Source organism: Rutidosis leptorrhynchoides, chromosome 2 (assembly GCF_046630445.1).
Source record: "Rutidosis leptorrhynchoides isolate AG116_Rl617_1_P2 chromosome 2, CSIRO_AGI_Rlap_v1, whole genome shotgun sequence".
NCBI lineage: Eukaryota > Viridiplantae > Streptophyta > Magnoliopsida > Asterales > Asteraceae > Rutidosis > Rutidosis leptorrhynchoides.
The window spans coordinates 23,519,038-23,663,216 of NC_092334.1; the positions used below are offsets into that span (position 1 = coordinate 23,519,038).

At 35.1% G+C, this 144,179-nt stretch overlaps 1 protein-coding gene and 2 pseudogenes across 1 annotated transcript; 2 read left to right on the forward strand and 1 right to left on the reverse strand.

Moving 5' to 3' along the window:
- Positions 1 to 31,723: 31,723 nt before the first annotated feature.
- Positions 31,724 to 102,342, reverse strand: LOC139887699 (histone acetyltransferase type B catalytic subunit-like; annotated as a pseudogene).
- Positions 102,343 to 105,712: 3,370 nt separating this feature from the next.
- LOC139887700 (receptor-like protein Cf-9 homolog) lies at positions 105,713 to 108,685 on the forward strand. Its single transcript, XM_071870766.1, has 2 exons — positions 105,713 to 108,486; positions 108,607 to 108,685. The coding sequence occupies exons 1-2, from the start codon at positions 105,713 to 105,715 to the stop codon at positions 108,683 to 108,685; spliced, it is 2,853 nt and encodes a 950-aa protein (XP_071726867.1).
- Positions 108,686 to 126,006: 17,321 nt separating this feature from the next.
- The window catches only part of LOC139887701 (receptor-like protein 6), a 73,765-nt pseudogene continuing 55,592 nt past the window's right edge, over positions 126,007 to 144,179 (forward strand).

Sequence of the window (144,179 nt, forward strand, 5' to 3'; positions counted from 1 at the left end):
TTTAGACACCTGTCAAATAGTACAAATATTCTACCAAGGATGCGACATCACTACAAGGAAAGACATAGATATAGCAGCTGGTGGTTCTATTATGAAGAAAACCGAAACTGATGCTTACAAAATTATTGATAACACTGCTTCCCACTCACATGAGTGGCACCAAGAAAAAGATATCGTTAGATCATCTAAAGCAGCTAGAGCCGATTCTAGCCATGACTTAGATTCCATTTCCGCAAAGATAGATGTTGTCGAGAGACGAATGGAAAAGATGACTAAAGATATTCACTCAATACGAATTAGTTGTGAGCAGTGTGGAGGACCACATTTGACAAAAGATTGTCTCAGTATTGAATTAACAATGGAACAAAGAGAGAATATTTCATAAATAAACCAAAGGCCTGGAAATAATTATCAGAATAATTATCAACCGCCAAGACCGATTTACAATCAAAACCAGAATTATAACCGAAATATTCCATACAACAACCAACAAGGTCCTAGCAATCAACAAGTATCCAATAATACTTACAATCAGCAAAGACCTAATTTTCAAAACAAACCACCACAACAAACCGATGATAAAAAACCGAATTTAGAAGACATGATGACGAAGCTAGTTGAAACTCAAACGCAGTTTTTCACATCTCAAAAACAAACCAATGAACAAAATGCTCAAGCATTTAGAAATCAACAAGCTTCTATTCAAAATCTGGAACAAGAAGTAAGTAACCTAGCAAGGTTAATAGGTGAAAGAAAACCGGGAAGTCTACCTAGTGATACAAATGCTAACCCCCGGAATGAAATAGCTAAAGCTATTACCACAAGAAGTGGTACAACACTTAAACCACCTGAAATACCTGTAACTTCTGATGAAGCTATTCCTACTCCACAAGAACCACAACCTGATCAAGATAAGGAAAAAGAACCGGTAGTTGAAAAGGTTAATGAAGATAACACAGTTAAGGTTAAACCTTATGTTAAACCATACCAACCACCACATCCTTACCCGAGTAAAATGAAGAAAGAGAAACTTGAAGCCGAGCAATCCAAATTCTTGGATATGTTTAAACAGATAAATGTAAATCTTCCTTTCATTGATGTGATTTCAGGAATGCCTAGATATGCTAAATTCTTGAAAGATCTAATCTCAAATAGAAAGAAAATGGAAGAACTCTCGGCTGTTACTATGAATGCTAATTGTTCAGCAGTGCTGTTAAATAAGATACCAGAAAAACTATCTGATCCAGGAAGTTTCACAATTCCATGTTTTCTGGGAAGTCTTAGTTCAATAGAAGCATTGGCAGATTTAGGTGCTAGTATAAATTTAATGCCGTATTCACTATACACTAAACTAGACCTTGGAGAATTGAAACCAACCAGAATAAGCATACAACTAGCCGATAGATCAATAAAATATCCTAGAGGGATAATGGAGAACATGCTAGTTAAAGTTGGTACTTTAGTATTTCCAGTAGATTTTGTTGTTTTGGACATGGAAGAAGATTCTCAAGTTCCTCTCATATTAGGAAGACCATTCTTAAACACGGCTAAAGCAATGATAGACGTGTTCGGTAAGAAACTGACCCTAAGTATAGAGGATGAGAGTGTTACCTTTTCAGTTGATAGAGCAATGCAACAACCGCAATCTGCAGATGATACATGTTATTATATTCAAACTATAGATGCACATGTAGAATTATTAGAAGAATTTCCAGAATTACAAGGAACAGGAGAATGTTCTTTAGGAGAAGGTAATGAACCAATTGATGAAGCTGAAATGTTAGCTACACTTATAGCTAATGGATATGAACCAACAACAGAAGAAATTCAAATGCTAAAAGAAGAAGACAGATATCGATACAAATCATCGATAGAAGAACCACCGAAATTAGAGTTAAAGCCACTTCCAAACCATTTGGAATACGCTTATTTACATGGTGAATCTGAATTACCTGTAATAATATCGTCTTCTCTTACTGAAAATGAGAAATCACAACTCATTTCTGTGTTGAAAGCTCATAAACCAGCCATTGCATGGAAGATTCATGATATTAAAGGAATAAGTCCTTCGTATTGCACACATAAAATCCTTATGGAAGAAGGTCATAAAACGTATGTGCAACGCCAACGAAGACTAAATCCAAATATGCAAGATGTAGTTAAAAAGAGATTATTAAACTGCTAGATGCAGGTTTGATATATCCAATTTCTGATAGTCCATGGGTAAGCCCATTTCAATGCGTGCCTAAGAAGGGTGGCATGACTGTCATTACAAATGAGAAAAATGAGCTTATTCCTACTAGGACTGTAACAGGATGGCGTGTATGTATTGATTATAGAAAATTAAATGACGCCACCAGAAAAGATCACTTTCCCTTACCTTTTATAGATCAAATGTTGGAAAGATTAGCCGGAAATAGTTACTATTGTTTTCTAGATGGATTTTCCGGATATTTTCAAATTCCAATAGCACCCGAAGATCAAGAGAAAACCACATTCACGTGCCCTTATGGTACTTTTGCTTACAAACGCATGCCATTTGGACTTTGCAACGCCCCTGCAACCTTTCAAAGGTGCATGATGGCGATTTTTCACGACATGATAGAAGAATGCATGGAAGTATTCATAGATGAATTTTCAGTCTTCGGTGATACATTTGAATCATGTCTAGTTAATCTTGAACGAATGCTTATTAGATGCGAACAATCAAATCTAGTACTTAATTGGGAGAAATGCCATTTCATGGTTAAAGAAGGCATCGTTCTTGGTCATAAAATTTCAAAAGAAGGAATTGAAGTGGATAGAGCTAAAGTAGATGTAATTGCTAAACTTCCACATCCCACTAATGTTAGAGGAGTTAGGAGTTTTCTAGGGCATGCCGGTTTTTACCGACGATTCATAAAAGATTTTTCTAAAATTGCCACTCCTATGAATAAACTCCTAGAAAAGGATGCTCCATTCATCTTTTCAGATGAATGTATCAAATCTTTTAATATTCTTAAAGAAAAACTCACTAATGCACCGATCATGATAACACCAAATTGGAATCTACCATTTGAACTAATGTGCGATGCAAGTGATTTTGCAATGGGAGCCGTTTTAGGACAAAGGATTGAAAAATGATTTCAACCTATATATTATGCTAGTAAGACATTACAAGGAGCACAAACGAACTATACAACTACTGAAAAAGAACTCCTTGCTATTGTCTTTGCTTTTGACAAATTTCGATCATATCTCGTTCTAGCAAAAACGGTGGTCTATACCGACCATTCTGCTCTTAGATACCTATTTTCAAAACAAGATGCTAAACTAAGATTAATCCGTTGGATCTTACTCTTACAAGAGTTTGATATTGAAATCCGAGATAAAAGAGGAGCAGAAAATCTCGCCGCTGATCATCTTTCTCGTCTTGAAAATCCCAAATTAGAAGTTCTAAATGAATCGGCCATACAAGACAACTTTCCTGATGAATATCTATTGAAGATAGATTATAATGAAATCCCATGGTTTGCAGACTATGCAAACTACTTAGTATGTGGATTCCTTGAAAAAGGATTATCGTACCAAAGACGAAAGAAATTCTTCAGTGATATAAAACACTATTTTTGGGAAGATCCACATTTGTTTAAAAGTTGTCCTGATGGAATAATACGCCGATGTGTATTTGGAGATGAATCTAGTAAAATTTTAAACCATTGTCACACAGGACCAACAGGAGGGCATTATGGGCCTCAACTAACAACAAGAAAAGTTTATGATGCTGGATTCTATTGGCCTACAATTTACAAAGACGCACACCTTCTTTGCAAATCCTGTGATGCTTGTCAAAGGGCCGGAAAAATAAGTCAACGTGATGAAATGCCACAAAATGTCATTCAAGTATGTGAAGTATTTGACATTTGGGGTATTGACTTTATGGGTCCGTTTCCAAAATCTCATAATAATCTATATATACTCGTAGCCATTGATTATGTATCTAAATGGGCGGAAGCACAAGCTCTCCCAACTAACGATGCACGAGTTGTAGTCAACTTTTTAAAATGTCTTTTTGCAAGGTTTGGAACACCGAAAGCTTTAATAAGTGATCGGGGAACTCATTTCTGTAATAATCAACTTGAGAAAGTTCTTAAAAGATATGGAGTAACTCATAAAATCTCCACCGCATATCATCCACAAACAAGTGGACAAGTTGAAAATACCAACCGAGCTTTAAAACGTATTCTAGAGAAAACCGTAGGATCAAATCCGAAGGAATGGTCCATTAAATTGGAGGATGCACTCTGGGCTTTTAGAACAGCCTACAAAACTCCAATTGGAACCACACCTTTTAGACTTGTTTATGGAAAAGCATGTCATCTTCCAGTAGAAATTGAACACAAAGCATTTTGGGCTTTGAAGACATGTAATCTTGATATACATGAAGCCGGACGTCTACGATTAAGTCAACTAAACGAATTAGAAGAATTAAGACATGAAGCATACGAAAATTCGTTAATCTATAAAGAAAGAACGAAGAAATGGCATGATAAAAGAATCAGAAGTTCAAAAGAATTTAAAGAAGGAGACAGAGTTCTTCTTTTCAATTCACGATTCAAGCTATTTCCTGGAAAATTGAAATCAAGATGGTCTAGACCATTCATAGTCAAAAGAGTTTTCCCATACGGAACGATAGAATTAATAAATTCAAATGGGATTGAATTTAAAGTTAATGGTCACAGAGTTAAACATTACATACATGGTCCGATGGAAGTTGACAATGAAGTTAATCACAATTTCGATACCACAGCTAACTAAGTGTGGGGAGAATCAAGTCTTTAAAGGATAATATGTATTTCTGTTAGAGTTAGATTGTCTGTTTTCGTGTAGTTCTCGAAAATGGAACCCGAATGGTCTTTTCCTAGCAGACCCTAAAGAACTAGTCTTCTCCCCCCATTCTGAATTTTTATTTTTTTAGGTTTTTACAAAATGAAGACTGCCTGTGAACTAAACTGTGACGATCACTCCAAATCCATATGGATGAACACGTCATTCATCGATTTCATTGCGAGGTATTTGACCTCTATATGATACGTTTTGTAAACATTGCATTCTTTTGAAAAGGCACACCATAAATGAATATTTAAATCAAAGATTTTCGACATCTGATGATTTCTACATATAGACAATCACCGTAATATAATAGTTTACAATGATACTTCCATTGACAATGCAGTCAAAATAAGATACTTGGTGATGATTTGGTGAATGCAACGTTTCCTTGAAAAATATGTCATGTAAGACTCCAGGCACATAGCTTGTCTAACATATAAGCAAACAGCGGAAGACTTTCTAGGAACCTGAGAATAAACATGCTAACAAGTGTCAACACAAAGGTTGGTGAGTTCATAGTTTTAGTGTTTCGCATAATTTGTATATAAAAGTGGATCACAAGATTTCAGTTGTTTCATCCAGAAACGTTTATCAAAATATTCTACGAAATTGAGCACCCTGGTAACTAAACTTAACGTATATATAATTTGTACCCTTTGTATAATCATCTTAATAGTACACGCAAACCAACGTGTACGCTTCTCAAATAGCATACGTCCGTTAAAAGGCTAGTGCTCTAGCTCGGACGGGGATATCAAGCCCTATGGATCCATATACTACTACTCGCGCCCACCAGTTCTTATAACTGGCAGTTACTAGTTACCAAAGCTAAGGGATTTTCGGTTCAAACTCAGTGTAGAATTTAGTATGTACTTGTATCCATTGTGTTTAAAATAAAGTGCATGTATTCTCAGCCCAAAAATATATATTGCAAAAGCAATTAAAAAGGGATCAATGAAACTCACGCATATAAATATTGTAAATCAGTTAATAAAGCATTTGCATGTATTCTCAGCCCAAAAATGTAGAGAGTAAAAGGGATCATATGAAACTCACGCATATAAATATTGTAAATCAGTTAATAAAGCATTTGCATGTATTCTCAGCCCAAAAATGTAGAGAGTAAAAGGGATCATATGAAACTCACCTTAGCAGCATATAAAGTCGTTCACCAAAATGTGACTGAAACTCGGATTACCAAATAATCGTAGATCTCAACCTAGAGAACATATGTTGGTTAATAAATGTCTATCAAGCTAGGTTAGGTCATAGTGTATCATAATCCTAATGCTCGAGATTGACATACAAAAGTTATCCAAAGTCGTTTCAAAAAGTCAATTTTGACAATAGTTCAACAAAACGAGACATACCTTATATAAGGAGTCATTTACTCAGTTGGTAATATTTAAAAGTTCACTTTATCAATCTCGTAAACAAGTTGTTTAAATCTTAATTGCAGATTCAAAAGCAATTTCAATTAACGTTAATCATAATTCAGTTGATCATATCTTTTAATCCGTTCATCGAAACTATTCGGTGTCTAAATGAAAAGTTATTGATTTTTCGCCAGCTTTCCGAAAACATGTATATCATATACCTTTTACCAGTAATATATGTATTTAATTTATGATTCATTATAAACTGTTTAATGACAAAATTTAGCATACAAACATGTATAAATATATATACTCGAGCACTAGACATGGATACACAATTAATGTATAAAAGATAAAATATAAATGCTTACGTATCAATATTGTGATTCAATATTGCAGAAAAGTACGTAGACGCAACATAGATGATAACAGTAGGTTTGACTTGTAAATAATACCCATGAACATTACCCATAACCTCCATAGCTATAACCATAATTTCCTTAACTTTATCCCGCTCAAAAATCCATTTTTGAAAGTGACACGCTCATAACCTCGTCGTAGTATTTTATGTATAATACTAATTAATAATATTAATAATAATAAGATTAATAATAATATTAATCTTAATAATAATAATAATAATAATAATAATAATAATAATAAATAAAATAAATACGGAGTAATATATAATTTAGAGAAAGAAGTGTGAAAACTGAGCAATTTATAGAACCTTTTCTGAAAAAGTACCCCATGCGATCGCATGGGATCTGTGCTTCAAGGCCATGCGATCGCATGGCCCTCTGATCCAGCTCACAAACTTTTAACTTTTTGTTTGTCGACATAATTTTATATAATATATATAATATATTTAATTTATATAATTAATTATATATTATATTAAATTCACATGCATAGTTGACTTGTAATTTTCGTTCCGATGACTCGTACGTTGTCACTCGACTAATGTCCCGGTTCCGGTTTCTCGAACGAATTTTCGTACGCTTAGAAAACTCGCAATTTACGTTTTGTGACTCGTACCTTTGTCAAAATATAGTCTTAAATTATCAATAAACTATATCATTTAAAGTGTATCTTAAACTTTCGAGTGTTTTGGTCATTTACTTCTATAAATCATTGTCTCGCTATTTGTTGATATATAATAACAAATCGTTTTATGATCAAGTTAATATATATTTTCAACATTCATAAACACGTTTTAAATATACATCGCAATTTATTCATACAATTAATATTCCAACTTATCATATATATTCAAATAAATATTTAAACCAATAAGTTTAATGTACGGTATTAAACAATTAAAATGTTGTTACGTTTTCAAGTTATAGTATATATATGTATCTATTTACATATAATGGTTTGCGAATCATTGAAAACAATCGAAGGGTAATTGAATAGTTCAAAATTTTGAGATTCAACTTCATAGACTTTGCTTATCGTGTCGGAAACATTAAAGATTAAGTTTAAATTTGGTCAAAAATTTCCGGGTCATCACAGTACCTCCCCGTTAAAGAAATTTTGTCCCGAAATTTGAGTGAGGTCGTCATGGCTAACAATAAAAATGTTTTCATGACGAATATGTGTTGATAAATAGAATTTTTATCACCGTTGAATAATATGGATAAAACAATCCAATTACTCGAATTGTATGAGAGAAGTTATCGTAATAGAGTGAAATGAAAGAATAGAGATTCGTCTTAACTTTTGACGTAGTTACGATTGATTTCCGGAATTTAAGGAATAGAAAATCTTCATAATCTAAATAAGATTTGATTCTTCGGAATTTGCGGAAATTAGGATTTTCTTTGATTAAATGCGTATCTTCCTCGATTGCTATGTCTGATATTTCGCTATAAAGTGACCTCTTCCGTTTCATTTATTTTCAACATTCCTATAATCTTCTTTCTTATTTCATACATCCCAATAGATTGTGAAAATACTTAATCCAGTTCTGATTCTTGATATTTTCCTGGCTATCGTATCCTTCATTCTTCTTTTTCATCTGCCACCAGAGGAAGTTATTTTCTTCTACTATTACCTTGGGGTTATAGTGTTTTTCATTCTCCCGTGTCTTTATATTGCTATACGCATTGATATACACGGTTTGTAATTTCGGAGTTGTTATCGGGCTTTATATTCTCTATTATATTTCGGAGCTTCATGCTTTCGTTTTCTCTTCCCGACCTTAAGTCAAGCAGATAATGGTCCAGAATTCGTAGGTATGAAGTTTCAGATGAACATAACTAATGTTCTAAGAAAGAAATGGTAATAGCACAATCTGACTTGTCAAATGACCAGAATACCTCAAAAAGACCGAATCATTAAGAAAATATTTTCTTGATATTTTTATAGATTATATAGAATGAAAGAGTTATGTAACATGGTTCATGATGAGGGTATGATCTGTGAACCTTTATCACGTTCCATTAGAAACTCAGCATGACTTACTGTAATATAATCACGTTGATCAAGTGTCATTATATTATACTAACTCATGCTTCAATTCCTAACATTACTTCAAAACATTTATATTTTAAACTTGAAAGTTTCAGAATTTAGAAACTAAAATAGTTTCTTTTATGGTGTAACACAGATATCGTAAGGAGAAAATTGATTTTCGATAAGAATGATTATGGAATTATCTCTAGAAATATGGAGGATATTTATAATGAAAGATACGATGATATCTTAGAATTTCTAATATCAGAGGATGATGAAGAATATTGTCCGCAAGGGTTTAGATTCGGAAGCAAGGTATTCGTTAATGGCTTCAGCAGATACTGAATCATTTGGATTCTTTGAAGACAGGTTTCGTCCTTGGGATTTATCCACAGCCTCTTTCATACTTTGCTCAATCCGTTTTCCAGTTCCAAACTTTCTCTTTTTCTGAGCTTTGCCAGCGCACTATCCTTTATCATCAAACTTTTTACTGTTAAGGTCGTTTACAGTTTTTGCTGCTTCATCAGCATTTTTCAAGATTTCGAGAACTAGTTCGTAGTTTAAGGTGTTTTTCAGAAACTTCACATTCAGAGTAAATAAGTCTAGGAGATAGACATTATATATTTATATATAACTGTTGGCGTAGAATTGCTGCAAAATTCGAAATACTGATTGCTAATTCCCGGTAGTTGGTATGGCAATTATCGTTAGAAGATGTAGATGAGTACATGATAGGGTTTCAATGAGTATAAGGATTTTTCGGAAGGTCAAGGATCAATGAAGTTGTTGGTAAATTTACTGCTAATGTGGTGGGACATGAAAGGTTCCCTTGTAACAAGAACGTATATGTCAAGGTTACAATAAAGTTAATCTAAAAAGTCGAAGTTGACTGGTTGGAAGTGTGATGAAAATTGATATCTTGAAAAGAATTTCAAGATTATTTTCGGTATTAACAACATTAAAGGATCTTGCACAGTTTTGAAGTCAAAGTATAGCTTTGAAAGATGTAGAGATCTAAGAATGATGTCACCGATTCAGAGTTATGACTTGGATTCTGATCCGTCAATATCAGAATATGTAATTGAATTTATATGAAAACGATTGTATATCGTTATGAGCATTGTTAATAATTTTTGAATCAAAGTTGAAGAATGTACAGTGTAACATATTAATTGTGAACTTATATATTTCCCGAGTATTACCTACCCGTTAAAGATTTCACAATTAATACTTTGTACAAAAGAACTTTTATTACCGTCCTTATGAAAATATATGTATGTATATTTTCTTCAGATGTAATACAGAGTTAATGAATTAATATCATATTAAGCTCATTTGATTTTCGGCTTGACTTAGAAATAATTAATCTCTAAAACATTAAAGATTACATAATCTTTGCGGAGTATTTCGCTAATGTAATCGATACTTCATTATTTATTCTTATTTTTCGGTGAAGGATGTTGATGCTTGTGGAATCTTTGTGAACCTTACAAGGCACAGATGATGTTTTCTGGAAAGTTTCGAGTACATCAAAAATGAAAATGTAAAATCAATTATGTAATTGAATAATACACTTGGTTTATTATGAAATGGAATTCATTAAGTTGAAACAGAGATTGTAGTTAACGAAAGTTAAGTTGTTAACGAAGGATGTACATCATAGCATATTAATAATATGAATTTAACTGAGTAATATTTACCCTTTTTCAATTCATACAGAATTGCTTAGTACGAAAAGATTTACGATGGTTTTAAAATTTATATATATAAGATATACATATAAATTCTTCAGAGGGAATGAGTTAATATTTCATAACTCGTTGATACAAATATACGCGTTGTTGACTTGTAATAATATCCACGGAGCTTTCTTGAACTGGCGGAGCTTATGATGTTAGAGGTGCTGATGATTCTAATGATGTTGACAGCACTAACTATGCTGGTGAGGCTAAGGGTACTATTGATGCTGTTGGTAAAACAAGTCTAGATTGTACCTTACGCATCATTCTTGTCAGGGTTTCTATTCTTCCTTCTATTTATCTGATTTACGGTTAGAACTGGGATAAATAATCTCTAAGATTTTAGAGATTACATAATCACCGTAGAATATTTCTTTGATGAAGTTATGAATCAGTACTTCATCATTTATTATTGTTGGCACTCCTTGGAATCTACGGTGCGTATGATGTTGATATCTGAAGTACAGTTTTTAGATGTGATATTGAGGTGTGGGATGCGGATGTGGTTGTTGATGGTGGTAATGGTACTGTTGTTGTTGATGATGGTGGTACTGGTTATGCTGCTGGTGCTGCTGCTGGTATTTGTAACCTTCGCACCATATTCTCCAAAGCCACTACCCGAGCACGAAGCTCGTTGACTTCTTCTATTATACCGGGATGATCAGTGGTTCGGACGAGTGGACGAATAAGATTTAGAATGTGAGATAGTATATAATCATGACTAGATACTCTGGAAATGAGAGAGAAAATGGTATTACGGACAGGTTCGCCGGTAAGTGCTTCAGGTTCTTCGCCAAGAGGGCAATGTGGTGGATGGAAGGGATCGCCTTCTTCTTGTCTCCAATGACTAAGTAAGCTACGAACCCATCCCCAATTCATCCAGGATAGATGATGGCTAATTGGTTGATCCATTCCAGTTACACTGTCTTCGGAGTTCATGTGAATATCCATATCGGAATAGCTGTCGGAATTTAAGGAATTTGAACTAGATACGGGATCCATCTTGTATAATTAGGGAGATGATTTTTGATATGAATTAGATTATAGAATTTAGTTTGGTATTCTTCAATACATAATTTACATATGTATATATAATACCAAATTCCATAAATCACGGAGAAATTTTCGGAAGATGTCAGAAAAAGTTTACAGTAACAGATACGCTAAGATATGAATTTTGTCTATACACTATTCATGCAATCAATGCAGTAAAACGTGTCTAGACTAGGAATGATAAGCATGTAATTTTCGACAAGAAATGATAAGCAAAACTTTTGACATGCACACACGGTCGAAGTCCAGACTTACTAATGCATCCTAACAACAATCAGTTAGACACACTCATGCAAGACCTGGTTCGCTAGGACCAACGCTCTGATACCAACTGTGACGATCACTCCAAATCTATATGGACGAACACGTCATTCATCGATTTCATTGCGAGGTATTTGACCTCTATATGATACGTTTTGTAAACATTGCATTCTTTTGAAAAGGCACACCATAAATGAATATTTAAATCAAAGATTTTCGACATCTGATGATTTCTACATATAGACAATCACCGTAATATAATAGTTTACAATGATACTTCCATTGACAATGCAGTCAAAATAAGATACTTGGTGATGATTTGGTGAATGCAACGTTTCCTTGAAAAATATGTCATGTAAGACTCCAGGCACATAGCTTGTCTAACATATAAGCAAACAGCGGAAGACTTTCTAGGAACCTGAGAATAAACATGCTAACAAGTGTCAACACAAAGGTTGGTGAGTTCATAGTTTTAGTGTTTCGCATAATTTGTATATAAAAGTGGATCACAAGATTTCAGTTGTTTCATCCAGAAACGTTTATCAAAATATTCTACGAAATTGAGCACCCTGGTAACTAAACTTAACGTATATATAATTTGTACCCTTTGTATAATCATCTTAATAGTACACGCAAACCAACGTGTACGCTTCTCAAATAGCATACGTCCGTTAAAAGGCTAGTGCTCTAGCTCGGACGGGGATATCAAGCCCTATGGATCCATATACTACTACTCGCGCCCACCAGTTCTTATAACTGGCAGTTACTAGTTACCAAAGCTAAGGGATTTTCGGTTCAAACTCAGTGTAGAATTTAGTATGTACTTGTATCCATTGTGTTTAAAATAAAGTGCATGTATTCTCAGCCCAAAAATATATATTGCAAAAGCAATTAAAAAGGGATCAATGAAACTCACGCATATAAATATTGTAAATCAGTTAATAAAGCATTTGCATGTATTCTCAGCCCAAAAATGTAGAGAGTAAAAGGGATCATATGAAACTCACGCATATAAATATTGTAAATCAGTTAATAAAGCATTTGCATGTATTCTCAGCCCAAAAATGTAGAGAGTAAAAGGGATCATATGAAACTCACCTTAGCAGCATATAAAGTCGTTCACCAAAATGTGACTGAAACTCGGATTACCAAATAATCGTAGATCTCAACCTAGAGAACATATGTTGGTCAATAAATGTCTATCAAGATAGGTTAGGTCATAGTGTATCATAATCCTAATGCTCGAGATTGACATACAAAAGTTATCCAAAGTCGTTTCAAAAAGTCAATTTTGACAATAGTTCAACAAAACGAGACATACCTTATATAAGGAGTCATTTACTCAGTTGGTAATATTTAAAAGTTCACTTTATCAATCTCGTAAACAAGTTGTTTAAATCTTAATTGCAGATTCAAAAGCAATTTCAATTAACGTTAATCATAATTCAGTTGATCATATCTTTTAATCCGTTCATCGAAACTATTCGGTGTCTAAATGAAAAGTTATTGATTTTTCGCTAGCTTTCCGAAAACATGTATATCATATATCTTTTACCAGTAATATATGTATTTAATTTGTGATTCATTATAAACTGTTTAACGACAAAATTTAGCATACAAACATGTATAAATATATATACTCGAGCACTAGACATGGATACACAATTAATGTATAAAAGATAAAATATAAATGCTTACGTATCAATATTGTGATTCAATATTGCAGAAAAGTACGTAGACGCAACATAGATGATAACAGTAGGTTTGACTTGTAAATAATACCCATGAACATTACCCATAACCTCCATAGCTATAACCATAATTTCCTTAACTTTATCCCGCTCAAAAATCCATTTTTGAAAGTGACACGCTCATAACCTCGTCGTAGTATTTTATGTATAATACTAATTAATAATATTAATAATAATAAGATTAATAATAATAATAATAATAATAATAATAATAATAATAATAATAATAATAATAATAATAATAATAATAAATAAAATAAATACGGAGTAATATATAATTTAGAGAAAGAAGTGTGAAAACTGAGCAATTTATAGAACCTTTTCTGAAAAAGTACCCCATGCGATCGCATGGGATCTGTGCTTCAAGGCCATGCGATCGCATGGCCCTCTGATCCAGCTCACAAACTTTTAACTTTTTGTTTGTCGACATAATTTTATATAATATATATAATATATTTAATTTATATAATTAATTATATATTATATTAAATTCACATGCATAGTTGACTTGTAATTTTCGTTCCGATGACTCGTACGTTGTCACTCGACTAATGTCCCGGTTCCGGTTTCTCGAACGCATTTTCGTACGCTTAGAAAACTCGCAATTTACGTTTTGTGACTCGTACCTTTGTCAAAATATAGTCTTAAATTATCAATAAACTATATCATTTAAAGTGTATCTTAAACTTTCGAGTGTTTTGGTCATTTACTTCTATAAATCATTGTCTCGCTATTTGTTGATATATAATAACAAATCGTTTTATGATCAAGTTAATATATATTTTCAACATTCATAAACACGTTTTAAATATACATCGCAATTTATTCATACAATTAATATTCCAACTTATCATATATATTCAAATAAATATTTAAACCAATAAGTTTAATGTACGGTATTAAACAATTAAAATGTTGTTACGTTTTCAAGTTATAGTATATATATGTATCTATTTACATATAATGGTTTGCGAATCATTGAAAACAATTGAAGGGTAATTGAATAGTTCAAACTTTTGAGATTCAACTTCATAGACTTTGCTTATCGTGTCGGAAACATTAAAGATTAAGTTTAAATTTGGTCAAAAATTTTCGGGTCATCACATAAACCATGGTCTAATGCTACACGCTTTGATCACTAAACGTAATAATGACATACTACCGAGTGAAATAGTATCAGTAATCAGAGAAAGAATGGACGGAGTTAGAAAAGAATCCAGATGCGAAGATAATAAGTTACAATTTGGTAAAGGAAAATCAAAATCTGCAGCGAAAAGAAGAGCACGACACCTAGAAAGATGTCACAAATGCGGAAAATGGTCACATGGAGGTAAATGTTCAAATAATCAAACCTATTCAAACACCGAATTTGTTACTTTATGCAGAGACAGACCGTTCGTATGTTCAGAAGAAAAGACACTGAATGCTCGAGGTTACGCCTATGTAGCTATGGAAAACCAATTAAACCGACTATCTTATGAATAGGATAGATCATATAACTAAGAAATCTATTTCACAGGTATGTTTGTACAGTTTTTATTTCTTTATTTTTATTTTTAACCTTTTGATAATAAACGCTAATTTGTTCGCTATAAAGTATTAAATTGGTATTGAATAAAATTAGGTTTGGCGACCGAAATTATTGATATCATTCAAAAAATTTATTACATCACTGCGCAATTTAACGTTTATTCTTAAGGTATAAATATCTTTAATCAATCAACCCAAAATATTTCAAAAATTCGTCATGAGTTAAATTAGGTCTTGGAACCGAAATTACTTTACCGAAAAGAGGGGCGCATATTTTTGATAATATTTAATTGATTAAAGTGGGATAAAAAGCCAAAAAGATTTTTAATTTTATTTTTACCATGTTTTTAAAATTAATATATAAATATTAAATTAATATTGTAAACTTTGTAAAAACAATATATTTAAAATTGTAAATATTTGAAAAATTAATATAAGTTTGGTGTGAATTTATAATATGAATTTTTAAATTAAGTTTGGTATGAATTTTTAATTTTTAAAATATGAATTTTTAATTTTATGCATTTCAAATTTTAAGTTTGGTGTGAATTTTTAAATTTTTAAAAATATGAATTTTTAATTTTATGCATTTCAAATTTTAAGTTTGGTGTGAATTTTTAATATTAATTTTGAATTTTATATTTAAATTGTGTGAATTTAAAAACAAAAATTTACTTTATCTCATTAAGTTAAAAATATGATTTTTAAAATTCGTCGTAAGTTGAAGACTAGGTCTTTGAACCGAAATTGCTTTACCCGAGGGAGGGACGAGAACTTTTATTATCATTATTTTTAATCTTATTGAATTAAAGTATGCCAAAAACATTAAAAAAAACCCAAAAATCTTAGCTTTTAAAAACAATCGCTACAAAAAGACAAATTTTAAAATTTTGTCGAGGGACGGACTAGGACAACGATCCGAAACGACCTCGTCCTAAATAACAAGGGAAACAAAATTTTAAAATTAATTACTTAATTGTTTTAATTAGTATAAGTTTTTAAAAAAAAAAAAAAAATACCAAACTCCGCGACTCGCGGAGTTTGAAGGGTCCAAACACCGCGAGTCGCGGGAGGACCGAAAACCAGAAAAAAAAATATACTGATCGAACAGCTCAGTCCCAACTGCGAAAAACACTGCGAAAAACAGAAAACACTGCGAAAAACACTCCGAAAAAACTCGCAAAAACACCCCCAAAATCACAATTTTTAACCGTTAATCATCAAATCTTTTACTAAAATCATGTTGAGAAGGATGCTATCTAGGAATTACTCAAGAAAAACGGTAAATTTCTACACCTAAACACCATTTAATCCGAAATTAGTATTCTTGAGCAATTTTTTTCCCAATTTGATTTTGATGCTTTTTAGTGTAATTATGCTTAAATTTTTTATGTATTATGCTTATATAACCTAGATTGATGCTATTTAACATGATTAGAAGCCTTAAACTTCAAATTTTGAGTAATCTAGGGTTTGTGTTCTTGAGCAAATTTGGGGCTTTTTGATATAAACAGGTTATGGCCGATTTTTGTCATGAATTGTTGCTAAATTAAGTAGTGTAACATGTTTAGGTAGTTAAATGATCCAAACTTTGAGCCTAAACATGATTTTGAGAATTAAAGTGGACTTTTTCAAGTCTAAAATTCATGAACTTGATTTTTGAGAGATAATGCCATTTGAAACTTGTTTAATTGCTAGTAATGATTATTTTGACATGTTATTTGAGTTGAATACTTATGAACTTGGCGAACATTTTCGTATATGCTTATTTGAAAAAGTGTAGATTTGATAAAAATGTGAAAATGAGCTTAAGTTTGATATAAATTGATCATGTCATTGTAATTATTTTGATTGATGATTTTGCTGACACTAATGCATATTTGGATGCACAAAAATTGTGTTTGATGTGTTTTACAGACTGAAAGGGGTGAATCTTCATCCCAAGCTCGCAATGCTCCTGCTGAGAATGCGGAACAACAGGAGGTGGATAACTACTACAAGCAGGATATACCTCATCCAGTCATGACCTTTTCTGATATGCACTTGGAAGATTTGCACCCGAACCTGAGATTTGACAGACTTTGGATAGATTATCCAAAATACCAAAGGGGTTTGCATACTCTTCATTCTAAGGTTGTTGAGGTACCGAGGGTCATAGAATAGGGACCCTTAGAAGCTGTTGAATTGGCCGGGCCAATTAGGGAATTACTTGTACAGAGGTATGGTAATTCTACTTTTAATGACTGGGTACGTTTATTCACCATGCGTAGACCTGTATATAAAGTATGGTGTGAAGAATTGTTGTGTAGTATAGAATTAAACGATCGGGTAGCTAGTTTAACCGATCGATCTTTTATTAGATTTTTGTTAGGAGGTTCGATGCGCCACATGTCTTTACTAGACATGGCTCATGCTTTACGTATATATATGCCTGAGGAGTTAGCATCTGCTGATTGTAGAGGGTTGATACTAAACGGTAGAAAGATAGATGAAAATTTTGATACACACGGTGTGTGGAGTCAAATGACAAGCCATCACCGTTTCAAAGGGGGAAATTACTCTTATTTGGATATAGATAGAGCTGAATTAAGAGTGATTCATAGGTTTTTAGCTAATTCGATTACACAAAGAGGTAAGAACAAGGAAAAGGTAAATGAACAGGATTTGTTTTACCATATGTGTATTCGAGACCCACAAAGCGCTGTAAGTATACCGTATTGTGTGGGTTATTATTTATCAGCTATGGTTAGGGGGATGAGACCGCATAGCATAATAGGAGGTGGTATTTTTATTACTTTGATTGCTGAATATCTCGGTGTGGATATAAGTCGGGGGGGATTATTAGTAGAAGAACCAGAACCCCGCGATACTATAGGTTTAAATGTATACCATGGTGCGAAAGTTTTGAAGAGGCGAAATAACGCCGCAGTACAATACCATGGTAGACATCCACAGGTTGAGAGAAACCAACAGCAAGGTAATGTAGGAGGGGGAAATGAAATGCAAGAAATGCAAAGGTTTATAGCTTCACAGGAGTACGAAAATGCTAGACAGAGAGCATTTGAAGATTGGCAAGTTCATCAAAACCAAATCATAGCTCATTGCCAACATATAGGTAGAAACTATATTCCTACACCAAAACCCATCTTCCCTCCCTGGTCTATAGAGATGCAACCACCGTATCCTACGTATAACCCTGCCGAAGCATTTTATAGCACCTATGGTTATGCTTGGAACCCCTATTGGTACCAGTATCATCCTTAGTCTACTTAGTTTTATTTATTTTGTAATTTGTAATGTTGATACGTTTAATACTTATGTTAATATTGTAATAGTTTTTATAATTTTCTAACTTTTATTCTTAGATTTTAATAATTTTTGAATGTGGGGTAATATACCAAACTTCAAAAATATGTATATATGTTTGCAGTTTATTTTATGTACACAACAGGGTAAAACAACGCATTTTCAAAGACTGGCATTAAGTTCAGCAAAAGCAACTAATTTTGACGACAAGATGCAAAATATATGTGAAATAACAACAAGACGGAATGAACAAATGATGTGCACCATTTATCATTCAGCAAACAAACGCCAATATGTTTGGAAACTTTGGTAAAATTCAATCATTTTCACACAAATCACCCTCAATAATTTAAATTGTTACTGATTTCTTGCAAATGAGGGCATTGCAAGATCTTAAGTGTGGGAAGGGGTTAAATTCTTTCGGATTTTTAAAATTTTTACTTTATACACTTGGTTATCATTAGAAATACTAGTAAAGTAGTAGTTGTATTAGAATCTAGTGCTCTCTGATAATAAAGAACAGCCCTAGTCTTATATACTGACTACCCAATTCTAGTAAAATTTTACAAAATTAAATGAACTCAAAATCATGTTTATACATATTTATGAACGATAAAACTAGGTTTTAACACCGAAATTATTGTAACCTCGGAAAGGACATAAATTGAGAAACAAACCAAAATGTTAAAATTCATTTAAAATGGAATAGAGGACGATAAAAAGGAAAATAAAAGCCAAGTGTGAAAAAATTTACCAAGTTATTCAAAACATATGTCACATATTTTTGTACAAATAACTGAAAATACTTTTGCTTTGGACTAAACTAAACTGTTTTACCGGATTTACTGTAAGAAAGATGGATCTACATGATGAATCAATTCCATCATTAAAAGGAAGTAAAGTCTTCCGAAAAAGACACGCGCTTCTTGATTTAGGTCATGAAGTTGTCGTCCAGACCAGCTGTAGGTTGACGAAAAATCTAGAAAAGTCATCACTAAAATCAGCAGGAAATCCACGGACCTCAGCATTAAACAGGGTCGCCAAGTGGTCAGATTTATCCTAACCATGAGAAGGATTTATCTCGTAAAATGGGGGGGCACCATGCAAATTAGCTTGATAAGACTAATGAATCAGATCCCCAGAAAGGATAATCTCCTTGAAGATTAAAAATCAGCTTTTAAAGCCTGATATTACTCAATCCTAGAGATTGACCTTAAAGATTGAAAATTACAAACTCATGGAATTCAATGATATCTAAACTCGAGTTTGAACGAGAAAATATTTTGATCAAAATTACAAACCGATTTGTTTTCTGAAAACCCTATTTTCAATGCGTTCATTACCATTGAACGTAAAATCCTAGGAATTCACCTGGAATTCATTAGGTCACCTGAACCAAATCGGGTGTCAACCGTAAGAACGGTGGTTGCATAGTGGTCAAAGACAGGACCTTGTGCCAGACCGAAAAATCATAAGGGTGAGCTTTACTATTGCTCCTACCAAGGATAGTAATTGCGTCCGACACGTTATAGACCATAATTAAAAGCATGTCAGGGGACATTGCCTTAACAGTTGCTTGTTCAACGCTTTCCTTTACAACCGGACGGTAGTTTACCGAAAGGTAACATACGGGACAAGTAAACTGGACGTGTTGCTTTCCAAATACAAGGTTAGCAAGTGGGTGACACAAAACCATAAGTTTTGAGCTAAAATTTTCAAATCTGAAACCCACCAAACCCACAAAAATATTTTGCAAACACCGGTAAAGGGTTATTCCGGAAAACTTATCTAGGGTAAAAACTAGATTTAATTTTCAAAAGATCAAATGTTTTCATAAAGATCCAATTTCTTTAATGGATCTAAATTTTTATAGTCATGTGGGACTGTAAACCATATCGTTACTTCCATTGTTTATACCGCCGTATAGAAATCACTGATGTACAAAGTGTGAAGAATAAAGAAGTGATTCTAGTATATTTCAAGACGATATTGCTTGAGGACAAGCAACGCTCAAGTGTGGGAATATTTGATAATGCTAAAAACGAACATATATTTCATAGCATTATTCCTCAAGAAAGACAAGCTTTTAGTTGCAATTCTTCTATTTACAAGTGATATTCGTTTAAATAATAAAAGGTGAAGACAAAAGACAGATTCGACGAATTGAAGACGCAAACGACCAAAAAGCTCAAAAGTACAAAAGACAATCAAAGAGGTTCCAATTATTGATAAGAAACGTCTCGAAATTACAAGAGTACAAGATTCAAAACGCAAAGTACAAGATATTAAATTGTACGCAAGGACGTTCGAAAATCCGGAACCGGGACCAGAGTCAACTCTCAACGCTCGACGCAACGGACTAAAAATTACAAGTCAACTATGCACATAAATATAATATAATATTTAAATAATTCTTATAATTATTTATATATTATATAAATATATAAAAACCGTCGGCAAGAGAGACTCCAAAATGGGTGAGCTGTAATTTCAAACTCCGCGACTCGCGGAGTTTGAAGGCCAAAAGGGCCGCGAGTCGCGGAGCCCCAAACTTTGAAACTCCCTATAAAGCCAACCGAATTCTGAGCATTTTTCATCATCTTTTTTTCCTTCTTCTCTCAATATATACGTAATATATATTTATAATTTATATTTTAATTTTAATTTTAATTTTAAATCCTAATAATAAGGGTATGTTAGCGAATATTGTAAAGGTGTAAAGTCAAAATTCTGTCCGTGTAACGCTACGCTATTTTTAATCATTGTAAGTTATGTTCAACCTTTTTACATTAATGTCTCGTAGCTAAGTTATTATTATGCTTATTTAATCCGAAGTAATCATGATGTTGGGCTAATTACTAAAATTAGGGTAATTGGGCTTTGTACCATAATTGAGGTTTGGACAAAAGAACGACACTTGTGGAAATTAGACTATGGGTTATTAATGGGTTTTATATTAACTAAACAATACCTTGTTAATTTAATATACAAACTTATAATTCGACGTATTTATATATAACCACATACGCTTGACTGGGTACGGTGGGCGGGATATCTATAAATACCAATAATTATTCATTTTACCGGATACGGAACTGGATTAATAGTTAATAGACTTGTTGAAACAGGGGTGAATTACATTCAAGGGTAATTGGTGTAATTGTTAACAAAGTAGTAAAACCTTGGTTTACACGCAGTCGATAACCTGGTGTATTCATTAAACAAAGTATTAAAACCTTGTTACAATTCGAATCCCCAATTAGTTGGAATATTTAACTTCGGGAATAAGAATAATTTGACGAAGGCTTTCGCTCTTTATATTTATGACTGATGGACTATTATGGACAAATCCGTATGGACATATTAAATAATCCAGGACAAAGGACAATTAACCCATGGGCATAAAACTAAAATCAACACGTCAAACATCATGATTACGGAAGTTTAAATAAGCATAATTCTTTTATTTCATATTTAATTTCCTTTATTTTATATTTAATTGCACTTCTAATTATCGCATTTTTATTGTTATTGTATTTAATTGCACTTTTAATTATTGTACTTTTTAATTATCGCAAGTTTATTTTATCGCACTTTTATTATTCGCAATTTCATTATCGTTATTTACTTTACGCTTTAATTTAAGTCTTGTATTTATTCATTATTTTACATTTGGTTTTAACTGCGACTAAAGTTTTAAAATCGACAAACCGGTCATTAAACGGTAAAAACCCCCCTTTATAATAATAATATTACTTATATATATATATTTATATTTTTATAAAAGTAAACTAATATAGCGTTAAGCTTTGTTTAAAAAGATTCCCTGTGGAACGAACCGGACTTACTAAAAACTACACTACTGTACGATTAGGTACACTGCCTATAAGTGTTGTAGCAAGGTTTAAGTATATCCATTCTCTAAATAAATAAATATCTTGTGTAAAATTGTATCGTATTTAATAGTATTTTTTTGTAAAATTTAATAGTATTTTATATACACCTCGCGAAACATCAATATCACTAGCGCTGAAAAGAGATAGAATACAGGCCCAGTATTTGGATCTTTTTTCACTGCTTTAAAGTTGTCCACGCTCATCCCAAATTTTCCTAGAATGGTGTTCCCCATATCTTTCAACTTCCCTGTACAAACATAATGCCCAAAATAACCTTATTAGGAGGAAAATGAAAAATAAAAGCATCATGTAGAGTAACCATCACCAGATAGCCTAGCCCAGTGGTTGGAGTTCCTTGCAAGAGGTCTCAAGTTCGAATCCCGTTTAGGGCGACTATTTAGTGGTGGCCAAGGTGTAGAAAAAGCTATTTGCTATAAATGAGAAGTGTAGGAAATGACATGAGATGATGGAATCTTTGAAATGTAATGTGTAATGTGTAATCAATCAAAGGTGCATAAATGGTTACAAGTAGTCTTGCTTAAATACAAGATGAAACACAAACATAATGATCAAGACACCAACTAGGCACACTAGTAAAGCTAGTACACCTAACACACTCATAGAAGCAAACCTTTGAACATGGATAAAGGTTTGCCACCAAATCAATAATACACAAAATAATAATACAAGTTCAATCATTTTGGGATACTCTTGAAAAACTCTTTAGCAAGAAGAATACCGCACGGTTGCAATTCTTGGAAAATGAGTTAGCAATCTCAAGACAAGAAGGTATGTCAGTTTCTGAATATTTTTTACGGGTCAAAAATCTTTGTTCTGAAATTTCAGAGATTGATACAAACGAGAAAATCAGTGAATCTCGGCTGCGAAGATATTTAATTCGCGGTTTGAAGAAAGAGTACGTTCCGTTTATAACCTCTATTCAGGGGTGGGCTACTCAACCTTCAGTTGAAGAATTAGAAAATTTACTCTCTAATCAAGAAGCTTTGGCCAAGCAAATGGCTAAAGGATTTGAAAATGATGCGGTATTGTTTTCAAAAGGGAAGAACTTTAAGAAAGGTTCTTCTAGCAAAGAAAAAGAAGAAGAGCAAACTAGTTATAAAAGTAACTATGAGAAGAAACCTCCCACATGTTACAAGTGCGGGAATGTTGGTCACATCAAGAGATATTGTCGTTCTAAAGTCACAAAAGCAAACGTGGCTTGTTCAAGCAACGATGATGATGAAGTCAAATGGGAGCAATGTTTTACCGTTGATACGGTTGTTAAGAAGAATCAATGGATTGTTGATTCGGGTTGCTCTCATCACGTGACCGGTGATGGAACTCTTCTTCATGACGTTAGAGATCACAATCAAAATCGAGTTGTAATCACGGCTGACAACTCAACTCATTCGGTTAAAAAGGAAGGTAATGCTATTATTGATATTAATAATAATACTTTTACTTTGGAAGATGTTTATCTTGTTCCTAAATTGACCAAAAATCTAGTTTCGGTACCTCAAATTACCGAATCTGGAAAACATGTTCTTTTTGGTCCAACGGATGTGAAAGTCCTTGAGAATGTCAAGGAGATTGTGGGTGATGTTCTTTTCACAGGAGAAAAGAAAGCTTCTTTGTTTGTGTTGTCCGCAGGTGAGGCTTATGTGAAGAAAACAAGTCAAACCGACAACGGAGCTATTATCCATGCTATATGCCCTATTGTTGTGCATTACTGCTATATGTGTCATCTTTTATGGTTACTGTGTATGGTTGTATCTTTCTAGGCGCACATAACTCTTACAGGTAGGGGTGTTCAAAACCGGATATCCGAAATTTCGGATAGTGGATTTCGCCATCCGAAATCTGAATCCGAAATTTCGGATATCCGATTTTCGGATATCCGAAATTTCGGATTCGGATATCGGATTATCCGAATATCCGAACTTTATTTACAAAGTGAGATCGAATACAAATTAGAAGAACAAAAGTACTACCTGAACATAAAAGAATTATTGAGAGAGATGTGGTCATAGAAATAAAAAGGATCATATTAACGAAACATTAAACAACTCATTATTCGTGATCAATTTGAATAAGTAAATCGGTGGATAGAACTTGGAGTGAATGCATAATTTGGGTCTATGCCCTCAATTCTTTTTATCAACGCAAAAAACATAAGTAGAAGAAACTTGACTCAAGAAGTCAAAGTCGCAGTTGGACATTACAAAGGTACAAACTTAAGCCTACCAAAAAAGTTACAAAGCTTTAAACTTAAAATTGTGACAAGGCATTAATTTGTGAATACTGCTGTTTGATTCGTAGCTCCTTTTGTGGGTAAAATGCAAAAGCATAAGACTTAGTTGCAACCTCCATTTGTGGTCTTAGATGCCAACTAATTAAGTATCTGAGTATAATTCGTAGCTCAATAAGGCAAACAAGCAAAAGCACGCTTTCAATTGTAACTACCTGAAACATTTAGGCTATGACAGAATGAAGATGAGATGAAGAAGATGAAGATTAGATGAGGATCGTGACTTGTGACAGAGTGAAAAGGCGTATTTCAATTTTAGATCTAGGGTTCTGTAACTTTTGTTTGCTATCTGCTAACTTTTTAACTCTTAAAAGGTTCAAAGTTTTACCCACTAGCAACTAAAAGTATAATATAATAATAATAAGTGTATTAAATTTTGAATATCGGATAATCCGATTATCCGAAAATTTTGAAAAATCTATCCGATATCCGAATCCGAAAATCCGGATATCCGATTTTCGGATATCCGAAAATCCGGATATCCGAATTTTGGAATATTTTCGGATCGGGTTTTCGGATAATTCGGATTATGGATTCGGATTCGGATATTATGAACACCCCTACTTACAGATACGTATCATTTGCCCTCATTTTTCGTTTTTATGAGCATTTCTGGTCGGAGCTCCATCAGGAAGCAATCTCTTTGCTCTAGAGTAGAGGGAGGGACGACCTTATCTAGTCGCGGGTTCTATACCCACTGGTGGAGTAGTGACTTCCTTCTAATATAGGGTACGAGAAAAGATTGTCTATGTGATGACCCGGAAATTTTCGACCAAATTTAAACTTCATCTTTATATGAATTCGACACGATAAGCAAAGTCTATTTAATTGAATCTCAAAGTCTTTGAACTGTTTACATAGATATACTTAAACCTTTGACCATCCTCGACGATTCAAGAACAATTGGATGTAAACAAATATATATATAAATATATATGTATAATAAATTAAGCATTTGAATTAAACACGTAAAATGAGATACAAAATAACTAAGTGTAATTTAAAATAAATATATATATATATATATATACACATACATACATACATGATTTCTATGAATAATTATTATATGTATATTATCATACATATAAAATATACAAATAATAAGTATTCAATAAAAGTATTATATATATTATGTAACTAATAAATATTACATAATTAATAAATTGTAATATATGAAACTACAAGTTAAATATGAATATTGTTTTAATACTATTATTATTAATTATTGATATAATTATAAATACCATTATAAGAATGATTAAAATTATAAAATTAATTATCATTTAAAATTTTATTTATTATTGTTATTACTATAGTTATCATATTATTATTATTACTAATATTATTTTTATTGATATTATTAATTATTATATCATTAACATTATTATTATCTGTGTTATTATTATTAGTATAATTTTGATAAAAATTATTATTATCATGGTTCCACTATTATTACTATTATATTATTATAAATTGCTATTTTTATTATTCATAATGTTAAAAGTATTATTATTATAACTATAATCTAATTAATGAGATTAGTTAGATTATATAGATAATATACGTACATGTATAAAAACAAATATGTAGATATTCATACTAATATATATACATATACAAATACAAATACGTACTAGCAATCTGTAATATATTTATATACAAATATATATCATATTCATATATAGATAAAGATATCCACGAATCAAACACAGATCCTAGCTACAATCAAACTGTGTTTGATTAAATCCCTGTTCCAAAAATCGTACCAATCAACCTCACTAAAAACAAATTCTGTTAGAAATTGTGCATATCCCTTTTAACTATTTTACTTTCTTGCTGTCTATTCTTGTTTGTCCAACTAAGAAGAATTGACACCCACTCCATTTCATAATTGACCAAATCAGTTGTTAAGAGATACCAACCTTCTATTCTATTTCTCTTCGCTGTAAAAACGCCACATTCACCTCTCTCTCTCTATACGTTCCTCTATCTTTCTAAGGAACACCATATTCATTTGTCTACCATTATGAGCTTCATCACCATGAACAATCAACACCAAACCGCCACCTTAAACAACTATGTAAACCCATTTAACAACTACTAGCTGTTACTACTACTTACTATTTTCTGTTAAGAATCGAAACCACCATCATCTTCAACCATTGCCGCTGCTAGTCACGTAACTTCTGTTTCTGTTTTACATACCCTCACCATAACACCACTTGATCACCACCATTTAACCAAACAAGAACATCAACCGAGTTATTTCCTTCTCAAACCCACGTCAAAACTACCGCAAGTTATTGTTATTAATTCTCTACTTAAACCGTCACAATGGTATACTGCAATTCTTACTAATCCCTTCTGTTGATCGACGAATAGAAACAAAGAAAATGGTGTGCGTTTGAAGAGGTTACAAAGTAAAAGAAGAAAGAAGCAATACTAGTAAATTGTTTGGATTATGTCAACTTGGTTGTAGATTAATATTATATGGTGTTTATCAAATAGGCAAGTGGGACTAAATGGAACTTGAATGGCAGACATAATGGGTCACACAATTGACGTTTCATTTTTTTTTTGAGCAAATGATGAAGTTAATAATGTCCCACGATGATGAGTTGATGATGTACTGCACTCTAGTTGCTGTTTGCATAATAAAGAAAAAGGAATTCGAATTGTTACCAAATTCTGTTGGGCCACCATCTTTATTTCGGACAGTGTAACTTTTTACATTGTTGGGCCGCTAACTTGGGTCAGATAACTTAATTTTTTGGGCTACTGTTTCTACTGTTCGTGTGCAAAAGCTAGATCACAATTCAGCTTCTTCTGCTACAGTATCGCAGCTACAGGCTGCTAATTACTTTGTGCTACAATCATCGTGTAGTGATTTCATGGTATTGAGATCATTTTGTTTTTGTGCAAATCCATTTTATATTACGTTTGGGCCTTTAAGCTTAAAGAGACTTTTATCCTTGGCTCATGAAATTGTTCGATCCATTTTGAATTTGCATTGGGCCGAGATCAATTTCAAAAAGCCAGTTGGGCCGTATTACTCTGTTGCAGATGGAACAGGAAACATACTGGTTATATATTTAATCTTGGGGTGTAAATCAAAGAAACATGTGAATAGCTGAGTGGTGATGTGTGTTTTGTGTTAAGCATGAGGTCTCGGGTTCGAGTCCCGTCAGTGACATTTTTTTTGTGTGACTTTCTTCAAAGGTTATTATTCCTTATTATTATTATTTCAATTATTATTATTGTTATTATTATTAAGTATTAAGAATATTATTGTTATGGTTATTGTTAATACTAGTATTAGTAATTAAAATTGTTATCATGTAAATAAAGATTACTAATATAACTATTATTACTACTATTAATATTATCATTATTGTTATGATCATTATTATCATTAAGTATTAAAAATATTATTATTAGTATTAACATTATATTATTTAAGTAAAGTATCATTTTATTATTAGAACTATTATTATTATTATTATTATTATTATTATTATTTTTGTTATTGTTATTTGTATTATTATCATTAGTTATAGTTATTATTATAATCACATGTATTATAATTATTATTAATATTAATGTTAAAATAAGTATTAGTTATCATTATTATGATTAAGATATTATTATTATTATTATTATTATTATTATTATTATTATTATTATTATTATTATTATTATTATTATTATTATTATTAAGCATTTGAATTATTATTAATAAGCATTATGAATGTTACTTATTATTGTTACTACCGTTAATATAAGTAGTGATTACCAACTATTATTATCGTTAACATAACCCTAGTTACAATTATAATTATAATTATTATTATTATTGTTATTACTAATAATATTATTATTATTAATATAGGTATTAATATTAAATAATATGATTATTAATATTATCTTTATTAATCTCAAATACTATTATTTTTAACCAAATAAATATTTTGTACATAAAATATATTAATTATATATACTACCCTTATATTAAAACTCCACATAACTATATATATATAAAACCTACTAAAATTATTTATATAAACACTTACAAACAACAAATTATCGATTTTTAAATATAATATCAAACAAGTACGTATATCAATATATAAATATAACTATAAAAATATTAACCATTTGAATAAACATACAAATTAAAAATATATAATATTAGTATAAAAATAATGTAATTAATAAACTTATATATATATTCATTCGAATACGATTATATGTATTAATGGATATACAAATGATTTAGGTTCATGAATCCGAGGCCAACCCTGCATTGTTCAGTTGTTCGATATAGTCATATGTATTTTTACTACAAAATACATTAGGTGAGTTTCATTTGATTCCCTTTTACTCTTTACATTTTTGGGCTGAGAATACATGCGCTTTTATAAATGTTTGACACAATAGACACAAGTACCTTAACTGCATTCTATGATAGAATTATCTGGGATTGGGGTTGATATGAATGATTTTTATCTCTAGTACGATGCGAAATGCCTGCTATGAGATGGTTGGTTGATATGAATGGTTTATTATTTATGACATTTTGGCACCGGTTGGCCTATATTTTATAAACATGTGTTCAGCCGTGGGGTGAAAGACCGGCACAGAGGTTCTATATTTTGAAGGCATATGTATTCAGCCGTGGGGTGAAATACCGGCACAGATGGTTACTATTATATTTTGAATCCTCACCAGGTGTTCTTCATATGAATGATATTTTTTGTTCAGTTGGAATGGGACCTCTGCACGTTTTATAATAAATGAAATCTTGTGGCCTATTAAAATGATGAAAATGAAATGATTACTATAAACTAATGAACTCACCAACTTTTTAGTTGACACTTGAAAGCATGTTTATTCTCAGGTTTGAAAGAAATCTTCCGCTGTGCATTAGCTCATTTTAAGGATATTACTTGGAGTCATTCATGACATATTTCAAAAGACGTTGCATTCGAGTCATTGAAGTTCATTAGAGATTATTAAGTAAATGACGGATTAGGTCATTTATAGTTGGATATTATGAAATGGTATGCATACCTGTCAACTTTCGATGAAATGAAAGCTTGTCTTTTAAAAACGAATGCAATGTTTGTAAAATGTATCATATAGAGGTCAAATACCTCGCGATGTAATCAACTATTATGAATCGTTTATAATCAATATGGACTTCGTCCGGATGGATTAGGACGGGGCGTTTCAGTCTATACCCACCTCCCCCATACCCTACTTTCGTGGGATTGAGTATTGTTGTTGTTGTACATTTAAAATTCCGTGCAAAAGTATTTCTAGTCAAACTGATGAGACTTTTTAGTAACCCACCCATTTCCCTCTTACTTTATACTCTTTTGTAAGCAATAGTTCAATGTTGATTACTACGTATTTTTTTTTCTGTCTCACAGATCATATTTGGACACAATCTTGTTGAGACAAAAGATGAATTCATCAAAACATTTTCCACTGAGCGTCATTATGTCAAGTATGAATTCCTCGTTAAACTTTCTGTTATTTGTTTTACTTTTTTGTTTTCTTAATACTTGTTTATTGTCACAGATCTACGGTCTCAAGTGGAAAAATACTTCATCACAATATCCTACTAGGGGGCTAGCAAGAATTTGAATGCGGATTTAACTGAGCTGGAACTATGTTTCACACCTACTGATTAATATTTTTGCAATCTTAAATTTTAGAAACATGGTGGTCTTTTTGGATTGAATTCTGATGCTTTATGTCAACTCGTTTTTCTTGTTTTGCATTATTAAATTTCAGAAACATGGTCTTTTTTCCACTAGAATTGTGTGTGTGTGGGGGCGCGCGCTTATACCTTTTTTATTCAACAGCTTGTTCGTGTTGTGGACATATCTATGCATCTACTGTACTGTAGATTGGTACCCCTCCTTCTTCTCATTGATGGTAATATCAAGCTATTCTCACCTACTGAATACATCATATGACGTTGCAAACTTTCTTGCTGATTTAAAGCTTAATCCAGTCTAAGTTGGTTGCATCTCGGTATCAGGTAGCAATCACGTTTATGTCATTGATCCTAACTGGGAGATCTATCTTTTAGTTGAGAAGAAAAGCGATCAGCATCAGGATAATCCAGTAAAACTCCAGTAAAGCTGCTTGGTTTTGCAGCTCTTTATCGGTTCTTTCACTACCCTGACAACCATAGGATGAAACTTAGTCAGGTATATACCCTTTAGACAAGTTTTAAGAACACATTTTCGTTAACCATACACAATTTTTTCTGTTCGGTTTCTTAGAGGATGTAATATTGGCGGGTTGCTGGTCTTTATGGGTAACCAATCATAATTTCTGGTTAGGTTGCAAGATGGGTGGTTTGAGAAACATGTCAAAATGGGGGTTTAGATCAGCATAGGGATCAATTATTTTTTTGGATATTTCTTCTGTAAAATCCCACTTATTTAAATGTTATTTGGACTTGTGAGTGACAGATATTGGTATTTCCTCCATACCAACGCAAGGGTTACGGAGGCTATCTTCTTGACGCACTCTCAAATATGATAGTAGTTTCATTAGACAAAGTGTATGACTTCACAATTGAAGAGCCATCGGACTCATTGCAACACTTAAGGGCTTGTATTGACATTCTGCGTCTACTTGTATTGAAATCAATTCAGTCGTTTAATGGAAGAAAACTTAGCTAAAGGAACCACCATTGCCTAATTTCGCCCACCATCCGATATCATTGAACAAGTGAGAAAAACTCTTAAAATCAACAAGAAACAGTTTCTAAAATGTTGGGAGATTCTAATTTACATAGCTCTTGACCTAATTGATAAGTATATTAAGAATTTCAAGACTGTTGTGTTGGACCTTTTCAGGGTTACGATTAAAGATACAGGTGCAAGTGGGAAACGGGTGATTGACATCCCGATCGAGTTTACTAAGTCGTCATTTGTGATGTTTAAGAAGACACAAGATGGTGATGAATTAAAGGATGATGTAAAAAGTGAGGATGATAAGATCAAAGAAGAGGAGCAGCTACAGAAACTTGTTAATGAAAGCTTTGAAGCTATAAAGTTGGTTGCACAAAAATTCTCTGTTAAGAGCCCTTCAAAGATTATGAAGCTATAATTGTCACTGTAATACGACAATCAGCATTCATAATTTTTCAAGGGCTCTTAACAGAGAATTTTTGTGCAACCAACTTTATAGTTTCAACCCATTCATTAACAAGTGTCTATAGCTGCTCATCTTCTTTGATCTTATCATCCTCACTTTTTTCATCCTCCTTTGATTCATCACCATCTCGTGTCGTCTTCTTAAACATCACAAATGACGATTTAGTAAACTCGGTCGGGATGTCAATCACCCGTTTTCCACTTGCGCCTGTATCTTTACCCGTAGCCCTGATAAGGTCCAACACATCGGTCTTGAAATTCTTAAGATGCTTATCAATGGGGTTAAGAGCTATGTAAATTAGAATCTCCCAGCATATTTTAGAAACTGTTTCTTGTTGATTTTAAGAGTTTTTCTCACTTGTTCAATGATATCGGATGGTGGGCGAAATTGGGTAATGATGGTTCCTTTAGCCAAGTTTTCTTCCATTAAACGACTGAATTGATTTCAATGCAAGTAGACGTGGAATGTCAATACAAGCCCTTACGTGTTGCAATGAGTCCGGTGGCTCTTCAATTGTGAAGTCATACACTTTGTCTAATGAAGCTACTCTCATATTTGAGAGTGCGTCAAGAAGATAGCCTCCGTAACCCTTGTGTTGGTATGGAGGAAATACCAATATCTGTCACTCACAAGTCCAAATAACATTTAAATAAGTGGGATATTACAAGAAAAAAAAATCCAAAAAAATAATTAACCCTATGCCGATCTAAACCCCTATTTTGACCTGTTTCTCAAATCACCCATCTTGCAACCTAACCAGAAATTATGATTGGATACCTATATAGATCAGCAACCCGCCAATATTGCCTCCTCTAAGAAACCGAAAAGAAAAAATTGTGTATGGTTAAAAAAAATGTGTTCTTAACACTTGTCTAAAGGGTATATACCTGACTAAGTTTCATCCTATGGTTGTCAGGGTAGTGAAAGAACCGATAAAGAGCTGCAAAACCAAGCAGGTTTACTGGATTATGCTGATCGCTTTTCTTCTCAACTAAAAGATAGATCTCCCCATTAAGATCAATGACATAAATGGGATTGCTACCTGATACAGAGATGCAACCAACTTAGACTGGATTAAGCTTTAAATCAGTAAGAAAGTTTCCAACGTCATATGATGTATTCAGTAGGTGAAAATGTAAGACCCGAGTATTTTTTCCTTGTAAATATGTGTGAATAAGTTATTCAAGTTGTGGGATTTACGTTGTATATAATTAAAAGACAAAAGAAGCTGAACTGGGCATTTGGCGCGCCGCGCCACTACGGGCTGACAGATTTCCTCTTCTTTTTAAATTAGATATTTCGAGGGCAATTTGGTATAATCACTTAAGGGCCGAATTAAATGCCTTAGATCAGTTTTGGGAGCTTCATTTACTCCATTCTCACCCACCTGATCACTTCCAACTTAATTCTAGAGAGAGAGAGTTAAATTGTAGAGTGAGAGAGCTCAAATCAAAGAAGAAGAAGGTGGTTTCGGATCTAAGTGCGTGTTTTAAAGTTGTTCATCTACTCACTAGCTACGTTTTGATTGTGGTGGTAAGTCCTAAACTCGATTTCCTTAATTTAAAGTGTTTAAGGGTTAGGGTTTGGGCTAGTGATGAACCAAAGACCCATTTTGTTAGTGTTTGGGGGTTTTGGGTGAATTTGGGTTATGTTGACTTAAGGATGACTAACTAGGGTTTTTCAAGTATTAATTGTTGTTAATAAACCTTAATTAGTTAGTAAATAACTAGAACACCTATATTATATGTAAATGGGTGTTGTGTGGGTTAGTGGATGACCCGAAATGGGCGTGTTGACCTTAAATGGGTCAAATGGGTCAAAATGGACCTAAGTGAGTAAATGATTGTGATTAATGCATAAACCTAGTGTTAAAAGGTGTTTTAAGACCTAACTTGGCTAATGATTTGGGTTTTGGCAAAGGATGACCCAATTATGGGGTTAAGTGTCCAAATGGGTCAAAATGACCTAGTAGTTGTAGTGACCCGAACTTTTCCATGTTTATATATATGAATTTGGATTGATATTTACATGATTAAATGTTTCCAACATGTTAAGCAATCAAACTTGTTAAGACTTGATTAATTGAAATATGTTTCATATAGACAATTGACCACCCAAGTTGACCGGCGATTCACGAACGTTAAAACTTGTAAAAACGACATGATGATATATATATGGATATACATATGGTTAACATGAGATTATGATAAGTAAGTATCTCCATAAGTATATTAACAATGAGTTATATACATATAAACAAGACTACTAACTTAAGGATTTCGAAACGAGACATATATGTAACGATTATCGTTGTAACGACATTTAAATGTATATATATCATATTAAGATATATTAATATATCATAATATCATGATAATATAATAATTTAACATCTCATTAGATATAATAAACAATGGGTTAACAATATTAATTGAGATCGTTAACTTAAAGGTTTCAAAACAACACTTACATGTAACGACTAACGATGACTTAACGACTCCGTTAAAATGTATATACATGTAGTGTATTTAGATGTATTAAAATACTTTTGGAAGACTTCAAGACATATATCAAAACACTCATACTTAACGAAAATGGTTACAGTTACTTTCCCATTCTTTTCTTTCATCAAGAATTCTAGTCGTATTCTTACCCGTATTATACACAGCTTCAAAACGTACTTACTATGGGTATATACCAATAGGAACTAGCATGGGATTCCACTCTTGATTATGTCATGTATGACTAATCAATTTTAACTTCTACCATGAGCTAGTCAACTAACTAGAACTCCTTTTAACCCCACTCACCACTCACCAATTAACACTCATCATTCACTCCATTTCACTTCCAAATCTCTTTCTAATTCTCTCTCAACACACCCACACTATTATGAACGTATTTTTCCAGTATTTAATCATCATCTTCATCAAAAATCACTTCAAGAATCAAGCTATAATCATCATAGGAAGAACACTTCAAGAATACTTCAAAAATCCCTTCAAGTTTACTAATTTACTTCCAAGCTTTCTAATCCATTCCAAGTAATCATCTAAGATCAAGAAACCTTTGTTATATACAGTAGGTTATCTTTCTTATTCAAGATAATATTCATATTCAAACTTTGATTCAATTTCTATAACTATAAACTATCTTAATTCGAGCAAAAAATCTTACTTGAACTTGTTTTTGTGTCATGATCCTACTTCAAGAACTTTCAAGCCATCCAAGATCCTTTGAAGCTAGATCATTTCTTGTCACTTCCAGTAGGTTTACCTACTAAACTTGAGGTAGTAATGATGTTCATAACATCATTCGATTCATATATATAAAACTATCTTATTCGAAGGTTTAAACTCGTAATCACTAGAACATAGTTTAGTTAATTCTAAACTTGTTCGCAAACAAAAGTTAATCCTTCTAACTTGACTTTTAAAATTAACTAAACACATGTTCTATATCTATATGATATGCTAACTTAATGATTTAAAACCTGGAAACACGAAAAACACCGTAAAACCGGATTTACGCCGTCGTAGTAACACCGCGGGCTGTTTTGGGTTAGTTAATTAAAAACTATGATAAACTTTGATTTAAAAGTTGTTATTCTGAGAAAATGATTTTTATTATGAACATGAAACTATATCCAAAAATTATGGTTAAACTCAAAGTGGAAGTATGTTTTCTAAAATGGTCATCTAGACGTCGTTCTTTCGACTGAAATGACTACCTTTACAAAAACGACTTGTAACTTATTTTTCCGACTACAAAGCTATACTTTTTCTGTTTAGATTCATAAAATAGAGTTCAATATGAAACCATAGCAATTTGATTCACTTAAAACGGATTTAAAATGAAGAAGTTATGGGTAAAACAAGATTGGATAATTTTTCTCATTTTAGCTACGTGAAAATTTGTAACAAATCTATTCCAACCATAAATTAATCAACTTGTATTGTATATTATGTAATCTTGAGATACCATAGACACGTATACAATGTTTCGACCTATCATGTCGACACATCTATATATATTTCGGAACAACCATAGACACTCTATATGTGAATGTTGGAGTTAGCTATACAGGGTTGAGGTTGATTCCAAAATATATATAGTTTGATTTGTGATCAATACTGAGATACGTATACACTGGGTCGTGGATTGATTCAAGATAATATTTATCGATTTATTTCTGTACATCTAACTGTGGACAATTAGTTGTAGGTTACTGCATTCAAGAAACTTATTTTGTTGTAACATATTTGTATTGTAAACCATTATGTAATGGTCGTGTGTAAACAGGATATTTTAGATTATCATTATTTGATAATCTGCGTAAAGATTTTTAAAACCTTTATCTATGAAATAAAGGTTATGGTTTGTTTTAAAAAATGAATGCAGTCTTTGAAAAACGTCTCATATAGAGGTCAAAACCTCGCAACGAAATCAATTAATATGGAACGTTTTTAATCAATAAGAACGGGACATTTCAGTTGGTATCCGAGCGTTGGTCTTAGAGAACCAGAATTTTGCATTAGTGTGTCTTATCGAGTTTGTTAGGATGCATTAGTGAGTCTGGACTTCGACCGTGTTTACTTGAAAAATGATTGCTTAACAAATTTTGTTGGAAACTATATATTTTTAACATGTGAATATTATGTGATATATTAATCTCTTAACGCGTTTGATATTATGTGATAGATGTCTACCTCTAGAACAAGTCCCATTGACTCACCTAATAATAATGAAGTGTCAAATGTAAATTGGAATGATTCATGGACTGATTCACAAGTTCCCGAAGAGGAACCGGAAGAAGAGTCGGAACTAGAAGAAGAATCGGAACCGGAAGAAGAATCGGAACCGGATGAAGAAAAAGAACCGGTGGGGGAAATAATAAAACGGTTAAGTAAAAGAAAATCCTCAACCAACCGACCAAGGTTAATTATGGTCAATGGTGTTTCCGCCAAGGAAGCAAAATATTGGGAGGATTACCAATTCTCCGATGAATCGGATTCCGACGAGAATTCCGATGATGTTATAGAAATTACCCCAACTGAATTTAAAAAGGCAAAAGAAAATAATAAGGGAAAGGGCATAAAAATAGAGAAATCTAATTCCAACCCCGATGAACTTTATATGTATCGTCAACCCCCGAAGTCCTTAAGTTGTAACAATGACCCGGGAACCTCTAAACCACCAGGTTTTTCTAAACCAATGTGGACAACGACGGCTCGTATTAGGGGAACATCATATATCCCTAGAAACTTGGCAAAACGAACCAAAACCGAAGAAGAAGAAACAAGCGAGCCGGAATAAGATAGTTGTATTCGTGTGGTGTAATATAAGTAATATAGTGTGCTTATGCTTTATGATATATGTAAAAATTGCTTGTATTAATAAGTATTTTTTTTTATGAATCTAACTCTTGTCTATTTTACAGTATAAAAACACAAAATGGATAGACAACCCAATATTTTAAGAGACCTACCCGGAGACATGATTGATGAAATCTTGTCTAGAGTTGGTCAGAATTCTTCGGCACAACTATTTAAGGCGAGATCAGTTTGTAAGACATTCGAAGAACGTTCCAAGAATACCTTGGTTTATAAAAGGCTTTCGTTCGAAAGATGGGGGATATCACATTGGGAAATCCATAAGTTACGATGTGTTTACTTTGACGCATATATTGCGGGGAACCCAAATGCTATTTTACGCAATGGGTTAAGAAATTATTTTGACTCAATATATCCGAATATTGGACTTCGTGATTTAGAAAAAACGGCTAACATGCAACATAAAGAAGCATGTTATGCTTACGGATTAGTAATGTTCGCTTCTCACCAAAGTGAGAACAAGAACATCGGGCTACAACTATTAAACAAAACGTTTCCACAAGTGACGGAGTCGGTAATTGTGGTAAGAAATGAGGTTTTTAGATTGTTACGGGACTGTTGGACATTACGTAACCCTCGTCCCTTTGACGACGTTACTACACGCTGTCTTATCAACGGCCATAACGGTTATGTTCCACAAGACCAAGGATGGGAAGTAGTCCTAGTAAAACCAGAATGCATGACTTGTTTCTGGACGTATGAATTACGTGTCTTTATTGCCTTTGCTGAACGACTTGTGTACTAGCTAGAATTATCTTCACAACTATCTTGTATCAAAGTTATTGTGTGTTATATTTCATGCTTTATGTAAAATAAGCGGTATTGTAAGTTTGTAAAATATTGTATAAAAGTTTGAACGCGAAATATTATTATAATCAGTTTTTCATATAGAATTGTAGTAGTTGAATTGTATATTAGCTACTAAGTATGAACTTAACGGGTAGGTACTACCCGAATTTAAACTTATAAAACGCTAATATGAAGAAAAAGCTTTTATAAATGAGTTCATATTATGCTACGAAATACTATTAACTACTCTTAACATTCTGTATGATTAACTTGTTCCATTTGACTATTTTGAAGGAAATGGCACCAACTACTCGACACACCGTGAATATGAATGAAGAGGAATTCCGTACTTTTCTAGCTTCAAACATAGCCGCAGTACAGGCTGCGCTACATACCAATAATAACCTTGGATCTAGCAGTACAGGAAATCGTGTAGGATGCACCTACAAAGAATTCACTGCCTGCAAACCTTTGGAATTTGATGGAACCGAAGGACCGATCGGATTGAAACGGTGGACCGAGAAGGTCGAATCGGTGTTTGCCATAAGTAAGTGTACTGAAGAGGACAAAGTGAAGTATGCTACGCATACCTTCACAGGTTCTGCGTTAACATGGTGGAATACCTATCTAGAGCAAGTGGGACAAGACGATGCGTACGCACTACCGTGGTCAGCATTCAAGCACTTGATGAACGAGAAGTACCGTCCCAGAACCGAGGTCAATAAGCTCAAGACAGAACTTAGAGGGTTACGAACCCAAGGATTTGATATTACCACGTACGAAAGACGATTCACAGAATTGTGCCTATTGTGTCCGGGAGCGTTCGAAGATGAGGAAGAGAAGATCGACGCGTTTGTGAAAGGATTACCGGAAAGAATCCAAGAAGATATAAGTTCACACGAGCCCGCCTCCATACAACAGGCATGTAGAATGGCTCACAAACTAGTGAACCAGATTGAAGAAAGAATTAAAGAACAGACTGCTGAAGAGGCCAATGTGAAGCAAGTCAAAAGAAAGTGGGAGGAAAACGGTGATAAGAATCACCAATACAACAACAACAGCAATTACAACAATAATCGCAACAATTATCCCAACAATCGCAACATCAATCGCAACTACAACAAACGGCCCAACAACAACAACAACAACAACAGCAACTACAACAATCATCCCAACAACAATAATAACCGCAACAACAACAACAATCAGAAGCAGCTATGCCAAAGGTGTGAAAAGTATCACTCGGGGTTCTGCACCAAATTTTGCAAAAAGTGTAAAAGAAATGGTCATAGCGCGGCGAAGTGTGAGGTCTACGGACCAGGGGTTAATAGAACGAAAGGAACAAATGGTGTCGGAACGAGTAATGGCGGAGCAAGTAGTGTCGGAGCAAGTTATGCCAATGTAGTTTGTTATAAATGTGGAAAACCGGGCCACATTATTAGAAATTGACCGAACCAGGAGAACACGAATGGACAAGGCCGCGGAAGAGTTTTCAATATTAATCCGGCAGAGGCACAGGAAGACCCGGAGCTTGTTACGGGTACGTTTCTTATTGACAATAAATCTGCTTACGTTTTATTTGATTCGGGTGCGGATAGAAGCTATATGAGTAGAGATTTTTGTGCTAAATTAAGTTGTCCATTGACGCCTTTGGATAGTAAATTTTTACTCGAATTAGCAAATGGTAAATTAATTTCAGCAGATAATATATGTCGGAATCGAGAAATTAAACTGGTTAGCGAAACATTTAAGATTGACTTGATACCAGTAGAGTTAGGGAGTTTTGATGTGATAATCGGTATGGACTGGTTGAAAGAAGTGAAAGCAGAGATCGTTTGTTACAAAAATACAATTCGCATTATACGAGAAAAAGGAAAACCCTTAATGGTGTACGGAGAAAAGGGCAACACGAAGCTACATCTTATTAGTAATTTGAAGGCACAAAAACTAATAAGAAAAGGTTGCTATGCTGTTCTAGCACACGTTGAGAAAGTACAAACTGAAGAAAAGAGCATCAATGATGTTCCCGTCGCAAAAGAATTTCCCGATGTATTTCCGAAAGAATTACCGGGATTACCCCCACATCGATCCGTTGAATTTCAAATAGATCTTGTACCAGGAGCTGCACCAATAGCTCGTGCTCCTTACAGACTCGCACCCAGCGAGATGAAAGAACTGCAAAGCCAATTACAAGAACTTTTAGAGCGTGGTTTCATTCGACCAAGCACATCACCGTGGGGAGCTCCTGTTTTGTTTGTCAAGAAGAAAGATGGTACATTCAGGTTGTGTATCGACTACCGAGAGTTGAACAAACTTACCATCAAGAACCGCTACCCACTACCGAGAATCGACGACTTATTTGATCAACTACAAGGCTCGTCTGTTTATTCAAAGATTGACTTACGTTCCGGGTATCATCAAATGCGGGTGAAAGAAGATGATATTCCAAAGACTGCTTTCAGAACACGTTACGGTCATTACGAGTTTATGGTCATGCCGTTTGGTTTAACTAATGCACCAGCTGTGTTCATGGACCTTATGAACCGAGTGTGTGGACCATACCTTGACAAGTTTGTCATTGTTTTCATTGATGACATACTTATTTACTCAAAGAATGACCAAGAACACGGTGAACATTTGAGAAAGGTGTTAGAAGTATTGAGGAAGGAAGAATTGTACGCTAAGTTTTCAAAGTGTGCATTTTGGTTGGAAGAAGTTCAATTCCTCGGTCACATAGTGAACAAAGAAGGTATTAAGGTGGATCCGGCAAAGATAGAAACTGTTGAAAAGTGGGAAACCCCGAAAACTCCGAAACACATACGCCAGTTTTTAGGACTAGCTGGTTACTACAGAAGGTTCATCCAAGACTTTTCCAGAATAGCAAAACCCTTGACTGCATTAACGCATAAAGGGAAGAAATTTGAATGGAATGATGAACAAGAGAAAGCGTTTCAGTTATTGAAGAAAAAGCTAACTACGGCACCTATATTGTCATTGCCTGAAGGGAATGATGATTTTGTGATTTATTGTGACGCATCAAAGCAAGGTCTCGGTTGTGTATTAATGCAACGAACGAAGGTGATTGCTTATGCGTCTAGACAATTGAAGATTCACGAACAAAATTATACGACGCATGATTTGGAATTAGGCGCGGTTGTTTTTGCATTAAAGACTTGGAGGCACTACTTATATGGGGTCAAAAGTATTATATATACCGACCACAAAAGTCTTCAACACATATTTAATCAGAAACAACTGAATATGAGGCAGCGTAGGTGGATTGAATTGTTGAATGATTACGACTTTGAGATTCGTTACCACCCGGGAAAGGCAAATGTGGTAGCCGATGCCTTGAGTAGGAAGGACAGAGAACCCATTCGAGTAAAATCTATGAATATAATGATTCATAATAACCTTACTACTCAAATAAAGGAGGCGCAACAAGGAGTTTTAAAAGAGGGAAATTTAAAGGATGAAATACCCAAGGGATCGGAGAAGCATCTTAATATTCGGGAAGACGGAACCCGGTATAGGGCTGAAAGGATTTGGGTACCAAAATTTGGAGATATGAGAGAAATGGTACTTAGAGAAGCTCATAAAATCAGATACTCAATACATCCTGGAACGGGGAAGATGTACAAGGATCTCAAGAAACATTTTTGGTGGCCGGGTATGAAAGCCGATGTTGCTAAATATGTAGGAGAATGTTTGACGTGTTCTAAGGTCAAAGCTGAGCATCAGAAACCATCAGGTCTACTTCAACAACCCGAAATCCCGGAATGGAAATGGGAAAACATTACCATGGATTTCATCACTAAATTGCCAAGGACTGCAAGTGGTTTTGATACTATTTGGGTAATAGTTGATCGTCTCACCAAATCAGCACACTTCCTGCCAATAAGAGAAGATGACAAGATGGAGAAGCTAGCACGACTGTATTTGAAGGAAGTCGTCTCCAGACATGGAATACCAATCTCTATTATCTCTGATAGGGATGGTAGATTTATTTCAAGATTCTGGCAGACATTACAGCAAGCATTAGGAACTCGTCTAGACATGAGTACTGCCTATCATCCACAAACTGATGGGCAGAGCGAAAGGACGATACAAACGCTTGAAGACATGCTACGAGCATGTGTTATTGATTTCGGAAACAGTTGGGATCGACATCTACCGTTAGCAGAATTTTCCTACAACAACAGCTACCATTCAAGCATTGAGATGGCGCCATTTGAAGCACTTTATGGTAGAAAGTGCAGGTCTCCGATTTGTTGGAGTGAAGTGGGGGATAAACAGATTACGGGTCCAGAGATTATACAAGAAACTACCGAGAAGATCATCCAAATTCAACAACGGTTGAAAACCGCCCAAAGTCGACAAAAGAGCTACGCTGACATTAAAAGAAAAGATATAGAATTTGAAATTGGAGAGATGGTCATGCTTAAAGTTGCACCTTGGAAAGGCGTTGTTCGATTTGGTAAACGAGGGAAATTAAATCCAAGGTATATTGGACCATTCAAGATTATTGATCGTGTCGGACCAGTAGCTTACCGACTTGAGTTACCTCAACAACTAGCGGCTGTACATAACACTTTCCACGTCTCGAATTTGAAGAAATGTTTTGCTAAAGAAGATCTCACTATTCCGTTAGATGAAATCCAAATCAACGAAAAACTTCAATTCATCGAAGAACCCGTCGAAATAATGGATCGTGAGGTTAAAAGACTTAAGCAAAACAAGATACCAATTGTTAAGGTTCGATGGAATGCTCGTAGAGGACCCGAGTTCACCTGGGAGCGTGAAGATCAGATGAAGAAGAAATACCCGCATCTATTTCCAGAAGATTCGTCAACACCTTCAACAGCTTAAAATTTCGGGACGAAATTTATTTAACGGGTAGGTACTGTAGTGACCCGAACTTTTCCATGTTTATATATATTAATTTGGATTGATATTTACATGATTAAATGTTTCCAACATGTTAAGCAATCAAACTTGTTAAGACTTGATTAATTGAAATATGTTTCATATAGACAATTGACCACCCAAGTTGACCGGCGATTCACGAACGTTAAAACTTGTAAAAACGACATGATGATATATATATGGATATACATATGGTTAACATGAGATTATGATAACTAAGTATCTCCATAAGTATATTAACAATAAGTTATATACATATAAACAAGACTACTAACTTAAGGATTTCGAAACGAGACATATATGTAACGATTATCGTTGTAACGACATTTAAATGTATATATATCATATTAAGATATATTAATATATCATAATATCATGATAATATAATAATTTAACATCTCATTAGATATAATAAACAATGGGTTAACAATATTAATTGAGATCGTTAACTTAAAGGTTTCAAAACAACACTTACATGTAACGACTAACGATGACTTAACGACTCCGTTAAAATGTATATACATGTAGTGTATTTAGATGTATTAAAATACTTTTGGAAGACTTCAAGACATATATCAAAACACTCATACTTAACGAAAATGGTTACAGTTACTTTCCCATTCTTTTCTTTCATCAAGAATTCTAGTCGTATTCTTACCCGTATTATACACAGCTTCAAAACGTACTTACTATGGGTATATACCAATAGGAACTAGCATGGGATTCCACTCTTGATTATGTCATGTATGACTAATCAATTTTAACTTCTACCATGAGCTAGTCAACTAACTAGAACTCCTTTTAACCCCACTCACCACTCACCAATTAACACTCATCATTCACTCCATTTCACTTCCAAATCTCTTTCTAATTCTCTCTCAACACACCCACACTATTATGAACGTATTTTTCCAGTAGTTAATCATCATCTTCATCAAAAATCACTTCAAGAATCAAGCTATAATCATCATAGGAAGAACACTTCAAGAATACTTCAAAAATCCCTTCAAGTTTACTAATTTACTTCCAAGCTTTCTAATCGATTCCAAGTAATCATCTAAGATCAAGAAACCTTTGTTATATACAGTAGGTTATCTTTCTTATTCAAGGTAATATTCATATTCAAACTTTGATTCAATTTCTATAACTATAAACTATCTTAATTCGAGCAAAAAATCTTACTTGAACTTGTTTTTGTGTCATGATCCTACTTCAAGAACTTTCAAGCCATCCAAGATCCTTTGAAGCTAGATCATTTCTTGTCACTTCCAGTAGGTTTACCTACTAAACTTGAGGTAGTAATGATGTTCATAACATCATTCGATTCATATATATAAAACTATCTTATTCGAAGGTTTAAACTCGTAATCACTAAAACATAGTTTAGTTAATTCTAAACTTGTTCGCAAACAAAAGTTAATCCTTCTAACTTGACTTTTAAAATTAACTAAACACATGTTCTATATCTATATGATATGCTAACTTAATGATTTAAAACCTGGAAACACGAAAAACACCGTAAAACCGGATTTACGCCGTCGTAGTAACACCGCGGGCTGTTTTGGGTTAGTTAATTAAAAACTATGATAAACTTTGATTTAAAAGTTGTTATTCTGAGAAAATGATTTTTATTATGAACATGAAACTATATCCAAAAATTATGGTTAAACTCAAAGTGGAAGTATGTTTTCTAAAATGGTCATCTAGACGTCGTTCTTTCGACTGAAATGACTACCTTTACAAAAACGACTTGTAACTTATTTTTCCGACTTCAAACCTATACTTTTTCTGTTTAGATTCATAAAATAGAGTTCAATATGAAACCATAGCAATTTGATTCACTTAAAACGGATTTAAAATGAAGAAGTTATGGGTAAAACAAGATTGGATAATTTTTCTCATTTTAGCTACGTGAAAATTTGTAACAAATCTATTCCAACCATAACTTAATCAACTTGTATTGTATATTATGTAATCTTGAGATACCATAGACACGTATACAATGTTTCGACCTATCATGTCGACACATCTATATATATTTCGGAACAACCATAGACACTCTATATGTGAATGTTGGAGTTAGCTATACAGGGTTGAGGTTGATTCCAAAATATATATAGTTTGAGTTGTGATCAATACTGAGATACGTATACACTGGGTCGTGGATTGATTCAAGATAATATTTATCGATTTATTTCTGTACATCTAACTGTGGACAATTAGTTGTAGGTTACTAACGAGGACAGCTGACTTAATAAACTTAAAACATCAAAATATATTAAAAGTGTTGTAAATATATTTTGAACATACTTTGATATATATGTATATATTGTTATAGGTTCGTGAATCAACCAGTGGCCAAGTCTTACTTCTCGACGAAGTAAAAATCTGTGAAAGTGAGTTATAGTCCCACTTTTAAAATCTAATATTTTGGGATGAGAATACATGCAGTTTTATAAATGATTTACAAAATAGACACAAGTACGTGAAACTACATTCTATGGTTGAATTATCGAAATCGAATATGCCCCTTTTTATTAAGTCTGGTAATCTAAGAATTAGGGAACAGACACCCTAATTGACGCGAATCCTAAAGATAGATCTATCGGGCCCAACAAGCCCCATCCAAAGTACCGGATGCTTTAGTACTTCGAAATTTATATCATATCCGAAGGGTGTCCCGGAATGATGGGAATATTCTTATATATGCATCTTGTTAATGTCGGTTACCAGGTGTTCTCCATATGAATGATTTTTATCTCTATGTATGGGATGTGTATTGAAATATGAAATCTTGTGGTCTATTATTATGATTTGATATATATAGGTTAAACCTATAACTCACCAACATTTTTGTTGACGTTTTAAGCATGTTTATTCTCAGGTGATTATTAAGAGCTTCCACTGTCGCATACTTAAATAAGGACGAGATTTGGAGTCCATGCTTGTATGATATTGTGTAAAAACTGCATTCAAGAAACTTATTTTGTTGTAACATATTTGTATTGTAAACCATTATGTAATGGTCGTGTGTAAACAGGATATTTTAGATTATCATTATTTGATAATCTGCGTAAAGATTTTTAAAACCTTTATCTATGAAATAAAGGTTATGGTTTGTTTTAAAAAATGAATGCAGTCTTTGAAAAACGTCTCATATAGAGGTCAAAACCTCGCAACGAAATCAATTAATATGGAACGTTTTTAATCAATAAGAACGGGACATTTCAGTAGTGGTGAGAGTTGTGAGGTTGACCAACTTGAATAGTTGATTGATTATATGTACTTTGTAATAGGTGCGTTACCTTGAAGTTTCAAGCTTGATTTTATTGATTCACCGAAGGCGTAAGGTGAGTGGAATAATTATGCATGTATGTATATAATGTATTTATTTGTGTAGAATGGATGTGGCATTGTCGCGTTGTTAAGACACCACGTTCTATGTAACGAGTAGTATTGTCGTGTTGTTTAAGACACTACTCATTGTTTGATTGACATGTGGTATTGTCGCGTTGTCTAAGACGCCACATTGTCATGGGAGTGGATGTCGCGTTGTTTAAGACACCACTCATCATTTTGATTGGCATGTGGATTCGTCGCGTTGTTCAAGACGCCACATTGTCATGGGGGTGAGTGAGTCGCGTTGTTTAAGACATCACCAGGGGGATTAGTGATTACGCGTCGTTTAAGTAACACTAACGGATGTTATGAACTCCAACGGACTTTCAAGTACCGTTCCCTTGCTCGATTGGTTAACCATGGTTATAAGAATGTTGTGTTAGCATATTTAATTATGAACTATATGCTATTGGTATTGCTAGCTCCTTATGAATTTGCGGTTATTGGTATATGCTTAATGTTTTGCATGGTTGTCGAATTGTTAGCTCGTGTGCGATAATGTGTAAGTGATGCAAGTAAGTAGATTATATATGTATGTGTATAATTATTGCATTCACTAAGCTTTACTTACCCTCTCGTTGTTTACTATTTTTATAGGTTCGGTTGTGGACAAGGGTAAGGGCATTATCATGGAATAGAGATCCTTCTTTGTTGATTAGGGGACGCTTTTTGGAAGTATTAGTTCTTGGAGTTTGACCGAGACTTGGGTAGTTTAATCCCAAATGCCATGCTCGTAGTGTAGTTTGGTACTTAAACTGTTTGGCGGTCGAAACTCAAATTTTGTATTAAACTCGTAAATTGGCCAATGTGGGCCCCATCATGTAAAACTTGTTTTTATGTTTGAATCGTGTTAGTTTTACATATTTGAAAATGTTGGTGAAAGCGTTCGGTCTAATTATGACGGGAAGTAGTCGATCTTTTTCGCGTTTAAAACTTTTTGGACAAACCAGTTTGGCGCGCCGCGCGGCCATCTGGCGCGCCGCGCCATATGCTGAACAGGAAATAATTTTTTTTTATTTCGTATCTTAACGCGGGTTGTTCGTGTTTTGGTTTGGGTTGTTACAAGTGGTATCAGAGCATGGTCTAAGGGATTTAGGCGACTTGAGATAGGTGCCTAGACTTAGACGTTATTGTGTGTACACTTTATGCGGGACTTGTAGGACTTTGGGCCGGATCGGAAATTGTTAGTACTTTGGTTTATGTTAACTAACCTCGTGCTAATTGTTTTGTGATATGTTTTACAATCATCAAGCGAGATAGACGTTGTACTAGCAAGTTAATGCGATGTGCTCGCGTAACAATGATTAGCTACCATTGTTACGGGTGCAAATCATGACGAACAAGCAATGTACGACGATTGTTGAGCAAGATGGAGTAGTGTGGTGTATATGTATATACATACGTGTTATGTCCTTTTGTTTCGCCGTTTAACCTACTTCGTTTTATAGAATGAAGATGAGAAACGGACACGACACCGATAATGGGGGCACGAGTGAGGACCCCGAGTTCACGGCCAAGGTTGAGGCCATCTTTAAACGTCAAAAGGTGGAATATCATGAGGAGATTAAGAAGATGTTTCTAGACTCGATTGACGAGCAATTAGTCAATGTAGTCAAAGAGCAAGTCAAGGCCGTTCTTTATGATGATAATGTGGGATGACGGGACTTTTTCTATAAGAACTTCAAGGATTCTCAACCACCCACTTTTTAGGGCGAAAGAGATCCTCTTAAAAGTGGCCGTTGGATCTCAGATATGGAGGGGGCGTTCCGTACTTGCGAATGTCCTCTCGATAAGAAGACAAGGTACGGGTCTAGCATGTTAAGGGGAGATGCTAAGTTATGGTGGGACGCGAAAATCCATCTTTATGGTGAAGTGCAATGTATGGACTTCACTTGGGACGAATTCAAAGCGGAGTTTTTCGATGAATACCGAACTTCGGCCGATCTTACAAGGCTTAAGGACGAGCTACGTACCTTGAGGCAAGGGTCGATGGATTTGAACACTCTCAAATCCGTGTTTTTGTCCAAGACCCAATTTTGCCCAGAGTATGTCGGGAATGATAAGATGTTGAAAGAAGATTTCTATCGAACCTTGAATGATATTTATCAAGAGAAAATTAGTGTGAACGTGGTGAAAAGCTTCGATGAGTTGTTTAATATGGCTAAAGGTTTTGAAGCACTTGTGTTGAGAAAGAGTAGTTTTACTTTTGTTAAAAGGAAGTTCGAAGCTACTAGTCATTCGAACAAGAAGGGTAAAGGTGCAACCGAGAGCGTCGGTAGTGTGAAGAAGAGTGCTCTGGGGGAATTTCGTTATTCTTGTCATAATTGCGGGCGAAGGGGGCACATGGCCCGTGATTGCACCAACCCACCTTCTACAACCAAATTTACTTGTTTCAATTGTGGTAAAGAAGGGCACAAGAGGCCCGAGTGTCCCGAGTTGCGCAATGATAATGTCAAGCGACTAGAGAAGGCGGCGGGTACGGCTAGGGGTCGTAATTACTTGATGACGAACGAAGAAGTCAAACAATCCAATGAAGTCGTTTCAGGTACCTTCATGGTTAACTCTAATCCGGCGCGGATACTTTTTGATAGTGGTGCTAATTTGTTTTTCGTGTCTCCAAGATTTGTGCCTAAGTTAAATAAACCGCTAGTAAAGTTAAGCCATCCAGAAGAAGTTGAAATAGCGAATGGCAAGACGGCGCTAGTGGTTGATGTGTGTAGAAATTGTAATGTTGTGTTTGGTGCCGAAAGTTTTGAAATTGATCTCATCCCGATGACCTTGGGCGATTTTGATGTTGTCGTTGGTATGGATTGGCTCGATCGTTATAGAGCCGATATTGCATGCCATGATAAGTTTATTCGTGTAAAGACCCCAAGTGGGGGAGAGTTAATTATTCATGGCGATAAGCGAAGGAGACCGGTGCCGATATGCACTTTTGCACGGGCATGTCGTTTCGTTGTTACTGGTGGCATGGCTTTCCTTGCTCATGTTGTTGATACTCGTAATGAGCCACCACCCATTCGTGAAATTCCGGTGATTAATGAATTTGAAGACGTCTTTCCGGACGAGTTACCGGGTGTTCCGGCAGAAAGACAAGTTGAATTTCGCATAGAGTTGGTTCCGGGGGCTACCCCCATTGCTAAAACTCCTTATCGTTTAGCACCGATGGAAATGCAAGAGTTGTTAAATCAAATCCAAGAGTTGCTCGAAAAGGGTTTTATTCGACCGAGTGCTTCGCCGTGGGGCGCTCCGGTATTGTTCGTAAAGAAGAAGGATGGTAGTATGCGGATGTGCATCGATTATCGGGAGTTGAACAAAGTGACGATCAAGAATCGTTATCCTTTGCCTAGGATTGACGATCTGTTTGACCAACTCCAAGGTGCAATGTATTTCTCTAAAATCGACCTACGGTCCGGCTATCACCAAATGCGGGTCCGTGAGGAAGACATCGAGAAAACGGCTTTTCGAACGCGTTATGGGCATTTTGAATTTATGGTGATGCCTTTTGGTCTTACGAATGCACCGGCGGCATTCATGGATCTTATGAACCGAGTGTGCCAACCCATGTTGGACAAGTCGGTAATAGTGTTCATTGACGACATACTAGTCTACTCGAAATGTATGAACGAACATGAACGTCATTTGCGTGAAGTATTGAAGACGTTACGAAAGGAGAAGTTGTATGCAAAGTTCTCCAAATGTGAATTTTGGCTAAGGGAAGTTCAATTCCTTGGTCATATTGTGAACAAAGACGGCATTCAAGTAGATCCGGGGAAGATCAAGACGGTGAAGAGTTGGGGACGACCGACTATGCCTACGGAAATTCGAAGTTTTCTCGGATTGGCCGGTTATTATCATTGGTTTATCCAAGACTTTTCTAAGATTGCTTCTCCATTGACGAAATTGACGAGGAAGAATGCTAAATTTAATTGGGAAAATGAGCAAGAAATTGCTTTTCAATTGTTAAAAGAGAAGTTGTGCCAAGCTCCGGTGTTAGTATTGCCGGAAGGTGTGGAAGATATGACGGTTTATTGTGATGCTTCTCTAAACGGGCTCGGGTGTGTTCTAATGCAAAGAGGTAAAGTCATCGCTTATGCCTCTCGACAATTGAAGGAACACGAAACGAGATATCCGACTCATGATCTTGAGTTGGCGGCGGTTGTGCATGCGTTGAAAATTTGGTGCCATTACTTGTATGGTGTCAAGTGTACTATTTATTCGGATCATAAGAGTTTGAAACATCTCTTTAAGCTACGAGATTTGAATTATCGCCAACGTAGGTGGATGGATGTGGTAAAAGATTATGATTGTGAGATACTTTATCATCCGGGTAAGGCGAATGTTGTCGTGGATGCGTTGAGTCGAAAGAGTCAACATCCAGCGATAAAAGTGGGATCGTTACGTTTGATTATTTCCAACGATTTTCTTGAGAAGCTTGGCGAGATTCAAATAGAGGCTTACGTTCACAACAAGCATGCAGAACAAATCGTGGGCCAATCGGAGTTCATTACTATGGGCCCGCGTGGTTTGTTGTCTTTTCAAGGAAGGGTGTGGGTGCCTAAGATGGGCGATTACCGACGGGTGCTACTTGATGAAGCACATAAGTCAAAATATTCCATTCATCTGGGCGCGACGAAAATGTATCATGATTTGAGGAAGGATTATTGGTGGCCGGGCATGAAACGTGATGTTGTAAAATATGTGGAACAATGTGTTACTTGTTTGCAAGTAAAGGCCGAGCACCAAAAGCCGTATGGTAAATTGCAACCGTTAGAAATCCCGAAATGGAAATGGGAGCACATTACCATGGATTTCATTACAAAGTTACCTAAGACAGCGAGGACCCAATTTGATACAATTATTAGTGGATCGTTTGACGAAAAGTGCTTTGTTTCTTCCCATTAAAGAAGCGATATCGTCGGAGGCCTTGGCTAAGTTGTTTATCAAGGAAGTGGTCTCGCGACATGGGGTTCCTATATCTATTATTTCGGATCGAGATACCCGTTTCACATCTCGATTTTGGGAAAAGTTTCATGAAGATATGGGTACGCAATTAAAGTTGAGCACGGCGTATCATCCTCAAACGGACGGTCAAACCGAACGTACGAATCAAACTTTGAAAGATATGTTACGGGCGTGCATTATTGATTTCGGTGGTAGTTGGGATGAGCACTTGCCTTTGGTGGAATTCTCGTACAATAATAGTTATCACACTAGTATCGGGATACCACCTTATGAGATGCTTTATGGGCGTAGGTGTCGAACTCCAATTTGTTGGGGTGAAGTGGGTCAAGGGGAAATCGGGAGTACCGATTTGGTTTTGGAGACGAATAACAAGATTGATATTATTCGGGATCATTTGAAGAAGGCTCAAGATAGACAAAAGTCGTATGCCGATAAACGTAGACGAACGATCGAATTTCAAGAAGGCGACATGGTAATGCTTAAGGTTTCGCCATGGAAGGGTATTATCCGATTTCGAAAACGGGGAAAGTTAGCTCCTCGATTTATTGGGCCATTCAAAGTTTTAGCTCGTGTTGGTGAAGTTGCATATCGATTGGAATTACCCGAAGAATTTGCGGGGATCCATAACACCTTTCATGTTTCCCACCTCCGTTAGTGTCTTGCGGATGATTCTTCGTGGATGCCATTAGACGAAATCGAGCTAAACAACAAGTTGGAATATGTTGAAGAGCCGATTGCTATACTTGATGAGAAAGTGAAAATGTTGCGTGACAAGGAGGTGAGGACCTTTAAGGTTCAATGGCATCGTAGTAAAGGTTCCGAGTTTACATGGGAACCCGAGGAATTTGTGTTGGTTTATCTTCCCGCTTGTCATGCGGCTTGGATCGCGAGGACGCACTCCGATGTAAGTGGGGGAGAGTTGTAAGACCCGAGTATTTTTTTCCTTGTAAATATGTGTGAATAAGTTATTCAAGTTGTGGGGTTTACGTTGTATATAATTAAAAGACAAAAGAAGCTGAACTGGGCATTTGGCGCGCCGCGCGGCCCTATGGCGCGCCGCGCCACTACGGGCTGACAGATTTCCTCTTCTTTTTAAATTAGATATTTCGAGGGCAATTTGGTAAAATCACTTAAGGGCCGAATTAAATGCCTTAGATCAGTTTTGGGAGCTTCATTTACTCCATTCTCACCCACCTTATCACTTCCAACTTAATTCTAGAGAGAGAGTTAAATTGTAGAGTGAGAGAGCTCAAATCAAAGAAGAAGAAGGTGGTTTCGAGTCTAAGTGCGTGTTTTAAAGTTGTTCATCTACTCACTAGCTACGTTTTGATTGTGGTGGTAAGTCCTAAACTCGATTTCCTTAATTTAAAGTGTTTAAGGGTTAGGGTTTGGGCTAGTGATGAACCAAAGACCCATTTTGTTAGTGTTTGGGGGTTTTGGGTGAATTTGGGTTATGTTGACTCAAGGATGACTAACAAGGGTTTTTCAAGTATTAATTTTTGTTAATAAACCTTAATTAGTTAGTAAATGGCTAGAACACCTATATTATATGTAAATGGGTGTTGTGTGGGTTAGTGGATGACCCGAAATGGGCGTGTTGACCTTAAATGGGTCAAAATGGACCTAAGTGAGTAAATGTTTGTGATTAATGCATAAACCTAGTGTTAAAAGGTGTTTTAAGACCTAACTTGGCTAATGATTAGGGTTTTGGCAAAGGATGACCCAATTATGGGGTTAAGTGTCCAAATGGGTCAAAGTGACCTAGTAGTGGTGAGAGTTGTGAGGTTGACCAACTTGAATAGTTGATTGATTATATGTACTCTGTAATAGGTGCGTTACCTTGAAGTTTCAAGCTTGATTTTATTGATTCACCGAAGGCGTAAGGTGAGTGGAATAATTATGCGTGTATGTATATAATGTATTTATTTTTGTAGAATGGATGTGGCATTGTCGCGTTGTTAAGACACCACGTTCTATGTAACGAGTAGTATTGTCGCGTTGTTTAAGACACTACTCATTGTTTGATTGACATGTGGTATTGTCGCGTTGTCTAAGACGCCACATTTTCATGGGAGTGGATGTCGCGTTGTTTAAGACACCACTCATCGTTTTGATTAGCATGTGGATTCGTCGCGTTGTTCAAGACGTCACATTGTCATGGGGGTGAGTGAGTCGCGTTGTTTAAGACATCACCCGGGGGATTAGTGATTACGCGTCGTTTAAGTAACACTAACGGATGTTATGAACTCCAACGGCCTTTCAAGTACTGTGATGACCCGAAAATTTTTGACTTATTTAAACCAATTCTCTATACGATTTATTATTTTAACACGCTAAACAAAGTCTGTTAGATTGAGTCTTAAAATTTTAGAACTGTTTCATATATACAATTACCTTTGATTATTCTCGACGATTCATGAACAATTATATGTATGTATATATATATGTACAAGTAAAAACGACTTTCCTACAGTAAAACCCTATTTGCTACAGTAAAAATTACTTTGCTACAGTAAAACACAATTTGCTACAGTAAAATACTATTTGCTACAGTAAAACACTATTTGCTACAGTGCTACAGTGAAAACGAGTTTGCTACAGTGATTTGCTACAGTAACACTATTTGCTACAGTAAACACTATTTGCTACAGTGAAACACTATTTGCTACAGTTAACACTATTTGCTACAGTAAACACTATTTGCTACAGTAAACACTATTTGATGTCGACGAACTAGCAAACAAAAACAGAAAAGGTGGCCATGCGATCGCATGGCAAAAACACTGAAAACTCATGCGATCGCATGAGCTACAGTAAATCGAAAAGTACTATAAAATGTCAGTTTTGCTCGACGATATTTTTCATAAATATATATGTAACTTAAGTTTTAATTTATAATTATAATTATAATTTAAGTTTAATAATAATAAAGTATATTCGAGGGTGTTTTAATTCGGGTTTCAAACCGCTTTAAGCTAAGGAAATATTGGGTATTGTTCTTGAATCCAAGGCCAACCATACAGTCGTCTACCATCATTACGTCTACGCAATTTGCCAACAATATTGAGTCTCAATATTGAACTGTGAGTTATAGATCCCTTTTTAAATACTTTAAATATTTTTGGGCTGAGAATACATGCAATTTATTTTAAACGCGATAAGACACAAGTACATACTAAATTCTACACTGAGTTAAACCGGAAATCCCTTAGCTTTGGTAACTAGTAGCTGCCAGTACATAGGATATGGACTGGTGGGCGCGAATAATTGTATATGGATCCATAGGGCTTGACATCCCCGTCCGAGCTAGAGCACTAGCCTTTTAACGGACGTATGTTATTTGAGTTTAAGACACGTTGGTTTGCGTGTATTAAAACGAATGGGGTAATTATCACTATAGCGTTAAGTTTAGTTACCAGGGTACTCTGTTACGTAGAATCTATTGATAAACTTTTGATGAAATCTTGTGGTCTATCTTTATATATGTTTATGACTCGAGCAATTAAACCTATAACTCACCAACATTCGTGTTGACTTTTTAGCATGTTTTATTCTCAGGTCCTTAGAATGCTTCCGCTGTGATGTGCTTGTTGCCTGCATGGAGTCTCTCATGCTTTGTACAAAGTTTATTGCATTCAAAATAAAACTGCGTTGTGTAATAAATAATTGGACTGTGATGTCAACCTGTAAATTAAAGACTTATGTATTTCGGGGTTTGCTTATACCTAAGCACTCGCCCACATGTTTATAACTTTCTATGTTTAGAAAGTCACTTATTTTAATGAATGCAATATTTTATCAAAACGTATCATATAGAGGTCAAAACCTCACTGTAGAATCAATGATTAACGTGCCGCGTCAATAGCGATTTTGACGGGTCGTTACAGTTGGTATCCGAGCTTGAGGTCATAGGGAACCAGAAATTACATTATTGTGTTTAACTGGTAATTGTTAGGATGCATTAGTGAGTCTGGACTATGACCATATCTGTTTTTCCTGATTTTTGCTTATTATTTGGTCAAAAACATTATATGTGATATATTTATATGCTAACGTAATTGTTGTTTCAATTATGTGATAGATGACTTCTTCTAATCCTATCATTTTGTACGACTCGGAATCGGACACTGAATCTATTCTATCCACAACTGAAAAGGGCGTTCCAATACCTATTAAAGAAGAAATTGTGTTAGCCGGGGAATCTCAACTCCCGGTAAACCCAGAGGAGGTTCCAGCTCCACCCAGCTTTAGTTTTCCGGAGCCACAGTATCGTTGGCATGGACCCATGATCCCTGGAGTAAAAGAGGATCGTCCATTTCTAAACAAATATGGACATTGGTCCAGATATACCGCCGACGGGCGGGTTGTGCCGATTACGCCTGGCAGATTTCGGTTCATGACCACCGGTACATATTCTTGCAGTTCGTCATCATATTCTCCTACACATGACTCAGACAGTTCGTCATCAGACGAGATCAGTAAGGAGGAGGATTTCGCTAATGAAATAAAAGAGATCACTAAGGAGAAATTCCAACTTGCTATAGATAATAAAAACAACCACAATAATAAAATGTCCTTAATTATTAAAAAAGAACAGGACCATTCGATCCGTAACCACCCTTATTGTATTAAACCCACTGAGGTAACGGGTACCTCAAAACCCCAACTAAAAATAAAATACACTGCCAGAATGTCTGTCGGACCATGTGCACACAAACAATTGGCAGAGAGAACCAAATGGGAAGAAGTTTCTGATAGTTCTGAATGAACGACCTCGCAACCATAAATCTTCCATGCGCTATTTTATTGCTTATGTGTGCTACTCTATCTTGTTATGTAAAATAAGCATATGTAAAATATCAGTATTGTATGGTATTGTATTATTTTGGTTTATTAATAATAAATGCATGGAATGATTATTTGTATTATTACTACTTCTTATTATTATTATTATTACATAATAATGTAGTAACTCGCTATAATTTTTTATAGTGGAATATTATTAGGATTTTAGTAGTTAATTCCTTGTACTAGCTATTATGTATGAACTTAACGGGTAGGTAATACCCTAGAAATAATTATAAAATGCTAATAAGAAGAAAAGGCTTTTATAATAATTGGTTCATATTATTAATATGCTACGATTAACTATTGACAACTCATTTTACCTATAATATTCTATATGATTAAATTATATCTGTTGTGTTTATTGAAGAAACATGTCTCAAATGTCGGATGCTGAGTTTGAGCAACTAGTCGAGAAACGTGTGAATGAAAGAATTGCTGCAACCGAAGCAGCAAAAGCAACAGCCGAAGCAGCAGCCAAAGCAGCAGCCGTAAACACAAACTCACGAAACGGATGCTCATACAAAACTTTTCAAGGATGCAAACCACATACGTTTAGTGGAACCGAGGGACCAGTCGGTCTAACCCGATGGTTTGAAAAGATGGAGTCCGTTTTCAAAATCAGTAATTGTGCGAATGGAGACAAGTCAAAGTATGCTTCGTGCACGTTGCAAGATGGTGCACTTACTTGGTGGAACAATTATGCTAAAGCAGAAGGAATAGATACGGCATATGATATCTCTTGGGAAGAACTGAAAAAGATGCTAATCGAGGAGTACTGTCCTCGAAACGAGATCAGAAAAATGGAATCTGAGTTACGTAATCTGAAGGTTATCGGCGCGAATCTCAATAACTATGAAAAGCGTTTCATGGAACTAGCCTTGTTGTGTCCCGAATTGGTACCAAACGAGAAACGAAAGATAGAAATGTATATTGACGGTTTATCGATCAATATCAAAGGAAATGTTACATCGTCCAAACCAAATACGATGCAGGAAGCCATGACAATGGCACACCAACTCATGGACCAGATCACAGAGAGTTCGATTAAGGCACCAATTACCGAAGTCAAAACAACTGAAGGAAAGAGGAAATGGGAAGACTATAAGGGCAAAAGTACTCACCTGAAGAAACAAGAAACTTTTAAAGGTAAACAAGATGGGGCAACTGCAAGTCCAAACTATAAGGGACCCCATCCGTTCTGCAAAAGATGTTACACACATCATGCAGGTTATTGTCAAGTGGTCTGTGATAAGTGCAACAAGAAAGGACATGTGGCGAAAGATTGTTATGCCACCGTTTCTGAAGTAAAGACAAAACTGACCGATGTCAAGAAATATTTTGGATGCGGGAAGTCTGGTCACTTTATAAATCAATGCCCTGATAAGGAGAAGAACAAAGAACCCGCACGTGGGAGGGCATTTAATGTTAGTGCCAGTAAAGCACGTGAGGATCCTAATCTTGTCACGGGTACGTTTACCGTTAATAATCAACTAGCTTCTATTATGTTTGATACGGGTGCTGATAGAAGTTATATGTGTAAAGACTTTAGTTTTAAACTAAAATGTGCATCATTACCTCTAGACGATAAATATACTATTGAATTAGCTAATGGTAAACTGATCAAAGCCGATAAAATTTGCCATGGTTGCGAAATGAATCTCGCTGGTGATACCTTCAAAATCGATTTGATACCCGTAGAATTAGGAAGTTTTGACGTAATCGTTGGCATGGACTGGATGTCCAAAACAAGAGCGGAAGTTGTTTGCGCTGAGAAAGCAATTCGCATCCCTCGTAAGGATGAAACGTCATTAATGATTTATGGGGAGAAGAGCAACTCAAAGCTGAACTTTATCAGCTGTATGAAGGCCCAGAAACTTATAAGAAAAGGTTGTTATGCTATTTTGGCACATGTAAAGAAGATCGATACTGAAGAAAGAAGCATTAATGACATGCCGGTTGTAAGAGAATATCCCGGAGTATTTCCAGAAGAATTACCGGGGCTACCTCCACACAGATGTGTAGAATTCCAGATTGATCTCATACCAGGAGCTGCACCTGTAGCCCGATCCCCATATAGACTTGCACCTTCAGAAATGCAAGAATTACAAGACCAGTTGCAAGAATTATCGGACCGTGGATTTATTCGTCCTAGTTTTTCACCTTGGGGTGCTCCTATTCTGTTCGTCAAGAAGAAGGATGGATCTATGAGAATGTGCATAGATTACCGAGAATTAAATAAATTAACGATCAAGAATCGGTACCCATTACCGAGGATTGATGATTTTTTTGATCAATTGCAAGGATCAAGTGTTTATTCTAAGATTGATCTACGCTCCGGATATCATCAGCTGAGAGTGAAGGAAGAAGATGTTCCTAAAACAGCGTTCAGAACCCGTTACGGTCACTATGAATTTTTAGTCATGCCTTTTGGATTGACTAATGCTCCAGCAGTATTCATGGATCTAATGAATCGCATCTGTAGACCGTATTTAGACAAATTTGTCATTATTTTTATCGACGACATATTGATTTACTCGAAGAACAAGGAAGAACATGAGCAACACTTAAGACTGGTACTAGAGATACTCAAGAAAGAAGAATTGTACGCAAAATTTTTGAAGTGTGATTTCTGGTTACAAGAAGTACAATTTTTGGGCCATGTTGTCAGTAAACATGGAATTAAAGTTGACCCCGCCAAGATCGAAGCCATTAGTAAATGGGAAACACCGAAGACTCCAACACAAATCCGCCAATTCTTAGGTCTTGCTGGTTACTACCGAAGATTCATTCAAGACTTCTCTAGAATCGCCAAACCCTTAACTGCATTGACTCAAAAAGGAAAGAAGTATGATTGGTCCACAGAACAGGAATCCTCATTCCAGTTATTAAAGAAGAAGTTAACGTCTGCACCCATTTTGTCATTACCGGAAGGAAATGATGATTTCGTGATCTATTGTGATGCTTCACGCCAAGGTTTAGGATGTGTATTAATGCAGCGCACAAAAGTCATCGCATACGCCTCACGACAACTAAAAATTCATGAAAAGAACTATACGACGCACGATTTGGAACTTGGAGCAGTAGTTTTTGCACTCAAAATATGGAGACACTATCTATATGGCACCAAGTGTACAGTGTACACCGACCATAAGAGTCTTCAGCATATTTTTGATCAAAAACAACTCAATATGAGGCAACGTCGCTGGGTAGAGTTGTTAAACGATTACGATTGTGAAATCCGTTACCATCCTGGAAAGGCTAATGTTGTAGCTGATGCCCTAAGTCGAAAAGAAAGAGTAAAACCTCTTAGGGTCCGAGCTTTGAATATTACAATTCGTACTGATCTCACAAAGCAAATTCAAGCAGCACAGTTAGAGACTTTAAAAGAAGAAAATGAAAAAGGCGAAATGAGCAGAGGGTTAGAAAAACAGCTTGAAGTAAAAGCCGATGGAACCCTGTATTTTGCTGATAGGATATGGGTACCAAAACATGGTAATCTAAGGCAACTAGTACTAGATGAAGCACACAAAACGAGGTACTCAATTCACCCAGGAAACGGAAAAATGTACCACGATCTCAAGAAGTTTTATTGGTGGCCTAATATGAAGACAGAAATTGCTACTTATGTAAGCAAATGTTTGACGTGTGCAAAGGTCAAAGCTGAGCACCAAAAGCCGTCAGGATTACTGCAACAACCAGAAATTCCACAGTGGAAATGGGAAAGAATAACTATGGATTTCATTACGAAATTGCCAAGGACTGCAAGTAGTCATGATACTATTTGGGTGATAGTTGATCGTCTAACTAAATCAGCTCACTTTCTACCAATAAAGGAGACAGACAGTATGGAGAAATTAGCACGCCTATATTTGAAGGAAGTAGTTTCCAGGCATGGTGTACCCATCTCTATCATATCTGATCGCGACACCCGATTCACATCACGTTTCTGGCAGTCATTACAAAAAGCATTGGGAACTCGATTAGATATGAGCACCGCTTATCACCCACAGACAGATGGTCAAAGTGAAAGAACAATACAAACATTGGAAGACATGTTACGGGCATGCGTGATTGACTTTGGAACCAGTTGGGATCGACACTTACCGTTGGCAGAATTTTCATACAATAACAGCTATCATACGAGCATCAACGCAGCGCCATTTGAAGCACTTTACGGTAGAAAGTGCAGATCTCCTATATGTTGGAGTGAAGTAGGAGAAAGACAACTTACTGGACCAGAAATTATTCACGAAACCACCGAAAAGATCATTCAAATACAACAGCGATTGAAAACGGCCATGAGTCGCCAAAAGAGTTATGCTGATGTAAGAAGAAAACCGCTAGAATTTCAAGTGGGCGACAAAGTCATGTTGAAAGTGTCACCCTGGAAAGGCGTTGTACGATTCGGTAAACGAGGAAAGCTAAGTCCTAGGTACGTAGGACCCTTTGAAATCACCGAAAAAATTGGAACAGTTGCTTATCGATTAAAGCTACCGCAAGAACTTAGTAGTGTTCACAACACATTTCACGTGTCAAATTTGAAGAAATGTTTAGCTGAAGAGGATGTCGTAATTCCTCTTGACGAAATACGAATCAATGATAAACTCCATTTTATCGAAGAACCTGTTGAAATCATGGACCGTGAGGTCAAACAATTAAAACAAAGCAAAATACCGATAGTTAGGGTTCGTTGGAACGCAAGACGAGGACCCGAGTTTACTTGGGAACGTGAAGATCAGATGAAGCAAAAGTATCCACATTTGTTCACTGATATCGCTCATGAAACAGGTACTACTCAAAATTTCGGGACGAAATTTTCTTTAAGGGGGAGGTACTGTGATGACCCGAAAATTTTTGACTTATTTAAACCAATTCTCTATACGATTTATTATTTTAACACGCTAAACAAAGTCTGTTAGATTGAGTCTCAAAATTTTAGAACTGTTTCATATATACAATTACCTTTGATTATTCTCGACGATTCATGAACAATTATATGTATGTATATATATATGTACAAGTAAAAACGACTTTCCTACAGTAAAACCCTATTTGCTACAGTAAAAATTACTTTGCTACAGTAAAACACTATTTGCTACAGTGAAACACTATTTGCTACAGTAAAACACTATTTGCTACAGTAAACACTATTTGCTACAGTAACACTATTTGATGTCGACGAACTAGCAAACAAAAACAGAAAAGGTGGCCATGCGATCGCATGGCAAAAACACTGAAAACTCATGCGATCGCATGAGCTACAGTAAATCGAAAAGTACTATAAAATGTCAGTTTTGCTCGACGATATTTTTCATAAATATATATGTAACTTAAGTTTTAATTTATAATTATAATTATAATTTAAGTTTAATAATAATAAAGTATATTCGAGGGTGTTTTAATTCGGGTTTCAAACCGCTTTAAGCTAAGGAAATATTGGGTATTGTTCGGGGTATTGTTCTTGAATCCAAGGCCAACCATACAGTCGTCTACCATCATTACGTCTACGCAATTTGCCAACAATATTGAGTCTCAATATTGAACTGTGAGTTATAGATCCCTTTTTAAATACTTTAAATATTTTTGGGCTGAGAATACATGCAATTTATTTTAAACGCGATAAGACACAAGTACATACTAAATTCTACACTGAGTTAAACCGGAAATCCCTTAGCTTTGGTAACTAGTAGCTGCCAGTACATAGGATATGGACTGGTGGGCGCGAATAATTGTATATGGATCCATAGGGCTTGACATCCCCGTCCGAGCTAGAGCACTAGCCTTTTAACGGACGTATGTTATTTGAGTTTAAGACACGTTGGTTTGCGTGTATTAAAACGAATGGGGTAATTATCACTATAGCGTTAAGTTTAGTTACCAGGGTACTCTGTTACGTAGAATCTATTGATAAACTTTTGATGAAATCTTGTGGTCTATCTTTATATATGTTTATGACTCGAGCAATTAAACCTATAACTCACCAACATTCGTGTTGACTTTTTAGCATGTTTTATTCTCAGGTCCTTAGAATGTTTCCGCTGTGATGTGCTTGTTGCCTGCATGGAGTCTCTCATGCTTTGTACAAAGTTTATTGCATTCAAAATAAAACTGCGTTGTGTAATAAATAATTGGACTGTGATGTCAACCTGTAAATTAAAGACTTATGTATTTCGGGGTTTGCTTATACCTAAGCACTCGCCCACATGTTTATAACTTTCTATGTTTAGAAAGTCACTTATTTTAATGAATGCAATATTTTATCAAAACGTATCATATAGAGGTCAAAACCTCACTGTGGAATCAATGATTAACGTGCCGCGTCAATAGCGATTTTGACGGGTCGTTACAAGTACCGTTCCCTTGCTCGATTGGTTAACCATGGTTATAAGAATGTTGTGTTAGCATATTTAATTATGAACTATATGCTATTGGTATTGCTAGCTCCTTATGAATTTGCAGTTATTGGTATATGCTTAATGTTTTGCATGGTTGTCGAATTGCTAGCTCGTGTGCGATAATGTGTAAGTGATGCAAGTAAGTAGATTATATATGTATGTGTATAATTATTGCATTCACTAAGCTTTGCTTACCCTCTCGTTGTTTACTTTTTTTATAGGTTCGGTTGTGGACAAGGGTAAGGGCATTATCATGGAATAGAGATACCGCTTTGTTGATTAGGGGACGCTTTTTGGAAGTATTAGTTCTTGGAGTTTGACCGAGACTTGGGTAGTTTAATCCCAAACGCCATGCTCGTAGTGTAGTTTGGTACTTAAACTTTTTGGCGGTCGAAACTCATATTTTGTATTAAACTCGTAAATCGGCCAATGTGGGCCCCATCATGTAAAACTTGTTTTTATGTTTGAATCGTGTTAGTTTTACATATTTGAAAATGTTGGTGAAAGCGTTCGGTCTAATTATGACAGGAAGTAGTCGATCTTTTTCGCGTTTAAAACTTTTTGGATAGACCAGTTTGGCGCGCCGCGCGGCCATCTGGCGCGCCGCGCCATATGCTGAACAGGAAATAATTTTTTTTTTATTTCGTATTTTAACGCGGGTTGTTCGTGTTTTGGTTTGGGTTGTTACAGAAAATAGCTTGTTATTAATATTAATGAGAAGAAGGAGGGGTACCAATTTACAGTAGATGCATAGATATGTCCTCAATACGAACAACCTGTTGAATAAAAAAGGTATAAGCGCGCGCCCCCACACACTTCAAGTGGAAAAAAAAAGACCTTGTTTCTGAAGTTTAATAATGCAAAACAAGTTGACATAAAGCGTCAGAATTCAATCTAAAAAGACCACCCTGTTTCTGAAATTTAAGATTGCAAAAAATTAATCAGTAGGTGTGAAACATACTTCCAGCTCAGAACAGTCCGCATTCAAATTCTTGCTAGCCCCTGGTGGGATATTGTGATGAAGTATTTTTCCACTTGAGACCGTAGATCTGTGATAATAAACAAGTATTAAGAAAACAAAACAAATAACAGAAAGTTTAACGAGGAATTCATACTTGGTCTGTACGATATCCATTTTCCATTCGCAATAGCGAAATCATTAAGAAGGTTGAATTCTTCTTTGCGGAACGTTATACATCAAGCATGATTATGCCCATGATCAAATCCTTCTTCAACATAAGTTGAATGAGTTCAATTCCATATTTCACCACATCAAGCATGATTATGCCCATGATCAAATCCTTCTTCAACATAAGTTGAATGAGTTCAATTCCATATTTCACCAACTCTATCGGGTGGATGCTCTTCCATCTTATTATTGTACGCCTCCCTTTTTTCTTTTGTTTTTCAAATATTTGGACGTTCCTAATTCTAGATTGACGATCTTGTATTCTAATTTGTTTTTTAACTGCCGCGTGTCATTTTAAATGATTAGTTTAATTATCTTAACTACAGGTCATCGCTAAGATAAGTACGGCAATTATGAATTGACAAGTAAGATTATTTTCCTAGTTCCCTAGATTATAAGAGGATATTATATACCTATATCTAAAGGGCAAAGGCCAAATGAAAAGTACTATTCCTTTTCACACTTTTCGCAAACTTAACCCCCCAACTTTTATTAAAATATAAATCGCACCCCCACTTTATACGTATATTTTTTTCCCAAATTTTACAAACTTAACCCCCTAACTTTTATTAAAATACAAATCGAACCCCCACTTTACTAACTTTTTTTTTACTAATATTCAATTTTCACAAACTTAACCCCCTAACTTTTATTAAAATATTTCCCACTTTTCGCAAACTTAACCCCCCAACTTTTATTAAAATATAAATCGCACCCCCACTTTATACGTATATTTTTTTTCCCAAATTTCACAAACTTAACCCCCTAACTTTTATTAAAATACAAATCGAACCCCCACTTTACTAACTTTTTTTTTACTAATATTCAATTTTCACAAACTTAACCCCCTAACTTTTATTAAAATAGAAATCGAACTCTCACTTTATTAAAAAAGAATTTTTTTTTCAAATTTCACAAACTTAACCCCCTAACTTTTATTAAAATACAAATCGAACCCCCACTTTACTAGCTTTTTTTTTAAATAAAACCCGAATGTTAAAAGAAGCAACTTTCACAAAAGGAACAACCCTTCAATGTTAGATGTCGAAAAAAAATTCTTTTTTACAAAATAAATCATGACTTTTTTTTTAACTCGCATTCAAAACGGAGCCCCCGGCTCGAAGCGAGGGCTCCACAACTAGTTATATCTATATATCTAAAAGGCAAAGACCAAGTGAATAGTTCACCTCACAAGTTTCACAAACCCTCCAATCTTTTGATTTTTACCATTTTAACCCCAAACTATATAATACTTAACTTTATACCTTTTACAAACTTACCATAAATTTTCCACATTTTAAACTTTGGCCATTAAACTTCTCACTCATTATAAATCGACCACATAAATTATATACTACCTGATAGACAAAAAATGATGAATAGTAATCAATGGTGTTTTCGTCCTTTCACTTTTTTCCCTCTTTTCCCACCTTTTTTTCCAAAGAAAACCCTCATAGTTTGTTCAAATATTAAAATCGACCCCCCCAAATAGGGGGTACAGGTGTCAAATACTCATTTTCATAACAAATCTTAAATAAACTCCACCCGAATATTCAACGGGCCATATCTTCAGAGTTAAATTTTTCCGACACCATCGTTAAACTTGAAATAATTTTAGGAACACAATGTCACTAACTATACGCAAAACGAACGCTTTTTAGAAAACGCTAAATATTTGAGGTACTTTTCATACACGTTGATTTTGCGTTAAATTTTTAAAAGCCGACAATTCCATAGCGAAACGCGGAGATGCACATATATTGTTAATTTAAAATAACATTTAAATCTTTCACAGATTATACCATTTAGTTCGACTCGAGTTGCGTTTCAACGACATCATCGTTAGCCACGAAATAATTTTACAAACTAAACGCAATAAAATACATTGAAAACCGAACCCCCGGCGCGAAGCGAGGGTTCGAACACTAGTTGAATACTAAATTACTAAATATTATTTAAATAAAATAAAATGGTAAGCATTATGAAGTTGTACTAAGTGCATTAAGAATAATATCAACTGGTTTGTACTTTTCAAGTGTTTTAAAAAGTTCCAAGTGCATTAAGAATAGTATTTGTTACTGTTTATAGTGTAAAGAGTTGTAATAAGTTGAAAAACAAGACTTCAAAAGTCAAAAACTATTTATTTGGCATGGAGAGAGTAATTTCAAATATTTGTTTTTTTACATGTTTTTTTAAAAACAAGTTGTCAGCATCACCTAGAGGGGGATTAACCAATTTCGCGTTCATTTGCCAAGCATGCATGCACTTTCAGTAGGAAACTGGAAACTCTACATCCATGGCTTTTACTTTGGCAAAAAATGAACTCTATATCATGAGACTTTCATCTACCGATGAAAGACCAACTTCCTGGCACGCCTCGCCAATAGAAAGCGAGCCTAACAAAGGCGAGTCGAACCTAGAAAAACATGAAACAACTACAACCAATAAACAAATGAAACAAACAGACATCAAAGAAACCGAAAAACTACAAAGGAGAAAACCGACGCGAATCAAACTTAAATCATCCACCACCAACAAGACATTCTTGCCTCTTACCCCGGATTTTGAGACCTTACCTTCAACTTTCCGAGAGACACCGCTTTTCCGGAACATGAATCATATGAGTACGTCTTGGGGGAATCAAAAGAGGCGATCTTCGACGAGCCTTCCGGCTTTCCTCCAACTGGAGCGGGCCCCAAAATAGACTAAAAAAATCTTTATACGCATTCGAAAAACTCCAGCGCTCCAGAATGACGTCTTCATCCCGAAGAGTAAAAGTGTAACGACCCGGATTTTTCCGATCGTTTTATACTTATGAGATTAATATTTACATAAAATAAACCTTACCAACATGATAAGCAATCCAAACTGTTGAGACTTATGTTTTTGAAAAGAGTTTCACACAACGTTTGACCGTCCAATTTGACCGATGATATCACGAACTATATAACACACGATAATTATACGATTATGTATATGTACATATCTATACATATTTAACATGATTTAAGGATGGTTTAACATTTCATTGTGAACTAACAACAATGAGTTATAAGTATACTTTGAGACCACTAACTTAAGTTTTCAAAACGATAACTATATGTAACGTTCTTTGACATATATACTTACAATCTATAATATGTTGGTGATCTATGTCACCAATATGATTTAAGTGTAATGGGATTAATTTGTAACCAAAATAATCTTGATAAATATCGAACAAGTTTGGAGAAGTGTGGAGTGCACACTTGTTTGAACTTATCTTGATTATGATGGGGGTTCGGGGGCAGCGCCCCCGATAAGCGGGGTCCAAGGGGCAGAGCCCCTGGCTGGGGTCGAGCTGCCAGGTCAGCTTGAAATTTTTTTTTTGGGCTAACATTGCTTTATTAAAAATGTCTTAAAATTTTATTTTGGCCCGGTTTGACCCAAAAATAAAAGCCCAGTTTTGAGCCTCTTTTACAGTTATAAACCCGTCCATATTTGAATTCTCGTTCCGATTCCTCAAAATTTCTACAAGTATATCTAGGGTATATGTAACCGTATCATATCCAGCTTCTATACGTATTTACTATTGGTATATACCAACAATAAACTTCATTGATCAGCCACTAGACATGATGTTACATGTGGGAACCAGCCATTTAACCTCATGTGTGACTTTTGTGCAAGAAAACAAACTAAATCTCCTATATATCCATCCCATAATCATGCTATTTTGCACACACACACACACACACATACAATTTCATTTCCAATTTTCTTTCAAGTTAATTCACTCCCTAATCTCTCTTCATTTACCTACTCAAGAACGTATCAATATAGTCATCCGATTTCAAGGAGATTACTTCCAATCTTTCAATCCCACTCCACCACTCTTTTGATTCCAAGATTTTTCTTACCTTTTCCAGTAGCTTTATCCAAGTAACTTGAGGTAGTAACCTTATTCATAATCTTATTCGATTCATATTTATATAGCTATCTTATTTTGTGTTGTAAAATTTTAACAACAAGAACATAGTTTGAGTGATTTCAAACTTGTTCGCAAACTAAATAGATCCTTCTAATTTGATTTTTTAAAAACACTTCAAGACCTGTAATATATCATATTATGACAAAATCGGATTAATCATATCTTGGCTAATTAACATAATATTTAATATATATTTACTTATGATTTGATTTTATATATTTCAGGACCACCCGTAAATAACACGAGAAGATTAATCATAAGACCTCATGATTGTACGCAACACGTCATTTGACAACACGATACTTTATGTACGCAACACGTCACTTGACAACATGGTACCATGGGTCGAGATTAATTCTGATCAATACGAATACGATGGGGTCTTTATTTATTTTATTTAAGCAACTAATTGTGGACCACTAACATCGGACTGCTAACTACGGACTAAGAAAATATTAAAAGTATTAAAAGTATATATATATATATATATATATATATATATATATATATATATATATATATATATATATATATATATATATATATATATATATATATATATATATATAACGATTACTTAAAAAGAAAATATGTTGATATATTATATATATGGTTAGGTTCATGATATCTATCGGAGACCAAGTCGAGTTAAATACCTTCAAGGCAAAAGTGAGTATATAGTCCCACTTTTAAACTCTAAATATTTCGGGATGAGAATACATGCATTTTATGATTTACGTTATGGACACAAGTGATTAAAAATATATATTCTACGTTGGGTTGTACCACTAGCATACTTCCCTGTAACTTGGTAACTATTATTTACATGAGGTATTGTAAACGCGAATCCTGTTGATAGATCTATCGGGCCTGACATGTAGTGACCCGAACTTTTCCATGTTTATATATATTAATTGAGATTGATGTTTACATGATTAAATGTTTCCAACATGTTAAGCAATCAAACTTGTTAAGACTTGATTAATTGAAATATGTTTCATATAGACAATTGACCACCCAAGTTGACCGGTGATTCACGAACGTTAAAACTTGTAAAAACTATATGATGACATATATATGGATATATATATAGTTAACATGATACTATGATAAGTAAACATATCATTAAGTATATTAACAATGAACTACATATGTAAAAACAAGACTACTAACTTAATGATTTTTAAACGAGACATATATGTAACGATTATCGTTGTAAAGACATTTAATGTATATATATCATATTAAGAGATATTCATACATGATAATATCATGATAATATAATAATTTAAAATCTCATTTGATATTATAAACATTGGGTTAACAACATTTAACAAGATCGTTAACCTAAAAGTTTCAAAACAACACTTACATGTAACGACTAACGATGACTTAACGACTCAGTTAAAATGTATATACATGTAGTGTTTTAATATGTATTTATACACTTTTGAAAGACTTCAATACACTTATCAAAATACTTCTACTTAACAAAAATGCTTACAATTACATTCTCGTTCAGTTTCATCAACAATTCTACTCGTATGCACCCGTATTCGTACTCGTACAATACACAGCTTTTAGATGTATGTACTATTGGTATATACACTCCAATGATCAGCTCTTAGCAGCCCATGTGAGTCACCTAACACATGTGGGAACCATCATTTGGCAACTAGCATGAAATATCTCATAAGATTACAAAAATATGAGTAATCATTCATGACTTATTTACATGAAAACAAAATTACATATCCTTTATATCTAATCCATACACCAACGACCAAAAACACCTACAAACACTTTCATTCTTCAATTTTCTTCATCTAATTGAACTCTCTCAAGTTCTATCTTCAAGTTCTAAGTGTTCTTCATAAATTCCAAAAGTTCTAGTTTCATAAAATCAAGAATACTTTCAAGTTTGCTAGCTCACTTCCAATCTTGTAAGGTGATCATCCAACCTCAAGAAATCTTTGTTTCTTACAGTAGGTTATCATTCTAATACAAGGTAATAATCATATTCAAACTTTGGTTCAATTTCTATAACTATAACAATCTTATTTCAAGTGATGATCTTACTTGAACTTGTTTTCGTGTCATGATTTTGCTTCAAGAACTTCGAGCCATCCAAGGATCCATTGAAGCTAGATCCATTTTTCTCTTTTCCAGTAGGTTCATCCAAGGAACTTAAGGTAGTAATGATGTTCATAACATCATTCGATTCATACATATAAAGTTATCTTATTCGAAGGTTTAAACTTGTAATCACTAGAACATAGTTTAGTTAATTCTAAACTTGTTCGCAAACAAAAGTTAATCCTTCTAACTTGACTTTTAAAATCAACTAAACACATGTTCTATATCTATATGATATGCTAACTTAATGATTTAAAACCTGGAAACACGAAAAACAACGTAAAACCGGATTTACGCCGTCGTAGTAACACCGCGGGCTGTTTTGGGTTAGTTAATTAAAAACTATGATAAACTTTGATTTAAAAGTTTTTATTCTGAGAAAATGATTTTTATTATGAACATGAAACTATATCCAAAAATTATGGTTAAACTCAAAGTGGAAGTATGTTTTCTAAAATGGTCATCTAGACGTCGTTCTTTCGACTGAAATGACTACCTTTACAAAAACGACTTGTAACTTATTTTTCTGACTAGAAACCTATACTTTTTTTGTTTAGATTCATAAAATAGAGTTCAATATGAAACCATAGCAATTTGATTCACTCAAAACGGATTTAAAATGAAGAAGTTATGGGTAAAACAAGATTGGATAGTTTTTCTCATTTTAGCTACGTGAAAATTGGTAACAAATCTATTCCAACCATAACTTAATCAACTTGTATTATATATTATGTAATCTTGAGATACCATAGACACGTATACAATGTTTCGACCTATCATGTCGACACATCTATATATATTTCGGAACAACCATAGACACTCTATATGTGAATGTTGGAGTTAGCTATACAGGGTTGAGGTTGATTCTAAAATATATATAGTTTGAGTTGTGATCAATACTGAGATACGTATACACTGGGTCGTGGATTGATTCAAGATAATATTTATCGATTTATTTCTGTACATCTAACTGTGGACAACTAGTTGTAGGTTACTAACGAGGACAGCTGACTTAATAAACTTAAAACATCAAAATATATTAAAAGTGTTGTAAATATATTTTGAACATACTTTGATATATATGTATATATTGTTATAGGTTCGTGAATCAACCAGTGGTCAAGTCTTACTTCCCGACGAAGTAAAAATCTGTGAAAGTGAGTTATAGTCCCACTTTTAAAATCTAATATTTTTGGGATGAGAATACATGCAGGTTTTATAAATGATTTACAAAATAGACACAAGTACGTGAAACTACATTCTATGGTTGAATTATCGAAATCGAATATGCCCCTTTTTATTAAGTCTGGTAATCTATGAATTAGGGAACAGACACCCTAATTGACGCGAATCCTAGAGATAGATCTATTGGGCCTAACAAACCCCATCCAAAGTACTGGATGCTTTAGTACTTCGAAATTTATATCATATCCGAAGGGTGTCCCGGAATGATGGGGATATTCTTATATATGCATCTTGTTAATGTCGGTTACCAGGTGTTCACCATATGAATGATTTTTATCTCTATGTATGGGATGTGTATTGAAATATGAAATCTTGTGGTCTATTATTATGATTTGATATATATAGGTTAAACCTATAACTCACCAACATTTTTGTTGACGTTTTAAGCATGTTTATTCTCAGGTGATTATTAAGAGCTTCCGCTGTCGCATACTTAAATAAGGACGAGATTTGGAGTCCATGCTTGTATGATATTGTGTAAAAACTGCATTCAAGAAACTTATTTTGTTGTAACATATTTGTATTGTAAATCATTATGTAATGGTCGTGTGTAAACAGGATATTTTAGATTATCATTATTTGATAATCTACGTAAAGCTTTTTAAAACCTTTATCTATGAAATAAAGGTTATGGTTTGTTTTAAAAATGAATGCAGTCTTTGAAAAACGTCTCATATAGAGGTCAAAACCTCGCAACGAAATCAATTAATATGGAACGTTTTTAATCAATAAGAACGGGACATTTCAGTTGGTATCCGAGCGTTGGTCTTAGAGAACCAGAAAATTTGCATTAGTGTGTCTTATCGAGTTTGTTAGGATGCATTAGTGAGTCTGGACTTCGACCGTGTTTTCTTTAAAAATGATTGCTTAACATTTTTGTTGGAAACTATATATTTTTAACATATGAATATTATGTGATATATTAATCTCTTAACGTGTTTGATATTATGTGATAGATGTCTACCTCTAGAACAAGTCCCATTGACTCACCTAATAATAATGAAGAGTCAAATGTAAATTGGAATGATTTGTGGACTGATTCACAAGTTCCCGAAGAGGAACCGGAAGAAGAGTCGGAACCGGAAGAAGAATCGGAACCGGAAGAAGAATCGGAACCGGATGAAGAAATAGAACCGGTGGGGGAAATAATAAAACGGTTAAGTAAAAGAAAATCCTCAACCAACCGACCAAAGTTAATTATGGTCAATGGTGTTTCCGCCAAGGAAGCAAAATATTGGGAGGATTACCAATTCTCCGATGAATCGGATTCCGACGAGAATTCCGATGATGTTATAGAAATTACCCCAACCGAATTTAAAAAGGCAAAAGAAAATAATAAGGGAAAGGGCATAAAAATAGAGAAATCTAATTCCAACCCCGATGAACTTTATATGTATCGTCAACCCCCGAAGTCCTTAAGTTGTAACAATGACCCGGGAACCTCTAAACCACCAGGTTTTTCTAAACCAATGTGGACAACGACGGCTCGTATTAGGGGAACATCATATATCCCTAGAAACTTGGCAAAACGAACCAAAACCAAAGAAGAAGAAACGAGCGAGTCGGAATAAGATAGTTGTATTCGTGTGGTGTAATATATGGAATATAGTGTTCTTATGCTTTATGATATATGTAAAAATTGCTTGTATTAATAAGTATTTTTTTTATGAATCTAACTCTTGTCTATTTTACAGTTTAAAAACACAAAATGGATAGACAACCCAATATTTTAAGAGACCTACCCGGAGACATGATTGATGAAATCTTGTCTAGAGTCGGCCAGAATTCTTCGGCACAACTATTTAAGGCGAGATCAGTTTGTAAGACATTCGAAGAACGTTCCAAGAATGTCTTGGTTTATAAGAGACTTTCGTTTGAAAGATGGGGGATATCACATTGGGAAACCCATAAGTTACGATGTGTTTACTTTGACACATATATTGCGGGGAACCCAAATGCTATTTTACGCAACGGGTTAAGAAATTATTTTGACTCAATATATCCGAATATTGGACTTCGTGATTTAGAAAAAGCGGCTAACATGCAACATAAAGAAGCATGTTATGCTTACGGATTAGTAATGTTCCCTTCTCACCAAAGTGAGAACAAGAACATCGGGCTACAACTATTAAACAAAACATTTCCACAAGTGACGGAGTCGGTAATTGGGGTAAGAAATGAGGTTTTTAGATTGTTACGGGACTGTTGGACATTACGTAACCCTCGTCCCTTTGATGATGTTACAACACGCTGTCTTATCAACGGCCATAACGGTTATGTTGCACAAGACCAAGGATGGGAAGTAGTCCTAGTAAAACCAGAATGCATGACTTGTTTCTGGACGTATGAATTACGTGTCTTTATTGCCTTTGCTGAACGACTTGTGTATTAGCTAGAATTATCTTCACAACTATCTTGTATCAAAGTTATTGTGTGCTATATTTCATGCTTTATGTAAAATAAGCGGTATTGTAAGTTTGTAAAATATTGTATAAAAGTTTGAACGCGAAATATTATTATAATCAGTTTTTCATATAGAATTGTAGTAGTTGAATTGTATATTAGCTACTAAGTATGAACTTAACGGGTAGGTACTACCCGAATTTAAACTTATAAAACGCTAATATGAAGAAAAAGCTTTTATAAATGAGTTCATATTATGCTACGAAATACTATTAACTACTCTTAATATTCTGTATGATTAACTTGTTCCATTTAACTATTTTGAAGGAAATGGCACCGACTACTCGACACACCGTGAATATGAATGAAGAGGAATTCCGTACTTTTCTAGCTTCAAACATAGCCGCAGTACAGGCTGCGCTACATACCAACAATAACCTTGGATCTAGCAGCACAGGAAATCGTGTAGGATGCACCTACAAAGAATTCACTGCCTGCAAACCTTTGGAATTTGATGGAACCGAAGGACCGATCGGATTGAAACGGTGGACCGAGAAGGTCGAATCGGTGTTTGCCATAAGTAAGTGTACTGAAGCGGACAAAGTGAAGTACGCTACGCATACCTTCACAGGTTCTGCGTTAACATGGTGGAATACCTATCTAGAGCAAGTGGGACAAGACGATGCGTACGCACTACCGTGGTCAGCATTCAAGCACTTGATGAACGAGAAGTACCGTCCCAGAACCGAGGTCAATAAGCTCAAGACAGAACTTAGAGGGTTACGAACCCAAGGATTTGATATTACCACGTACGAAAGACGATTCACAGAATTGTGCCTATTGTGTCCGGGAGCATTCGAAGATGAGGAAGAGAAGATCGACGCGTTTGTGAAAGGATTACCGGAAAGAATCCAAGAAGATATAAGTTCACATGAGCCCGCCTCCATACAACAGGCATGTAGAATGGCTCACAAACTCGTGAACCAAATTGAAGAAAGAATTAAAGAACAGACTGCTGAAGAGGCCAATGTGAAGCAAGTCAAAAGAAAGTGGGAGGAAAACGGTGATAAGAATCACCAATACAACAGCAACAGCAATTACAACAATAATCGCAACAATTATCCCAACAATCGCAACATCAATCGCAACTACAACAAACGGCCCAACAACAACAACAACAACAACAACAGCAACTACAACAATCATCCCAACAACAATAATAACCGCAACAACAACAACAATCAGAAGCAGCTATGCCAAAGGTGTGAAAAGAATCACTCGGGGTTCTGCACCAAATTTTGCAACAAGTGTAAAAGAAATGGTCATAGCGCGGCGAAGTGTGAGGTCTACGGACCAGGGGTTAATAGAACGAAAGGAACAAATGGTGTCGGAACGAGTAATGGCGGAGCAAGTAGTGTCGGAGCAAGTTATGCCAATGTAGTTTGTTATAAATGTGGAAAACCGGGCCACATTATTAGAAATTGCCCGAACCAGGAGAACACGAATGGACAAGGCCGTGGAAGAGTTTTCAATATTAATGCGGCAGAGGCACAGGAAGACCCGGAGCTTGTTACGGGTACGTTTCTTATTGACAATAAATCTGCTTACGTTTTATTTGATTCGGGTGCGGATAGAAGCTATATGAGTAGAGATTTTTGTGCTAAATTAAGTTGTCCATTGACGCCTTTGGATAGTAAATTTTTACTCGAATTAGCAAATGGTAAATTAATTTCAGCAGATAATATATGTCGGAATCGAGAAATTAAACTGGTTAGCGAAACATTTAAGATTGATTTGATACCAGTAGAGTTAGGGAGTTTTGATGTGATAATCGGTATGGACTGGTTGAAAGAAGTGAAAGCGGAGATCGTTTGTTACAAAAATGCAATTCGCATTATACGAGAAAAAGGAAAACCCTTAATGGTGTACGGAGAAAAGGGCAACACGAAGCTACATCTTATTAGTAATTTGAAGGCACAAAAACTAATAAGAAAAGGTTGCTATGCTGTTCTAGCACACGTCGAGAAAGTACAAACTGAAGAAAAGAGCATCAATGATGTTCCTATTGCAAAAGAATTTCCCGATGTATTTCCGAAAGAATTACCGGGATTACCCCCACATCGATCCGTTGAATTTCAAATAGATCTTGTACCAGGAGCTGCACCAATAGCTCGTGCTCCTTACAGACTCGCACCCAGCGAGATGAAAGAACTGCAAAACCAATTACAAGAACTTTTAGAGCGTGGTTTCATTCGACCAAGCACATCACCGTGGGGAGCTCCTGTTTTGTTTGTCAAGAAGAAAGATGGTACATTTAGGTTGTGTATCGACTACCGAGAGTTGAACAAACTTACCATCAAGAACCGCTACCCACTACCGAGAATCGACGACTTATTTGATCAACTACAAGGCTCGTCTGTTTATTCAAAGATTGACTTACGTTCCGGGTATCATCAAATGCGGGTGAAAGAAGATGATATTCCAAAGACTGCTTTCAGAACACGTTACGGTCATTACGAGTTTATGGTCATGCCGTTTGGTTTAACTAATGCACCAGCTGTGTTCATGGACCTTATGAACCGAGTGTGTGGACCATACCTTGACAAGTTTGTCATTGTTTTCATTGATGACATACTTATTTACTCAAAGAATGACCAAGAACACGGTGAACATTTGAGAAAGGTGTTAGAAGTATTGAGGAAGGAAGAATTGTACGCTAAGTTTTCAAAGTGTGCATTTTGGTTGGAAGAAGTTCAATTCCTCGGTCACATAGTGAACAAAGAAGGTATTAAGGTGGATCCGGCAAAGATAGAAACTGTTGAAAAGTGGGAAACCCCGAAAACTCCGAAACACATACGCCAGTTTTTAGGACTAGCTGGTTACTACAGAAGGTTCATCCAAGACTTTTCCAGAATAGCAAAACCCTTGACTGCATTAACGCATAAAGGGAAGAAATTTGAATGGAATGATGAACAAGAGAAAGCGTTTCAGTTATTGAAGAAAAAGCTAACTACGGCACCTATATTGTCATTGCCTGAAGGGAATGATGATTTTGTGATTTATTGTGATGCATCAAAGCAAGGTCTCGGTTGTGTATTAATGCAACGAACGAAGGTGATTGCTTATGCGTCTAGACAATTGAAGATTCACGAACAAAATTATACGACGCATGATTTGGAATTAGGCGCGGTTGTTTTTGCATTAAAGACTTGGAGGCACTACTTATATGGGGTCAAAAGTATTATATATACCGACCACAAAAGTCTTCAACACATATTTAATCAGAAACAACTGAATATGAGGCAGCGTAGGTGGATTGAATTATTGAATGATTACGATTTTGAGATTCGTTACCACCCGGGGAAGGCAAATGTGGTAGCCGATGCCTTGAGCAGGAAGGATAGAGAACCCATTCGAGTAAAATCTATGAATATAATGATTCATAATAACATTACTACTCAAATAAAGGAGGCGCAACAAGGAGTTTTAAAAGAGGGAAATTTAAAGGATGAAATACCCAAAGGATCGGAGAAGCATCTTAATATTCGGGAAGACGGAACCCGGTATAGGGCTGAAAGGATTTGGGTACCAAAATTTGGAGATATGAGAGAAATGGTACTTAGAGAAGCTCATAAAACCAGATACTCAATACATCCTGGAACGGGGAAGATGTACAAGGATCTCAAGAAACATTTTTGGTGGCCGGGTATGAAAGCCGATGTTGCTAAATACGTAGGAGAATGTTTGACGTGTTCTAAGGTCAAAGCTGAGCATCAGAAACCATCAGGTCTACTTCAACAACCCGAAATCCCGGAATGGAAATGGGAAAACATTACCATGGATTTCATCACTAAATTGCCAAGGACTGCAAGTGGTTTTGATACTATTTGGGTAATAGTTGATCGTCTCACCAAATCAGCACACTTCCTACCAATAAGAGAAGATGACAAGATGGAGAAGTTAGCACGACTGTATTTGAAGGAAGTCGTCTCCAGACATGGAATACCAATCTCTATTATCTCTGATAGGGATGGCAGATTTATTTCAAGATTCTGGCAGACATTACAGCAAGCATTAGGAACTCGTCTAGACATGAGTACTGCCTATCATCCACAAACTGATGGGCAGAGCGAAAGGACGATACAAACGCTTGAAGACATGCTACGAGCATGTGTTATTGATTTCAGAAACAGTTGGGATCGACATCTACCGTTAGCAGAATTTTCCTACAACAACAGCTACCATTCAAGCATTGAGATGGCGCCGTTTGAAGCACTTTATGGTAGAAAGTGCAGGTCTCCGATTTGTTGGAGTGAAGTGGGGGATAGACAGATTACGGGTCCGGAGATTATACAAGAAACTACCGAGAAGATCATCCAAATTCAACAACGGTTGAAAACCGCCCAAAGTCGACAAAAGAGCTACGCTGACATTAAAAGAAAAGATATAGAATTTGAAATTGGAGAGATGGTCATGCTTAAAGTTGCACCTTGGAAAGGCGTTGTTCGATTTGGTAAACGAGGGAAATTAAATCCAAGGTATATTGGACCATTCAAGATTATTGATCGTGTCGGACCAGTAGCTTACAGACTTGAGTTACCTCAACAACTCGCGGCTGTACATAACACTTTCCACGTCTCGAATTTGAAGAAATGTTTTGCTAAAGAAGATCTCACTATTCCGTTAGATGAAATCCAAATCAACGAAAAACTTCAATTCATCGAAGAACCCGTCGAAATAATGGATCGTGAGGTTAAAAGACTTAAGCAAAACAAGATACCAATTGTTAAGGTTCGATGGAATGCTCGTAGAGGACCCGAGTTCACCTGGGAGCGTGAAGATCAGATGAAGAAGAAATACCCGCATCTATTTCCAGAATATTCGTCAACACCTTCAACAGCTTAAAATTTCGGGACGAAATTTATTTAACGGGTAGGTACTGTAGTGACCCGAACTTTTCCATGTTTATATATATTAATTGAGATTGATGTTTACATGATTAAATGTTTCCAACATGTTAAGCAATCAAACTTGTTAAGACTTGATTAATTGAAATATGTTTCATATAGACAATTGACCACCCAAGTTGACCGGTGATTCACGAACGTTAAAACTTGTAAAAACTATATGATGACATATATATGGATATATATATAGTTAACATGATACTATGATAAGTAAACATATCATTAAGTATATTAACAATGAACTACATATGTAAAAACAAGACTACTAACTTAATGATTTTTAAACGAGACATATATGTAACGATTATCGTTGTAAAGACATTTAATGTATATATATCATATTAAGAGATATTCATACATGATAATATTATGATAATATAATAATTTAAAATCTCATTTGATATTATAAACATTGGGTTAACAACATTTAACAAGATCGTTAACCTAAAAGTTTCAAAACAACACTTACATGTAACGACTAACGATGACTTAACGACTCAGTTAAAATGTATATACATGTAGTGTTTTAATATGTATTTATACACTTTTGAAAGACTTCAATACACTTATCAAAATACTTCTACTTAACAAAAATGCTTACAATTACATTCTCGTTCAGTTTCATCAACAATTCTACTCGTATGCACCCGTATTCGTACTCGTACAATACACAGCTTTTAGATGTATGTACTATTGGTATATACACTCCAATGATCAGCTCTTAGCAGCCCATGTGAGTCACCTAACACATGTGGGAACCATCATTTGGCAACTAGCATGAAATATCTCATAAGATTACAAAAATATGAGTAATCATTCATGACTTATTTACATGAAAACAAAATTACATATCCTTTATATCTAATCCATACACCAACGACCAAAAACACCTACAAACACTTTCATTCTTCAATTTTCTTCATCTAATTGAACTCTCTCAAGTTCTATCTTCAAGTTCTAAGTGTTCTTCATAAATTCCAAAAGTTCTAGTTTCATAAAATCAAGAATACTTTCAAGTTTGCTAGCTCACTTCCAATCTTGTAAGGTGATCATCCAACCTCAAGAAATCTTTGTTTATTACAGTAGGTTATCATTCTAATACAAGGTAATAATCATATTCAAACTTTGGTTCAATTTCTATAATTATAACAATCTTATTTCAAGTGATGATCTTACTTGAACTTGTTTTCGTGTCATGATTTTGCTTCAAGAACTTTGAGCCATCCAAGGATCCATTGAAGCTAGATCCATTTTTCTCTTTTCCAGTAGGTTCATCCAAGGAACTTAAGGTAGTAATGATGTTCATAACATCATTCGATTCATACATATAAAGCTATCTTATTCGAAGGTTTAAACTTGTAATCACTAGAACATAGTTTAGTTAATTCTAAACTTGTTCGCAAACAAAAGTTAATCCTTCTAACTTGACTTTTAAAATCAACTAAACACATGTTCTATATCTATATGATATGCTAACTTAATGATTTAAAACCTGGAAACACGAAAAACAACGTAAAACCGGATTTACGCCGTCGTAGTAACACCGCGGGCTGTTTTGGGTTAGTTAATTAAAAACTATGATAAACTTTGATTTAAAAGTTTTTATTCTGAGAAAATGATTTTTATTATGAACATGAAACTATATCCAAAAATTATGGTTAAACTCAAAGTGGAAGTATGTTTTCTAAAATGGTCATCTAGACGTCGTTCTTTCGACTGAAATGACTACCTTTACAAAAACGACTTGTAACTTATTTTTCTGACTAGAAACCTATACTTTTTTTGTTTAGATTCATAAAATAGAGTTCAATATGAAACCATAGCAATTTGATTCACTCAAAACGGATTTAAAATGAAGAAGTTATGGGTAAAACAAGATTGGATAGTTTTTCTCATTTTAGCTACGTGAAAATTGGTAACAAATCTATTCCAACCATAACTTAATCAACTTGTATTATATATTATGTAATCTTGAGATACCATAGACACGTATACAATGTTTCGACCTATCATGTCGACACATCTATATATATTTCGGAACAACCATAGACACTCTATATGTGAATGTTGGAGTTAGCTATACAGGGTTGAGGTTGATTCTAAAATATATATAGTTTGAGTTGTGATCAATACTGAGATACGTATACACTGGGTCGTGGATTGATTCAAGATAATATTTATCGATTTATTTCTGTACATCTAACTGTGGACAACTAGTTGTAGGTAACTAACGAGGACAGCTGACTTAATAAACTTAAAACATCAAAATATATTAAAAGTGTTGTAAATATATTTTGAACATACTTTGATATATATGTATATATTGTTATAGGTTCGTGAATCAACCAGTGGTCAAGTCTTACTTCCCGACGAAGTAAAAATCTGTGAAAGTGAGTTATAGTTCCACTTTTAAAATCTAATATTTTTGGGATGAGAATACATGCAGGTTTTATAAATGATTTACAAAATAGACACAAGTACGTGAAACTACATTCTATGGTTGAATTATCGAAATCGAATATGCCCCTTTTTATTAAGTCTGGTAATCTATGAATTAGGGAACAGACACCCTAATTGACGCGAATCCTAGAGATAGATCTATTGGGCCTAACAAACCCCATCCAAAGTACTGGATGCTTTAGTACTTCGAAATTTATATCATATCCGAAGGGTGTCCCGAAATGATGGGGATATTCTTATATATGCATCTTGTTAATGTCGGTTACCAGGTGTTCACCATATGAATGATTTTTATCTCTATGTATGGGATGTGTATTGAAATATGAAATCTTGTGGTCTATTATTATGATTTGATATATATAGGTTAAACCTATAACTCACCAACATTTTTGTTGACGTTTTAAGCATGTTTATTCTCAGGTGATTATTAAGAGCTTCCGCTGTCGCATACTTAAATAAGGACGAGATTTGGAGTCCATGCTTGTATGATATTGTGTAAAAACTGCATTCAAGAAACTTATTTTGTTGTAACATATTTGTATTGTAAATCATTATGTAATGGTCGTGTGTAAACAGGATATTTTAGATTATCATTATTTGATAATCTACGTAAAGCTTTTTAAAACCTTTATCTATGAAATAAAGGTTATGGTTTGTTTTAAAAATGAATGCAGTCTTTGAAAAACGTCTCATATAGAGGTCAAAACCTCGCAACGAAATCAATTAATATGGAACGTTTTTAATCAATAAGAACGGGACATTTCATGACAACCCCAACCGGACTGGACGACCAGTATTCAACGGTTGCACAGTACTTCGTTTCGGTGACTACACTTGGTACAGTGTAGTAAGATTTCATAATAAAGGGAATATGCGACGTTGATTAAATGTTAAGTATGGTTATCAAGTGCTCAACAACTTAGAATATTTTTATTAAAACGTTTATATATGAAATCTTGTGGTCTATATTTATAACGCTGCCGGCATTAAACCTATATCTCACCAACTTTATGTTGACGTTTTAAGCATGTTTATTCTCAGGTGATAACTAAAAGCTTCCGCTGCAACATGTTGAATTTAAGCAAGATCTTGAGTATGCATATTTGTGTCAAAAATAAAACTGCATATCGGAGGATTTGTAATGTAAAATATGTTGGAAGTCGTATTGTTATTATCACATGTAAAGTTTGTAAGTCTAAGATTATCGCTAAACGATAATCATTATTAAGTTGTTTAAACTTTGTATTTGTAATAAAAGCTATGGTTTGTATTGTAAAAACGAATGCAGTTTTTGAAAAATGTCGCATATAGAGGTCAATTGTAGTGACCCGAACTTTTCCATGTTTATATATATTAATTGAGATTGATATTTACATGATTAAATTTTTCCAACATGTTAAGCAATAAAACTTGTTAAGACTTGATTAATTGAAATATGTTTCATATAGACAATTGACCACCCAAGTTGACCGGTGATTTACGAACGTTAAAACTTGTAAAAACTATATGATGACATATATATGGATATATATATATAGTTAACATGATACTATGATAAGTAAACATATCATTAAGTATATTAACAATGAACTACATATGTAAAAACAAGACTACTAACTTAATGATTTTTAAACGAGACATATATGTAACGATTATCGTTGTAAAGACATTTAATGTATATATATCTTATTAAGAGATATTCATACATGATAATATCATGATAATATAATAATTTAAAATCTCATTTGATATTATAAACATTGGGTTAACAACATTTAACAAGATCGTTAACCTAAAGGTTTCAAAACAACACTTACATGTAACGACTAACGATGACTTAACGACTCAGTTAAAATGTATATACATGTAGTGTTTTAATATGTATTTATACACTTTTGAAAGACTTCAATACACTTATCAAAATACTTCTACTTAACAAAAATACTTACAATTACATCCTCGTTCAGTTTCATCAACAATTCTACTCGTATGCACCCGTATTCGTACTCGTACAATACACAGCTTTTAGATGTATGTACTATTGGTATATACACTCCAATGATCAGATCTTAGCAGCCCATGTGAGTCACCTAACACATGTGAGAACCATCATTTGGCAACTAGCATGAAATATCTCATAAAATTACAAAAATATGAGTAATCATTCATGACTTATTTACATGAAAACAAAATTACATATCCTTTATATCTAATCCATACACCAACGACCAAAAACAACTACAAACACTTTCATTCTTCAATTTTCTTCATCTAATTGATCTCTCTCAAGTTCTATCTTCAAGTTCTAAGTGTTCTTCATATATTCTACAAGTTCTAGTTATATAAAATCATGAATACTTTCAAGTTTGCCAGCTCACTTCCAATCTTGTAAGGTGATCATCCAACCTCAAGAAATCTTTGTTTCTTACAGTAGGTTATCATTCTAATACAAGGTAATAATCATATTCAAACTTTGGTTCAATTTCTATAACTATAACAATCTTATTTCAAGTGATGATCTTACTTGAACTTGTTTTCGTGTCATGATTCTGCTTCAAGAACTTCGAGCCATCCAAGGATCCGTTGAAGCTAGATCCATTTTTCTCTTTTCCAGTAGGTTTATCCAAGGAACTTAAGGTAGTAATGATGTTCATAACATCATTCGATTCATACATATAAAGCTATCTTATTCGAAGGTTTAAACTTGTAATCACTAGAACATAGTTTAGTTAATTCTAAACTTGTTCGCAAACAAAAGTTAATCCTTCTAACTTGACTTTTAAAATCAACTAAACACATATTCTATATCTATATGATATGCTAACTTAATGATTTAAAACCTGGAAACACGAAAAACACCGTAAAACCGGATTTACGCCGTCGTAGTAACACCGCGGGCTGTTTTGGGTTAGTTAATTAAAAACTATGATAAACTTTAATTTAAAAGTTGTTATTCTGAGAAAATGATTTTTATTATGAACATGAAACTATATCCAAAAATTATGGTTAAACTCAAAGTGGAAGTATGTTTTCTAAAATGGTCATCTAGACGTCGTTCTTTCGACTGAAATGACTACCTTTACAAAAACGACTTGTAACTTATTTTTCTGACTATAAACCTATACTTTTTCTATTTAGATTCATAAAATAGAGTTCAATATGAAACCATAGCAATTTGATTCACTCAAAACGGATTTAAAATGAAGAAGTAATGGGTAAAACAAGATTGGATAATTTTTCTCATTTTAGCTACGTGAAAATTGGTAACAAATCTATTCCAACCATAACTTAATCAACTTGTATTGTATATTATGTAATCTTGAGATACCATAGACAAGTATACAATGTTTCGACCTATCATGTCGACACATCTATATATATTTCGGAACAACCATAGACACTCTATATGTGAATGTTGGAGTTAGCTATACAGGGTTGAGGTTGATTCCAAAATATATATAGTTTGAGTTGTGATCAATACTGAGATACGTATACACTGGGTCGTGGATTGATTCAAGATAATATTTATCGATTTATTTCTGTACATCTAACTGTGGACAACTAGTTGTAGGTTACTAACGAGGACAGCTGACTTAATAAACTTAAAACATTAAAATATATTAAAAGTGTTGTAAATATATTTTGAACATACTTTGATATATATGTATATATTGTTATAGGTTCGTGAATCAACCAGTGGCCAAGTCTTACTTCCTGACGAAGTAAAAATCTGTGAAAGTGAGTTATAGTCCCACTTTTAAAATCTAATATTTTTGGGATGAGAATACATGCAGGTTTTATAAATGATTTACAAAATAGACACAAGTACGTGAAACTACATTCTATGGTTGAATTATCGAAATCGAATATGCCCCTTTTTATTAAGTCTGGTAATCTAAGAATTAGGGAACAGACACCCTAATTGACGCGAATCCTAAAGATAGATCTATTGGGCCTAACAAACCCCATCCAAAGTACCGGATGCTTTAGTACTTCGAAATTTATATCATATCCGAAGGGTGTCCTGGAATGATGGGGATATTCTTATATATGCATCTTGTTAATTTCGGTTACCAGGTGTTCACCATATGAATGATTTTTATCTCTATGTATGGGATGTGTATTGAAATATAAAATCTTGTGGTCTATTATTATGATTTGATATATATAGGTTAAACCTATAACTCACCAACATTTTTGTTGACGTTTTAAGCATGTTTATTCTCAGGTGATTATTAAGAGCTTCCGCTGTTGCATACTTAAATAAGGACGAGATTTGGAGTCCATGCTTGTATGATATTGTGTAAAAACTGCATTCAAGAAACTTATTTTGTTGTAACATATTTGTATTGTAAACCATTATGTAATGGTCGTGTGTAAACAGGATATTTTAGATTATCATTATTTGATAATCTACGTAAAGCTTTTTAAACCTTTATTGATGAAATAAAGGTTATGGTTTGTTTTAAAATGAATGCAGTCTTTGAAAAACGTCTCATATAGAGGTCAAAACCTCGCAACGAAATCAATTATTATGGAACGTTTTTAATCAATAAGAACGGGACATTTCAGTTGGTATCCGAGCGTTGGTCTTAGAGAACCAAAATTTTGCATTAGTGTGTCTTATCGAGTTTGTTAGGATGCATTAGTGAGTCTGGACTTCGACCGTGTTTACTTGAAAAATGATTGCTTAACAAATTTTGTTGGAAACTATATATTTTTAACATGTGAATATTATGTGATATATTAATCTCTTAACGCGTTTGATATTATGTGATAGATGTCTACCTCTAGAACAAGTCCCATTGACTCACCTAATAATAATGAAGAGTCAAATGTAATTTGGAATGATTCGTGGACTGATTCACAAGTTCCCGAAGAGGAACCGGAAGAAGAGTCGGAACCGGAAGAAGAATCGGAACCGGAGGAAGAATCGGAACCGGATGAAGAAATAGAACCGGTGGGGAAAATAATAAAACGGTTAAGTAAAAGAAAATCCTCAACCAACCGACAAAGGTTAATTATGGTCAATGGTGTTTTCGCCAAGGAAGCAAAATATTGGGAGGATTACCAATTCTCCGATGATTCAGATTCAGACGAGAATTCCGATGATGTTATAGAAATTACCCCAACTGAATTTAAAAAGGCAAAAGAAAATAATAAGGGAAAGGGCATAAAAATAGAGAAATCTAATTCCAACCCCGATGAACTTTATATGTATCGTCAACCCCCGAAGTCCTTAAGTTGTAACAATGACTCGGGAACCTCTAAACCACCAGGTTTTTCTAAACCAATGTGGAAAACGACGGCTCGTATTAGGGGAACATCATATATCCCTAGAAACTTGGCAAAACGAACCAAAACCGAAGAAGAAGAAACAAGCGAGTCGGAATAAGATAGTTGTATTCGTGTGGTGTAATATATGTAATATAGTGTGCTTATGCTTTATGATATATGTAAAAATTGCTTGTATTAATAAGTATTTTTTTTATGAATCTAACTCTTGTCTATTTTACAGTATAAAAACACAAAATGGATAGACAACCCAATATTTTAAGAGACCTACCCGGAGACATGATTGATGAAATCTTGTCTAGAGTCGGTCAGAATTCTTCGGCACAACTATTTAAAGCTAGATCAGTTTGTAAGACATTCGAAGAACGTTCCAAGAATGCCTTGGTTTATAAAAGGCTTCCATTCGAAAGATGGGGGATATCACATTGGGAAATCCATAAGTTACGATGTGTTTACTTTGACGCATATATTGCAGGGAACCCAAATGCTATTTTACGCAATGGGTTAAGAAATTATTTTGACTCAATATATCCGAATATTGGACTTCGTGATTTAGAAAAAGCGGCTAACATGCAACATAAAGAAGCATGTTATGCTTACGGATTAGTAATGTTCGCTTCTCACCAAAGTGAGAACAAGAACATCAGGCTACAACTATTAAACAAAACGTTCCCACAAGTGACGGAGTCGGTAATTGGGGTAAGAAATGAGATTTTTAGATTGTTACGGGACTGTTGGACATTACGTAACCCTCGTCCCTGTGACGACGTTACAACACGCTGTCTTATCAACGGCCATAACAGTTATGTTCCACAAGACCAAGGATGGGAAGTAATCCTAGTAAAACCAGAATGCATACCTTGTTTCTTGACGTATGAATTACGTGTCTTTATTGCCTTTGCTGAACGACTTATGTACTAGCTAGAATTATCTTCACAACCATCTTGTATCAAATTTATTGTGTGTTATATTTTATGCTATATGTAAAATAAGCGGTATTGTAAGTTTGTAAAATATTGTGTAAAAGTTTGAACGCGAAATATTATTATAATCAGTTTTTCATATAGAATTGTAGTAGTTGAATTGTATATTAGCTACTAAGTATGAACTTAACGGGTAGGTACTACCCGAATTTAAACTTATAAAACGCTAATATGAAGAAAAAGCTTTTATAAATGAGTTCATATTATGCTACGAAATACTATTAACTACTCTTAATATTCTGTATGATTAACTTGTTCCATTTGACTATTTTGAAGGAAATGGCACCGACTACTCGACACACCGTGAATATGAATGAAGAGGAATTCCGTACTTTTCTAGCTTCAAACATAGCCGCAGTACAGGCTGCGCTACATACCAACAATAACCTTGAATCTAGCAGTACAGGAAATCGTGTAGGATGCACCTACAAAGAATTCACTGCCTGCAAACCTTTGGAATTTGATGGAACCGAAGGACCGATCGGATTCAAACGGTGGACCGAGAAGGTCGAATCAGTGTTTGCCATAAGTAAGTGTACTGAAGAGGACAAAGTGAAGTACGCTACGCATACCTTCACAGGTTCTGCGTTAACATGGTGGAATACCTATCTAGAGCAAGTGGGACAAGACGATGCGTACGCACTATCGTGGTCAGCATTCAAGCACTTGATGAACGAGAAGTACCGTCCCAGAATCGAGGTCAATAAGCTCAAGACAGAACTTAGAGGGTTATGAACCCAAGGATTTGATATTACCACGTACGAAAGACGATTCACAGAATTTTGCCTATTGTGTCCGGGAGCATTCGAAGATGAGGAAGAGAAGATCGACGCGTTTGTGAAAGGATTACCGGAAAGAATCCAAGAAGATATAAGTTCACACGAGCCCGCCTCCATACAACAGGCATGTAGAATGGCTCACAAACTAGTGAACCAGATTGAAGAAAGAATTAAAGAACAGACTACTGAAGAGGCCAATGTGAAGCAAGTCAAAAGAAAGTGGGAGGAAAACGGTGATAAGAATCACCAATACAACAACAACAGCAATTACAACAATAATCGCAACAATTATCCCAACAATCGCAACATCAATCGTAACTACAACAAACGGCCCAACAACAACAACAACAACAACAACAACAACAACAGCAACTACAACAATCATCCCAACAACAATAATAACCGCAACAACAACAACAACAACAATCAGAAGCAGCTATGCCAAAGGTGTGAAAAGTATCACTCGGGGTTCTGCACCAAATTTTGCAACAAGTGTAAAAGAAATGGTCATAGCGCGGCGAAGTGTGAGGTCTACGGACCAGGGGTTAATAGAACGAAAGGAACAAATGGTGTCGGAACGAGTAATGGCGGAGCAAGTAGTGTCGGAGCAAGTTATGCCAATGTAGTTTGTTATAAATGTGGAAAACCGGGCCACATTATTAGAAATTTCCCGAACCAGGAGAACATGAATGGACAAGGCCGCGGAAAAGTTTTCAATATTAATGCGGCAGAGGCACAGGAAGACCCGGAGCTTGTTATCGGTACGTTTCTTATTGACAATAAATCTGCTTACGTTTTATTTGATTCGGGTGCGGATAGAAGCTATATGAGTAGAGATTTTTGTGCTAAATTAAGTTGTCCATTGACGCCTTTGGATAGTAAATTTTTACTCGAATTAGCAAATGGTAAATTAATTTCAGCAGATAATATATGTCAGAATCGAGAAATTAAACTGGTTAGCGAAACATTTAAGATTGATTTGATACCAGTAGAGTTAGGGAGTTTTGATGTGATAATCGGTATGGACTGGTTAAAAGAAGTGAAAGCAGAGATCGTTTGTTACAAAAATGCAATTCGCATTATACGAGAAAAAGGAAAACCCTTAATGGTGTACGGAAAAAAGGGCAACACGAAGCTACATCTTATTAGTAATTTGAAGGCACAAAAACTAATAAGAAAAGGTTGCTATGCTGTTCTAGCACACGTCGAGAAAGTACAAACTGAAGAAAAGAGCATCAATGATGTTCCCATTGCAAAAGAATTTCCCGATGTATTTTCGAAAGAATTACCGGGATTACCCCCACATCGATCCGTTGAATTTCAAATAGATCTTATACCAGGAGCTGCACCAATAGCTCGTGCTCCTTATAGACTCGCACCCAGTGAGATGAAAGAACTGCAAAGCCAATTACAAGAACTTTTAGAGCGTGGTTTCATTCGACCAAGCACATCACCGTGGGGAGCTCCTGTTTTGTTTGTCAAGAAGAAAGATGGTACATTCAGGTTGTGTATCGACTACCGAGAGTCGAACAAACTTACCATCAAGAACCGCTACCCACTACCGAGAATCGATGACTTATTTGATCAACTACAAGGCTCGTCTATTTATTCAAAGATTGACTTACGTTCCGGGTATCATCAAATGCGGGTGAAAGAAGATGATATTCCAAAGACTGCTTTCAGAACACGTTACGGTCATTACGAGTTTATGGTCATGCCGTTTGATTTAACTAATGCACCAGCTATGTTCATGGACCTTATGAACTGAGTGTGTGGACCATACCTTGACAAGTTTGTCATTGTTTTCATTGATGACATACTTATTTAATCAAAGAATGACCAAGAACACGGTGAACATTTGAGAAAGGTGTTAGAAGTATTGAGGAAGGAAAAATTGTACGCTAAATTTTCAAAGTGTGCATTTTGGTTGGAAGAAGTTCAATTCCTCGGTCACATAGTGAACAAAGAAGGTATTAAGGTGGATCCGGCAAAGATAGAAACTGTTGAAAAGTGGGAAACCCCGAAAACTCCGAAACACATACGCCAGTTTTTAGGACTAGCTGGTTACTACAGAAGGTTCATCCAAGACTTTTCCAGAATAGCAAAACCCTTGACTGCATTAACGCATAAAGGGAAGAAATTTGAATGGAATGATGAACAAGAGAAAGCGTTTCAGTTATTGAAGAAAAAGCTAACTACGGCACCTATATTGTCATTGCCTGAAGGGAATGATGATTTTGTGATTTATTGTGACGCATCAAAGCAAGGTATCGGCTGTGTATTAATGCAACGAACGAAGGTGATTGCTTATGCGTCTAGACAATTGAAGATTCACGAACAAAATTATACGACGCATGATTTGGAATTAGGCGTGGTTGTTTTTGCATTAAAGACTTGGAGGCACTACTTATATGGGGTCAAAAGTATTATATATACCGACCACAAAAGTCTTAGACACATATTTAATCAGAAACAACTGAATATGAGGCAGCATAGGTGGATTGAATTATTGAATGATTACGACTTTGAGATTCGTTACCACCCGGGGAAGGCAAATGTGGTAGCCGATGCCTTGAGCAGGAAGGACAGAGAACCCATTCGAGTAAAATCTATGAATATAATGATTCATAATAACCTTACTACTCAAATAAAGGAGGCGCAACAAGGAGTTTTAAAAGAGGGAAATTTAAAGGATGAAAAACCCAAAGGATCAGAGAAGCATCTTAATATTCGGGAAGACGGAACCCGGTATAGGGCTGAAAGGATTTGGGTACCAAAATTTGGAGATATGAGAGAAATGGTACTTAGAGAAGCTCATAAAACAAGATACTCAATACATCCTGGAACGGGGAAGATGTACAAGGATCTCAAGAAACATTTTTGGTGGCCGGGTATGAAAGCCGATGTTGCTAAATACGTAGGAGAATGTTTGACGTGTTCTAAGGTCAAAGCTGAGCATCAGAAACCATCAGGTCTACTTCAACAACCCGAAATCCCGGAATGGAAATGGGAAAACTTTACCATGGATTTCATCACTAAATTGCCAAGGACTGCAAGTGGTTTTGATACTATTTGGGTAATAGTTGATCGTCTCACCAAATCAGCACACTTCCTGCCAATAAGAGAAGATGACAAGATGGAGAAGTTATCACGACTGTATTTGAAGGAAGTCGTCTCCAGACATGGAATACCAATCTCTATTATCTCTGATAGGGATGGCAGATTTATTTCAAGATTCTGGCAGACATTACAGCAAGCATTAGGAACTCGTCTAGACATGAGTACTGCCTATCATCCACAAACTGATGGACAGAGCGAAAGGACGATACAAACGCTTGAAGACATGCTACGAGCATGTGTTATTGATTTTGGAAACAGTTGGGATCGACATCTACCGTTAGCAGAATTTTCCTACAACAACAGCTACCATTCAAGCATTGAGATGGCGCCGTTTGAAGCACTTTATGGTAGAAAGTGCAGGTCTCCAATTTGTTGGAGTAAAGTGGGGGATAGACAGATTACAGGTCCGGAGATTATACAAGAAACTACCGAGAAGATCATCCAAATTCAACAACGGTTGAAAACTGCCCAAAGTCGACAAAAGTGCTACGCTGACATTAAAAGAAAAGATATAGAATTTGAAATTGGAGAGATGGTCATGCTTAAAGTTGCACCTTGGAAAGGCGTTGTTCGATTTGGTAAACGAGGGAAATTAAATCCAAGGTATATTGGACCATTCATGATTATTGATCGTGTCGGACCAGTAGCTTACCGACTTGAGTTACCTCAACAACTCGTGGCTGTACATAACACTTTCCATTTCTCGAATTTGAAGAAATGTTTTGCTAAAGAAGATCTCACTATTTCGTTAGATGAAATCCAAATCAACGAAAAACTTCAATTCATCGAAGAACCCGTCGAAATAATGGATCGTGAGGTTAAAAGACTTAAGCAAAACAAGATACCAATTGTTAAGGTTCGATGGAATGCTCGTAGAGGACCCGAGTTCACCTGAGAGCGTGAAGATCAGATGAAGAAGAAATACCCGCATCTATTTCCAGAAGATTCGTCAACACCTTCAACAGCTTAAAATTTCGGGACGAAATTTATTTAACGGGTAGGTACTGTAGTGACCCGAACTTTTCCATGTTTATATATATTAATTGAGATTGATATTTACATGATTAAATGTTTCCAACATGTTAAGCAATAAAACTTGTTAAGACTTGATTAATTGAAATATGTTTCATATAGACAATTGACCACCCAAGTTGACCGGTGATTTACGAACGTTAAAACTTGTAAAAACTATATGATGACATATATATGGATATATATATAGTTAACATGATACTATGATAAGTAAACATATCATTAAGTATATTAACAATGAACTACATATGTAAAAACAAGACTACTAACTTAATGATTTTTAAACGAGACATATATGTAACGATTATCGTTGTAAAGACATTTAATGTATATATATCATATTAAGAGATATTCATACATGATAATATCATGATAATATAATAATTTAAAATCTCATTTGATATTATAAACATTGGGTTAACAACATTTAACAAGATCGTTAACCTAAAGGTTTCAAAACAACACTTACATGTAACGACTAACGATGACTTAACGACTCAGTTAAAATGTATATACATGTAGTGTTTTAATATGTATTTATACACTTTTGAAAGACTTCAATACACTTATCAAAATACTTCTACTTAACAAAAATGCTTACAATTACATCCTCGTTCAGTTTCATCAACAATTCTACTCGTATGCACCCGTATTCGTACTCGTACAATACACAGCTTTTAGATGTATGTACTATTGGTATATACACTCCAATGATCAGCTCTTAGCAGCCCATGTGAGTCACCTAACACATGTGGGAACCATCATTTGGCAACTAGCATGAAATATCTCATAAAATTACAAAAATATGAGTAATCATTCATGACTTATTTACATGAAAACAAAATTACATATCCTTTATATCTAATCCATACACCAACGACCAAAAACACCTACAAACACTTTCATTCTTCAATTTTCTTCATCTAATTGATCTCTCTCAAGTTCTATCTTCAAGTTCTAAGTGTTCTTCATATATTCTACAAGTTCTAGTTACATAAAATCAAGAATACTTTCAAGTTTGCTAGCTCACTTCCAATCTTGTAAGGTGATCATCCAATCTCAATAAATATTTGTTTCTTACAGTAGGTTATCATTCTAAAACAAGGTAATAATCATATTCAAACTTTGGTTCAATTTCTATAACTATAACAATCTTATTTCAAGTGATGATCTTACTTGAACTTGTTTTCGTGTCATGATTCTGCTTCAAGAACTTCGAGCCATCCAAGGATCCGTTGAAGCTAGATCCATTTTTCTCTTTTCTAGTAGGTTTATCCAAGGAACTTAAGGTAGTAATGATATTCATAACATCATTCGATTCATACATATAAAGCTATCTTATTCGAAGGTTTAAACTTGTAATCACTAGAACATAGTTTAGTTAATTCTAAACTTATTCGCAAACAAAAGTTAATCCTTCTAACTTGACTTTTAAAATCAACTAAAAACATGTTCTATATCTATATGATATGCTAACTTAATGATTTAAAACCTGGAAACACGAAAAACACCGTAAAACCGGATTTACGCCGTCGTAGTAACACCGCGGGCTGTTTTGGGTTAGTTAATTAAAAACTATGATAAACTTTGATTTAAAAGTTGTTATTCTGAGAAAATGATTTTTATTATGAACATGAAACTATATCCAAAAATTATGGTTAAACTCAAAGTGGAAGTATGTTTTCTAAAATGGTCATCTAGACGTCGTTCTTTCGACTGAAATGACTACCTTTACAAAAACGACTTGTAACTTATTTTTCCGACTAGAAACCTATACTTTTTTTGTTTAGATTCATAAAATAGAGTTCAATATGAAACCATAGCAATTTGATTCACTCAAAACGGATTTAAAATGAAGAAGTTATGGGTAAAACAAGATTGGATAATTTTTCTCATTTTAGCTACGTGAAAATTGGTAACAAATCTATTCCAACCATAATTTAATCAACTTGTATTATATATTATGTAATCTTGAGATACCATAGACACGTATACAATGTTTCGACCTATCATGTCGACACATCTATATATATTTCGGAACAACCATAGACACTCTATATGTGAATGTTGGAGTTAGCTATACAGGGTTGAGGTTGATTCCAAAATATATATAGTTTGAGTTGTGATCAATACTGAGATACGTATACACTGGGTCGTGGATTGATTCAAGATAATATTTATCGATTTATTTCTGTACATCTAACTGTGGACAACTAGTTGTAGGTTACTAACGAGGACAGCTGACTTAATAAACTTAAAACATCAAAATATATTAAAAGTGTTGTAAATATATTTTGAACATACTTTGATATATATGTATATATTGTTATAGGTTCGTGAATCAACCAGTGGCCAAGTCTTACTTCCCGACGAAGTAAAAATCTGTGAAAGTGAGTTATAGTCCCACTTTTAAAATCTAATATTTTTGGGATGAGAATACATGCAGGTTTTATAAATGATTTACAAAATAGACACAAGTACGTGAAACTACATTCTATGGTTGAATTATCGAAATCGAATATGCCCCTTTTTATTAAGTCTGGTAATCTAAGAATTAGGGAACAGACACCCTAATTGACGCGAATCCTAAAGATAGATCTATTGGGCCTAACAAACCCCATCCAAAGTACCGGATGCTTTAGTACTTCGAAATTTATATCATATCCGAAGGGTGTCCCGGAATGATGGGGATATTCTTATATATGCATCTTGTTATTGTCGGTTACCAGGTGTTCACCATATGAATGATTTTTATCTCTATGTATGGGATGTGTATTGAAATATGAAATCTTGTGGTCTATTGTTACGATTTGATATATATAGGTTAAACCTATAACTCACCAACATTTTTGTTGACGTTTTAAGCATGTTTATTCTCTGGTGATTATTAAGAGCTTCCGCTGTCGCATACTTAAATAAGGACAAGATTTGGAGTCCATGCTTGTATGATATTGTGTAAAAACTGCATTCAAGAAACTTATTTTGTTGTAACATATTTGTATTGTAAACCATTATGTAATGGTCGTGTGTAAACAGGATATTTTAGATTATCATTATTTGATAATCTACGTAAAGCTTTTTAAACCTTTATTGATGAAATAAAGGTTATGGTTTATTTTAAAATGAATGCAGTCTTTGAAAAACGTCTCATATAGAGGTCAAAACCTCGCAACGAAATCAATTATTATGGAACGTTTTTAATCAATAAGAACGGGACATTTCATCAATACCTCGCGATGAAATCATATGTTATTGTATTCGTCCTTATGGTTAAGGTCGGGTTATGACATGTGGTATCAGAGCGTTGGTCTTAGAGAACCAGAAAATTTGCATTAGTGTGTCTTATCGAGTTTGTTAGGATGCATTAGTGAGTCTGGACTTTGACCGTGTTTGATTTCGAAAACTATTGCTTATCCTTGTTGGTTAAAAATTAATATGTAAATATTATGTGGTATTAACGTGCTAGTTGTTATGTGATAGATGTCTGGCTAAGAACTTATTATCACATTCAGCGACTCCGAACTAGAATCTTCAGATGGTGTTCCAGTCATTAACCTATCCGAGGAGGACTCACAAGTTCCGGATGAATCAATTAAAGAGGAACCAGAAAGTGATCCTGAGGAGGAAGAAATACAGGAAATTACGAAAGACAAGTTCGAACGAGGAAAGAAACGAAAGGCTACTGAAATGGAAAATCCAAATCCCGAGTCTAGAGAGAATGTTGTCGCACCAACTCCACCAGATACTTCCACACCTATTCCCGCTATTCCTATTAGTTCTATCCCGACATCCAGTTCTTCGGTTCCTCAGCCAAAACGCAGGGAGACAACCAGGATAACCTTTAAGCGATTTCTTTGAACACAAACGCTTTGGGTTAAATGATGCGCTGTTGTTTTAAACCATGGGATCATATAATGTTTTGTATAATATTACTAGTGTGGTTTGCTTAATGTTTGATGTAAGATAAGCATATGTAAAATAGTGAAGTGTGAAATGCAATAATTTTCCATGGTTAAGTATTATTTGGGTGGTAGTAATTGATTTTCGTACTAAGCTATTAAGTATGAACTTTAACGGGTAGGTACTACCCTAGATATAATTATAAAACGCTAATAAGAAGAAAAGGCTTTTATAATAATAACTGGTTCATATTATTAATAAGCTACGATGTACTGTAAATACATACTACATCTATAATATTCCATGTGAATAATTATTTTTTTTCATTCTTGTTGAAGATTATGGCGCGATTGAACCGAATGACGGAACAAGAAATCCAGGAACTCATCAATCAGCGAGTGAACGACAGAATGTTATGGGTCGAGGCTGCAAGAGGTGCTGCAGTTAACCCAAATCCTCGTGTGGGGTGCACTTACAAAACTTTTCAAGGTTGCAAGCCCTCATCATTCAGTGGAACAGAAGGACCGGTTGGTTTAACCCAGTGGATCGAAAAGATTGGGTCTGTGTTTAAAATCAGTGGTTATATTGAGATGGACATGACCAAGTATGCATCGTTCACCCTACAAGATAGTGCACTCACGTGGTGGAAAAACTATGTGAAGGCCGTAGGAGGAGATGTAGCTTATGATACTCCTTGGGAAGAATTCAAAACAATGCTAATCAACGAATATTGTCCAAGGAACGAGGTTAGGAAGTTGGAAGCTGAATTACGAAGCCTGAAAGTTATTGGTACTGAACTCACCAACTACAATCAGCGATTCATGGAATTAGCTTTGCTATGTCCCGAATTGGTACCAACCGAAGAACGGAAGATTGAACTGTACAAAGACGGTTTGCCTAAAAAGGTCAAGGCAAATGTTACAGCATCCAAACCCAAGACTATTCATGAATCTATCACCATGGCGAACGAGTTGATGGACCAGATTATTCTGGATAAGAACACCGATGTCAAGACATCGGGAAATAAAAGAAAGTGGGAAGGTAATCATCAACAATCCAACAAGAAACAAGAAACCACGTAAGGTGCGGGTAGCGGTTCAAACTCAGGTTACAAAGGATGAAATCCTTTATGTAACAGATGCCACAAACTTCACTCTGGTTATTGTAATGTGGTGTGCAACAATTGTAATCGAAAAGGTCATCTTGCTGAAGATTGTAGGGTTCCCGCTACAAATACAAACGGTACCAAGACTCCTGCCACCAATGCAAATAGAACTGCCTTGGCCACTGTTACTTGTTATGGGTGTGGGAAACAGGGTCATTATAAGAGTCAGTGCCCGAATCCAGAGAAGAATAACGGATCTGCACGTGGAAGAGCATTTGTTATTAATGCTAGAGAGGCGTATGAAGACCCGGAGCTTGTTACGGGTACGTTTACCATTAATAACTTATCCGCATCTATTATATTTGATACTGGTGCCGATAGAAGTTACGTGTGTAGAGAATTTCACGCTAAATTGAATTGTTCATCATTACCTCTAGATGCTAAGTACATGATTGAGTTAGCTAATGGTAAACTAATTAAAGCCGATAAAATTTGCCGTGATGGTAAAATAAATTTAGCCGAAGAAACATTTAAGATTGATTTGATACCCGTAGAATTAGGAAGTTTTGATGTAATAGTCGGCATGGACTGGATGTCCAAAATAGGAGCTGAAGTTGTGTGCGCCAAGAAGGCAATTCGCATTCCTCGTAAGGATAGAACGCCATTAATGATTTATGGAGAGAAGGATAACTCAAAGCTAAAACTCATTAGTTGTTTGAAAGCTCAAAAGTGCTTGAAGAAAGGGTGCTATGCTATCCTAGCACATGTTAATAAAGTTGAAGCGAAGGAAAAAGTGAAGAGCATCAACGACGTGCCTGTGGCAAGAGATTTTCCTGAAGTATTTCCGGAAGAGTTGCCGGGATTACCTCCATTTAGATCTGTAGAATTTCAAATAGATCTAGTACCAGGAGCTGCACCAGTGGCTCGTGCTCTATATATACTTGCACCATCTGAGATGAAAGAGTTACAAAGCCAGTTACAAGAATTACTGGACCGTGGATTCATACGACCAAGTACTTCACCGTGGGGAGCTCCGATTTTATTCGTCAAGAAGAAAGACGGATCTTTCCGAATGTGTATAGATTATCGTGAATTAAATAAGTTAACTATCAAGAATCGGTATCCACTACCGAGAATTGATGACTTATTTGATCAATTGCAAGGATCATGTGTTTACTCGAAAATCGACCTAAGGTCGGGCTATCATCAACTACGCGTCAAAGAAGAAGATATTCCGAAAACTGCTTTTCGGACACGCTACGGTCATTATGAATTTTTGGTCATGCCGTTTGGATTAACGAATGCGCCAGCTGTATTCATGGACCTCATGAATCGAGTTTGTAGTCCGTATTTAGATAAGTTTGTTATCGTTTTCATTGACGATATTCTTATCTATTCCAAGAGTGAGCAAGAGCATGAACAACATTTAAGATTGGTATTAGAATTGTTAAGAAAAGAACAATTATACGCCAAATTTTCTAAGTGTGCGTTTTGGTTAAAAGAAGTGCAATTTCTTGGTCATGTTGTTAGTAGCAAAGGAATTCAGGTTGACCCAGCTAAAATTGAGGCCATTGAAAAATGGGAGACTCCTAAGACACCAACGCAGATACGCCAATTTTTGGGTTTAGCTGGTTATTATAGAAGGTTTATTCAAGATTTTTCCCGAATAGCTAAACCATTAACAGCGTTAACGCAAAAAGGGAAGAAGTACGAATGGACTTCTGAGCAGGAGAGTGCATTTCAATTACTGAAGAAGAAGTTGAATACAGCACCTATTTTATCGTTACCTGAAGGGAACGATGATTTTGAGATATATTGTGACGCTTCGCGACAAGGTTTTGGTTGCGTCCTTATGCAACGGAAGAAAGTTATAGCATACGCATCCCGACAATTGAAGATTCATGAGCGGAATTATACGGCGCATGATTTAGAATTGGGAGCAGTAGTGTTTGCATTGAAGATATGGAGACACTACTTATATGGAGTTAAATGCACTGTGTTTACCGATCATAAAAGCCTTCAACATATCTTCGATCAGAGACAGCTGAACATGAGGCAACGTAGGTGGGTCGAGCTGATAAACGATTATGATTGTGAGATTCGCTATCATCCCGGGAAAGCGAATGTAGTGGCCGACGCTCTAAGCAGAAAGGAACGGGAACCAATTCGAGTACGAGCAATGAACATAAAAATTCGCATGAATCTCAACTCAAAAATCAAAGAGGCTCAACGAGAAGCTCTTACTAAAGAAAACATAGGAAATGAAATAATGAAGAAGTATGAGAAGCAACTCGTTATGCGGGAAGACGAAATTCGATATTTTGCAAACCGTATTTGGGTACCGAAGTTGGGTGGATTAAGGAAGTTGATATTTAATGAGGCACATAAGACAAGATACTCGATACATCCTGGAGTTGGAAAGATGTATCAAGATCTTAAGACGCATTATTGGTGGCCTAATTTGAAGACAGACATTGCAACATATGTTGGGGAATGTTTAACTTGTTCCAAAGTCAAAGCAGAACACCAGAAGCCGTCAGGGTTACTTCAACAACCAGAAATCCCAGAATAGAAATGGGACGGTATTACCATGGATTTCATCACAAAGTTACCTAAGACTGCCTGGGGTTATGACACCATTTAGGTAATAGTTGATCGTCTCACCAAATCTGCACATTTCTTGCCTATAAAGGAAACGGATAGAATAGGGAAACTATTACGATTATACATAAAGGAAATTGTTTCAAGGCATGGAATACCTATTTCCATTATATCCGATCGTGATAGTAGATTTACATCAAAGATTTACATCGTGATAAGCGGGGTCCAAGGGGCAGAGCCCCTGGCTGGGGTCGAGCTGCCAGGTCAGCTTGGGAATTTTTTTTTGGGCTAACATTGCTTTATTAAAAATGTCTTAAAATTTTATTTTGGCCCGGTTTGACCCAAAAATAAAAGCCCAGTTTTGAGCCTCTTTTACAGTTATAAACCCGTCCATATTTAAATTCTCGTTCCGATTCCTCAAAATTTCTACAAGTATATCTAGGGTATATGTAACCGTATCATACCCAGCTTCTATATGTATTTACTATTGGTATATACCAACAATAAACTTCAATGATCAGCCACTAGACATGATGTTACATGTGGGAACCAGCCATTTAACCTCATGTGTGACTTTTGTGCAAGAAAACAAACTAAATCTCCTATATATCCATCCCATAATCATGCTATTTTGCACACACACACACACACATACAATTTCATTTCCAATTTTCTTTCAAGTTAATTCACTCCCTAATCTCTCTTCATTTACCTACTCAAGAACGTATCAATATAGTCATCCGATTTCAAGGAGATTACTTCCAATCTTTCAATCCCACTCCACCACTCTTTTGATTCCAAGATTTTTCTTACCTTTTCCAGTAGCTTTGTCCAAGTAACTTGAGGTAGTAACCTTATTCATAACCTTATTCGATTCATATTTATATAGTTATCTTATTTTGTGTTGTAAAATTTTAACAACAAGAACATAGTTTGAGTGATTTCAAACTTGTTCGCAAACTAAATAGATCCTTCTAATTTGATTTTTTAAAAACACTTCAAGACCTGTAATATATCATATTATGACAAAATCGGATTAATCATATCTTGGCTAATTAACATAATATTTAATATATATTTACTTATGATTTGATTTTATATATTTCAGGACCACCCGTAAACAACACGAGAAGATTAATCATAAGACCTCATGATTGTACGCAACACGTCATTTAACAACACGGTACTTTATGTACGCAACACGTCACTTGACAACATGGTACCATGGGTCGAGATTAATTCTGATCAATACGAATACGATGGGGTCTTTATTTATTTTATTTAAGCAACTAATTGTGGACCACTAACATCGGACTGCTAACTACGGACTAAGAAAATATTAAAAGTATTAAAAGTGTATATATATACATATATATATATATATATATATATATATATATATATATATATATATATATATATATATATATATATATATATATATATATATATATATATATATATATATATATATATATATATATATATATATAACGATTACTTAAAAAGAAAATATGTTGATATATTATATATATGGTTAGGTTCGTGATATCTATCGGAGACCAAGTCGAGTTAAATACCTTCAAGGCAAAAGTAAGTATATAGTCCCACTTTTAAACTCTAAATATTTCGGGATGAGAATACATGCATTTTATGATTTACGTTATGGACACAAGTGATTAAAAATATATATTCTACGTTGAGTTGTACCACTGGCATACTTCCCTGTAACTTGGTAACTATTATTTACATGAGGTATTGTAAACGCGAATCCTGTTGATAGATCTATCGGGGCCTGACAACCCCAACCGGACTGGACGACCAGTATTCAACGGTTGCACAGTACTTCGTTTCGGTGACTACACTTGGTACGGTGTAGTAAGATTTCATAATAAAGGGAATATGCGACGTTGATTAAATGTTAAGTATGGTTATCAAGTGCTCAACAACTTAGAATATTTTTATTAAAACGTTTATATATGAAATCTTGTGGTCTATATTTATAACGCTGCCGGCATTAAACCTATATCTCACCAACTTTATGTTGACGTTTTAAGCATGTTTATTCTCAGGTGATAACTAAAAGCTTCCGCTGCAACATGTTGAATTTAAGCAAGATCTTGAGTATGCATATTTGTGTCAAAAATAAAACTGCATATCGGAGGATTTGTAATGTAAAATATGTTGGAAGTCATATTGTTATTATCACATGTAAAGTTTGTAAGTCTAAGATTATCGCTAAACGATAATCATTATTAAGTTGTTTAAACTTTGTATTTGTAATAAAAGCTATGGTTTGTATTGTAAAAACGAATGCAGTTTTTGAAAAATGTCGCATATAGAGGTCAATACCTCGCGATGAAATCATATGTTATTGTATTCGTCCTTATGGTTAAGGTCGGGTTATGACAAAAAGAATCGATGCTTTCATGCCCATTCTTCAAAGCCTTCGACCACTTCTTCTTCGAATAACTAGCAAACCGCACACCCTTCTTGAAATCCATAACAACATCGGAAGGAAACTCCGAATCAACACGAACACATAGCCCACCATCAACATTAGTTGGCCCAACGGACCCCACATCAGGCCCAATCAACCCAATACATCTACATGCCAGCCCATTAACTCCACCATCCAGGCCACTAGATATCAGCCCAAAAAACAGAACTAAAAGGCCCAGAACCACAATTAGAAAACACCGACCCATTATTAGAAATAAAAGGCCCGTGCACGGACATCTAGGTTCAACACGGCAGGGGAGCATCAAAAGCCCCAAAAACATAAACTTGTTCTACAACGACATCCAAAGCTCGCTTACATTAACCTGAGGCACCTTCCGGCGTTAATTTCGTTGCGGACTCCAGCACATCATTCTGATCACTGTCACAATCCAGCGTGGTTTAAGCAATGGATTCAAAATTGGTGTAATTGTAAGCAAACTAACAACAATTGTTTCATAATAACATATATACGTATGTATCTTCATCGGTTTTGTTTCTTGATTGTGTCTCAAGTCCCTTTCTTGGTTCAGGTATATTTGGCATCCCTTTCTTAATTGTGTCTCAAGTCCAGTGAGTGGAGAAACGATTTCTCGATCTGTGGGTGGAAAAACGCCTCCTTTGAGGAATGATTATTATTTACATCCCTCCCACCCATAGCTCACATTTTTGGAATTGGGTATTGTTGTTGTGGTGTTGTTTTTGTTAGAAATTGGGTATGAATTGACTGTCCGGATTGATTCTTGAATCGTGTATGCACTTTCTCTATAAAGTATTTCGACCCAATGATTGCCTTGGTTTCACGAAATCTTTACAGGGACAAGACAAGCACGCAATTAGTGTTTTTGGTAATGAAATCACTAATCAATTATCTGAAAGATTTTTGTATGTTTCTGTTTTTTTGTATGAATGCAGAATGAACAAAACTGAAATAAAAAATAACTCTTCAATTCGGCAGTTATAATTTGAAAGTATACAACCTTTCAAAACGAGCGGGATCCCAGCCAGGGGTGCTGCCCCTTGGATCCCGCAAGGGGGCGCAGCCCCCTTGACCCTCGCAATTACGCGACGGTTAACAACCAATTTTTACGGGCGTGTACTCCACACTCTTCGAACCCATTGTTAAGTATAACTAGATAACTTTTGCATTTAAGTAAATCTCAATTAACTAAAATAAATGTTGGATAACACTAAAGTTTTTTGTGTTGTTGTGGAGCGTATCATTATATAATTTAGGAATGCAATTGTTTGATCTTATCACAGGTTTCGAAACATGTATATAAATCACAAATTATTCATGTCGCCATCACACAATAATACCCAATTTTCTCACAACCATGTCTGATGTTCCACATGACATGACGTACAAGCTGATTCTATATTATTGCAATTGCCAGTGAAGTCTCTTCTACAACTAAACCCTTGCGTGCCTTGATTGACATCCCTGATTTTGCAAATCTTCACCTTAATAAATCTGAGAAAAGGTATAAGATTCTCACTTTTTTTGGGAAACTTCGATATTCAAATTCATTTTATTCTGTACGCTTTAATTTTGCTGTAACCCGTACTGAGATGGAAACCCCTTTTGATAGCATTGGTCCTTTTCATGAAATTATAGGTTCTTGCAATGGGTTATTATGTTTGTCTACTAGAGGGGCATGTGATAGGGACGCTTTATTGTGGAATCCTTTAACAAATAAGTATAAATTGATAAATGTAACAGTATGCTTATCATCGATAGAATCAGGTATGATCGTGTTAATGATGATTGCAAGTTGGTTAGGTTAAACCAATATAGCCGATCAGATCGTGCTCCTGATAGTCTGTATGAATGTGGATTGCAAAAAGACCTCTATCTGCCATTCATTTCTACTCTCAAGGTAGTCTTTAACTGGTTTACACTTTACACCTTTTGTCCCGTGAAGGTCTGAAAGTTTGACTAAGCGGGACAACATACATAAAATGTTTGACCATCTAAACTAAATATTACGCTACGTCTTAAATACGCATGAGCGCAGGAACTATGCATAGTACATGAAATTGGTTCATCTGTGGACTACTACAGAAGAAGGTCCTCGGTAAAAAGCCAACTCTTTTCGCGTAACTATATTAAATCTTTTGTTGATTTTTTTTAGAAGGAATTATATCTTCTGTTACTACAGAAGAAGGTCCTCGGTAAAAAGTTGTTTTTATATATTATTCATTCAAAAAGCATTAACAGTTTTACTGGGTCACCCTTTGGGCCTTTTCTAAGTAACTTTGTGTTCTGACCCGTGCATATTTTGAACCGTTACCCAACCTCTGAAACATAAACTTTTCATCATTTCTCGTCATTCTCAGTAAACACAAACTTTTCATCATCGGTAAATTTCGACCCATGTGGGTCTATTTTGGCTTATTTGCTCCGTTGTAAAAAAAACCCAATTACTCCCGATGACTCCCTTTTAAGAACAAACCGATCCGATTTTCCAAAATCTATTTAATTAATCGGTCAACGTCGGTCAACGGGTCAATATAGGATTTATTGGTCAAAGTTCGTCAGAGTCAAAATTGGTCGACATTTTAACATGTATTTAAACTATAATTTAAGAGTTTTTGAACAAATGAAGGATTAAATTTACGTTTTAGACAATTATGTCATATAATTTTAAAATTTATTATTTAAATGTATAAAAAATCTAACCCGATTAATCTCCGAATTTCCGATTACTCCCTCCAAAGTTCCAACTGATTACTCGGGCGATTTGGGCAACCTTGGTTATTTGTAATCTCAAAGTCGCCAAACAAAACAATGTTGGGTCATATAGGCTGAATGTCGAACAAGTGAAAATAGTGTAAAGGATATATTTTTACTACACGCAGTCTATAAACAGCTTCATTTAACAACCTATAGATTTCTGTTAGGACAAAACTGATATTATAATCATATTATCTCATTTAAAAACCTAAGTAATAGAAAATGTTAACCATAATTCTTGGATCTTCACAAAAGTATCAGGTTTAACACATATTGAGGTGATTAGAGAGAGACAAAAGGTCGAAAACAGTGGGCATTGATGTCATGCATATCAACATCTACTTTTTGCTGAAAAGTATTACTTTTACCGCAGAAGAAGACATAAATCTCAATCAACTTCATAGAAAGTTTCAATGATGATGTGTTTCTCACTTGTTTCTGTTTGGAAGGATTATTTATTTATTTATTTATTTATTTATTTATTTATTTATTTATTTATTTATGTGGCTTCAAAACTCTCTTATTTTTAATTTTCAAATGCAAAGCCTCAAAAGCAGGCTGACTTACTTAAGACATGATTCTTGCACTGGCCTGCTGTTTGAATTATCACACTGAAGTTTGAATTTTTCCACTACACGACCCACATTTATAAAACCTGTCCCTATCCATATTGTCTATTTGTCCATCAGTCATGATAATATGTATTGCAAGTATTATCAATATATTTATCTTGTCTTACTAATTAATTATGGAATGATTGGAGTGCAACAATATTATCATTAGTATATGTAGAGAAAGTATGAATGTTTATAGCTATTAGCAACTTCCATTCAGTTAGAACAATGAGCTATCCAAAGCTTAATAATCCCTTCATTTCTCTTTTATTTTTTGTTATATCTGTTGCTTCTTTCACTTCCGCATATTCTTCTTCCATTAACACCCATAGATGTTCTGATTCACAGACTCTTGTTTTGCTTCATTTTAAACAAAATCTTTCTTCCATCAGTTTTCCAAATGAATATTCTCTATGTCAAGATTTGCTTGGTTCCAATTATCGCCCAATTATGATGAACTGGAACATAAGTACAGATTGTTGTGATTGGAACGGAGTCACTTGCGACCACTCCACAGGTGACGTTATTGGCCTCGATCTTAGTTGTGGTATGCTACAAGGTTCCATCCATCCCAACACGTCACTTTTCGATCTTCCTCATCTTAAGAGTCTCAACCTTGCTTTCAATGATTTTAATGGTTCTCAACTTCCTCCTCAAATCGGCAGGTTTTCTAACAGTCTTACATATCTCAATATCTCTGGATGTCTTTTGTCAGGTCGAGTCCCATCAGAGATCACACTTCTTAGTAAATTGGAGTCTCTTGATCTATCTGGGATATTTAGGTCTGATTTACAAATGGAACCTTACATTTTGAACAATCTCCTTGAAAATTCTACTTCTTTGGAACACCTATCTCTTGCTCAAGTTAACATCTTTGGGGCTTTACCTACCTACATTAATATCACTTCTTTGAAATCACTCGATCTTAGTTCGACTGGCTTGGAAGGAAAATTACCCAGTAATATCTTCAATCTTCCACAATTGCAAAAACTTTACTTACCAGGGAACGAGAATCTGGCAGGTCCGTTTCCTACAATTAACACAAGCACTGTCACTCGTCTTGAGATTTTAGATCTCTCGTCCACCAAATTATCAGGAGAGATACCCGATTCAATCGGTTATCTCAAATCTTTGAATTACTTATCTCTCTCGCGATGTGGTTTGGTGGGGTCTCTTCCGAAATCCTTAGTCAATCTTAAGCAACTTTCTTTTCTAGATTTGTCATATAACATGCTAAATGGATCATTGCCCTTGTGGTTTAAGAATCTTCCTTCTTTAGAATCCATAATACTCCATAACAATATGTTCAGTGGAACCGTACAGTTTGATTCATTTCCTCTTCGATCACTAAAACAACTATCCCTCGGCTATAATCAGTTCGATGGTCGGATTGATGTACTTGATCAAGGACCCATTCTACATACGTTTCAGAAACTCACCAACCTCATTTACCTAGACCTTTCATTTAATAATTTTAGAGGTGAATGGGAGTTGGATTCAGTGTTATCAAGCCTCACAAACCTTACACGACTCATGCTTTCCAATAGCGGTTTATCTGTCATGACTAACACTATCAATCGTTATGCCAACCCCGGTGTTGGAGCCTTATATTTGGCCTTTTGCAACGTAAAGGTGTTTCCCGAGTCCTTACGAGCCATGAAAGATCTTAGATACTTAGATCTATCTAATAATCTTATTCGAGGCGACATTCCTGAATGGGCTGTTGAGATTGGTGGAAATGGGCTGATAGGTTTAGATCTCTCAAATAACTCGATAACAGGCTTGCCTCAGCTTCTTTGGGAGGGATTACATTATATGTATCTAAAGTCCAACACAATTCAAGGACGGTTTCCTCGATCCATTTGCAACATGAGCAATTTAAGATATCTAGATATCTCCAATAACAGCTTCGGTGGAGTGATCCCATCGTGTGTGGGAGACGTTACTATCTCCGCCATTACAATTAATTTGGGGAACAATCGTTTTCAAGGTACTATTCCAAATGTATACGAGAACTGTGGACAGTTAGAGGGGCTATTTTTAAATGGAAACCGGTTAGATGGGGAGATTCCACGCTCGTTGTCGAAATGTCGGTTTTTGAAAGTACTTGATATCGGAAACAACCATTTAAATGGAACATTCCCTGGATGGTTAGGAGATCTTCCAAAGTTGCAAGTTCTTATCCTTAAATCGAACAAACTTAGCGGTTCCATTGTAGCCTCATCGACAGTCGAATCTCAATTTCCAAGTTTGCTACTTCTTGATTTATCTTATAATGAGTTTGTCGGTCAGCTACCAACTAAATATTTTCAAAATTTTAATGCTATGAAGTATGTGACGAAAAGCAATATGAAACTAGAATATTTGGAATCTGGTGGCGACTATTATTCAATTATTACAGTGTCGAAAGGGGCGGAGCGATCTATTCCTCAAATTTTCGTTGACTACACAATTATTGATCTATCAAACAATAAATTTGAAGGAGAGATCCCAAAGATTATCGGAAGTCTTACCTCATTGATACTGCTCAACTTAGCTCACAACAATCTCATTGGTCGAATCCCATTTAGTCTTGGGAAACTATCGGAGATGGAATCATTAGACTTATCTTGGAACCAACTCACAGGAGAGATCCCTCAAAGCCTTGCAGACTTGACATTTCTCGCGTTCTTAAATCTCTCTCAAAACCATCTCGTGGGTCGCATTCCAAAAGGATCACAGTTCAGCACGTTTGAAGGGAATTCGTTTGAAGGGAATGAGAAACTTTGTGGGCTCCCTTTGCCTAAGAAGTGTGAGGGGTCACTCAAACCACAAATCAAAGCAGATGGAGATGAAGAGAGTGGATTTACATGGAAGGCAGTGATGTTAGGATACAGTTGTGGAACTCCACTCGGAATAGTAATAGGATATATGATGTTGACGACGAGAAGAGAAAAGTGGTTCAATGAGATTGTTGATGATGTTGGAGAGCATATGATCTTGAAGAGCCGAACCATGAGAAGGTATTTGTGTAACATGAAATGAGATTAGTTTACAAAAGTTATGTGAAATGCCTTTCCTATGCAGGTTATTACTTATGCACTGTTATAGTAGTAACTTTTTAATTTATGCCCCATTTTTAGGCCATTTGAGTGTAAGTATGTTATCACATGTGTTGATGAGTTTACTTGGTCACGGGATGATAATGTGTTATCCAATTGACAATTGTATTCTTATATAGCTTAGTGATTGAGGTCTCTAATATCCTCATAGGACATCTCATATTCAAACCTGGCTAGAAGTATTATTTGTGGTGGTCGTAAAAAGGATCAGAGTCAGAAACGGTCACGTTGAACCTATAAGATGGTGTACATTGATTAAAAATAGTTTGTTGGAAGCTTCTACGAGCCCAACACACCCACTATAGAGGACCTAGGTTATACTCACTCACTAGACCAACACTTTGACGTTGGTTAGCCTTTAATTTTATAAATCCTTAGTGCACAATAATATTTAGGCGACAGTGTCGACCATATATCATTCAGGCGGTATAACCGACCATATATCACTTAGGCGGCAGAGCCGACCATATAATAAAAATAACACAAGTGCACTAAGAACTTAAACACAAACTAAGGTTTAACCGGGAAACTTAACAAAGAACACTTTTATTAATACAAAATACAATTACAATATTACTTACTTACACGTTTTTCTTCTCTACTCACACTCTTCTCACTTCTTACTTCTTCTCTACTTCTCAACTCACTCTTTTCACAACTTACTCACAAATGAAATCACCACCCATATTTATACTACTCCATAGAAACTTCTACACACTAGATTTTTCCATGGATAAATATCTAGATATTTTTACCACATAAAAATATCTAGATTTTTACATTTTAACATCTAGATTTTTTCCTCATTAATAACCAGATATTTCTTTTACATTTTAATATCTAAATATTTACATACATTACTAATTCCATATTATCTAAATTTGCATTGCATTTTAACACTCCCCCTCAATGCAAATTTTCTTCCATTGGTGACTTGCAGACCATTCCAAGTGCTTCTCTGAATTTTTCAAACTTTGGTTTACTTAAACTCTTGGTGAATATATCTGCAACTTGTTCATCTGTCTTTGTTGGCACCATATTGATCTTCCCTTCAAGAACCTTTTCGCGAACATAGTGATAGTGCACTTCTATATGTTTTGTTCTCGCATGAAAGACTGGATTTTCTGCTAGACGTATAGCTGATAGGTTATCGCAGAAAAGCTTTACTTGATAATCTGTTGATTGATGAAGATCTTCCATTAGCTGCTTCAACCAAGTAATTTCTTGTGTTGCTGATGCTGCCGATCGTATTCTGCTTCGGTGCTTGATAAGGATACAGTTGGTTGTCTCTTGATGCACCATGATATTACTCCCGATCCAAGACTAAAGATGTATCCAGTTGTTGATCGTCGTGTATCATAGTCTCCAGCGTAATCAGCGTCACAATATCCAGTCACGTGACATTCTTTTGTTTTCTTGTACAAAATGCCAAAGTTAATAGTGCCTTTAACATACCTTAAGATGCGTCTTACAACATCAAGGTGTGGCTTCTTTGGATTGCTCATGTACCGACTAGCCACTCCAACTGCATAATATATGTCTGGTCGGTTTAATGTGAGATAAATAAGACTTCCGACCAACTTTCGATACATGGTAACATCTTGAAGACTTTTTCCTTCGTCGGCTCGTAGTTTTGTATTCGGATCCATCGGAGTTGAGATAGGTTTGCAATTAAGCATTCCGTACTTTTGTAAAAGATCTCGCGCATATTTCTGTTGTCCCAGAAATAATCCTTCTCTTTTCTTCTCTATTTCGAGTCCAAGAAAATGTTTGAGTTCTCCAAGCTCCTTCATATGAAATCTGATAGACAGATTCTCTCTTGTTCTTTGGATCTCCTCATAGTGATCTCCCGTGATGATTAAGTCATCTACATATACTAGCACTATGGCTAGTTTTCCTTGATCTTGTTTCACAAATAAACTAGAATCTGAAGGAGCAACTGTGAAACCACTTTGTACCAAGAACTCGCCAATCTTCCCGTACCAAGCTCTTGGAGCCTGCTTCAAGCCGTATAGTGCTTTCTTTAATTTGCAGACATGGTCAGGATGGAACTTGTTCTCAAAGCCTCTTGGTTGCTCCATATAAATGTCTTTGTCAAGTTCTCCATGTAAGAAAGCATTCTTGACATCCATCTGCCACAACTTCCAAGATTTACTAGCGGCTAAAGCTAGTAGAGCTCGAATTGTTGTGATCTTCGCCACTGGACTAAACGTTTCTTCATAATCCAACCCATATTGTTGAGAAAAAAACCTCTAGCAACAAGTCGAGCTTTATACCTTTCAACGGAGCCATCTGATCTAGTCTTCACCTTGTAAACCCATTTACAAGATATTGGTTTTACATCTTTTGGCTTTGGAACTAAACTCCATGTCTGGTTTTCTTTTAGTGCATTAATTTCTTCTTCCATCGCTTTCTGCCACTCTCGACTTTGTGCTGCTTCTTCATAAGTAGAAGGCTCAATAGGTATTGATTCATCCACATGAGCAGCATTGACATACCTTGGATTAGGTTGTCTCGGCCTTGTTGATCTCCTTAATTCTTGTGCATGCTCCTCGACTTCCTTTTGGCTTGGACGAACCTCCTCGGATATAGATTGATGTACACCAGTTTTCCATGGACTCTTTTCCTTAGAGTACGACCCTTCTCCTTCTTTAGTTGGATCTAATACGTGCTCTTCACATTATTCTCTTTCTTCTGGGACTTCTTCTAATTTATGAGATTCTGGAAGCTCTATCTTTTGTGGTGACCACCATGAAGAAGCTTCATCAAATACCACATTTCTTGAAGTATGGCACTTTCCAGTATTTGGATCACAACATCTCCATCCTTTTCTTGATTCATCATAACCGACAAAAATGCATCGAATTGACTTCTTATCAAATTTGCTTCGTAGATGACCTGGCACGAAGACGTAGCATACACATCCAAAAACCTTGAGATGGTTGACGGTTGGCTTGATCTTCCATAATCTTTCATACGGTGAAATATGGCCCAACTTTGTTTGTGGGAGTCTGTTAATCACGTATGAAGCCGTCCTCATACATTCGGCCCAAAATCTTCCTGGTACATTCTTACCATGAAGCATACTTCGACAAGTTTTAGCAAGATGACGATTCTTACGTTCTGCCACTCCATTCTATTGTGGAGTATTAGGGCAAGTTAATTGCCTTCTGATCTTGTGCTTCTCAAGATACATATTGAACTCAGTCGATAAATATTCTCCTCCATTATCTGTGCGTAAGCACCTAATCTTATTATTGAGCTCCCTTTCTATCTTCTTCTTGAAATCTTTAAACTTCTGAAAAGTCTCCGACTTTTCTTTCATGAAGTAAACCCACACATACCTTGAGAAGTCATCAATGAATGTCACCATATACTTCATGCCTCCAAGTGATGTTTGTTTCACTGGGCCAAAAACATCTGAGTGTATGAGCTCTAGTGGTGTCTTGGACTGATATTGTGACTCCTTGAATGGCAATTGGTGAGCTTTTCCAAATTGACATCCAGCACATATTGTATATGTTCGGATATCAATTTGAGAAAGCCCATTTACTATGTGTTTTACCATCATCTCCTTTAACTTGTTGTAGCTCACATGCCCAAGACGTTCATGCCACAGATCAGCCGTCTCATTCTTTCGAGTCTTGTCCACATATGCTGTTTCAGCAGATATTACATAGACCGACTCTATTCTTCTTCCTTGCATAATTGGATTGCCAACCACCTTCACTCTCTTGAATACGGACACATCTTCTGGTCCAAAGAGCACATACTTCCCTTCTGCTGTCAATTGTGTTACTGACAGTAAATTCTTCTTTAGGCCAGGGACAAGATACACCTTCTCGAGTTGGAGATTATGAAATCCACCTTCACTTTGAATTATTGTCTTTCCAATGTGAGAAATAGACAACCTTGAATTGTTGGCTGTCAACACGACTCTCTTTCCTTTGTAATCATCTATTTCTTGCAGCTTCGTCTCATCATTGGTCATATGATTTGAGCACCTATAATCAATGATCCAATCATCTTTGTAGTTTATTTTTGACTTTAAGGATGCTGCAAGAGCTTGATCATCCATGTCAGCTTCAACGGAGAGTCCTGCTTCTGCATCCCAAGTTTCCTCATTAATGGATGCTTCGAATGTGACCTCTTTCTTCTCATCTCTTGCGGCGGCCACATTTCCTTCGAAAGTTCGCCTTCTGGGGAATCTACAATCTCGAACAAAATGAACCTTCTTGCCACAATTGAAGCATTCACCATTCTTTCTCTTATCATTTTTCCCGTATTGTTGGCGATGATCTCTTCTTCCTTGTTGAGCTCCCCCTGAAGTGTTTCCTTTTGATTTTGAGTGACCCTTCCACCCATATGTCTTACTTTCTTTCATTGCCTCTTGTCTTCGAGATGTTGCTTTCTTCTTATTGGTGAAGAGTGCATCTTCTCCGTCTTTTATGGTTACTTCATTCATCTGCTTGGCTAATGCCTCTTGATTAGCCAATAAATTCTCCAGCTCTATTAATGATGGTTGAGTAGGCCATCCTCTTACAGCGGCTATAAATCCATTATACTCGGATCTTAAGCCGTGGATGATAATTCTCTTCATCCTTGCATCACCCACTTTCTCTTCAGGAGCAAGTTGAGATATCTCACAGCAAATAGATTTCACCTTGGTGAAATACTGAGAAATAGATAGACTTCCTTGTGAGATACCTGCGAGCTCATTTTCCAAGAGCTGGAGGCGTGCTTCATTCTTCTTTGAAAATAATTTTTCAAAAGTTTCTCAAGCTGCCTTTGGTGTTTTCTGGTCAGGATGTGCTCCAATAGATCCTCCTCGATTGTAGTCTTCAATATAAATAAAGCCTTCCCGGCCTTGATGTTCCATTTTCTCAAGGCTTCAGCATTTTCTTTCGGTGGAGGCGTTGTGTCATTACCAGCAACTATTTCCCATAAATCCTGTCCTTGTAGGTAAGATTCTATACAAGTCCGCCAATAACCATAGTTGTGGTTATTGAGACTCTTGATTCCACTGCTCGTACTTGCAAGATCTGCCATCATGACGTCCAGCGTCCAATAAGCTTGGTCCCTAACCGATGAGCTTTCACAGTTCCTAACTGTGCTCCGACAGAATCTCCCTTAGAGCCTTGGTGAAAACAAGTCGATGTAAACGTCCAACGTTTACTGATGAGTACCTCCACTAGCAATGATCCCGAACGACCCGCTCTGATACCAATTGTTGGAAGCTTCTACGAGCCCAACACACCCACTATAGAGGACCTAGGTTATACTCACTCACTAGACCAACACTTTGACGTTGGTTAGCCTTTAATTTTATAAATCCTTAGTGCACAATAATATTTAGGCGACAGTGTCGACCATATATCATTCAGGCGGTATAACCGACCATATATCACTTAGGCGGCAGAGCCGACCATATAATAAAAATAACACAAGTGCACTAAGAACTTAAACACAAACTAATGCTTAACCGGGAAACTTAACAAAGAACACTTTTATTAATACAAAATACAATTACAATATTACTTACTTACAAGTTTTTCTTCTCTACTCACACTCTTCTCACTTCTTACTTCTTTTCTACTTCTCAACTCACTCTTTTCACAACTTACTCACAAATGAAATCACCACCCATATTTATACTACTCCATGAAAACTTCTACACACTAGATTTTTCCATGGATAAATATCTAGATATTTTTACCACATAAAAATATCTAGATTTTTACATTTTAACATCTAGATTTTTTCCTCATTAATATCCAGATATTTCTTTTACATTTTAATATCTAGATATTTACACACATTACTAATTCCATATTATCTAAATTTGCATTGCATTTTAACATAGTTACCCTCCTAAATAACCTAAATAGGAAAAACGTTATTGTTAGCACCAAAATATTAATGCGATTTGTAAATGTAAAATGTCCTTTCTACCTTTAGAGGGAAATGACTAATTTGTCCTTAGATATGTTTTAGCATTTAGCCTTGTAATCACAAATAATGTAAATAGCCATCATCCTCCACAATTACAAGTTTCCTATTATAATCCCATTTCCCCCGTACCTTGGAAAACACACACATTCTATAATCCCTCTCCTTTCCCTCTCACATGTAATCCTTGATCATGAAATGAATGTGACAAGTTGTTGTGAGTAGATCATTGTGTTACTGCATTCATATCATCTTCGTTACAGCATCATCATCTCAGTAATCATCGTCCTCATTTCATTCATATTCATCATCATCTTCACTGTTGCATTCCGAATCATAAAGATAAACACGAATTGAACGAATTCTAGATATTTCACTTATCCGTTTACTTATCCATTTATTCATGTGATTTTGGTATCAAAGTTTAATACTTACGTATTAGGTACTAATCTCTCTACCGAGTTATTATAAAATGTTAGGGTATGGAGTACGTGTAAGTTTGCCTTTAATAAAAATTAATTGTTTGGTCTTTATACTTATATAATAATAATAATATAAGAGAAAAGCTTGATTAAATCAAATCAAATTATTACTAAAAATAACAAAACAAGAGTACCATAAAAAATCATTCCAAATAATTATTGAAAACGGCTTACATAAGCCCATCTACTATTTTTTACCGAGCTAAAAAGTCGGTTTGGCAGCTATTGACTCATGATATCAACCTTTTTAGACAGAGCTTTACTTCAACAGTTGTGTTAGAATACAGCAACAATACAAAGTTACCACTTTTGGGTAACTTTGACTTTTGGGATCAGAAGTCAAACTTCATTATTTCCCTTTATAGTTCATCACAAGACTGCATACAAGCATTCAACGGCTACAAGTGCTATCTACCAACATCCATATTTCCTTAAATGTTAAAAGGGGTTCCAAAAGTCAATTGGATCCATTCCTTTAGTAGAAATAGTTGTTAGGAGCTCAAGTGTATAAATTAACACTTTGTATTTGTAATCAATCAATTCAGTTAATAAAAAAAACAATCACTGATCAATTATTTACAACAATTCAGCTTTCAATTCTTAGTCTTAACATGGTATCAGAGCTAACCGTGAAGATCTAGGATCCATTCACTCGTTTTTAAGCTTCAATCATTTACCCGAATAAGCTTCCATGTCAAAATTGACGGTAGCTTAAGATGCAAATACAAGAAACCTTATTACACCAAGCTACCATGTCAAATATTGACGGCAGCTTGGCCAATAACCAAGAACAACTTCAATTCACAAATGATCAGAGTTACCTGAGTGCGCTATGTAAACCATCAAAAGTTGTCACCATGAATCACCATCGACCACCACAACCTATAAGCTGCGTTTATTGTGGAATCCAAGGACACTCAATAATCAACTGCTATAAGCTTCTTGGGTATCCCAATTGGTGGCACAAACCGAAACCAGGCAGAGTTATGATGGCAGAGGGAGCCGACAGCAATCATAGAGTCACCGGCGGCAACCAACGGTCACCTTCAACGGCAACTAAAAGAGGTAACCCAACCTTTAATTTATCTCAAAAATCGAACAAATGGGTGAAGGTAAAACCTTCAAACCCTAATTTCGCATCAAAACAATCGATTAAAGTGATTAGGGTGAACCCTAATCACTGTAACTTGGCCAGAATTAAACTAATGAATCATAATAGATTCGAGTGTTTACAAGAACCGATGAGAGAGGAGGGAATAAACCCTAATCAGATGAGTGAAATCAAAGGGGATGGGATGAATTGTGAAGATAAACACTCAACCCCAAAAGATCTGTCAAAAGGCGTTTCCAGAAAAAGTGAATTAAAAGATCCCTTTTTAATAATAACTAGTTTATAACCCGCCACTTGGCGGGGATTACGCATAGATGATTGTTTAACAAAATACTCTTCTTAATTTTTTTTAAAGCAGATACTCTTCTTAATACATTTATGTTAATCAACATACAAACATAAATGAAACATATGTGTTTATTAGAGTGATACAAAACAAACACGTGAATATAAATATACCTTAAGTATGATAAAATATGAATAAATGAATAATTTGTCATTGTTTTGATGCTAGGTTGTTAATTATTTCATCCAAAAGCTGTAATTGTTTGATAATAGGTCATAAGGTAATGTATTTATGTATGTAAGAAAAAGCCATTGCTATAAATGAAGCTGGTGAAACATAAACGGATCAAAATTAGGTAATTAAGATATGCGATCAACCAAAAAATTAAATATGGCAACAGACCCTTTTTGTGACAAAGCAACAGTAAGTAAAAAAAAATGACATGTACAAGATGCAAAAGACACATTAAGTTTAGACAAAATTGCTGAAATTGTCCCTGTGGTTTGTACCAAAATGCTAGTTTCGTCCATGTGCTTTTTTTGATGGATTTGGTCCCGGTGGTTTGTAAAAGTTGCTGATTTAGTCCCTCTGACCGACGGCAGTCAAAAATTGCCGTTAACTCCAGTCATGTGCCAGACATGTGAGGGTATTTTCGTCAGTTTCTTTCATTTATTTACAATATTGCTGAAATGGTCCCTGTGGTTTGTAACAAAGTTGCTGAATTGGTCCCTGTGGTTTGCAACAAAATTGCTGAAATCTTTATCCCCAAAATTTCTATCTTCCTCACATCAACACTGTCTGAGATCATTCATTCATTTTAGTTTATTCAATCTCAGATTCAGTTTACATAATTCACAAAAGTCACTTAATCAGATTCAAGCTACCTCCTACAGTAATCGTATGAATGTTCATAGCTCATAAAATCCAAATCTTCATATATTGAGTGTTAACTTTAATTGATTACCACAACATGATTCTAATACAATTTCTAAACCTCATCGATCACAACTTCAGTTCTACAACAACATATTTGAGCAAATTGATATCGAGTTCATCGTTCTTCAGAAAGTCATGGTGACTTGAGCTCCGGATCGTTTCAGAATGAAATCGAGAAAAGTAAAAGTGCAGAGTTGTTTATTTTCATCTCATGAAGGTGTATGAACAATCTCATATCTCAATTTAATGTATCGAGTTTGAATTTTGGAGTCAAAGATTCGTATAAAAAGTCAATCGAATCTTCATCCTTCAAATTCGTAATTTCTGTTATGACTCAAGTCTGGATGATGATTGTCGAGTGTTTGTGGATACATTTGCAACCACTTTTGTGAAGGATTCATATGCTAAACAACATCAGATCTTGTTTTTTAATTTTGAAGTTCATAAAGAAGGATACGAGTTGTTCTTGATCGAATTCAGGAATTTCATGGTGTTTTGATGGAAGTTGCTTCACAACACATGTTAGTCGCGGCATATAGATGAGGTTTCAATTGATTTTCGAGCTCAATTTACTATGAATCCAGATTTTGATTTTGTGTTCTTATGAAAGTGACGACCTGCTCAATTTGAAAACCACAGGGACCAATTCAGCAACTTTGTTACAAACCACAGGGACCATTTCAGCAATATTGTAAATAAATGAAAGAAACTAACGAAAATACCCTCACATGTCTGGCACATGACTGGAGTTAACGGCATTTTTTGATGGCCGTCGGTCAGAGGGACTAAATCAGCAACTTTTACAAACCACCGGGACCAAATCCATCAAAAAAAAGCACAGGGACTAAACCAGCGTTTTGGTACAAACCACAGGGACTATTTCAGCAATTTTGTATTAAGTTTACAGCAAATGTTGTAACTATTAGTTATTGGATTAGGCTTCCTCAAAAACGTAGTGAAAATGTTAGTTTAGAGCATCATATTTGTGTGTATTTTATCTTTGAATAACAGTAAATGTTAAGAGTATTAAAATTAGCAACTTTCAAAAGTTAAAGATGCTTCAAATTTTGCAGGTTAAGATGCCGAAACTATTTAACACCCAAAAAAAGACTTGGAGATTGTACTGAATTTGAAGTTAGGGTCATTTGCATCATGTATGCTAAAATTGATCCAGAAACATAGAATCAAAAGTCATGGTTAAAAACGTAAAACATCTACTTCAACATCTTCAAATAATTAGACAAGTTAAAGTATAGTAAGAGAAGTGAAATAACATAAGTATAAACTTCAACATCAATATCTTCAAGTCAATTTATATAAAGTGCAGTATAAACAGCAAGTGAAGCGTTACGAAATACTAAATTAACTAAGAAATCAAAAAACACTTGATTATATTAAACTAAATCGCGGATCAACATATACATAAATACCAGTGGAAACGACCACATTTAAACTAAGATACCAATATATCTAGGAAAATTAAAACATCAAAACAAACCAAGTTCACAACGATATGAACACAACAAACACAATAGACACAACCTAAACAACAAAGAGACAACCATAAGTGATTGAAACCCTAAAACACCATAAAAATGTTGATCCACGATCAATACTTCTCATATGTCCTCCATCTTTGGTATATTTAAAGACGCTAGACATTTGAACGCCTTTAAAGACGAGGCTGAACGTTCCAAGTCAATGGCTTCAGGTGGACTTTCGCTCTACGATTGGAGTTATGATTCTTGGGTGAAATTTCTCTGTCCTGTCCTCAGCTCAGGTGCTGGTGAAAGGTCAACCAGCACAATTGGTACCTACTCAATGAAAATGCATCTAATGGTGTGAAATTTTGCCACGTAGATTTTTTTCATACATAATGACACCATAAAAGTTTTGTTATTATATTTAAGAGAGATGATGTGAAATGATGCATCTGAAAATCAAACATGATAGGTCTAACAATCAAATAATCGTGGTTTTCAATTTAAGTAGAGGTGGCGAGATGGGCGGGTTGGGTACCAATTACCTATACTTCATCATCATTCTTTTCAATCTTCTTTTCGGTTTTAGTTTTACCCGGACAGTACTTATGCTTTTAGTAACAACATTGGGAATATAAAAGAAGTCATGGTCTTGGTTCATTGGCCAACCTAGTTCGAAACATTCAGGAGACCTAAAACGATACCATACAAGCTATTATTACCTTAAATATGTTAACATTACCCTTATAACTTATAGATAGAGACACGCTAGAATTAATTACCAAAACAAAATCCGCAAAAGTAGGCTGAGGTAAATTCTGCAAAAGAATTTAACAAATAAATGGCATGTGTTTAGAGATGGATGCTGAAGTTATACACATACAACATGTGGTCTAGGATGGTGATTTCAACCCATTGTCAGCTAAACAGGTCAATTTTAGTTATAGTCTACCACTAATAGGTCAAATGGCCAAACTTCCAAACATTTCTAACAGAGGATAGGCTATAACTGGAAGAAGCGCCAAAGTGTTTATCTATCTATAATACAAGTAAATAAACTTTACATATTCATAAAAATAAAGAAAAAAGGGTGTTTGTAAGTTGGCCTAACATAACACGTTTGAAAGTATATGGTTGGATACATTAGTCCTTTACACCAACACGTTTGAGCAATAGTTGGTCGTTACTACCCAATATGTGTTGACCAAGTGTTGGCTAATCAGACAGTGTATATTATGATTAAAAAAATTAAAAACAAAATATAATAGATAAACTCGTAAGTAATGAACCTCTTCAGGAATCAAGCCTTCTGCTTCATCATGGGAAACCACATTAAAAAGCTGTTACAAAACAGTTCCCAAGACGTCAAGAGTTGCGAAAACTCTTGTTTTCTTCACCCTTTAACATTCTAATCTGTTAATTATATAGCATACATAAAATAAATAATAGATTAGAAAAACAGAATGAGGTTTGTACTCTTGATAGCTTCCACTAAAAGTACCCTTAGAAAGCTGTTCAAAACAGTTGTCCAGACTTTAAGAGTCGCCAAAACTCTTTTTTTCTTTCGTTCTAACCTATTTTTAGACCACAAAAGCAAAAAATTGAATAGCATTCATAAGAGAGATAAGAGATTAGAAAAACAGAAAGAGATGCATACTCTTGATTACAATCTGGAAAAAAAACATGCGAGATGAAGCAGCAAAATCAAATCAACATCCAACCCCATCCAACAATAGATAAAGCAAAATAAAATCAAAAGATTAGCGAATTGAGCAATCAGCAACGTACCTGTAAAACCTGGAATCAAATTGAGGAAGGCAAGTAACGTTGAATTTGAGAAACAAATTAAAAGAATGTGATGAAACACTAACATAATATCTGATGAAGTGGTGTATTGAGTACATTGATTTGACATGAAATCATGAGCGAACTGTTTCTAAGGTTTACAGTACGATTCATCGCAACTGGTGGTTGATTGATCGTCGGTCATCATCCTACCATATAGAGGATTTTTCATACTATGACATGATGATTCTGATACAATGGGTTGATTTGGGTACTTTTATTGAAGATGAATAGTTGAATGGAGGAACGAAACGTGTTGTGTAGATAAGTATTTCAGGGGGTAAAATTCCAAGAAACTGACGTGGGTAGTTATCTCAAATATTTACTGCTAAAGGATAATTAGGGTAAAAGGGTAATTAATTTTCTTAACCGCCGCTTAGAATGCTAAATGACGTGATTATTAATTTAAATGGCTAAGATCAAATTAAGGAAACACATCAAAGGGTTCAGATTTTGACACGTATAAACTAATGATGGCATAATTACTTTCTTATTATAGATAAGAGAGAAATAAAGAAAACAAAAAGGTTGGGACATGTGATCTGTGTTGTAACTTGGATTCAGGCCAACAATCTATTTATCAAGGCTCCCCTATTCAGGCCCAGAAGCCCAATTCGTTTAATAAAAATAGGCTTCATAAAAATAGGCCTATTAACAGACAAGAAATGATGTTTTTAAACCTGTCCAAAATACTATGAATTTTAAACATTTAAATAATTTGTGTCCTACCGGAAAAGCTAATCTTATTTCAAATAACGAAAAACGTAATGAATGGATTTTTGATTGTGGTGCCACCCACACCATGAGTTATGAAAAATCCGATTTTTATGCCCAATCAAAACCTCGGGTTAGTAAAATTCAAACGGCCAATGGAGGTGTTGTACAAGTAAAAGGGGGTGGAAAAATTGAAATTACTCCGACTATGAACTTATCTAATTGTTTATATATCCCGACCTTGTCACATAAACTTTTATCCGTTAGTCACGTTACAAAAGAATTAAATTGTTCAGTTTTACTGCACCCCACTTTCTGTATCCTTCAAGATATCCGAACTGGGGTAATTATTGGGCGTGGCACTGAACGGGGCGGGCTGTACTATGTGAACGAAGTAACCCAACAAGGTACCGTGATGCTTTCTCACGGAACACCTACGAGGGAAGTTTGGCTATGGCATAGGAGGTTGGGTCACCCATCCGTCGGATACCTACATGCGTTATTTCCAAGTCTTTTTCCATCAAACATTACCTTAAATTGTGAAACTAGTATTTTGGCTAAAAGTCACCGAAGTACTTTTAAACCAAGTAATACGAGAAAAGATGTTCCCTTTGCTTTAATCCATTCGGATGTTTGGGTCCTGCACTGGTCATTGGGGGGAAAAATTTCGATATTTTGTCTTATTTATTGACGATCATACCCGAATGACTTGAATTTATTTTCTAACCCACAAATCAGAAGTCTTTGAAAAATTTTCTCACTTTTATAAAATGGTACAAACCCAATTTAATAAAAACATACAAATGTTGAGATCCGATAATGGGGGTGAGTTTGTAAACTCATCAATGAAATCTTTTTGTGAAAATAATGGGATTATTCATCAAACCTCGTGTGCTCATACCCCCGTGCAAAATGGCGTAGCCGAACGTAAGAATCGACTACTTTTAAAAATGACAAGAGCTTTATTAATTGAATCCAAGGCTCAGAAAAGTTTTTGGCCAGAGCCCTTGCTTCCGCTACCTATCTTATCAATCGTTTACCCACTAAGGTTTTGGGCACAAAAACCCCTAAATATACGCTTTCCCAATTCCATACCCTTCTGACTTCATTTAGCATTGAACCTCAAACATTTGGGAGCTCGGTCTTCGTCCATATTCCAAAACATGAGCATACCAAACTAGATCCATGTGCGTAAAAATGTGTCATGGTTGGCTATGGAATAAACCAAAAAGGATATCGGTGTTACAGTCCAAAAAGACGTCATATTTTTACCACAATGAACTGTGATTTTGTTGAAACTGAATATTTTTACAATAATACCCAACTCACGAGTGAGGGGGAGAATGAAATTAATGACACTCTTAGTTGGATGACATGGGTTCCACATCAAACACCTCAAACACAAAACCCTGAACCAATTCAAACACAAGAGCCCGAGCCAATACAAAACCCCGAACCTATACAAACTCCAACACTAAACCTCGAGCCAACACAAGACCATGAACCCACAGAAACTATCCCACCGAACTGTGAGACTACTGAAACCTCCTCGAACAATGAACATCAAACCCACGAGGAACAAAATGACACCAATTCTGATGAAACCACCCAACGATATGTCCTACCTCAAAGAGTCAATAGAGGTGTCCCACCTAGATGATACTCACCAGAAAAAGAAGCGCAAAGATCCAGATATCCTATGACTAATATAGAACTGGGAAATCTGTCAAAAGAAGCTCATCAGTTTAATTCCGCGATTTACTCTGAAAATATTCCAACTTTCGTTGAACAAGCTCTAAAATCAAAAAACTGGAAAGAAGCAATGAAAGTTGAAATGAAAGCCTTGAATGATAATGACACGTGGGAAAAATGTGTTGTGCCCCAAGGAAAAAAAACCAGTGGGATGTCGATGGGTATTTACTATAAAACATAAACCAGATGGAACTATTGAAAGATACAAAGCTCGATTGGTTGCAAAAGGGTACACTCAGACATACGGGATTGATTACTCCGAAACCTTCTCACGAGTTGCAAAGATTGATACCATTAGAGTTCTCTTCTCTATCGCTGCAAATAAAGATTGGCCACTTCATCAATTTGATGTGAAGAATGTTTTTCTCCATGGCGAATTAAAAGAGGAAGTCTATATGGAAGCACCACCTGGATTCTCCGATAACTTTAAAAACAGGGAAGTTTGTCGACTTAAAAAGGCTTTATATGGGCTAAAACAATCACCACGGGCTTGGTTTGGGAGATTTACTCTATTCATGAAAAAATATGATTTTAAACAAAGCAACTCGGATCATACTCTCTTTTATAAACGAAAAGGAAATTTAATTACATGCTTAATCATTTATGTTAATGATATGATAATAACAGGAAATGATAAAGAGGAAATTTCTAAATTAAAAATGAACTTATTTAAAGAATTTGAAATGAAAGATTTGGGCAGACTTAAGTATTTTTTGGGGATTGAGGTATTACGATCCCAACAGGGAATATTTATCTGTCAAAAGTAGTATGTTCTTGATTTTCTTGAAAAAACAGGTATGATTGATTGCAAACCAGCTGATACTCTAATGATTCCAAACCAGAAGCTGTTTATGGAAGATGAAGCTGATTTTGCTGATAAAGGGCAATACCAAAGGATGGTGGAAAAACTCATCTATCTTGCTCACACTCGGCCTGATATAGCACATGCAGTTGGAGTTGTGAGTCAGTTTATGCATCAACCACAAGTTCACCATATGGAAGCTGTTATGAGAATCATCAGATACTTGAAGAAGACAGCAGATCATGGAGTTGTTTTTAAAAAGACATGGACACCTAAAGACTCAAATATATACAGAAGCAAGTTGGGCTGGAGAAAAAGGGGATGGAAAATCTACATCCGGATTCTTCACACTTGTTGGAGGTAATCTGGTGGCATGGAAAAGTAAGAAACATAAAGTTGTATCTCTTTCAAGTGCCGAGTCAGAATTTAGGGGAATAGCAAAAGGGGTTGTTGAAGCAATATGGATCAAGAAATTGCTGACACAAATCGGTTTCCCACCAAATGAGGCAATTCAAATCTTATGTGACAATGAAGTAGCAATTGCCATTTCAGAGAATCCAGTTCAGCACGATCGAACCAAGCATGTGGAAATAGACCGACATTTTATTCGAGAAAAGTTAGATGGTGAAATCATCTCTCTCCCATCAATCAGATCAGAAGACCAGCTAGCCGACATCCTCACCAAGTCAGTCAACGAAAGACTCTTCAGCGAAGTTTTTGGCAAGTTGAACATTGAAAACCCCACTATTCAACTTGAGGGGGAGTGTTAGAATACAGCAACAATACAAAGTTACCACTTTTGAGTAACTTTGACTTTTGGGACCAGAAGTCAAACTTCATCCTTTCCTTTTATAGTTCATCACAAGACTGCATAAGTACAAGCATCCAACGGCTACAAGTGCTATCTACCAACAGCCATATTTCCTTAAATGTTAAAGGGGTTTCAAAAGTCAATTGGATCCATTCCTTTAGTAGAAATAGCTGTTAGGAGCTCAAGTGTATAAATTAACACTTTGTATTTGTAATCAATCAATTCAGTTAATAAAAAAAAACAATCACTGATCAATTATTTACAACAATTCAACTTTCAATTCTTAGTCTTAACATTTAACAAGTTGACTTTCGCACGCAGTTTTCATTTTCGCACAACGGATCGCGCTCTAACAGCATCTACCAACAATTAGTATTTAAAATAATAGAGTGTGAGCTCACGCATCGCAAAATTTCGCTGCGTAGCGCGGCTCACCTCACATCTTGTTCAGTTCATATGCGATATTTAAAGGAGACTAAATAAAATTATTAGAAGATAGTAAAAAATGGTTGAATGATTTAAACAAACTACTTTAATCAAGTTAAGTATGAGAAAGAGTATAATGGTCTAAAAATAATTATTTTAGTGGTGTATGGTAAAAAAATAAGTAGTGTGCGCATCAGCTCCCATAAATATATCTAACGATACTGGATTGGATTAGATATATCTAACGATAATGGATTGATGTGATTAGAGAATGTGAGAGATCGAGAAAGGGTCAAAAACGGTTGACATGAATCTCATGCGTATCAACATCGACTATTTTGCTAAAAAGCATAACTTTGACCACAAAAAAAGACATAAATCTCAATCAACTTCATACGAAGTTTCATTGATGATGTGTTTTTCACTATCATTGATGAATAAGTCCATGCACCTTTTTTCTCTGTTTGGAAGGTTTATTAATTATTTATTTATTTGGCGACAAAACTGTCTTATTAATCTTCAAATGCAGTCTCAAATGTCACTAAAACAGGCCGACTTACTTAAAACAGCATTCGTGCACTGGCTGCTGTTTAAATTGTCACACACTGAAGTTTGAATTTTTCCACTAGACGACCCACATTTATAAAACCAGTCCCTATCCATATTGTCGTTCAGTCATGATAATATGTATTGCATGTCTTATTAATTATATTTATTTTGTCTGATTAACTTTGCAATGAACGAGGTGCAATAATATTATCATTAGTATATATGTAGAGAAAGTATGAATGTTTATAGCTATTAGCAACTTCCAGTTAAAAAAAAAATGAGCTATCCAAAGTTTATTTCCTTCATTTCTCTTTTATTTTTTGTAATCTCTTTTGCTTCTTTCACTTCCTCATATTCTTCTTCCATTAGATGTTCTGATTCACAGACTATTGCTTTGCTCCATTTCAAGCAAAATCTTTCTGCTATCAATTTTTCAAATGAAAAATCTGCATGTAAAGATTGGCTTGGTTCCAGTTACTATCCAATTACGATGAACTGGAACATAAGTACAGATTGTTGCGATTGGAACGGAGTTACTTGCGACCACTCCACAGGTGACGTTACTGGTCTCGACCTTAGTTGTGGTATGCTACAAGGTTCCATACTTCCCAACACGTCACTTTTTGATCTTCATCATCTTATGCGTCTCAACCTTGCTTTCAATGATTTTACTGGTTCTCAGCTTCCTCCTCAAATCAGCAGGTTTTCTAACAGTCTTACATATCTCAATATGTCTGGTTGTATTTTGTCAGGTCGAGTCCCACCAGAGATCACACTTCTTCATAAATTGGAGTCTATTGATCTCTCTTTTAATTGGGATGGTCTCAATTTTGAACCTCATGTTTTCATTAACATGCTGCAAAATACTACTAATCTGAAGGAACTTTCACTAAACAGAGTTAATATCTCTTCAGATTTATCTACTTATCTTAATTTTTCTTCTTCTTTGAAATTAATAGATCTCGGATCTGTTGGAGATATGGAGAACTTTAAACAATTAGAGGGAAGATTCCAGGAAACTCACATGAAACTTTCACGAAGTTGTTAGGAAACTCACATGTAGCTTCCACGAAGCTGTCAGGAAACTCACATGTAGCCTCCATGAAGCTGTCAGGAAACTCACATGAAGCTTCAAGGAATTATTTTTAGCTTACTCCTTAAACCATTCTATAAATAGACTCTCTTGTAACTCATTGTAAACACACCACAAATATTCAGTAAATACATTCTCTAGTTGGTCCGTGGACTAAAGCAATCACAACGATTGCATATAACCACGTTATCTCTTGTGTCGATTTACATTTCTTGCATTTATAATCTTTCGTTCATTAAGTGAGTTAGTAATCTTGTAGAATTACTATCGGTGAGTGATCTTGTTGAATCACTTGCGTTGTTTTGGGTCCTAATATCCTTACAACTGGTATCAGAGCACAAGGTTTTGTTAAGGGAACAATGGCGGAAGACGGAAAGTTTAGAATCGACCGATTCGATGGGAGAGACTTTGGCTTTTGGAAGATGCAAATTGAAGATTACTTGTATCAAAAGAAGCTACATCAACCTCTGTTAGAGACCAAGCCCGAAAGCATGAGCGATGCCGATTGGACGCTTTTGGATCGTCAAGCTTTGGACGCTATTCATCTTTCACTTGCTAAGAACGTTGCATACAACGTTGTGAATGAGAAGACGACGTTTGCTTGCTTGAAAGCACTCTCTAACATGTATGAAAAACCTACCGCTTCTAATAAGGTTTTTCTCATGCGACAATTGTTCAATACGAAGATGAAGGAAGGTACGAGTGCAACAGATCATATCAACGAGTTCAACAACATCATATCGAGGTTAGCATCGGTAGATATTGTGTTTGATGATGAGTTAAAGGCACTAATCTTGCTTTCATCATTACCGGAAAGTTGGTCGGGTACGGTTACCGCGGTTAGTAGCTCTACGGGAACTACTAAGCTAGCGTTCGAAGGAATAAGGGATTTGATTCTAGGTGAAGATACTCGTAGGAGAAACTCGGGGGAATCAACATCCGGTTCCTTGTTAAGTACCGACAACCGTGGTAGGAAATTTGATTGCGGTGAGAAGAAGGGTAGAAAGAAGTCTAAGAAGAGGTATCCATCGAAAGATAGAAGTGAAGCTGTTTGTTGGGGTTGCAATCAAAAAGGACACTTTCAAAGGAATTGTAAAAATGGTCCGGCGAAAGGTGTGAACTTGATCGAGGAAGAAAGTGATGATGCACTTTTATGTAGTGTTGAAAATTCTATGGAGTCTTGGATTTTGGATTCGGGAGCTTCGTTTCATGCTACTCATGTCAAAAGCATGATGAAGAATTTTCGTTCATATCAAGGCAAGGTGAGATTGGCGGACGACAAACAACTCAATATAGAGGGCATTGGAGATGTTGTATTGAAGACTACTCTTGGCTCTAATTGGACCTTGAAAAATGTAAGGTACATTCCTAAATTAAAAAGGAAACTTATTTCTGTTGGTCAATTAGATGATGAAGGTAACGCGGTTACTTTTGAAAACCGCCAATGGAAGGTGGTTAAGGGTAGATGTATTGTGGCCCGTGGACATAAAAGGGGAACTCTTTATATGGTTGAAGTGTTTGATGAAGACATGGTGGTTGCTACGGTTAATGTTGAGTCTGAATCAACTCTATGGCACCGAAGACTCGGGCATATGAGTGAGAAGGGTATGAAGATGCTTGTTTCAAATGGGAGAATTCCAGATTTAAAAAAGGTAGAACTTGGATTTTGCGAACCATGTGTATATGGGAAGCAAAAGAAGGTGACTTTTGGGAAATCGGGAAATGCTCCTAAGTTGGAGAAATTGGAGCTTGTTCATACGGATGTGTTTGGTCCAACCAATGTAGAATCACATGGAGGTTCTCGCTATTATGTCACCTTCATTGACGACTCCACTCGAAAGGTATGGGTTTATTTTCTTAAAGCTAAATCTGATGTATTTAATACATTTATGAAGTGGAAAGCTATGGTAGAAAATGAGACTAATTTGAAAGTCAAGTGCTTGAAGTCGGATAATGGAGGGGAATATGGTAGTCTTGAGTTTAAAGACCATTGTGCAAAGCTCGATATTAGAATGTTGAAAATGGTACCGGAGACACCGCAACACAATGGGGTCGCCAAACGTATGAATCGTACGTTAAATGAAAGGGCAAAGAGTATGAGACTGCATGCCGGTTTGCCTAAAATGTTTTGGGTGGATGCGGTTAACACGGTGGCTTATTTGATAAATAGGGGACCCTCAACACCGTTGGGTTTCCGAATTCCCGAGGAAGAATGGCAAGGTAAGAAGGTGAGTTATGGTCACCTTAGGATCTTTGGGTGTAATGCATATGTGAAGACCAAAGATGCGGATAGAGACAAGCTTAAAGCTAAGTCAAAGAAGTGTACTTTCATAGGTTACGGGTCGGATGAAATGGGTTATCGTTGTTGGGATAACGAGGCTAGAAAAGTGATTCGTTCTCGTGATGTTACTTTTGATGAAGATTCAGTCTATGGCAAACCGGAAACGGGGAGTCCTAAACCGGGTCATGTTACTTTTGACGATGTTTCTATTGATGATCTTGCAGGTTCTAGTGGGAGTACGAGTGACAATGAATTGCCAATTAACGGTGAGGCGTCAGAAAATGCTAATGATGCAGATGGTTCGGAAAGCGGTGATGATTCCGAACATAGTTCAAGTTCTAGTGATGAGGAGGACACAAATGAAACCGGTCCAACCATTTCGGTTGCTCCTACACTAAGACGCTCGACTAGAGTGCCCAAACCTAATCCTAGGTATTCTCCATCAGCAAACTACTTACTCTATACCGAGAATGGTGAACGCGAAAGTTACTTTGAGGCAAGAAAGACAAAAGAATCCATACAATAGGAGCTTGCCATGAAAGAAGAGATGGGGTCACTTGAGAAGAATAAAACTTGGTCACTAGTGAAGTTACCTCATGATAAAAGGGCGTTGCAAAGTAAATGGGTGTATCGAATCAAGAATGAGTTGGATGGCAAGAAAAGGTACAAGGCTCATTTGGTGGTTAAAGGCTTTCAACAAAAGAAAGGAGTTGACTACCAAGAGATATTTTCACTGGTGGTGAAGATGACTACTATTCGTTTGGTACTTTCTATGGTTGCATCCGAGGACATACATCTAGAGCAACTAGATGTGAAGACCGCATTCTTACATGGTAACCTTGATGAAAAGATCTATATGAGGCAACCCGAGGGCTTTGAGGTAAAGGGTAAAGAGAAGTGGGATTGTAAGCTAAAGAAAAGTTTGTATGGATTGAAGCAAGCACCTCGGCAATGGTACTTGAAGTTTGACGAGTTTATGAAGAAGATTGGTTTCTTAAGATGTGAAGCGGATCACTGTTGCTACTTGAAGAAATTCAAGTCTTCTTACATAATCTTATTATTGTATGTTGATGACATGTTACTTGCAGGTTCTAACATGTCCGAAATCAACAAGTTGAAGGGATTACTTTCCCATGAGTTCGAGATGAAAGATCTTGGTGGTGCTAGGCAAATACTTGGCATGAGTATTGTGCGTGATTGTGTGAAGGGTACTCTATACTTGTCTCAATCCAAATATATTGAAAAAGTTGTAGAGAGGTTTAACATGGAAAATTCAAAGGCTCGTTTTATGCCTTTGGGTAGCACGATAAAGCTATCGAAAAGTCAATCACCTAAAACGGAAGAAGACAAAATGGAGATGGAAAAGGTTCCATATGCATTGACCGTGGGTAGTGTTATGTATGCCATGGTTTGTACAAGACCCGATATTGCTCACGCAGTGGGAGTTGTAAGTCGTTATATGTCTAATCCGGGGAAAGAGCATTGGGAAGCGGTTAAATAGTTACTTCGTTATTTGAAAGGTACTTCTAATATGAGATTGTGCTTCTCTAAAAGCAATGTCATACTTAGGGGTTATGCGGATGCTGATTTGGGTGGATGTGACGATTCGGGGAAAAGCACTACGGGTTATGTTTTCACAATAGGGAAGACGGCGGTTAGTTGTGTGATGACCCGAGTATTTTTGACCAAATTTAAACTTAATCTTATATGATTCCGACACGATAAGCAAAGTCCGTACTTGATGTGGTAGCGGAGGGGTACGTGAAATAGTATATATTTTTACTACGAAAAGTGATACAAACTACACAAGTTTTAATTATTTATTTACAAATGGGATATACCTAAACCTTGCTACAACACTATAGGCAGTGTACCTAATCGTAGAGTAGTATAGTTTTTAGTAAGTCCGTTTCGTTCCACAGGGAGCGGGCTTATTGCACACTATATTTTTAAACAACTATATTTGTACAAAATATATATAATTATATATAATAATATATAAAAGGGGGTTTACCGTTTAATGACCGGTTTGTCGATTTATATTTTAAGCGAAGCGTATAGTAAATGACGATATTTAAATAACAATATAAAATAAATAACAATAATTAAAATGACAATAAATAAAAGTACGAGGAAAAATGAAATAAAATATATTATGCTTATTTAAACTTCCGTAACCATGATGTTTGACGTGTTGATTTTAGTTTTATGCCCATGGGTTAATTGTCCTTTGTCCTGGATTATTTAATATGTCCGTCTGGTTTTTGTCCATAACAGTCCATCGGTCATAAATTTAAAGTGCGAGTGTCCTCGTCAAATTATCCTTATACCCGAAGTCAAATATTCCAACTAATTGGGGACTTAAACTGTAACAAGATTTTAATACTTTGTTTAATAATTACACCAGGTTATCGACTGCGTGTAACCCAAGGTTTTAATACTTTGTTATCAATTATGCCAAGTGTCCTTGTACATAATTTCACCCATGTTTTAATAATTCTAGTGACTATTAATCCATTCCCGTGTCCGGTTAAATGAACGATTATTCGTACATATAAATACCCCGCCCATCGTGTCCGATCGAGTGTATATGGTTATTTATAGGGACGTCTAATTGTAAATCTTTATATTAAAATTAACAAACTATCATTTAGTTAAACAAACATAAAGCCCATTAATAGCCCATAGTCTAATTTCCACAAGTGTCGTTCTTTTGTCCAAACCCCAATTATGGTACAAAGCCCAATTACCCAATTTTAATAATTAGCCCAACATCATGATTACTTCGGATTAAATAAGCATAATAATAACTTAAGCACGAGACATTAATTTAAAAAGGAGATCATAGCTTACATTGATTATTTATCGCGTAGTGGTACACGGACAGAGCTCCGACTTTAAAACCCGTAAAAATAACTTTTACATAACCCAAACTAATCTAATATAACACTAATCTATATTATATATATATATATATATATATATATATATATATATATATATATATATATATATATTATATATTTATTTATATTATACTATGGCGTATTATTATTATGTATATATATTTTTAAAACTGCAGAAGCTCGTGGCCTTTTATAGGCATTTTGGAATCTGGCAGCTCCGCGAGTCGTGGAGTTTTTGGCCTTCAAACTCCGCGAGTCATGGAGTTTGAAAATACAGCTCACAAAATTTTGGAACCTTGCTTGTCGACATAATTTATATATAAATATAAAATATAAATAATTAATATAATTATTTATATATTATATTATATTCTTGTGCATAGTAGACTTGTAATTTTTAGTCCGTTACGTCGAGCGTTGAGAGTTGACTCATGTCCCGGTTCCGGATTTTCGAACGTCCTTGCGTACAATTTAATATCTTGTACTTTGCGTTTTGTAACTTGTACTCTTGTCATTTTTAGACGTTTTTCATCCATAAATTGAACCTTTTGAATTGTATCTTGTACATTTGAGCTTTTTGGACGTTTGTGTCTTCAAATCTTCGTTTTCGCCTTTTGTCTTCGCACTTATTTATTTAAACAATTACAATGAAAATATAATACAATTACATATGAAAACCTATTATTTAGGAGGGATATTGCTATGAAATATATGTTCCTTTTTAGCCTTATCAAATATCCCCACACTTGATCGTTGCTTGTCCTCAAGCAATACAGAACTTAAAATAAAAAAAATACATGAATCACTTTTTTATTCATCACACTTTGTACATCAGTGATTTTGATATGGTGGTATAAACAATGATAGTAACGATAGAACCATGGTTAAAGGTGGGTGTGTCATCCACAGTTGCCTCGGGTTTAGGTCAACGACACTTGCAATCAAATAGCCGATTTACTTTCGGTTTTCAAAGCAAAGTGCACATTTGAAAGGCGGTTTACAGTCCCACATGACTATGAAAATGTAGATCCTTAAGAAAATTGGATCTTTATGAAAACATTTGATCTTTTGAAAATTCAAGCTAGATTTTACCCTAGACAAGTTTTCCGGAATAACCCTTCACCGGTGTTTGCAAAATATTTTTGTGGGTTTTGTGGGTTTCAGATTTAAAATTTTAGCTCAAAACTTGCGGTTTTGTGTCACCCACTTGCTAACCTTGTATTTAGGAAAGCACACATCCAGTATACTTGCTCCGTATATTACCTTTTGGTAAACTACCGTCCGGTTGTAAAGGAAAGCGTTGAACAAGCAACTGTTAAGGCAATGTCCCCTGACATGCTTTTAATTATGGTCAAAAACGTGTCGGATGCAGTTACTATCCTTTGTAGGAGCAATAGTAAAGATCACCCTATACTTTTTCGGTCTGGCACAAGGTCCTGTCTTCGACCATGCTATGCAACCACCGTTCTTACGGTTGACACCCGATTTGGTTCAGGTGACCTAATGAATTCCAGGTGAATTCCTAGGATTTTACGTTCAATGGTAATGAACGCATTGAAAATGGGTTTTCAGAAAATAAATCGGTTTTAATTTGATCAAAATATTTTCTCGTTCAAGCTCGAGTTTAGATATCATCGAATTCCATGAGTTTGTAATTCTTAATCTTTAAAGTCAATCTCAAGGATTGAGTAATATCAGTCTTAAAAGCTGATTTTTAATCTTTAAAAGGAGATTATCCTTTCTGGGGGTCTGATTCATTAGTCTTATCAAGCTAATTTGCACGGCGTCCTCCCCATTTTACGAGACAGATCCTCTCATGGGTAGGATAAGTCTAACCACTTGGCGACCCTGTTTGATGCTGAGGTCCGTGGATTTCCTGCTGATTTTAGTGATGACTTTTCTAGATTTTTCGTCAACCTACAGCTGGTCTGGACGACAACTTCCTGACCTAAATCAAGAAGCGCGTTTCTTTTTCGGAAGACTTTACTTCCTTTTAATGATGGAATTGATTCATCGTGTAGATCCATCTTTTCTTTTCTTTCATCGGGTAAAATAGTTAATTTAGTCCAAAACAAAAGCACCTGCAATAACTTTACGGAAACATGTGCTAGATAGTTTTTAATTGAATAACTAGGTACATTCTCCCCACACTTAGTTTCTTTCTTTACCTTTTTATTCTCCTTTATTCCATTTTAAATGAATTCAAGCGTTTTAGGGTGTTTCTCAATTTATGTCCTTTCCGAGGTAACGATAATTTCGGTATTAACACCTAGTTTTCACCGTTCATAAATATGTATAAACATGATTTTGAATTCATTTTGTTGAAAAATTTTAAAATTTTCACAATATTTAGAAAATAAGCCAAGTATAAACCCGAGAGAATTTATAAACCTTCCCCACACTTGAGATCATGCAATGCCCTCATTTGCATGAAATCAGACTCTAATTATAAATTCATGAGGGTGATTAGTGTAGAAAAGTGATTGAAAATACTCAGTTTGTAATTACAAAGCTCGTCGAATGATAGATGCCGCACCTCATCGTTTATTCCTTCTTGTTTTATCACACATATTTTTCTTCAAAAACGGTTGCTTTTCTGAATTGTTTGCTAATCTTTAAAAATGCGTCTTTTACCCTAATCATGCATATTTATTAACGAGTTATGCACTAACCCGAACCCCTAATTTAACGTTAAGTGGGGTTAGACTTCCCCATACTTAGCTGACGACATGTGAAGTCGGTAGAATAAGTTCTACGAATTAGAATAGTGAGCCAGTTATTTACATCTCGGGTGGTGTATAATATATCAATGGGTTTAAAGTTTAGACTCTCCCGATCGTCACTACTTAATTCTTTTTTAAGTGTAGCTTTTAGTAAATGGATATGTCTCTTTTCTGGTTCTTGGTCAAATGGATCGATATACATCGACATACAAATTTCTATAGGGTGGATAATTCCTAACATTTCCTTCCGTTCATTCTCGGGATCAAAGGTTTCACCTCTATTACCCAATTGGGTGAAATTCGAGGTGTCATTATCTATTAAAGCTCGTAGTTCATCTTCGGTAGATGACTCGTCTATTGAGAATATTGGGTTGGAAGGTTGTGGAATGGTGAATTTCGGGATTGGAGTAGATTCTTCTTCATTAACGGTACTTATTGGTCTCACCATTTTGGCCTCGGGGGTAAAATTTTCAACGTTATCGTTTTCCCAAGAGTACCAATTTGTCACCCTTACTTCTTCTTTATCCATTGATGGATCGATGATTTCGTCGGTAGAGGATAATGTGTCGATATGTTGTGAAATTGGTAAGACTGAATAAAAAGTATCATCGGGATAGTTGGTAATTTCGGAGCTCTCGAATTCATCAAAATTCGATGATATGAGATTTTCTTGCACAATACTCCTCAGATCAACAGGTGTGTAGTCTGATAGAGTTTCAGCTTGCCGGTTTACAAACTCTCTCATTTGTTAATTTTGAGCATTGAGTTCTTCGAGTTTGATTTTTATATTGTCTAATAAATTTTCAAACACGTAATTTTCCTCGTCTACTGGTTGTTGAGTTTGGATATATTCTTGGGAATAATCCCAATTTGAATTGTATTCTTCATAATCATTCCATTCAGGTTCCGTGGGTGCGTAATTTTCCATAGGAACGTAAGAATAACATTCCCATGTTGAGTGATAATCTCCACAGATTTCACAACCAGTTATTGTTTCGTCATTCGTAATCCAAGATTGACCGAACGAATTGTCATCAACACTCGTTTGAGAGTATTGATTTAATTGATTTTGGATATCAAAAAGGGTTTTCATAGCCTTGTTTTCAAAATTTTCCATTTTATTGCGATGGCCAAATTTTAGCTACAATGTGGTGCATTTACTAATTATCCTATTAGTTATAAAAATAGAAAAACTTATATAAGTTGTCCAATTAATAGACTTTTCTGCTTTTGCCCACGTTTCGAATAGCCAAAAGATGCAGCAGGGAGCCAGAACCCTTTAAATCGGAAGCTCACAACTCATCTTAAACCTCATTGTAACTCGACGATTACAATCTGCGTTTAAACCTTTCATGACTCTTGAAAACACCTCAATTGAGAGGGCGAACCAACCGCACTTCATCTATGGAAGAAAAGATTGACGCATATAGTTATACACCTGAAAACTCCCGGACTCTAAGTAAAAGTTTAACATGTGTCTATGTTAGCTCTTTTGGCATTGATATTACCGAAAATAACATTGCAACTCTTTTTCAAATTAGCCAATTTTATCACAGCTTCAACAAATCAACTTCAACTTCCATTCGAATTAGCCTTATTATAACCTCGATATATAAGTTTACCTGTCGTCATCGTTACCGGAGAACCGTTTATATTTCACCACATTAGCAGTAAAATTACCAGCAACTTCAATGAATTTGGACTTTCCAAAAAATCATTATATTCATTGAAACCCCATCTTGTATTCATCTATACCCTGTAACAATAATTGTCATACCAATTACCGGGAATCAGCAATCAGTATGTTGAATCTCGTAGCATTTCTACATCAATAGTTATATGTATACATATAACAATTATCTCCTAGAATTACGATCTTCAATTCTGAAATTTTGAAAAGGCACCCAGTTTACGAATCGATACTCTGAATGTTGAAAAAGCTGAATGAAGCAGCAGAAACTGTAGGCAACCGTAAACGACCTTAATCATCGGAAGTTTGATGATAAAGAATAGTATGTTGGAAAAGCTCAGAAAAGTTGGAACTGGAAAACGGATTGAGCTAACCACGAAGGAGACCAAGGACAAACACAAGGACCATACCATATGTTCAAAGAATCCAGATAATTCTGGATCCGATGAAACCTTCAACGGATATCTTGCTCCGTCCTCATGTTAAAATCTTACAGAAAATCTTCCTCATCAACCATCGAACTTAGAAATTCCAAAATATCATCATAAATATCTTCGATATTTCTGGGGATATTTTCATTAATATTCTCGTCCGAAATTATATACCTCTTCGTGCTTCCTGTGTATCATTATGTTGGAAACATTCAATAGAAAATTTAGTACCGAAAAGCAGATTATGCAAAACTATGAAGGAAGCCGTGGACAAATCACAAAGAATAAGTTTGACTTCAAAGAATCCAAATGATTCAATGCCTGCTGAAATCTTTAGCAAATACCTTGCTTCCGAATCTAAATCCTTACGGATAAATCTTCTTCATCATCCATCTATATTAGAAATTCCAAGATATCATCGTATCTTTCATTATAAATATCCTCCATATTTCTGAAGATATTTTTATAAATATTATTATCTGAATTCATTAATCTCTTCGTACTATCAGTGTTACATCATATAGAAACTGTTAGTTTCTATATTCTGTAAACTCTCGAGCTTAAAATATGAATGTGATTGAAGTAATATTGGGAACTGATGCATGAGTAAGTATAATATAATGACACTTGATCAACGTGATTATATTACAGTAAGTCATGCTGAGTTTCTAAATGGAACATGATGATTCACAGATTATAACATCATCATGTGTCATGTTACATAACTCTTTCATTATGCTTAACTTCTGAACATATCAAGAAAGTATATTCTTGATAATTCTATTCTCAGTAATTCTGGTAATTTGATAAATCAAATCGTGCTAATACATTAGTTCTTATTTAGAACACGATGCTTATTCGAAATTCCATACTTACGAATTCTGGACCGTTACTCGATTTACTAGAGGTCGGGAGGATAATAAAAAGGCAAAGAGCTCCAAAATATAAGAGAAAATATAAAGCCCAATAACAACACTGAAATTACAAACTGTGGATATCAGTGCGTATAGCAATATAAAGACACGGGAGGATTATAAATACAATAATCCCTAAAGCATAGTAGAAATAAACGGATTCCTCCGGTGGAAGTTGGAAAGGGAGAATGATTGTTGCGATAATCAGGATAAGGACAAAGATCAGAACTGGATTAAGCATTTTCACGATCTTTTGAATTTGTGAATTGAGTATTGAAGTGGTGAAAATTAATGAAACGGAAAAGGTAAAATTTATAGTAAAAATATCAGACAGAGGAATCGAGGCAGATCACCGCATTTAATTATAAAAATCTAAATTTCCTTATTCACAGGAAAATCAAATCTCTAAGATTTCGAAGATTTTCTTTAAATCCCTTGAATTCCAGAATTCAACCAAGTCAACGTCAAAAGTTAAGACACATCTTATTTTCTGAATTCAACCCTGACTCTGTCAAAAGTTAAGATGAACCTTTACTTTCCTATTTCACTCTTTGGTGATAGCTTCATTCGTACTCTTCGAATAATCGAATTATTATTATCCATATTACTCAATGATGATAAAACTCAATTTATCAACTCATATTCGTCATGAAAACATTTTTATTGTTAGCCATGACCACCTCACTTAAATTTCGGGACGAAATTTCTTTAATGGGTAGGTACTATGATGACCCGAGAATTTCCGACCAAATTTAAACTTAATCTTATATGATTCCGACATGATAAGTAAAGTCCGTACTATTGAGTCTCAGAAAGTTTTGAACGGTTTAGATGGATTCATTTAACCTGTGATTATTCCCGACGATTCACGAACAATTGTTTGTAAAAATATATGTATACATATATATATATATAAATGTAAGTATATTCAGTCAATTGAAATTATAAAATACAATTTAAACAATGGAATTAAGTATGTAAAATAAAATACAAAATAATTAAGTGTAATTTAAAATGACGTTATATATAAATATATATGATTTTATGTATAATTAAAATATTGTACTATATTGTATTACTTTACTATTTGTTATAATATTAAGAGTAGTATTATTATCATTGTAATTATTAAAAAGATTAATTAAAAATCTATAAATGAAACTATATAAATATAAGAGATAAACATTTATGATAATTGTTATATATTACATTATTATTATTATTATTATTATTATTATTATTATTATTATTATTATTATTATTATTATTATTATTATTATTATTATTAGTATTAAAATAATTAATATTATTATTTGCATTAGGGTTAATACTATTGTCATTTTTTTTTTCTTATTTTTTTTTTGTTAATATAATTATTATCCATTATCATTATGAATATTATTAGTAATTATTATTACTATTTAATTATTATTATTATTACTTACATATTTAATAGTTATTAATATTAATTATATAAAGTATATATCAAGAGATTTCGTACAAGTTTGTTAAGGGTATCAATCTAACTATTTCTGATTGATAATCCTGTCTCTGATCGAATCTCAATTCTAAACACAAGCAACCAAGTTCATTTAGCTTTACATATCAAACTTTATTTATTTTATATTTTTTTTTTCCTGTGTGACTTATACAGATATATGAATTGGTTATCAATCTCTCTCAAATCTTATTTCCTTTTTGTAAGATGGATCCTATTTTCACTATAAAACAACCCATGCCATCACCACCTTAAGAATCTTATCATTGAAACAACCATCCTTGCTTATCTTGTGCTAACCATCGATCACCACTCTTGTTCGAAACTACTGTGTGCGTATTTTTGTTACAACACCAACTGAGCAACCCTGCTGTAAGTCGTTGCTATTCTTTCAGTTTCAAATTCATTTAATGCTACAATCACTTGTAGTATAATTATATTTCTATTTAGATTTAACAATATCAAATACCTCTAGTTGTTCTCGGATGGACCCATAACCTCAACAATCAAATATCCGCAACCATTACATTTCAATCATCATCACCAATACCGGTTGTTTTTCTTCTTCTCCACCACCAGACCCACTACCACTGATCAGTCGACCCAAATCACACGTGCCTTTTCTTTTCATACTCGAACACACCACACCTTCGAAACCCACCAAGCTAAACCAACATCACCAAATCATAGTTGTTGCTTCGTTTTTCTGTTAACCATCAAACAAGTTTCGTGTGCTATATTCAAACCGGATCACCAAACTAAAACCTAAACTAATCGATACACTACTGCAGCTTGTTCCTTTCTGTTTTTGAATTGACTTCCACCATCACGAACCACCAACGGCTACCCTCTCCCACCATGAACAATAACCCACCACCCATTTGATCATCACCTTTTTACAACCTAATACCATCATTATTTTTTTTACGATGGCTACTGTTACGCTACCTTCTGTTTCCATTTTACAAACTATGCGAATGAAACACATGATAAAGGAAGGCTGTGGCTACTGCAATACGTGATATTCCTATCATGATTTCCAACAGTATCGAACAAAAGGGAATAATAATGATATTCAATCAATTAAGAGAATGGAGGTCCGATGCTAGTAAATCTTTTTAAACAAAACGTGTACAATAAATAAACACTGACATTAAATAAAATATTGCAAAGTAATACAAGTGGTCTCTTGTGGCCGACCAAGTGCTGCTAACTAGCGGGGTATATTTTTTTTTTCGAGTTCCAGTTATAACTCAACAGCCACGAGACCTATTGGGTTTGGAGTTGGGTTCCTTTTAAATAAATGGGCTGTGATTTCATTGCTTGCTTGTTGGGCCGAGACCCAGTTACTAACTTCTGTTGGGGTCGAGAATCGGAAGTCACATAGCTAGTTAAAATATTTGAATCCTTTATTTAAAACAGAAATGGTTAATTAGAGCGATGGTTATGGGTGTTGGTGTTTAAACAAGAGGTCGGGGGATCGAACCCAGGCTGTGGCGATTATTCTTTTTTAAGAAGAAAGAGGGAAACGGTATTATACAGATTAAAAGGAAATAATCTAAGACTTAAAACAGAAATACCATAATGGAGGAGTGGTATAGATTGTCGAATGGTTAGCAAGAGGTCTCGGGTTCGAGCCCGGTCATGGGCAATTCCTTTTAGGATGACTTTTTAAAGGGTATACAACTTTCATTATTTATTATTATTATTATTATTATTTTTATTATTGTTATTATTATTATTATGATTTTAATTATTATTATTATCATTAGTATTATTATGAATATTACTATTATTATTATTATTATTATGAATTTTACCATTTTAGTATTATTATCATTATTATGAGTATGAATAATATTATTAATATTATGAAAATAATACAAATTATTAATATTTTCGCAAATATTAGTATTACTATCATTTTATAAGTATGGGAGTTATTATCATAAGTATTATTAATAGGATCATCATTTTAATATTAAAAATATTAAAAATCATTATCATTATAATCGAATACAATTGTTATTACTAATATAAATATTATATATTATCATGTATATAAAATTATACTTATAAGTAATATTACATAGAAGTATGAATTAATTATATTAACAATCTTTATATAAATATTCATATATATATAAAACTATATAAATAATAATCAGTTTTCAAACATATATATAAATTAAATAAATAATATATAAAGTTATAATATATGAAATTGTTCGATTACGAATATATGTTTTAATATATATTTATGAATAATATAGGTTCGTGAATCCGAGGCCAATCCTATACTTGTTCAATGTCGTTCTATGTATTTTTACTACAAAATACATTAGGTGAGTTTCATTTGCCCCTTTTACTCTTTACATTTTTGGGCTGAGAATACATGCAAATGCTTTATTAACTGTTTTACAATATTCATATGCGTGAGTTTCATTTGCTCCCTTTTTAAATGCTTTTGCAATATATATTTTTAGGACTGAGAATACATGCGCTTTTATAAATGTTTTACGGAATAGACACAAGTAATCAAAACTACATTATATGGTTGAATTATCGAAATTGAATATGCCCCTTTTTATTAAGTCTGGTAATCTAAGAATTCGGGAACAGACACCCTAATTGACGCGAAACCTAAAGATAGATCTATCGGGCCCATCAAGCCCCATCCAAAGTACCGGATGCTTTAGTACTTCAAAATTTATATCATGTCCGAAGGAGGATCCCGGAATGATGAGGATATTATTATATGCATATTGTTAATGTCGGTTACCAGGTGTTCAATCCATATGAATGATATTTTGTCTCTATGTATGGGACGCTTATTTATGAGAACTGGAAATGAAAACCTTGTGGTCTATTAAAATGATGGAAATGATTATTTATATTAAACTAATGAACTCACCAACCTTTTGGTTAACACTTTAAAGCATGTTTATTCTCAGGTACGAAAGAAATCTTCCGCTGTGCATTTGCTCATTTTATAGGTATTACTTGGAGTCATTCATGGCATATTTCAAAAGACGTTGCATTTGAATCGTCAAGTTCATCAAGATTATTATTAAGTCAATTTTAGTTAGATATATTATGAAATGGTATGCATGCCTGTCAACTTTCGATGTAATGAAAGATTGTCTTTTCAAAAACGAATGCAATGTTTGTAAAATGTATCATATAGAGGTCAAGTACCTCGCGATATAATCAACAGTGGTGAATCGTTTATAATCGATATGGACTTCGTCCGGATGGATTAGGATGGGTCCTTTCAAGTTGGATGTCTCGACTACAAAAGAGTGTTGCTTTATCAACCACCGAGGTCGAATATATGGCTATTGCAGAAGCTTCTAAAGAGCTTGTTTGGTTGAAGAACTTCTTAGGTGAGTTGGGTAAAAGACAAGACTATTGCGTCTTGTATTGTGATAATCAAAGTGCAATACATCTTAGAAAGAATCCGGTGTTTCATAGTCGTACGAAACACATCAAGATAAGGTATCATTTTATTCGACAACATATAAATGATGGTACTTTATTATTGGAGAAAATCCTTGGTACGAAGAATCCTGCTGATATGTTTACTAAGGTTGTTACGACAGAGAAATTGAGGTTTTGCATTACCTCAATTGGTCTTCTAATGAATTGACGAGAGAAGACCCCAACTAGAGAATTAGAGAATTAATGTTTCAATTCTAACATGTAGTGTTGAAGACCTTGTATCGAAAGTCTGCTCATCCGAAGTATGTGTTGAGTGTGCGTGTCCCAAATGGAGTTTCGCAGGAATAATGGTGGTTTAACGTTCTTGGTTAGATCGTTGATATTTTGGGTTGACGAAGGTTGGGTTTGTTCAAAGTCTCCAAGTGGGAGATTGTTGGAGATATGGAGAACTTTAAACAATTAGAGGGAAGATTCCAGGAAACTCACATGAAACTTCCACGAAGTTGTTAGGAAACTCACATGTAGCTTCCACAAAGCTGTCAGGAAACTCACATGTAGCCTCCATGAAGCTGTCAGGAAACTCACATGAAGCTTCAAGGAATTGTTTTTAGCTTACTCCTTAAACCATTTTATAAATAGACTCTCTTGTAACTCATTGTAAACACACCACAAATATTCAGTAAATACATTCTCTAGTTGGTCCGTAGACTAAAGCAATCACAACAATTGCATATAACCACGTTATCTCTTGTGTCGATTTATATTTCTTGCATTTATAATCTTTCATTCATTAAGTGGGTTAGTAATCTTGTAGAATTACTATCGGTGAGTGATCTTGTTGAATCACTTGCGTTGTTTTGGGTCCTAATATCCTTACAGGATCTACGAATTTGTATGGAAGACTACCTCATAACATTTTTAATCTTCCATCTTTGGAAAAACTAGACTTGTCATTTAACTAGTTTGAGGGACATATTCCTAGGGAAATTTCTCTTCTTCCAAATTTGGTTTTTCTTGATCTATCAAGTGTACCTCGGTCTGATATTTCTGTTCTTCCAAATTTGGTTTTTCTTGATCTATCAAGTGAACCTTACATTTTGAATAATCTCCTTGGCAATTCAACTTCTTTGGAACATATATCTCTTGTTGGAGTTAACATCTTTGGGGTTTTACCTACTTACCTTAATATCACTTCTCTGAAATCACTCGATCTTAGCTGGACAGGCTTGGAAGGAAAATTACCTGATAATATCTTCAGTCTTCCACATTTGCAAATACTTGACTTATTATGGAACAGTAATTTGACAGGTCCATTCCCTACCATTAACACAAGCACTGTCATCCGTCTTGAACGTTTAATTCTCTCTTAGACCAATTTATCCAGAGAGGTACCCGATTCAATCGGTCATCTTAAGTCTTTGAATTACGTATCTCTCTCGCAATGTGGTTTGGTAGGGTCCCTTCCGAAATCCT

What these genes read in the sequence shown, in the direction of transcription:
- LOC139887700 (XM_071870766.1), top strand. Translation starts at nt 105,713, where the DNA reads ATGAGCTATCCAAAGCTTAATAATCCCTTCATTTCTCTTTTATTTTTT. An exon ending in AAGAGCCGAACCATGAGAAG is followed by an intron (nt 108,487 to 108,606) that starts GTATTTGTGTAA and finishes CCCCATTTTTAG; the next exon opens with GCCATTTGAGTGTAAGTATG.